General features: G+C 44.9%; 1 protein-coding gene and 2 long non-coding RNA genes across 3 annotated transcripts; 2 read left to right on the top strand and 1 right to left on the bottom strand.

Moving 5' to 3' along the window:
* Nucleotides 1-27670: 27670 nt before the first annotated feature.
* On the bottom strand, nucleotides 27671-73950 carry LOC119971320. Its single transcript, XR_005461802.1, has 3 exons — nucleotides 73404-73950; nucleotides 47487-47643; nucleotides 27671-27901 (listed from the first exon to the last, which is right to left on the bottom strand). It is a non-coding gene; the product is annotated as an uncharacterized LOC119971320 (long non-coding RNA).
* sall1a (spalt-like transcription factor 1a) lies at nucleotides 72779-88681 on the top strand. The gene is made up of 3 exons (XM_038806708.1): nucleotides 72779-72983; nucleotides 82158-85573; nucleotides 87123-88681. Exons 1-3 carry the CDS (start codon nucleotides 72821-72823, stop codon nucleotides 87561-87563), a joined length of 4020 nt encoding a protein of 1339 aa, XP_038662636.1. The 5' UTR covers nucleotides 72779-72820; the 3' UTR covers nucleotides 87564-88681.
* A 5701-nt stretch (nucleotides 88682-94382) lies between these two features.
* On the top strand, nucleotides 94383-122089 carry LOC119970972. The gene is made up of 3 exons (XR_005461705.1): nucleotides 94383-94459; nucleotides 108881-108938; nucleotides 121057-122089. It is a non-coding gene; the product is annotated as an uncharacterized LOC119970972 (long non-coding RNA).
* Nucleotides 122090-144179: the final 22090 nt, after the last annotated feature.

Genomic DNA, 144179 nt, shown 5'->3' with positions numbered 1-144179 from the left:
GTGGTGAGAATCTGGAATGCACTGCCTGTAAATGTAGTGGACACTGGAAATCTCATAACCTTTAAAAAGCAGTTGGATGAGCAGTTGAAACACTATCACATTCAAGGATACGGGACAAAGCTGATAAGTGGGAATAGCGTGATATTAGAGGTAGCTACTGTCGGTGCATATATAGCACCAATAGAAGAAGGGAAAAGTGGCAGGAAGAGATGGGAATGGAGCTCGGAGGGTGGATAAGGAGTGAGATCATGGACCAATTTTTTTTTATATGTATAAATTTAGAGTACCCAATTCATTTTTTCCAATTAAGGGCCAATTTAGCATGGCCAATCCATCTAGCCTGCACATCTTTGGGTTGTGGGGGTGAAACCCATGCAGACACGTGGAGAATGTGCAAACTCCACATGGACAGTGACCCAGCGCCGGGATTGAACCTGGGACCTCAGCGGCATGAGACTTCAGTGCTAACCACTGCGCCACCGTACTGCCCATCATGCACCAAATTAACTCAACTGCATCCCGTGCTCGGATGGGCCTCATCCAGTTCAGGACTCACATGGTGAGGGCCTGGATGAGCAGGTATTTCCCCAAAATAGAAGATGAATGTGAAAAGTGTGGGAGGAGATCAGCAAACCATTCACATATGTTCTGGGAGAGCTCAGAGATCACTGGGCTGCAGTATTTGAGACGATATCAAAGATAGTGGGGGTTAAGCTGGCACACTGTCTTTTGGTGGTAATGTTTGGGGTTTCAGAATTGCTGGAGCTATTGGAGGGAAGGGGGGCTGACGAACCAGTCTTTGCCTCACTGATTGCAAGACGACAAATCCTATTAAGTTGGAGATCAACAGAGCCACCGGGGGTTTCGGCATGGCTAGCAGATCTGGCTTTATATTTGAAATGAGAGAAAATTAAATATACACTCAGGGGATCGGAAGAAAAGTTCTTTGTTAGATGGAAACTTTTTTTATCCTTGTTTAGAGAAATCTTTTTTTAAATTTAGCGTACCCAATTATTTTTTTTCCAATTAAGGGGCAATTTAGTGTGGCCAATCCACCTACCCTGCACAACTTTTGGGTTGTGCGGTGAAACCCACGCAGACACGGGGAGAATGTGCAAACTCCACACGGACAGTGGCCCAGGTCCAGGATTCGAACCCGGGTCCTCAGCGGCGTAGCCCCAGTGCTAACCACTGTGCCGCGTGCCACCCCTTTTTAAAGAAATCTTCAATGCCAAAGGGTACAGGGAGAGAGGAGGGTTCAGGGATAGGAGAGGGAAATAAGGGGTTATTTTGGGGAGGTAATAAAAAGGTGAAACAATGGCCGGGTTTCTCCAATAAAGGGGCTATGTCCCCACGCCAGTGTCAAAACACGGGCGTTTCACTCTGGACTTTCCTTAAGAAAGAACAGAGTGATTCTCCTACCTGCAGGGAGCTAGCAGGTCCCCGGAGTGCAGCTCACAGCTCTGGCTGCGGATACGGGGCCCTGCACTTCCAGTCGGGAATCCGCACACGTGCACGGCGGCCATGCACCATGGCGGACCCCCCTCCGCGGAGACCACTTGATCGCCTCCAGGCTCGCTGACTATGAGGCCTGGCCACTGGCAGAATCACGCGCGCGCGCGGATCAGTGCTGCCCGATCGCTTACCTGGCTGTCTGAGATTCCCGCCCCCCCGGTGAAGGATCCCCCGCCCCTCACCTGGGCGGCCGCGGACTGAGTTCGCAGTCGCCACACCGGGTTCCCGACAGGCAAAACGTGGTTAGAACCACGCCGTTGGGAACTCGGCCAGTTTTCCTGGGAGAATCGCTACAGGAGCTTCTGTCAATGGCTCCCTACCCATGCCGCGTCGACAAGAGAATCGCCGGGGTGGCGTTGGACCAGATTTCGGTGTAAACGCCCATTCTCTGCCCCCACGCCAATCGCAATTTCGGCACAGAGGCTCAGAGAATCCCGCCCAAAGTTTCAAACTGTTTGTAATCTGTTGCAAGTGAATTACTGTTTGTGAATGTAACTGTGTGAAATAAAATATCTGTTTTTTAAAAATTATTGTCGGTGGAGACTCGATGGGCTAGCGCTAGGGCCTTTTCTGTGCTGTACGACTCCATGGGCGAGATTCTCCGTCCAGCGACACCGGAATCGCGAATCGCGATCAGGGAGAGAATCGCGTGTCAGCCGAAAATTGAGGTCGGCTCTGGGCAACCACGTGGCCTGTTGGACCTGATTGGGCACAGGAGTACTCACCATGCCAACATGTCTGCCCTTTACCCCCTTCAGAAAATGCATTTTGGTGCATAGCCGGGTGTGGTTGGCACCTGCCTGGTCCAGCAACCCTCGCAGATGCAATGAAGCTGGATGGGAAGTAGCTGCTCGGGGAGGACCCTGTCCCAGAGGAGCCAGGCCGAGGAGGAGGTGGGAAGGAGGTGTCGGATCAGGCCTCGTGTACACTGGCAGCACCTGTTGTACAAGGACCCACCGGACCGGGCGAGCCACACGACTGTGGCTGAGCAGGGAGACCATGCAAGATCTGTGCCGGATCATGGCACATCTGGGGGAGGACACCCGCTCTTGGTGGCTGTCAGGTTGACGGTCACCCTGAACGTCTATGCCATGGGATCTTTCCTGGCACCGAGTGGGAACCTGTCTGAGATCTCACAGATATCCGTGCACAGGTGCATCTGTGCCGTCATGGATGCTCTGTATGCTCAATCTGCACAGTACATTACCGAGCCCACCAGGTTGCCCGGGCAGCAGGATTCGCCACCATCACAGGCATTCCCCAGTTCCAGCGGGTGATCAACGAGACACATATCCCCCCGTGGGGACCAGCGCATGAAGGGGTGCCCTTCATCAATCGGAAGGGATTCCGGTCCCTCAATGTGCAACTGGTATGTGACCACCGGATGCACATCATACATGTCTGTGCCTGGTATCCAGGCAGCATGCACGACGCCTTTGTCCCAGCATACTCTTTTTAAAAATAAATTTAGATTAACCAATTATTTTTTCCAATTAAGGGGTAATTTAGAGTGGCCAATCCACCTACTCTGCACATTTTTGGGTTGTGGGGGCGAAACCCACGCAGACACAGGGAGAATGTGCAAACTCCTCACAGACAGTGACCCAGAGCCGGGATCGAACCTGGGACCTCAGCGCCGTGAGGCAGCTGTGTGTCCCAGCATACTCGACAGTGCCCAACACCTTTGAGGCCCTCCAGGTGAGGGGCAGTCTCCAGGGCAGCAGGGGTTATCCGCTGCAGTCTTGGATGATGACGCCTATCCAGAGGCCTCAGACCGACGCGGAGAACCACGATAACGATGCCCATGCAGCTATCAGGGGTGTCATCGAGTGGTGCATTGTCGTGCTGAAGATATGGTTCAGGTGCCTGACCTGCCCCGGTGGGGTCCCCCAGTACAGCCCTGAGAGGGTCTCCCGCATCATGGTGGCCTGCTGCGTCCTCAACAACATCGCGCAGCAGAGGGGCGGCATGCTGGAGGCATGCCTTGTCCAACGAGATGGATGTGGAGGAGGGCCAGAATGGGCAGGACATGGGGCCCGAACAGGCACAGGAGGCCGCACGACGTGTGCATCAGGGCCGCCCGGCACAAGACCACTTGATCGCCTCCAGGTTTGCTGACTAAGGGGCTTGGCCACTGGCAGAACACCTCCCCTCCTCCCCCACAGACATCCTGTCCCTCTCCCTGCACCCCATCCCCCACACTCCCAGCACTCACATCCCCCCAAGCTTCCCATCAGCTGCACCACAGGGTGTTGGCCCTGGATCGACAGCATCAGTGGGTCTGGACCATGGGGCGGATGATGATTATTTTAAATTTAGAGGATCCAAATATTTCTTTTTCCAATTAAGGGGCAATTTAGCGTGGCCAATCGACTTACCCTTCACAACGTTGGCTTGTGGGGGTGAGACCCATGCAGACACAGAGAGAATGTGCAAACACCACATGGACAGTGACCAGGGTCGGGATCGAACCAGGGTCCTCAACGCCGTGAGGCAGCAGTGCTAATCCACTGCGTCACCGTGCTGACCTGGGGTGGATGATGAAGACGACCCGTTCTGCGATGAGTTCTGGTGCTCCTCAACGCCTGATAACATCTGACTCTCGACCCGGTGCCCAATACCACTGTCCGCCTAGGTGATCCCTGTATGTATGCTAGCCATTTCATCACACGGGCACCGTCCTTCCGGGGGAGGGGGCGGTCGTGGGGTCCGTAGAGGTGGGGTGTGTCACGCACTGGGTAGATCCTGCCACACGGCATTCCTGCATCTCTGGCCCATGTTCCTGCCGTCTCCAAATGCGGCCACTGTGGCTACCCCCAACTACCCTGGCGTGTGCCGTCCTCCAACACAGGCACCCCATTTCACTGGTCCCCTACACCCCTCACCCCCCCACCCCCATCCCAACCTGTTCCCAACACCCCTCATCCCCCCGCCACACCCCACACCCAAATGGCACACCCTCTGCTCTGCACCCAGCCCAGCCTGCGGACTGAGTGCCGAGGAAGTTCAGAATGTCGACGAACATGTGTTTATTGGTGACTGTGTTATGTACAACATCTGTACCCGAGCCCCTAACACAATCCTGTGTGCTGCACCCATGTAAACCTTACTGCTGTCCAACTTTCTGACCTTACGTCCCCCAACACTCCATCTAGGTGGTCTCGCCTGACAGCCTTCCGGGTGTCACAGGTGGCCTGGTGCCCCCCTGATCTGCCCCCTGCCCATCGGATGTGACCGGGACAGGTGAGGGGGATTCAGAGGTGCTGCGCTCTGCAAGCAGCCCCCCTGCGGGTGTCACCGGCACGGGCCCTGTCCCCTCCTCCTCCCTCACGGTGCTCCCGGGCTATTCCTTGAGATGGAGGGGTGGGTGGCTAGAGGGAGTTCTTTTAAAAAAAAAAAATTTAGAGTACCCAATTCATTTTTTCCAATTAAGGGGCAATTTAGTGTGTTCAATCCACCTACCTTACACATCTTTGGCTTGTGGGAGTGAGACCCACGCAAACACAGGGAGAAGGCTGGTGGGAGTTCCGGGGGCTGCCAGTCCTGGAGGCCCACTCTGGTCTCGATCAGGGTCTCCATGTTCGCCAACTCCACAGTAAAGTCCTCGTATACACGTATGCCAACTCCAGCCCACTGCACCTCCCACTTCTGCTTTGCCCAACTCAGAACCTTCTCCTTAACCCGGTACCTACGGACACAAATAATCACCCCTCTTGGCAGCTCATTCACCTTTGGTTTACGCCTCCACGCTCTATGAGCCTGTTCCAGTTCGTACCAGGAGGGATCTCCCCCCCCCCCCCCCCCCCCCCCCCTCCAACAACTCCGCCAACATCTGAGCAAAATACTCCATCGGCCTCAGGCCCTCCACTCCTTCGGATAGGCCCATGATCCTCAGATTTTGCCGCCTCGCTCTGTTTTCCAGGGCCTCCACTTTGGCTCACAGACCCTTATTTGCCTCCACCACCCTCTGCAGCTCCTCACCCATCAAGGTGAACTAACCGCTGTGTTGCGACAAGGCCTCCTCCACTCCCTTCAGTTTCTCACCCTCGACACCACCGTCTTCATTGGGGCGATCCCCTCCTCCACCAGTATCTTCAATGCTGCCATCATCTCCTTCCTCATCATCTCCATGTACTTTGCGAACTGTTTTTCAAGTTCCAAAGCCATCACCTCGGTCATCTGCGTGAACAGTGCGACCCCACCACGACCCAGCCTCCGCCATCTTTCCAGTTACTGAGCTGACCCTTCCACTCGACGGCGAACCTTTACTCGCCCCCTTCTTTACAGCAGCTTTCCTTCGGGTTTTGGACATCCTGCTTTCTTATATCTTCCTGCACTTATTTAATGAAATATTGCCCCTGCGTTAAATTCTTAAAACGCAAGCTTCGAGCAGGAGCCATCCAACGTGCTACCTCCTCCTATATGCCCTGGTACATGGCTGCTTGTGACATGGTTGCCCTATCCTGTGCCTCAGCTACTGCCCGCACAGAGTGCCCCAGGCCTTGAACATCCTGACCCATGGCCGAACCCTTCGCACCCACGGCATCCACCGCAGACGTCACCTGTGTGGTGTTAACCTGGGTGGCACGCATGGTAAAAACCATCTCCTACGCCTGCAGGCAGTTGGACTCCACTTGCATCTGCAGATGCTGGATGGCTGCTGCCACCCTGTCATGTAGGCCCTGGCTCTGCGCTTGCATCTCCAACATTGATGGGACCACCCTTTCCAGCAGCGTTAGACTTGTCTGCATGGCAGCCAGTCCCTGGGGTCAGGCTACCCTTGAATCATCCGGCCCATCGGGGGTTCCTACCTCTACCTGCATGTGTGTGGTGAGCACCAGATAGTGCCCCAGGAGCCGCTTCACTAAACCGAGGTGAACATCTCTGGCATGGTGGGGGGTGCCGGTGACAGCAGTGAGGACGAGTCGGTGTGGTCCCCGGACAAGTGCTCTAGGCTGTTGCGGGGTTGCAGCTGGGGAGGGAGGGGTGGGGAGAGACCCTGGACAGTCCAGCCATGTTTTCTGGTGAGTCGCGAAGCTGTGGCTGGGAGCGGGGGACACCGGCCGGTTCCTCCTCATCTCATGGTGACCCTGAAAGACACAATACAAGATGCATAGTTAGATTGCGTGTAGGCATGGTGTGGGGGAAGGGAGGGGTGACTTACGTGTCATATGGACATCGCAGCACTTTGGGGGCTCACTTGGTTGGTCCATGCCAAGCCCTGCCTCTGTGACTGCCTGCTTTCCCACCCCGCTGACCAGGTCCAATGACCTCTGCTCTGCGACAGTGAGGGGCCGCAGGTCCGACGGGCCCCCTCCGGTCTTTTCTCTCTCGCAGCGGTTGTGGGTCGCCTTCTGCTGGGGGACACAGATAATGCCGTATGAGACACTTCGACATGGGCAGCTCATGGCATCTGTAGCTAGTGGTCTGTGCATGCGGGACACCCAGTCATGGTGGGCGGTATGGGTGTTGACGTGTGTTGCAGGTGGGTTGCAAGGGGGCTGCCAACAGATGGGGTCTGGTAGCTCTCTCGGGGGGCTTGGGGGTGTGAGGTGGCGGTGTGTGAGAAGGGGTGGTGCTGGGGGCACAGAGGTGGCGGCCCACCATATCTGGTCTGGGGGTTGCCCATCCTAACCCAGCGCTACCAGGGGAGGGGTGTGGGTTGGGGATATGTGGGGCGGAGGTGGTGACTCACCTGGCCACCCTGACGAGGTCGTGCAGCTTTTTCCGGCACTACAGCCCGGTCCTTGCAGTGGGGCCCATGGTGCTCAGAGGCGCTCATGGCTTCTGCCACCTGCGCCCAGGTCCGGTTGACATCGGGGGGGGTGGCAACTGCCCTCCCACACCAAGAACAGGATGTCCCGCCTCCCCTCCACAGCATCCCGCAGTCTCTAACTCTGAATCTGCAAATCCCGGGGCCACACTCTGAAGTGGCATCTTCTTGGCTGGAATGAGAGTGTGTGGGGAGTGGAGTGCTTATATGCAGCTCCAGCTCTCCAGTGGCTCTCCAGTGTCAATCCCGACCACAGCGAATTTGACGGCAACATGAGTTGGATTGCACTAGTTCCACGTGATACGAGTGCTGGTCTATTTGCATGTCCTGAATTGCTCCAGGACTGGCGCCACCATCTGGACTGTGGAACGCCCGCCATTCTGTCCCGGCACCAGCACTTCGTCTCGGAAATGGGGAATCTAACCATATAACTTTATGACTCGAATGAACTGATAATCATCTGGTCCTTGTGATGCTGAATGAAGGATAAATATTTAGGTCACAATGGTTTCACTGAAGCCCAACCTGCACATGCACAGTGGTTAGCACTGCAGCCTCACAGCGCCAAAGACGCGGGTTGAAGTCTGGCCTGGGGTGAGTGTATGTAGTTTGTACGTTCTCCCCGTGTCTGCATGGGTCTTCTCAGGGTGCTCCGGTTTCCTCCCTCAGTGAAAAAGATGTGCATGTTAGGTGGATTGGCCATGATAAAATTGCCCCTTGTGATCAAGGGTGTGCTGATTGGTGGGGTTATTGGGTGGGGTTATAGGTCATGGGAGGGGCTTAAGTAGGGTGTTCTTTCACAGGGTCGGGGCAGACTTGATGGGTCAAATGGCCTCCTTTTGCACTGTAGGGATTCTAAAGGACTGTATCAACTTTGTACATGTGTCTGTGCAGATTTACCCTGGAGAGCTGGTTAAAATCCTGGGGGGCAGAATCAATGTAGTTTTTCAATAGGTAAGAACTCTGGGGGCACGATTATGTGGCCTCATTGCGCTCAAGCGAGTGCACAACGCGGCCGCTGAATAGCAGGAGAGGCTTAAAACGAGAACCGCGCCGGGTACCGAACTGTTCACGATGCAACCGGCCCGCTCCACTTGCCGAAATCGGGATCCCGCCGTAGTGTGGCGAGGAACCAATAATCACCACTTCAGCCCTATTTCAATTCAATTAACGGGAGTCACCCCATATCCAACAGCCTCCAGTGATTCAGCGGCCTCCCCAGCAAGTAGTCACACTGGCGGATAGGCTGCTGCGGGGACCCGAGAAGGTGAGTAGCCATCTTCGCTCACAGGCAAAGAGGCTGGGGGCACTGTGCTTGCTGCCATTGTGCTCGGAGGGGGGGGGGGGGGCAATAACTGGGTGGTAGGGGAGCTGGGGGAGGTCTCTGCTGGGGGGTCAACCGTGCACGGGTCCACCATGCCAACCCTTGGATTGTGTGTACCTATTCCAGGGCAGCCCCTGTCCCTGCTTACTTGCCCACCTACCACCCATAAGTCTCATTGACCGCGGAGGCGTCTGGCCGCACGGCCAGGGAATTGGCAATAATGGTTAAGTGAGCACTTCACACATCCCAAGTGGATTCCTATAGATAGGCATGCCATTTAGGATGTGGGAACTATTGCCACGAATCCCAATCAGTCCCAGATGCCTGGAGATTGTTTCTGAGCACTGTGGGAGGCAACACCACACACACAGCAGCCAGGATCCGAATACCCAGGGCCCCCCCCAGGGGGAGGGGACCAGCACCCTTCCAGGCAACGCTCTGTGCGGATGTCAGGGGTACAGGATGTGGGTCCGGTGAGCAGGGCCCTCTGCTGAGGCCATGTGTGTGTGGGCCGGGTGTTCTGGGTGTGGGGGAGATCAATGGGGGAATGGAGGGTCCCGGGGTGGAAGACACCACAGTCTCACACCCTCTCCCAATTCCTTACAGATATCGAACGGTATGGACGATATTCTGGACCCCGTGGAACTTGCCCTAGTGGTGCTGCTGATAGGCTGAGTGGCCAGGTACCGGAGACGCCAGCAGCAGCAGCTTCGACAGAGATGCGAGGTGGCGGCCCATGTGCAGGCCCCGCCCCACACACTGAGGATCCGGCCACCCATCAGGCCAGGGTGAGACCAGAGGGAGAGGCCCGTGACGGCCCAAGGTGTAAAAAGATCATTGATCTTTCGAGCAAATGACAGACAGCGCGTGTCGCAGGAGGCTCCACCTCAACTAGCGGACGGTGCGGCACCTGTGCCATATCCATGCGGACTTGGCACCACCTGGAGCAAGAGGACACCTGCTCTCTGTGGCCATCAAAGTCACCGCAGCCCTGAACCTTTGTGTCACAGGATCATTCCAGCGCTTGAGCGGTGACCTGTGAGACATCTCTCAGGCTACAGCCCAAAGGTGCATCCGACAGGTTACTGATGCCCTGTTTGCCTGGGCAGAAAATTATATAGACTTTGACACGGACCAGGTCCAACAAGATGCCCAGGCAGCAGGATTGTCCACCATTTCTGGAGTGCCCCAGATCCAGGGGCTGATAGACTGTACATATGTCACCTTGCACTAACCGGGGCATCTGGGAGTTCTCTATGTCAATAAAAAGGCGTCCCGCTCACTGAAGATAAGCTCGTGTGCGACCACCACCTTAAGATCATGCACGTGTGTGCACACTTACCAGGCAGTGTGCACGATAGCTACATACTAATGACACCAGCTATAGCTAATGACGGCAGTACGGAGGCGAATGACCAAGGCGGAGGCCCGATACAACGAAGCCCATGTGGCCACCCCGGTTGTCATTGAACGGTACATCGGACTCCTGAAGATGCAGTTCCAATGCCTTGACCGCTCCGGTGGTGCCCTTCAGTCCACCCACCAGAGGGTTTCCCACTTTGTGGTGGTCTGCTGTACCCTCCACAACCTGGCACAGCCGCAGGGTGAGGTGCTGGAAACGAAAATGAAAAATGAAAATCGCTTATTGTCACGAGTAGGCTTCAATGAAGTTACTGTGAAAAGCCCCTCGTCGCCACATTCCGGCGCCTGTCCGGGGAGGCCGGTACGGGAATCGAACCGTGCTGCTGGCCTGCTTGGTCTGCTTTAAAAGCCAGCGATTTAGCCGAGTGAGCTAAACCAGCCCCTGTGTGGAGGTGGAGGATGAGGAACATGTAGCCATCTCCAAGGTGGAGGAGGATGAGGACAAGGACGATGAGGACTCGCCGGACCAGCAGGGGCTGGAGAGGAACCTGAGGAGCAGCCGAAGGCTGGAGGACAGGCGACAGCAGCGAGGGTCCAGCAAGTCCGGAGAGCTAAGGAGGCTCACATCCTCACCCGCTTCACACAGGATGTGGCCTAGTCCATCATCACTGCCCCCTACCAGCACACACCCCACCCCCATTTCCCACCCTCCCAGGGTCTGTTACATTATTCCAGGGTGCTGGAACTGTGTCAGCACTGTCAGCAGGTCACTGTCGAGGGCAGGGGGGTGATGATGACCCGCAGAGAGCGGAGTGCTGGTGTTCCTCAATCTATGCCACAGTCTGACCTCTGCCTATCTGCCCTCACATTACCTGTACATGGTATGTTCAGGGGAGGGAGAGGGTGGTTACAAGACACCCTTGTCTGGGGAGATGGGGCAAGGGTTTGGAGGTCGGCTTGCATTGCGGTAGAAAGTGACAGAGGCGTCATACTGGTTGTGCTGAATGTTTTTTAATGTACCACACAAGTGTCCACTACCGCCCACTCGCCCGATGGTGCCACCCCACTCTCCCCACCACCCCCTCATGACCCCCTTATCTACCTACCCCATTAATGCCCACCCCCCAGTGCCCTCTCAGTGATCCTCGACTTGCTTAGGCGTCCTTGCTCTACCACTATGTCTAGGTGTTTCCGCAGGGTGCACATCAGAGGTGGAGGCAGCCTGCTGTTTACCACTTCCCGTGGCTTTCGATGCCCCTGACGGGCATCCTCTGGGGGCTCTGATAGTGGCACATGCACAGCCGTGCCACCCTGTCCTGGCTGCTGATCGCAAGACACAGCGTCGTCAGAGGGTGGAACTTGGTGGAGCTGGTGGTCACCATCGCCACTCCAGAGGACGGGTCCAGGTTGGCACCCAGCGCCCCCTCCTCCCAATCGGTGCCTATAGGGCCCTGGGGTTCACCAAAGGATGGAGGGGCAGCTGGACTGAGCCCCAGCTGCCCAAGCATCATCTGTATCTGGGTTGGAGATGGTTCGCATGGTGGGAGAGAAGGTTTCGGGGAGGGGTGAGGGGGAAGGGGTGGCATGGATGGCCCCGTATCGTGCTGGGCCAGGGCGATGCCAGGCTCAGTCTCGTGGGAGAGGGGAGGGGGGGCCGTTGCCAACTCAGCCGTGCAGCCTGGTGGGTCGTTGACCGTCTTGTGGCACTGGGTGCCAGTCCGCCTACAGATGCTGCCTGAGCTGACGGATGCTGCTACTTCCTCCCAGGTGGCACTGGCTGCCCTCTGGCTGACCCTCAGGAGAACAGGACATCCTTCCTAGCCTTGACCGCCTACCCAGATCTGCATCCCCGAATCATGGAGCCTGTCGTCTCGGCGCCATGGCTGCGAGCTGAGTGCGGTTGGCTGTGCAGGAGCAGCTTATGTGCTGCTCTACTTTGTTAGCGGGGGGCTGGCGAGCGCAGTCCTGGCGAATTAGCTGGCGAGCCTTGATTTGCAGCATGAAACCCGTGGGGCCTCCTTAAGTGGACCAATTAACGTTGGATCACAGTGATGGTCTCGCTGGGCCGAGCTCCGGGAAGCTCACGGCTGTTCCCGCTCGCTACCATACTGAGAAACCTTTCACTGAATCGTGCCCTGGGTGTTTTACATTGCCCACACACCTGTTTTCTTTGCTGCAGCTGCTCTTGTTCACGCAAGTTATAGCTTTTTGAGTATCTCAAAACTCAATATTCTTGCAAAATATCGTTTAGGTGACTGCGTTGAACTTTTTCTTTGACCATTTCTTGGTGATTCCTAATCCATAGGCTCCACACCGACAGGATGTGTCCTGCACAGTGAAATATTGACTTTGAATAACTAAAATAAAAGACTTTCATTTATATAGCACTTTCAGGACTACTCTCAGTACTTTACAGCCAATAAAGTACTTTTTGAAGTGTAGTCCTTGTTGGAATGTAGGAAACTGTCAAATCTTCTAATCTGCATACAACATTAATATTTTGAATTACATTGTGACATTTTTCATCAAGTACTTCGGTCTTAAATGGAAATTCTCGGCACACTCATGATTCTACATTCGAAATGAAAGGTTAATCTGGTAGAATTTTAAAGATGCAATTGACATCAAAGGTGTTACTTCAAAGTGCGGTTAATGCATAGATGGAATTTGTTAGGACTGACCTGGGAATGTGAAGCCAGCACTAATTATAGGTGTTTACTCAATCAAACAGCACTATTTACATGATTAATGTTAGCTACAGCTGTTTGCAGTCTAGGGGGAAGACACATCCCATGGAAATGATCCAATGCACTAACTACACCTTTCATAAATGTTTGAAGTTAACATCCAAAACCAATGTCACACTTTCCCAAGTGTAGTCACTGGTGTAATGGAGGACATATGCCAGCCAATTTGCACACAGCAAAGTCACAAAACCAGCAGGGGTAATGATTAAATAATTTGCTTTGGTGGTGTTGATAGATGGGTAAATATTGGCCAGGATATTGCCTCAACTACTCCACGTAGCAGTGAGTTCCACATTCTAACCATTCTCTGGGTAAAGAAGTTTCTCCTGAATTTCCTATTGGATTTATTAGTGAATGTCTTATATTTATGGCTTTTTCTCGTCTTGCCTGCAAGTGGAAACACCTTCTCGATGCCTCCACTATTAAACCCTTTCATGACCTTGAAGATCTCAATCAGGTCATCCTCGCAAACTTTACTTTCAATCACTTGCAATTTCCCCAGTGCCACTTATTTTTATCCTGGTCATGTCTTTGCTCAGCTATCTTGGTAATGTAGGTTATTGACTACTGGAGATTGGTTAGCTCAGTTGGCTAGACAGCTAGTCTGTGATGCAGAGCAAAGCTAACAGCACGGGTCCAATCCCTGTACTGGCAGTGGTTATTCATGAAGGCCCACCTTCTCAACCTTGCCCCTTCGCCTGAGGTGTGGTGATCCTCAGGTTAAATCACCCACCACCTTCAATCCTGGCTCTGGGCCACTCTCCATGTGGAGTTTGTACATTCTCCCCATGTTTGAGTGGGTTTCGCCCCCACAACCAAAAGATGTGCAGGGTAGGTGGATTGGCCACGTCAAATTGCCCCTTAATTGGAAAAAATGAATTGGGTACTCTAAATTTTTTTTTTAATCGCCCAGTCAGCTCTCCCCCCTCAAATGTGAAAGCAGCCTATAGTCATCTGGGACTTTACTTTTATTGACTGAAAGAATCCCACTGGGTGATGTTAAAATGATTGAAAACAATGGGTTCCATTGCACTCATCCATGTGCACCATAATGCAATTTATTTATTTTTCAATTTAGAGTACCCAATTATTTTTTTCCAATTAAGGGGCAATTTAGCATGACCAATGCACCTGAGTTGCACATCTTTGGGTTGTGGGGGTGAAACCCACACAGACACGGGGAGAACGTGCAATCTCCACACGGACAGTGACCCAGGGCCGGGATTTGAACCCGGGTCCTCAGCACCGTAGGCAGCAATGCTAACCACTGTGCCACCATGCTGCCCTCTTAATGCAATTTAAACATATTCACAGAAAACCATCTTTGCAGATTGCCCTTCTGGGTTGGACCTGTGCGCATGCACATACACACACGCAACTTGTAAACGTTTGGAGATTTGGGCTTTCGAAATTATCTCTAATATCACCTGATTGACGATTAGCCATGAAAGCTGTCAGCTTGCCAAGAAATACTATCTTGTTGACAGGATATATTACAACAGGATATTTCCAAGAAAGTGGTTGAAATGTTCATGCTTTTGAATTTCCAGTTTATTCACACAATTTCATTTTATTCCTAGTGAAAAATAGATTAACGTATTTCCCATTTAGACATGTGTATTGTTTGCAAATCTTTCTGTCAGTGGAAATTGTTTGTATAAATCTTAACAACTGCTTTCCTTCAAATCCATTTGTTACATTTCAGTAATCTTCACGAATGGACTTTGTGTTCTTCATAAAATATAACTTCTTCCAGTCGGCCAGCCCAGTCCTCTGAGTAGTAAAGTAGAATTCACTCTCTCCGTGACATGTTTTCATGTGATTTGCATATTTGACAACTGCCTTTCCTCACTTAATATTTGCTATATTTCTGGTTGGATTGTAGTTGAAATTTTTGTCATTCAACCACTTTCATAAAATGTTGTGCACTTCAGAGTTCATTGAACATTTTTTTTGCCATTTGCACTGGTTAAGTGGTTGCTAGCCACTTGAAAAATGTAAAAGGGCCATTTCTGCAGGTGCATTTTGATTGGCTGTTATTCAGAGGATGCAATTTTTGTTTATTTTCACCCATGATATCCCACCCTCAGGAATCAGACATTTCAAAGACAGGCGTTTCTATGATTTTGACACAGACATTTCTCTTTCTTTTTGGTTAAAAGATGAAAGTCGAGCCTAAATTGGACCTCCTTGGGGTGGGGGAAATGTCCTTAGCACCAGGCCCAGCAACACGCACAGTACAAACTACACATGCAGCTACCAGAGAGGTACTACAGTGTTCCTGGGTGACCTTAAATCCTATCACCAGCAAAGGTTAGTGGGAAAAGATGGACTAGAAAGGGAGGAAGATATTTTTTCTTTGTTTTGGTGATCATATGTATACTGTTTGCATTATGATTTGTGCTCATAATTCAAAGTTCTTGATTTCAGTCTAGGGGGAACTTTAAACAGTTGAAAACTAGTTCCCTATATGGGAGGATATTTCAGGGGTGTTAATGCATTTGGACTTCAACATCATTGTGGCTAGTTACAGAGAAATATTAGTTTGGTCCCTTGGAAATCCCTGTTGTGTGTGGGAAGAAGGGTCAGAGGGTAAAATGACCTTTTGTTGTGCGTAGGTGGGATATAAAATTACATTTTTCCAACGATGACTAAGTTGCTCTGTATATTGTTCAGATCTTCTATTTTGTATGACAGAAAGTGTGTTTACAAATGAGGCAGCTGACTGGGATTATCAATGGTTGCTGTGGTAATGTGACTGCTGTGATCTGTACAAGGATGCTTTTGGACACGTTCCAAAGTAAAGTCTACACAGAAAAGTTTTTATCTTTAGATTACATATTTGAAACTCCTCAAAAATATTTTTATTGAAGAGGTCATGGCTGACTCACTTTCACCACCATTTTGGATTGCACTGAGTTGGCCTCATCACTGTGGTAACATTGTACATTGTTCCGAACTCTTAATGTAAGCTTACCTCTTTACAGCCTCACAGCAGTGTGACACATGGATCTTTAAAGTTCGTCTTTCCTCTTGTTGACTCAACTCTGGGTTGATTTTGATGTGTGTATGTGCATGTGTTGGTGGGAAATTGGTAAGGATTTTTTTTTGTGTGAATTTAGTGTACCCAATTCATTTTTTTCAATTAAGGGGCAATTTAGCGTGGCCAATCCACCTACGCCTGCACATCTTTGGGTTGTGGGGGCGAAACCCACGCAATTACGGGGAGAACATGAAAACTCCACATGGACAGTGACCCAGAGCCGGGATCAAACCTGGGACCTTGGCGCCATGAGGCAGCAGGGCCAACCCACTGTGCCACCGTGCTGCCCCATGGGTGAGGATTTATGATACCCACTCTGAAGTTAATGATCAAGACCTGCACCCCACCAACTCAATTCAAACACTTGGATACAGTGCATGAGAATGACTGGTGCCCTGAAATATAAAGGGGGTTATTTCAATCGAATCAGCCTTTCCCACCAGGAAATCCACTGAACTTGATTAGCCGACCATTTTACCTTCCGTTGTCTTCAGGAATGGAATTCAAGTAATAGGTGAGAAAAACAAGAGTTGGAGAAAACCGCAATGATCTTGTATGATTGAATTCACCCTACACTATATTGGGGTGAATAAAGGGCAACGCCATGAGATATACAATAAAGGCAGGGAAATTGAATATATATAAGTGTGAAACTTGGTTTGCAAGGAGGACGTTGGTATCAGCTGGGGAGCTGAATGAACATATTCAAACAGTGCCAAGAATTAGGTGGCAAACAGCCACAAAGCACTTTTCATGTACCATGTGTCCGAAGAGTGCTACTTGAGTGAGGAAATTGAGAATCACAGTCAATGTAATGTGGTAGTTGCGGACTTGGAAAAGACGTGCAGAAAACAAAGTTGAGAATATGAGATAGGGAAAACTTCAATAGAAGAGTGGAAAGAGGCAGACAATTGTTAAAGTAGTATTGGGGGAGAGTCTGATGGTGGGATCATTTGGTCGCTTTGCCGACCATCTGGAAGACCTATTAAAAACTCCTAAGTTCACAATAAGGTATTTTAATTTCTAATGATCAAATCAAATATTATTGCTTTTGTGTTGGTGCTGGTGAATTTCAAAGTGTGCCTGTTCAACTTATTTTGCATTGTGAACATATTGAGATGCAGCAGCACTGAAATATCTTTCCATATCCTCAGAAAGAGGCATATCGCAGATTCACCAGAATGATATTCGTTCTGTTACCATTGAGCATTCTTCATTTTTGAGCCTAGACAGCAGTGCCTTGGTCAAAGTGGGCATCAGCGAGCAATCTGATCCCATCCTGATCTGACAATCACTTTTTAAAAATACATTTAGAGTACCCAATTAATTATTTCCAATTAAGAGGCAATTTAGCATGTTCAATCCACCTACCCTGCATATCTTTGGGTTGTGGGGGCAAAACCCATGCAAACACAGGGAGAATGTGCAAACTCCACACGGACAGTGACCCAGAGCCGGAATCGAACCGGGGACCTCGGCGCCATGAGACTGCAGTGCTACCACTGCGCCACCATGCTGCCCTTGATCTTACAAGCACAAGTGCCGTCTCCAACAAGGACATCAATTTCCAAAGGTGTATTTTTCATGTGTCAGCCTATGAGGCCTTGCAAACCCAAGGCAGCTTTAAGCCAGTAGAAGCATCAAACTATACCAGCTGTTGACCTGAAACATTGACGCTGCAGACTAAGTGGGGCCAGTGGCCAGGTATTAGTTTTCGGAGGTATTTTCCGGGATGTGGCAATCCTATGTTTATTGAAATTATCCTTGACATGCTACAAATCCATTTGGTGATGACATTCTCCAATGGGGTTTGGCAGGGATTGTGAAGAAAGGGCACTGACCCGTGACCTCTAAGAAAGCTACGCTGTGAGGTCTTGTGATCTCAGTGAAACTTTAACTCTCCCACTGTGCAATTGAGTATAGCATTGTTTAATGGAGATTCCCAGCATCCAGCTGCAGGGCTAGCATCAGGATGTCCGAGGGTCATTAGAAAATTCTCACAGATAGCCAATCAGGAAATGAAAAGCACCAAGGATCAAATATTTACACAAAGCCAAAATAAGATTGGACATGCACATGGGGTGAAGGTAGAAATTGAAGTAGCTTGAAGAAGTGTCTCAAAAATGCAATTATTTTAAACTCTCTTTTTATACAATCTAGTAATTAATCTTAATGGAGGTAATTAAAACATTCCATATATAGGGCGGCACAGTAGCACAGTGGTTAGCACTGTTGCTTCACAGTGCCATGGCCAGGTTCGATTCCCGGCTTGGGTCATTGTCTGTGCGGAGTTTGCACATTCTCCTGTGCCTGCGTGGGTTTCCTCCGGGTGCTCCGGTTTCCTCCCACAAGTCCCGAAAGACGTGTCGTTAGGTAATTTGGACATTCTGAATTCTCCCTCTGTGTGTACCCGAACAGGTGCCGGAATGTGGCAACTAGGGGCTTTTCGCAGTAACCTCATTGCAGTGTTAATGTAAGCCAGGGGTGGGCAAACTACGGCCCGCGGGCCGCATGCCGCCCACCAAGATCAAGTCATTTAAAAAAAAATTTTTTTAAACAAATTTTTTTTTTTAATAAGGTTAATTGGGGGGGGGGACTGTTGGGTTACTGGTATAGGGTGGATACGTTGACTTGAGTAGGGTGATCATTGCTCGGCACAACATCGAGGGCCGAAGGGCCTGTTCTGTGCTGTACTGTTCTATGTTGTATGTTCTATATGAGGCGCCCAGAATCATAACCGGGTGAAGCGCCATTTTTGAAAAGTAGAGAAAAAGAGGGCTAAAGGCAGGATGCCGCCGGGGGAAGCGCTGAGGTATATGCCGCACGCTAATTGGTTACAACCGGGACTATTAATTAATATACTATGCGGCCCTTTAAAATTGTGAATTTCTGAATGTGGCCCTTGCACGGAAAAGTTTGCCCACCCCTGATGTAAGCCTACTTGTGACAATAAAAATTATTATTATTATTTTTCCAGGCCAGATCAGTAGATCATCAGTAGTTATTACTCAGATTGCCATAAAAAATCCAGTTACAACTCATTGCACAAAGCTTTCCTTTTTATGGGATTTCTAACAGTAGTGTAATAGCAGAAAAAGTATAGTTTTCAACAGATTAATTGATTTTGCTGACTTCCGGTTTTTTGGGATGATGTGGTGGGGTTGGGTGTAATGGTTGGAAGGAATGTTGTGGAGATGTTCTCAGCACAGCCTGTGGTGGAGCAATGAATGACAAACCGTAGCTTCAGTAAGTTTGTAGATAACAACCAGATTGGTGTCATAGTGGATCGTGAAGAAGGTTATATAAGATTGCAACAGGATCTTGACCAATTGGGCCAGTGGGCCGATGAATGGCAGATGGAGTATAATTTGGATAAATGTGAGGTGATGCATTTTGGTAGATCCAATCAGGGCAGACCTACTCAGTTAATGGTAGGGAGTTGGGGAGAGTTACAGAACAAAGAGATCTAGGGGTACAGGTTCATAGCTCCTTGAAGGTGGAGTTGCAGGTGGACAGGGTGGTGAAGAAGGCATTCGGCATGCTAGGTTTTATTGGTCAGAATATTGAATACAGGAGTTGGGACATCTTGTTGAAGTTGTACAAGATATTAGTCAGACCAGACGTGGAATACTGTGTTCAGTTCTGGTCACCCTATTGGAGGAAGGATATTGTTAAACTAGAAAGAGTGCAGAAGAGATTTACGAGGGTGCTACCAGGACTTAATGGTCTGAGCTATAAGGAGAGGCTGGATAGGCTGGGATTTTTTTCCCTGGAGCATAGGTGGCTAAGGGGTGATTTTATAGAGGTTTATAAAATAATGAGGGGCATAGATAAGGTAGATAGTCAACATCTTTTCCTAAAGGTAGAGGAGTCTAGAACTAGAGGGCATAGGTTTAAGGTGAGAGGGGAGAGATACAAAAGAGACCAGAGGGGAAATTTCTTCACACAGAGGGTAGTGAGCATCTGGAATGGGCTGCCAGAGGCAGTGGTAGAGGCAGGTACAATGTTTTCCTGTAAAAAACAGTTAGACAGTTACATGGGCAGGGTGGATATAGAGGGATATAGGCCAAATGTGGGTAAGTGGGTCTTGCTTAGTGATAGAAACTGGGCGGCATGGATTGGCTGGGCCGAAGAGCCTGTTTCCATGCTGTAATCATCGATGACATTTAAACGTTAACAGTTCACTATCAAAATCCCTGCAAATTGCAGACTAATCCTTCCCAAGCATCTATATGTCCAAGTCAGGATAGTGTGTGAATTGGAGGAGATAATATCTTCATCATTTTTCTGCGTTGTCGCTCATGGTGTTAGAGACCTAAAGCTGCGAGCTGCTGTTGAAGTAACCTTGGTGAATTGTTGTAGTGCATCTTGAAGATAGTATGTTCTGCAGCCAAAGTACACCAGGGATGAAGGGAATGAGTATTAAATCTAGTGGCAATGGTGCCAATGAAACAAACTACTCTGTCCTGGATGGTCTTGAGCTTCTTGTTGCTGCTGCACCAGATGCGAGGCAGGCATCACTTCAAGCTCCTCCCTTGAAACTTGTAAGGGGTAGATATCTGTGAGGGGCTCAGGAGGTGAGGCACTCATTAAAGAGCACTTCATTTTTGCTCTACTGTTGTAGCCATGTTGCTGATATAGCCGATTCAGTTAAGCTTCTTGAAGAATGATGAACCCCAACATGTTGATGGTGGGGAAATTGAAGAGGGTGGTGCTGTTGAAGCTCGGGGAGGTGGTTGGACGATTTTATGTTGGATGGTCATTGCCCGACACTTTTATGGAAATTATGCTACTTCCACTTGTAAAAACCAAGCCTGGCCTGGATGTCGACACAATCGTGCTTAGCTGGCGTGAACAGCTCTCCTTTGCAAGGACCCAGTGAAAAGCGAAAAGGAAGCCTGGGCTTAAGTATTTTGCAGGTGGGCTGGGAAGAAGGCCCAGGAAACACTACCAGCCTTGGGAGCCCACAATTACCATTTGGCAGACTCATCACCAGGGCCGGGATTGTCCGACCCCGCACCGGGTCGGAGAATCCCTCGTGGGGACGTGAGAATCGCGCCACGCGCCCCGATGCGGCCCGTCGATTCTCCGGTGCCGATTCTCAGGCGCCCACAGGATCGCTGCAGCGCCGGTCAGGGGCTGTTGAAAGTGCCCCCCCCCCAGCAATTAACCGAGCCTCGACGGGCCGAGTTCGGCCGAGTCCCACTGGCGTGAGTCACGTATGGTCCAACGCGGCAGGACCTGGAAGTTCTGTCTGCGGGGGTCGTCCTGGTGAGGGGGGGGGGGGGGATCCGAGCCCGGTGGGGGGGGGGGATCCGACCCCGGAGAGAGGGGTGCCTCCATGGTGGCCTGGCCCGCGATCGGAGCCTACCTATTGGCGGGCGGGCTATTTCCATGGGGGCCTATGTTCCTCCGCGCCAGGCCCCTGTAAGGCTCCGCCATATTGCCCAGGGGCCGGCGCAGAGACGGGAACCCATGCGCATGCACGAACGCGCGCTGGCCGTAGCACGCATGCGCGGACTCGCGTCGGCCGTGCCGCGTCGGCTGGAGCAGCGGAGACAACTCCGGCGCCAACCTAGCCCCCGAAGGAAGGGGTGAATGCCTGACAATCGAGGACCATTGACGCCGGAGTGGTTCGCGCCTCTTTTGACATGAGAATCCCGGCCCAGATGTATCAGCAATCAATGTTCCGCTACTGAGGGGGTCCAAAAAGGAAAAGTTGATCACTCCAAGTCAACGTACACCAGAAGGGTCAGAGGTTTTTGTCCTGAGTGTCATCAGAATATTTAACTAAATGAGATATCATAAGTTTGCCTTATAATGACTTCAGCTAATATCACATATGTATGCTTTCAAAAGGAGTTACCATATTAAAGGAGCCTCACCAACCTCTGTCCCTGTAACATGTAAATATCAAAGCGAATTATAGAATCCCTCGCAATGCTGCCGGTGTGATCAACCAAGTCAGTGCAGCGGGGATCAGAGAAACTAGCTTGTATGGATCAATACTTTATCATACTGCACTTATCTGCCAAGTAGAGTTGCCAACTCTGACTGGACATATTCCAGAATACTTTGGTAGAAGTAATGTCATGGAAAGTGGAGTGATGTCACGGAAAGGCAGGGTGGTTGCAAATAGGTGAAACCAGAGAAAAAGCCTGTGACACTGAGTGAGAGGGAATAAATCTGTCTCCACTAAGTTTCACTGCTGAGCCTGAACAATTCCTTCCCGTGCCAATTGCCCTCAGGGGATGGAAATCCACAGTTCCCCCCAGTCACAAATTTAATCCAACACTAATGAATAACGTCAATCACTATAATTAATCACTATACCAGCATCCAGCCAATCTCAGCCGAGCCAAATATCGTCTCATAATCGGCACCCTTTCCTTCACCACTACAGCCCATGTGGGCATCGCCTCAATTGATTGCAGCACTGATCATGTAGTTTGTAGGCCATTCGGATATTTCTGTCAAGTGGCCTCTGCCGGGGAGGAAAGACACCCCCCCCCCCAATCCGGTTCCATTTCCTCGAGGTGTTTTGCTCTGTGAGGTATATACCTGTAATTATAACTTTATAAAACCCAATAAAAAACATTTTTTAAAAGGTGGCCTCTGCCGATGATGAGTCGGGTTTGTCCATGGGCAGGGGTGTGAATTCTTTTTTTATATATTGGGGGAAAAAATAATTGGGTACTCTAATTTTTTTTTAAAAACTGGACTAATTAAAGATGGCTAGGATAGAAAATGGCATCTTCGAATGGTCCTGGCTGGAACTTCATGTACTGCCTGCCACTTTGCAGCCTTGCATGCCTTTAACTAAATAAACCGAAGTTTGGACCTTCTCGGGGCTCCTGTGATTACAATAGTAACTATTGTGTGTCTGAGTGGGTTAGCTCGCGCAAGTCCCAAAAGATGTCCTGTTAGGTAATTTGGACATTCTGAATTCTTCCTCTGTATACCTGAACAGGCGCCGGAATGTGGCGACTAGGGGCTTTTCACAGTAACTTCATTGCAGTGTTAATGTAAGCCTACTTGTGACAATAAAGATTATTATTATAAAGATTATTATATTCTGCATTGTGTACCACGATTGTCACATCACTAAAACCATCTATTTCCATCTTTATAACATCAGCTGATTCTACGGCTGCCTTAACTCATCTGCTGCTGAAACCCTCATCCAAGCATTTGCTATCTCTAGACTTAGATGTTCCAATGTATTTATGATCAGCCTCCCACATTCTATGTTCCCTAAACTTGAGGTCATCCAAAACTCCACTGCCCATGCTCTAACTTGCACCAAATCCCATGGACCAGAACACGCCGGCGGTTCTGCGCATGCGCAGGACCACGGCGGCCCTTCAGCACCGGCTGGCGTGGCGCCAACCCCTCCAGCGCCAGCCTAGCCCCCAGAAGTGCGGAGGATTCCGCAACTTCCGGATGGCCTGACGCCGGAGTGGTTCACGCCGTTCTTGGTGCCGGTGCTGAGCCATCGCGCCAAGTGCGGAAGAATCCAGCCCCACGTATCCAGGTTAGTGTGGCAACATGAACTTTTACATGCATGTTTTTTTCTTTAAATCCTTACAGCGCAGAAGGAGGCCATTCGGCCCATCGGCCTTTTCTGACCCTTCGAATGAGCACTCTGCCCATTTACGTGTCCACCCCGTCCTATCCCTGTAAACCCATAACCTACCCTGCACATCCCTGGACATTAAGGGGCAATTTAGCATGGCCAATCCACCTAACCCACACATCTTTGGACTGTCGGACGAAACCGGAGCACCAGGAGGAAACCCACGCAGATACGGCGAGAATGTAGAAACTCCACACAGACAGTGACCCAAGCCGGAATTGAACCCAGGTCCCTGGCGCTGTGAGGCAGCAGTGATATCCACTATGCCAATGTGTGGACTGGAGCTATGGATAATGATGGTAGAGGCTCCAACATTCTTTCACGTTGCTGACCAGGAATCCCTCCAGCCTTACCACCTGCCACTGTGAGACTTTGTACATGCCTGCCGTTGGCGTGTATTGGAAGGATTTGTAAGTTGATATACAACCTGGCTGGTTGTGTTATGAACACACCTTCCTTGGCCATCAAGCTGGGACTCAAACCAAGAGTTTCTAGCACAGAGGCAGGGATTCTACCCACCTCACCTCAAGACCTCCCCTTGGATAGTAGACACCTCAATAGGATTCTCTCTGTTCCACATTCTCATGCTTGTGATGCCAAGCAGCAACAAAGCAAAAATTCCACTGACTAGAGATATATCTGAATTCAAATACCTCATAGAAGTGATGAAGTTTGAAACAGTTTTTAAGACTATTTCAATGATAGCAGAACACCAAACATACAACACATCATTTAAATTTGATTAATGCAACAAACACAGTATTTTTATCAGATTCATCCCGTAGCAATTTTTATTTAGACTATTTCTGACTTTTCACTGCAGCTTGTTAAAAGGTTTCATGAAAAATGCAGCGTAACAGTAATTATTGTAGGTTTGGAATATCCCCAGTAGTAACCGCAAACAGAGGTACATTTGTGAAGGCACTACCTTGTACACAAAATCCAGGCAGTATCTTCATATCGGATCCTATGTAGGTGAAAATGGTTTTGCTGGCTGCACATTCAGGATAGCGAAAGTCGGATTCTGGCACTTTTGATTTTGAAAATACTGCATTCAGTTTACTAACAGGTCTCAGATCACTCTAGAGCATATTTTTTCACTTTATAAAAGCTTGGCCTTCTGGTAAAATATATTTTATTAGGCTTGTAAATAGAGGATTAGATGGTGAAGTAATGGTGCAGAACTGATCACGTTGCCCCTATGTACTTCTTTAAACTTTTTAATAAAAGCACAGCAGAAAATCCTTTACCAAAACTCAGGCTTGTAGCCAGCAAATAATATAGCAGCATTTGAATTGAGTTTTCAGAGCAGACTCTTCCAAGTCTGAGAATTCCCTACAACAACACCACCATTTAAATGTGCTGTATTTCCTAGCAAAATGTACAAGCATTTTAGCTTCGAGGGACTTACAGGCGTATGGCGCAACTGTCAGCTCTTACTTCACCATGTGAATCAGTTCAAATTTGTGTAGAGAGGCCTTAAAGCATTCATTTTTATTTTCTGCTGCTCAGAATAACCGTATAGCATGAAGATCATCACAGCGAGTTTGTTTGGAGTAACAAATTACTGATTTGTTGATTTTCCGCTATTGTTTTAATATACACAATTCATAGGGATGACAGGCAGGGACAATAATAATAATAATCTTTTTTAGTGTCACACGTGGGCTTACATTAATACTTTAATGAAGTTACTGTGAAAATCCCCTAGTCGCCACACTCCGGCGCCTGTTCGGGTACACAGAGGGAGAATTCAGAATGTCCAATTCACCTAACAAGCATGTCTCTCAGGACATGTGGGAGGAAACCATGCAGACACAGGGAGAATGTGCAGACTCCACACAGACAGTGGCCCAAGTGGGAATCGAACCTGGGTCCCTGGCATCTTGAAGCTTGTGAGCACTGTATTTTCTATCACTAATTAAAGTACAGATATTGAAAAAGCTGAATCCAGCAATTTAGAGCAGAAGAGACTCTGTGATACGCAGTTTCTGTTAATGGTTTGTGGCATTTTCAAAGTTGTATCATGGATAATATGTGAATGTAACTTTATTGATGAACAGTGTAGGAAATCTTTTGTATTTTTAAAATAAATTTAGAGTATCCAATTCATTTTTTCCAATTAAGGGGTAATTTAACGTGGCCAATCCATCTTCCCTGCACATCTTTGGGTTGTGGGGGCGAAACTCACGCAAACGCGGGGGGAATGTGCAAACTCCACACTGATAGTGACCCAGAGCCGGGACCTCGGTGCCGTGAGGCAGCAGTGATATCCATTGCGCCGTCGTGCTGCCAAGGTGCAGGACAAATATCTTTTTGGCATGCTCATAACTTGCATTTTTAATTTTCTCTCAATCTTTATGTAAGTTCATTGAGAATATCTGTTGATGGCTCCCGGCTCTACTTCTCCACTACCTGTATCTATCCTTCCACTGTCTCTGTGCTGTAAGTATACTTGTCCAATATTCTGTTTCGGATGAATTTTGTCTGGTTAAACATTGGAAATTCTAAAACCATTGCCTTTAGCCCTCACCATGAATTTATAGCTTTGACCTCAGGTTCCAAGCATTACCCTGCCACTATTGATCCAGATTGTTTGCAACATTGATATCTGACTGAAAGCTGAGCTTCTGAAGAATGGTAAACCTCCACCTTCATAACATTACTAGCCTACACTTGTGCCTCAGCCCACTTCTTACTGAAACCTTCATCCTCATCTTTATCATCTTGAGACTCAACTGCTCTCCTTTTATTTTATTTTTCCAATTAAGGGGCAATTTAGTGTGGCCAATCCACCTACCATGCACATCTTTGGATTGTGGGGGTGAGACTCACGCAGACACGGGGAACTCAACTGCTCCCCCGACTAAGCTTCCATCCATGACCTTTTATGAAGATCAGCTTTTCTGTCCGCATACTTTGGAGCTTACTCACCCATCATTCCTGCCCTTGCTGACCTACGTTAGCTCCCAGTTCCCCAAAGCAGCAATAGAACATTTACATCCTTGTGTTTAAAATCTCTTCATAGCATCACCCCTCCCCCTCTGGATAATTTCGTCCAACCCTGCAACCCCTTCAGACTGTCCATTTCTTGGACTCTGGTGTCTTGATCATTCCCGTCACCCTTTTCCCTATCATTGAGCTGTGCCTTTAGCTATTTTAGCTTCATGCTTTGTAATTCCGTAACTCAGCCCTCTGCCTTTCCACTCACCTCCTCTCTTTTCCCTCTTTAAAATCTTCCTCTGCAACCAAGATTGATTACCCCTCCTAATGTTTCTTTTCTTGGCTCGGTGTTCATTTTTCTCGATTACACCCCTGTGAAGCTGCTTAGGGCACTTAACTGTGGCAAGGGCACTGTATAAATGCAAGTTGTTGTTAGTTGAAAGTTATAATTTCTAAGTACTTAATAGTACTAAAGTGCCTAATGGATGAAAACTAATTTCATCCTCTGTTTGTTTTTACAGTTCTATGGAGATTGCAATCAGTTTGCGTCAGGTTGATCTAAACTAAATCTGCCAAAACAGGGTTTATGGTTGAAGTATCACTGGTTCATTTGTGAAATGGGAGTTATTAAATGACCTGTTTAACACGTATGCCAACTTCTTCACAAAAGAAAATGGCACGAGGCCAAACTAATATGAGTTTCCTCACCCAAGAACCCCAAACAAATCTCTGGTCAAGCAATGAAAGTTTGCATTTTAAAATATCATTTGAAAGGTGCCCGTTACCATTTCCCTGTCATTTAACTGCAAATTTGCAACAAATTAAAATAAATAGCTTCAAAGGAACATTAATAATATAAGCTAAAAACAACAAGACCATTTTTATTAGTCGACCCAGGCCATATTAGGATGGCATGGTAGCACAGTGGCTAGCACTGTTGCTTCACAGCTCCAGGGTCCCAGGATCGATTCCCGGCTTGGGTCACTGTCTGTGCGGAGTCTGCACGTCCTCCCTCTGTATCCGTGGATTTCCTCTGGGCGCTCCGGTTTCCTCCCACAAGTCCCGAAAGATGTGCAGGTTAGGTGAATTGGACATTCTGAATTCTCTCTCTGTGTACCCGAATAGGCGCCGGAGTGTGGTGACTAGGGGATTTTCACGGTAACTTCATTGCATTGTTAATGTAAGCCTACTTGTGACAATAAAGATTATTATTAAAAATTATTATTAAAAAGTTTTCAAATAATCATTTGATACAGTACATTTTGTTTTTGGTTGTAGACTATTTCCCTTCAAGAATAAAATTGTGATTGAGGGTATTTTGCATTTCATCATATGGAATGCAACCCAGGTTTCAGAAGGCATTCCATAATAGGGGTGATAACAGGTGCTGGCAAGGACCTACCTCTCATGTGAGTCTTTCCCTCCTTATGTGTTCAGCTGTGAGTGAAGGAACTCTTGTAGGAGAATGAAGGAGTGTGAAACGTATTGTGGTAACTCCTGCATGGTGCTGATGATTTGCAGATGGTGTTCAACTGAGTTAGGATAATATGACCACAGCCTGAAAAGATGAATAATACATTGTTGCACGATTACATAGAATTACATAGAATGTGCGCCAAAGAAACATAACAATCAGCCTAGCTGATCCATACAGTGTTTATGCACCTCAAGTACTTGCTTCCTCCCCTCTTAACTAACCCTATCAACATGACACTCTCTTCCATTTCCCTCAGGTATTTATCCAGCTTCCCCTTTGAATGCATCAATAATATTTGCTCTGTAGTTCCTTGTGATACCAAGATATAAATGCTTCTTGTTACCTTGATTATCCTGGAGAGTTACATTTCTGCTTAAGTGCGGTCGTGCAAGAGTTGCTGGAGGTGGTACTCAAGTGCAAAAGGCAGCTTCTTCCACAAGACCTACAACAAGCTACATTGTTACAGGCACATAATGGCTGCTGTAGCCCTTGCAACTACTACAGCAGTCTTTTGTTACCTTACTGTAGTGTGTTTGGTAGCACTACTGTATGTAACATGCGTTACTCAATCCAGTTGCGGCAGAGGGTTTCTGTACCTTGATGAAGAAGGCTCGAAGTCGTCCACAGGTATTGAAAGGTTTATTGAGTAACAGAATGAAACAACTGCGTGAGTTCTTACTTTAAGATAAATACTAGTAGAAAGGTTACAACGTTTATATACAGTAGCTATGTCTCACCACACTAGTAGCCCTGAGCTAGATCTATGCTCCTGCTCTCGTCACAGTCTAATCACCAAGAGAGGACGAGAGCCACTTGCGTCTGCCTTTATACCCGCCAGTGCTGCCCCCTAGTGATCTTTCAATTCCCCATTAACCCCTTATGTACATACCCATGTAAAGATCACTACATCCCCCCTTTATTTCTGTTTTTTTTTACATAGTTTCAGTGTTGTTACTAGAGTGCAACAAACATAGTTGGTATCGTGTGCAAATGCATTAGAGAAATCAATGATTGCATCAGTCCAATGTTCAGTGGTTCAGACAGTTGGGTATGCGTCTGATTCGAGTTGATCTCCTGAGTGGGCATGGAGACACTGAGGTTTTAATGTCCGTCTGTTCACCGGCTGATGGTGTCAAGTGTTGTCGAGTGAGTGAGTCCTGTAGATTTAACGTCGGAAAGACAGGTTCAGGAAGTGGAACCTTTAGCAGGTCTCGTCGATTGCATCTGAACCGCACACCTTCGTTGGACTTTACAATGTATGATCGTGGCGCTGCTTGTTGTAGCACAGTTGCCGCGTTGGAACACCCTCCACCTGGGTGTCGCAGTCGAATCATGTCATTGACTGCTAATGGTTGCAGCGATTTTGCATGCCGGTCATAGTGCTGCTTTTGTTTGTGACGTTGGTGTCATATCTTGTCCAGCACTTGTGAGTGATCCGGATTGCTGAAGTGTAACGCTGGTAGCATTGTTCTCACATCTCGATTGAAGAGCATTTGAGCTGGTGATAGCCCTGAGCTCAATGGTGATGGTCTGTATGATAATAGAGCCTGTGTGTCGGAATTCGAGTCAGTTTCTTTACGTATGAGTTGTTTGACAATGTGGACACCTTTTTCTACTTTGCCGTTGGATTGGGGAAAGTGTGGACTCGATGTCACGTGTTTAAAGTTGTATTTCTTGGAGAATTCCGTCCTCTCCCAGCTCACAAAGCAAGGACCATTGTCGGACATGACTGTTTATGGGATGCCATGCCCCGAGAATGTTTCCTTGCAGGCTTTGATAACTGATGCGGACGTGAGATCTGGGAGTTTCATTACTTCCGGAAAGTTGGAGTAATGGTCAATGATAAGAACATAGTTTCAACCGATGGAGTGGAACAAGTCTATGCCAACTTTGTTCCATGGTGACGTAGCCATCCCATGCTGCTGGAGTGGCTTCTTGTATTGTGCCAGTTGATGTTTTTGACACGTGTCACATGTGAGTATCATGTTTGTAATGTCCTTATTTATCCCAGGCCAGTACACGGATTGCCTTGCTCTTCTTTTGCATTTTTCGATTCCAAGATGTCCCTCATGAATCCTGCGGAGCATGTCTGACCTGAGCGTTAGTGGAATGACGATTCTGTCATTTCTCAATATTAATTCGTCCACTACTGACAGTTCAATTTTGAAACTGCAGGCATCGTCCTTTTGGCCAGCCATGCTGAAGGTTGTGCATGACCTGGAGCAAGGGCCCATCTTCTCATGTTGCCAGACAAATTTGCTGCAGCCTCTCGTCAGATGCCGGGAGAGTCTCTCTGCACAACTGTACTTGAGCCTCTACATCGTCAATGGACGCAGGAGGTGAGCTGTCAGTTTCAATGGCTCGGGACAGTGTGTCAGCTATGATGAGGTCCTTCCCAGGAGTGTAGACCAGCGTGAAGTCGTACCTCCTCAGCTTCATCATCATGCGTTGTAGGCGCGGTGTCATATCATTGAGATTTTTTTCAATTTTGTTGACCAGCGGTCTATTATCAGTCACAACAAGGAACGTGGAAAGCCCATACACATAGTGGTGAAATGCTGTTATACCTGTGATCAGCCCCAGGCACTCCTTCTCCATCTGTGCATACCTGCATTCTGTGGCGGTCATCGCTCTAGACGCGTATGCAACTGGGACCCAGTCCGATTGGTCATCCTGTTGGAGGAGTACCGCACCAATTCCATGTTGACTGGCGTCGGTGAGATCTTTGTGGGTTTCATTGGGTCGAGAATGCCAGCGTTGGAGCTGTCATCAATTGGTGCTTTAGATCCACCCAGTCTTCTTGGTGGTGTGGAGTCCAGTCAAACTCTGTGTCCTTCCTTATCACCTTTCATAATGCTGACGTCCTTGTTGATAAGTTCGGTATAAACTTGCCTAGTAAGTTGATGAAGCCAAGAAACCTGAGCACAGCTTTCTAGTCTCTTGGCTGCTGCATGTTCTGGATTGCCGCGATCTTTTCATTATCTGGCCTCAACCCTTGCGCTGATATAGTGTCACCCAGGAAGGTCAGAGATGAGTATGCGTAGGTGCACTTGGATTGGTTGAGTTTCAACCCAAATTGGTGAATTCTTTTTTTTTTTTATAAATTTAGATTACCCAATTATTTTTTCCAATTAAGGGGCAATTTAGCGAGGCCAATCCACCTACTCTGCACATTTTTGGGTTGTGGGGGCGAAACCCACGCAGACACGGGGAGAATGTGCAAACTCCACACGGACAGTGACCCAGAGCCGGGATCGAACCTGGGACCTCAGCGCCGTGAGGCGGTTGTGCTAACCACTAGGCCACCGTGCTGCCCTTGGTGAATTCTTTTGACGACTTGTCTTAATCGAGCAATATAATCTTCTTCTGTCATTGACCATATGATGATGTCATCGACATATATACTCTGACACTTTCAGTGCCCTCCGTCATCTGCTCCATGACTTTGTGAAAGATTTTGGATGCAGAGATGATCCCGAAAGGCATGCAATTATAGCAGTATCGTCCACATGGCATGTTGAACGTACACAACAGTCTGCTGGAATCGTCGAACTGCATCTGCCAGAAGCCTTGGGAAGCATCAAGTTTGGTGAAGCTGCGAGCGTTTGCCATTTCACTTGTTATCTCCTCTCGCTTGGGGGTGGGGTAGTGTTCCCTGCAAATGTTTTTGTTCAGATCTTTGGGATCTAAACAGATTCTGAGGTCACCTGATGGCTTCTTGACACTCACCAGCAAGCTAACCCATTCAGTCGGCTGTGTGACCTTTGATATTATGCCTTGAGATTGTAGGTGTAGGAGCTCTGATTTTAGCCTGTCCCAAAAGGGAGCTGGTCCCCTCCGAGGTGGGTGAATGACAGGCCTTGCATCTTCCTTGAGCAGGATTTTGTATTTGTACGGTAACGTACACAAGCCACGAAAGACATCAGGATACTCGCTGAGCAGCAGCTGGTGTCATCGTCTAGTCATGAGTCATTCGTGTGCATGAATATTCTCTGGACCAGCCGCAAGTCCTTGCAGGCTTGAGCACCTAACAGCGATGTCTTTTTCTCATCCACGATCTCGAAGTGTAGTCCTTTTGTGACCCTCTTATTGACTACTTGTAGGTGGCATGATCCCCTTGAGGTGATCTGGTTGCCATTGTAGTCTGTTAACTTGCATGCAGCAGGTATCATCTCGTGTGTCCCTGGGATGGATGCGAGATATTTGCTTGTCATCAAGTTTGCGGATGCTCCTGTGTCAAGCTTGAACGTAATTGGGAAGTTGTTCACTTGCACAGTGGCGCTCCATTCACTTTTAGAGTCAGTGGCATTAACGTATTTAGGATTCGTGTTCGGCTCTTGAAGTTCCTCTGCTGAATCTATTATTCTGACAAAGTATGTGTTCTCCCAGGTGTGGAAACCTTCGTGGTCGTAAAATTTTTCTTCGGGTGTTTGGTTTTCCATCATATCCACCTTGCGAACCTTGAAGTTTCCATGTTTCTTTGTTGGAGAGTAATATTTTGCTGTTGACTTACACTGGGAGGCGAAATGATTCAGTTTGGAGCACTTTAATAATCTTTTCCCTTGTACAGAACATTTCCCTTTTAAGTAGGCGTTGCCACAGGGGTAGCATGTCATGATGTTTGTGATGTCATGCGTAGGAAGCGATTGCGCATGCGCGAATCGCTCCTCTGGCTGAGTTTGTGTTTTGCATAGTGCGCATGCACAGCTTCTTGCGCATGCGCAGAATGGGATCTCGCCGGGTTGCATCTCTCTTGACTGTGTACATACACGTACATATTTGAAGTGGAGCCGGCAGCCGAAAGAAGATACATGCGAGGAGAGGACACCATTTTAACTTCTTCCACCTCGTGGAGGAATTTCCTGAAAAAAACTCAAGGTAATGTTGTTTCTTTTGTTCTTGTGCTGTGCACTTTGCTATGGTGGTTTTTAGAGTTAGATCATTTTGTTGCATTAGTGATTCCCTTAAGTGTTCATCGGAGAGTCCATAGATTAATTGATCTCTGATGATAGAATCTGTTAAATCAGCATTGTTACAGCCTTGTGCTATTCATCTGAGATCTGTGTCAAAATTAGAGATTGTCTCGCTGCTTTCTTGGAACCCGTTGCGTAGGTTAAATCGTTCCAGGATTTCATTAGACTGTTTTACAGTGTTCTTCAAATTTTGCGAGTATCACTTGAAATTTAGTTTTGTCTTCATTTTCAACGTAAGTGAAAGAGTTATAAATGTCTATAGCTTGCTGGCCTGCCCTTGCTAGTAGCGGTGCAATCTTTCTCTCGTTGGAGGCTGTGTTTAAGTCAGTAGCTGCCATGTATATTTGGAACTGTTATTTAAACATTTTCCAGTTACTATTTAAGTTACCGGTAGTTTTCAGCTGCCGTGGAGCTTGCACATGTTCCATCGCGTTGGTTGGTTGTCTAGGATCCAAATGCTGCAAAGTCTTCCACAGTCGAGCGGTCGGTACTATAATTTCTGTCTTTTTCTTTCTTTTTTCTAACCTAATCAAGCTAGTATTGTTCGTTTAAAGCCAGCCTAGTACCATCTTTTATGATCTTACTGTAGTGTGTTTGGTAGCACTATTGTATGTAACATGCGTCACTCAATCCAGTTGCAGCAGAGGCTTTCTGCACCTTGATGAAGAAGGCTCAAAGTCGTCCAGAGGTATTGAAAGGTTTATTGAGTAACAGAATTTAACAACTGCGTGGGTTCTTACTTTAAGATCAACACCAGTAGAAAGGTAACAACGTTTATATACAGTAGCTATGTCTGACCACACTAGTAGCCCTGAGCTAGATCTATGTTCCTGCTCTCATCACAGTCTAATCACCAAGAGAGGCCGAGAGCCACTTGCGTCTGCTTTTATACCCACCAGTGCTGCCCCCTCGTGATCTTTCAATTTCCCACTAACCCCTTATGTACATACCCATGTAAAGATCACTACAAGCAGCACAAGATTTCCCTTTACCACTGACCCTCTTAGCCTGGCATGAGTATTTCAAAGAATGTGCAAGTTTGACTGCTTCCCGCCCCCTACCATGTGCCTCCAGGCTAGCATTGAGGAGAATACTCTCTGTTCTAGGCACTTGCAGTGGTAAACTCACGATAGAACAAAATCTTTTCCCATGATCTCTGAAATAAAGTCGCAGGGCATGATTTTTCAGAAAAAAACAAATGACAGTGGATGCTGGAATTTGAAACAAAAAGAGAAAATACGGCACAATCTCAGCAGGTCTGACAGCATCTATGGAGAGAGAAGGGAGCTAACGTTTCGAGTCTGGAAGACTGCTTTGACAAAGCCATCCAGAGTCTAAACGTTAGCTCCCTTCTCTCTCCACGATGCTGTCAGGCCTGCTGAGATGGTCTACAATGTTTCAGATGGTGGGGTTTCTCGCCCTGCCACCTGAAGAGTTGTCAGGGGTGTACATCCTTGCTGATCACAGCAGACCCCCAGCTGCTTAATGCTGCATGGAGTGCAGGAATATTCTGAGCAGGAACGTCCGTGGTCAATTTTCACATTCTGCCACCCAATAAGTAGCCAATTGATTACCACTTAAAGGCCTCACCCCACTGGCGTTAACCTAGCTGCAGGCTGGCCTGTCACCATGTGGCATGCACGGCAGCTAAATTGTGGCTAATTTATCACCAATGGAGCGGATCCCTCAATCAAAGGCACTTAGTGCCTGATGGAGGCACTATACATCAGGAAGTGAAGGTTCACTGAGAACCACATCCTCCGCCTTTGCTGCCAACCCCCTGCACTCCTTTCTCTGCGACCCCAACACTGCAAAGCCTCCCTGCAACATTATTTACCTGTAGCCTGGGTTGCTCCAAGATCCTGGGACTCTGGCACTTGTCCTTCTGGCAGCAACCATTGCCTTCCCAGTGGTGCTGCTTAGCACAAGAGCTGCTTGCTTGCCTCTGATTGGCCACCATGAGACTTCTGCCCTCGGGGTTGTCGATTCCAGGGGAAGACCCGCTACAGGCTTCGCCACTGCCTAACTGGCTTGTGGTTTGGCGGGTTTTCCGAAAAGAGGCAGCGCACGTCTCTTACTGGCTCTCCAGCTGGCAGGCAAGACCATGATGCCTCAACAGGATTCTGCCCAAAGAATATGCTTGTTTTCCAATCGGTGTGGAAAGGTGATGCACGACCAAGATGGACATGTGAGGCGACCAATGGCACGAACATGATAGTGGGCAGCTGGAGGTGAGAGTCATGTGATGAAACCTCGAGGAATACGTCCAACCAGAGATGGCAACCCACTCAGCTTACTGCTGTCAAAAATCTCAGCTCATGGCTGGGCAGCACAGTGGCGCAGTGGTTAACATTGCTGCCTCACAGCACCAAGGTTCCAGGTTCGATCCCGGCTCTGGGTCACTGTCTGTGTGGAGTTTGCACATTCTCCCCGTGTTTGCATGGGTTTCACGTGGGGCTAAATTGCCCCTTAATTGGAAAAAATGAATTGGGTACTCTAAATTTTTTTTAAAAGGTTCATGGCTGCCTCCAATATAAAGTTCAAATCTGTTTGCTTTTGCGGGAACAATGCTGTTGCTGGAGGGAGATGGGTAAATTACTTCACTTGTGGTGAACGTGGCCTGGGGTGCATGTAAGTGCTGCCTTGTTTACATTGCTGATTTTTGATTGACAGCAAACCAGCAAAGCAAATTTTGTGTTAGTGGCACAACATTTAGAATACACTTTGCTGGGATTTAAATGCCTCTTTAAAGAAATTAAGAAAAATTTGAAAGCAGCATGACGTCCTATTCAGTATAATGAGAATTGGAGTTCTCAGCGCTGTATATTTGAATACTGCTCTTGAAAATCTCTTAGCTTGAATTCCAGTGATTAACAGAGACTTAGACAATTAAGTGAAGTCACAGTAAGTGATATGAATCAAAATGAAAAAGCGCTCAGCAAACACAATTAATGTTGCAGCCTTTGATGTGCTTTACCCACAATCCAGGAACACACACAATCCCACCAGGGAATAACACCAAGGAATTATTAATATGCAAGGTGATAAAAGAACAATGGGATGTTAAAATTGTGTAAATGGTTTCACTTCATTTGGTGCAGAACTTAATAGCTGAAATAGATAAGTGAATTAAAGAATGGATAACTGATGTTACTAACACAGAACATGGTAATTTAATCATTTCATTGAGGTAGAAAGCCATTTATGAAATCATATCAATTACACGGTGGAATGTTAAATGGTTAGCTGAGGAATAACATTTTATTCTGTGAAGAGGGCATAAAACACTTGACTGACGGAATCTCAAAGAGATATAAATATCTTTCTTCTGAGTGCAATTTTGTAATTATTGACAATATTTACACCTTAAGCCTCAAGGTAAAGAAAAATACAAATATTGTGAGCTTAATGTTCCTCTTTGGAATTGCCAAGGGCTGTGCGACCACTGGCACAATATTTATTTTACACCTAGGCATTTGTAATAAATCTGTGTTGCTGGTAGGGTGAGATTTATTTCTATCCGAAGAGTCCCAATGGAAAACAGCCACTTGAATGGTGTTGAAATGGCTCGGAATAAACTAAGAAATATACTGAGGAGATTTAGTTAATTCACCGCTCATCATGGTCAATCACGGCAGAGCAGCAATCAAGGGAACCAAAAGAATCCTGGTATGCACAACCGTTCAAATAATATTTTAGAGGCGCCTATGTGATTCAAGTTAAAGCGTTGGCCACATAAATTATGGCTGACTCAAAAATAACCAGGCTTCAGAGACCTACAGCAGTGACTTTGTAAAGAGCATGTTGTTTTTCTATTTTGTCCCTGATAAAAAAAGGAACAGTATTATCATGATATGCAGACATGCACATAATGAGATACAGAAAGGCCGCTAATGAACACAGAGAACAGGACATAACCAATCAGCAGGCAGAACACTTCGGGTTGGTTTCCCACCATAAAAGGCACAGGGCACTCACACTCCGCCTCTTTCCACTGGGGACATCTACAGAGTGAGTCGGGTGTATATATCACATAACACCTACAGCACGTGGCTAAGAGCTAGTCTGGTTCAGTTAGACAGAGTAATCACACTTAGGTTAGCAGAGAGTCGAACTCACAGAGAACTGAGCTAACCGTGTGACATGTTCAATAAACCAAACTAACTTCAAGGTCTGGAGTATCTTTCAGCTATAGCTGCATCCAGTTGCAGCCCGTGTTATCTCAGTGTGCTTAACACGACATGGTACCAGAAGACTGCTATCCCTAGGTGGTTTACCTCAATCTGTTCCGTGACGAGTACCAAGATGAGGATTGTCCTATAAATGTTGATTGGTGTCAACAGAAACATCACTGATGCAGCATGGCTAGAGTATATATAATTTACAAGATGCAGTGAGCAATTCATTTTTCAACAGCACCCCCCAACCTACGATTTGTATCACCTAGGTAGTAGGCACATGGGAAACTCATCATCTGCAAGTATCACTCCAAGTTACATAATATCTCGTTTTCTTCATCATTAATGGGTCACAAACCTGAAGCGCACGAGCTGCGGATGTACTTACACCAGTTGAACTGCAGGGGTTCAGTAGCTCAACACTACCGTCTCAAAGAGAATGAGTGATGGGCAATAAATAATGGAAATGCCCAGTGACGCCCACACCCTTGAAACAAATAAAAACAACAATGTCGTAATGGATTCGCTGGCCTCAAGGAACTTGTGTACCTTGCACATAACAATTAGATGTGAAGCAGTAAGGATGTCATGTTTAAAGGAGGTGGCATTGGGATCTTGGGACACAAATCTGTGGGAGAAATCGAGGAAGCAGAGCTTGGAAACATGGTGCCACCAAACAGCTCATTTTATTTATTAATCTCAGTGTTACTCAGTAACACAGAGGTATATTGTTATAACCCACAAGTATCTTATGGGGTGGGAACAATGAACGTCCCTGTGAACTTGGCAGAATACTAGCTCCGGCATTAAGGGGGTGGGAGAACCTTTACTAAATGTCTAATTGTATGATGTATAAAACTGGCCAGTTAGGCACCGGCAAGGCAGACCCAGTTGGAGTCTACCATGTAATGTATATAATCGTTATTGTAAATAAACTAAGTGAGGGCGGCATGGTGGCCCAGTGGTTAGCACTGCTGCCTACGCCGCTGAGGACCCGGGTACGACCCTGGCCCTGGGTCACTGTCTGTGTGGAGTTTGCACATTCTCCCTGTGTCTGCGTGGGTTTCACCCCAACAACCCAAAGATGTGCCCCTTAATTGGCAAAAATAAGAATTGGGCACTCTATATTTAAAAAAAGTAAATAAACTAAGTTTCTTTGGACTACTCCGTGTGGATTCCTTCGTGGCCTTATAAAACATACATAGCAGAACAGCAGTATTCTGCACAAGGCACTGGCACTTGCAGCTCTGTTGGGAGATATATCCAGAGATAGAGCAACATGTCTTCCATCTCTTTTCTAAGTTCTCCAAAGGTGATTTCCCAGAATCTTGATTGCATGTCACTTCATAGCATGTCAAATCACCGCACTCAACCCGACACAAGCACCATTAGATTGTCAGATTGAGGTCACAGCACTTGATAAGGAGTCTATCACAAAGAAGGGGCAGAATTTTAAAGTTCCTTGAGAGTGGGTTTACTGGCTGGGAGGGGGGTCAGTAAAACTCCTGTTTCCTGTTGCTTATCCATCTACCCATGAGCTGGACTTAATTTAATAGGTGGTAAGCAGGGCCTCAGGTGACCCACCTACCCTCGTACCACTTAAATACCGGTACTTAAATGCCATTTTCCACCTGGTCATAATGTATTGGCCGACAGGAGCGGTTCGACAATGGATGTGAGGCCCGACAGGTCAGCTTGCTTGTGCCTCAGGTGAGAAAGCAAGTGGGTGCCTCCTTCACGGGTGACCTTTTCCGATTGGAATCCCCACCCCAAGGTCTGCCCTCCCCACCCCCTGCCTGTGAACCCTGGTCCCTATATTCCTGCCCCTCCTATCCTGGCACCATCGAGAGCCTGCACCTTCCCTTCCCCTCTCCACACCAACGGCAGGGTGGAAAATCCACCAACTGAAAATCCTGCTCAAGGGCTTTGAATTTGAGATGACTGCGAGGAAACAGGGTCCTAGTCTGGCATAAATAAGGGATTGGTTCCTCTAGACCTGGGCGATGATTGGTGACCTAATGAAATTTGCACTGACATTCAGCACCGTTCCCAGAATGCTGGCCAGTTTATTTACTGAAAATACTATATACAGAACATCAGACAAGTGGGCCTGCACACCTGATTATATGACAGGGAACACCATCAGCACAGTGTTTAGGGCTCAAAACTTCAGTTTAATTCCATTCTCTGCCCTGTCATTATCTTGCTACTTGTTCAATTTTCAGACTTGTCAAAAGGCACTAATCTTGCCACTCTCAAACCGAGAAAGTTCTTGTAATGATGCAGCCATGGCTGTGATCTGGAGTTCTGATCATTGTACGATTAGATTCTAACTACAACTATGGGAATTTTTGAACTTCCAAAAGAGTAATTGAAATGTAATCTTTAATTATGTGATGGGGTAGCCTCCCAACTGCTCTCCAATGGCATTAAAGAAAATTCATTGTACACTACAGCATGTAAGGTTCAGAAAGTTCACGTTTATATCATTAACTCAGGCACTGGCACTTTCACGGAAACTATTTATTTCAGGTAGTTATATTATTCCTGGCATCACCACCGTCACCTGAGGAAAATCATGCCCCATTTGTTTAAAACTATGATCTGTTAAATGTTCCTGAGGAGTATTATAAGTGTAGATGCATTATAATACTCTCTGTAGACCCGTGAAGCAGCTTTCATTACTTTTCAAAAGTAAGTGGTTGCCATATTGAGGGATTTAAGTGAAAAATGCATCCAAAAGGGGCAGATCTGTTAGTTATTCGTGGATAATCACAGCTTTACAGCAGAGATTTCCAGTTCTAGGTGGCTAATGATAATTTTGAAAGTTAAAAACCAGTCTGCAAACGTCAAGTCTTTTGACTTATGCATTAAAAAAGACTGTGCATATACAAAGGCAGACTGGTCATGCATTTGCAAACATGTTCAGATCCGGGGCAGGATTCTCCCACACTGTCGTGTTTTACGACGGCGTGAACGGGCCCCTGCCAGGAGTATTTCTAGACCCTACAGGGGCCAGACCACGCCAGTGGCGCCGGCGCCAACGTGCGCATGCACAGTGGTGCCGGCACCAATGGGCACATGCGGAGTGGCCTCCTTCGATGCACCGGCAGCGACGCAACATGGCGCAGGGCTGCAGGGGCCGGCGCGCAGGAAAGGAGGCCCCCAGCCAGAGAGGACGGCCCGCCGATTGGTGGACCCCGATCGCGGGCCGGGCCACATCGGAGGCCCCCCCCGGGGTCGGTCCCCCCCTCCCCCCCCCCCATACGCCGCCACCCCGACCATGCAAAGCCGAGGTCCCGCCGGCTCAGAACAGGTTAGAACAGCACCGGCGGCACTCGTTTTTTTTCTGACGGTCGCTCGGCCCTTCCGGGCTGGAGAATTGTGGGGGGCCCACGACCGGCACCACGCCAACCACGCCGGCGCCAATGGTGCCAATTCTCCACACTGCGGAGAATCGCGTGCCGGCGTCGGGGCGGCGTGGCCCAGTCGCAGGGGTTCTGCAGCCCGGACCAGGGCTGGGAGATTCCCGTCCCCATTTTAGGTTGGTGCATGTTTTTGTTTCGCAATTGCAACATACACCTTTGCAATGTGTGTGATGTAGCAAAATGTTCCAAGGTGCTTAACAAGATGGTAGCCATGATGTGGAGATGCCGGCGTTGGTGGACTGGGGTGAGCACAGTAAGAAGTCTTACAACACCAGGTTAAAGTCCAACAGGTTTGTTTCAAACACGAGCTTTCGGAGCGCAGCTCCTTCCTCAGGTGAGGAAGGAGCTGCGCTCCGAAAGCTCGTGTTTGAAACAAACCTGTTGGACTTTAACCTGGTGTTGTAAGACTTCTTACTTAACAAGATGGAGGAGTAAGAATTGGGAGAAATGTTAGGGGGGGTGACTGAAAGGAGGGCAAGGTTAAGCAGGCAGTTTTCACGAGACTTTTATTGGTGGGGAGAGATAAAGAAAGGTGCCTGCATTTTTCAAGAAAATTAGAAGGAGTCGGTCTCTCATGACTGAAGGCTCTGCTGCAGATGTAGGAGTATGACAAGTGAGGTGAGACAACAGTCCAGATGTAGGACTGATGGAGGTTTCAGAGGTTGGATGAAACAATCTTCAAATAATGATGAAGATTTACAAATTGATGACTTGTTATCATGTGGTTAGGATTGGGCAGAAACTGGCTTCCCTATTGTCATTGTTTGTATATTTTTGTTGTTTTTAATGTTTTTATTAAAATTTTAACATTTTATACAAAATTACAAAAAATACAAACAATAACCCAACAATAACAAACAACACCCTGAAAACAATCCTTCAATCCAAGAAACAAGAACACTCCCACCAACGTAACCCCCACCTTCAATACCCAGCCACCCCTTTAACCTCCTTTAACAGCTGACAGTGACCAACTCTATGAAATATAATATAAAAGGTCGTCACCTTCGGTAGAACCCTTCAATCGACCCCTTCACGGGGTATTTCGCATGCGCGAGGTGCAACAATTTTAAAAAAAAAATAAATTTAGAGTACTCAATTATTTTTTCTAATAAAGGGGCAATTTAGCGTGGCCAATCCACCTATCCTGCACATCTTTGGGTTGTGGGGGTGAAACCCACGCAGACACGGGGAGAATGTGCAAACTCCACACGGACAGTGACCCAGGGCCGGGATTCGAACCCAGGTCCTCAGCGCCGTAGGCAGCAATGCTGACCACTGTGCCACCATGCTGCCCGAGGTGCAAATATTAAATGCCCCAGCCACTACGAAGCACTAGCCTCGAGCCCAACAGGATGCGCCCCCACATTGCCAACGAGGCGAAAGCAAGGACATCCACTCCCACATCCGCCACAGCTCCGGCACACCTGAAATTCCAATTATAGCCTCCAAAGGGGCAGGGCTCCAGCTCAATATTTAGGATCACTTTTACTTCCAAAAACCCACCAGCTTGGAATAGGACCAGAATATGTATGTGGTTTAGCACAGTGGGCTAAAAGGCTGGCTTGTAATGCAGAACAATGCCAGCAGCACGGGTTCAATTCCCATACCAGCCTCCCCGAACAGGCGCCGGAATGTGGCGACTAGGGGCTTTTCACAGTTATTTCATTGAAGCCTAATTGTGACAATAAGCAATTATTATTATTATATTGTGTGGTGCAGGGGCCCTATCAAACAGCGCCCATACCTATCCTCCACTCCCTCAAAGAAAACGACTCTTCCGAGCAGTGAGGTGTGCTCGAAACACTACCTTTAGCTGGATCAGGCTCTGTCTTGCACACGAGGACATAGTGTTCACCCTCAGCAGTGCCTCCCTCCATACCCCCCCCCCCCCCCCCCCCCCGCCTCCAATATTGGTTCTTCCACTGAACTCAACTCTTCCCCTCCAATCCATTCATACATTCTGGACATACGGACCACCTCCGATCCCGAACATGAGAGAATCCTCCAATGGCGGCACGGTGGTGCAGTGATTGGCACTGCTGCCTCATGGTGTTGAAGGCCCAGGTTCGTTCCCGGCCCCAAGTCGCTCTCAGTGTTGAGTTTGCACATTCTCCCTGTGTCTACGTGGGTCACACCCCCCACAACTTAAAAGACGTGGAGGGTAGGTGAATTTGCCACACTAAATTGCCCCTTCATTGGATTTTTTTAAAAAAGGAGAGAATCCTCTCCAAAAAGGATGATGGCGGCACCATCGGGAATTCTGGAAACATCATCCTAACAAAGCTTCGTACCGAGCGGTATGGTGGCGCAGAGGCTAGCACTGCTGCCTCACCGCGATGAGGACCCGGGTTCGATCCTGGCAGTGGGTCACTGTCCGTGTGGAGTTTGCACATTCTCCCTGTGTCTGCGTGGGTCTTACCCCCACAACCCAAAGGATGTGCAGGGTAGGTGGATTGCCCACGCCAAATTGCCCTTAATTGGAAAAATAAAACAAAGCTTCGTACCTGGAGATACTTAAACATGTCCAAGCCGGACAGCCCAAATTTTTTGTTCAATTCCTCCAGACTGGCAAACCACCCTTCCAGGGATAAAACACTCTCTCTCTCCAGTACTTTCTCTTTCCATGCACCAAATGTGGAATCCAGCCTCGCCAGCTCAAACAGGTGGTTAGCCAGCCTTGAGGCTGCCCTCAACTTAAAATGCTGGTAACGTTGCCTCCATATTTCTAACGTGGACACCACCAATGGGTTTGTCAAGGACCTTGTCGCGTCTAATCCCTGGCCACCTGGGCCCCTAAGTATCGAATACTCGTATCCGCTAACCAAAACGGCAACCCCCTCCCCCCCAATCCAGCTCTCCACCCCGATGAACCAACCACAAAATGTTTGCTCTTCCTTATGTTCAATTTGTAACCGGAGAAGGCATCAACGCTCTGCAAAATACCCAGAAAATGAAATTTAATGAAATGAAAATCGCTTATTGTCACAAGAAGGCTTCAAATGAAGTTACTGTGAAAGGCCCCGAGTCGCCACATTCCGGATATATCCCCTATAGATGACCCTCACATACGGCAGCAAATCATCCGCATATAATAATACCCTATGTTATGTGGTTGACTCTTAAAGGTCCTCTGAAATAGCCTCGTAAGCCACTCGGTTCATAGAATTTACAGTGCAGAAGGAGGCCATTCGGCCCATCGAGTCTGCATCGGCTCTTGGAAAGAGCACCCTACCCAAGGTCAACACCTCCACCCTATCCCCATAACCCAGTAACCCCACCCAACACTAAGGGGAATTTTGGACACTAAGGACAATTTAACATGGCCAATCCACCTAACCCGCACATCTTTGGACTGTGGGAGGAAACCGGAGCACCCGGAGGAAACCCACACACACACGGGGAGGATGTTCAGACTCCGCACAGACAGTGACCCAAGCCAGAATCGAACCTGGGACCCTGGAGCTGTGAAGCAATTGTGCTATCCACAATGCTACCGTGCTGCCCCGAAGGGCAATTAGGGACGGTCAATGAATGCTGGCTTTGCCAGTGGCATCCCAATTACCATGAAAAAATAAAATAAAAAGCTCCAAAGCATGGGTGTTTTAAATGTCGCTGACAATTTCTGGCCATTTCTAGCAATTTCATCCAGCATTTCTCATTGCAACTACAACCAAGTCCCAGGACTCATTTAGTTTTAATCAGTTGTATAATCAGTTTGAAAATGATTTGTGTTTGGGGTTAACCCACCCCATGACAGAAATTCTTGAATTAAATATAATACAGAAATTCTGTGGGATTCTCCCGGTCTCCTGTTGTAACTTCAGCAGGAAATAAAAATAGACAGAATCCACAGGTATGAGGAGCTGTGTTCAGCCATTTACTCTGTTTCTCTGAGAGTTCCAACAATCTCCCAGCGGAAATGAGAGAATCGTACAGAATGTATGCATCTATATATCTATTTATTTTGCATAATAGAATTCTGTATTTTTTTCACTTGCTAAACATCTGTAGTGTTTTCTGAAATACTTTACTATTTTTATAAATATAAATTTAGAGTACCTAATTAATTGTCCTAATTAACGGGCAATTTAGCATGGCTAAATCCACCTACCCTGTAAACCTTTGGGTTGTGGGGGCAAAACCTACGCAAACACGGGGAGATTGTGCAAGTCCACGTGGACAGTGACCCGGAGCCGGGATCAAACCTGGGACCTCGGTGCTGTGAGGCAGCAGTGCTAACCACTGCGCCACCATGCCGCCCTTTGCTTTACTATTTCAACTCGATTGTAATAGGTTTTACACAACAGCATTACAGATTTTCTACTTGTTGCCTACCTCCTCGTGTTGGGCTCCAGTTCCCCATACAGAGTAGGGCTCTGTACCTACAAACAAGGATTCATGCAAGGGATCGGCTTGTCCTCAGTTTTTCTAACATTGGGACCTTGTAATATAATCCGACCTTCACCCAATGTGCACACACAAGGGAACTTAGCAGCAACAACAACAATGCAATAAAACATCTCAACTCACTTTGCAGGGATATTACAAAACAAAATATGTCCCCAAGCTGTGAAGGAGATATTAGGTTGGATGGTTCAACCTCAGACAGTTGTCAGGGAGAGGAATGTAGTCAGTGGCTGACGAACAGATTTTGTAGCAGAGACCAAAGAAAATGGCTTCAGTCTCCCAATATTTTGTTGGAGCAAATTTCAGCTCATCTAGGCAGCACGGTGGCACAGTGAATGTTGGAAAAAGAGTCTGAAAATGTAGAGTTTCTGAAAGAGTCAAGAGACGTACGTGGTGGTGAGCGAATGTTGTGTATCTCCAGCGTACATAGAGAAATTGATCCCATGTTTTTGAATGATGTTGCCGAGGGGCTGCACGTAGATGATAAACACAAGGCCAAGGATACTTTCCTAGGGATACAAGAATTGATGGTGTGGGAGAAGCAATTTTAGGTAATTCTCTAGCTGCCCCAGCTTAAAATCTTTTTTTTATATATATATTTAAAATAAATTTAAGAGTAACCAGTAATTTATTTTTCCAATTAAGAGGCAATTTAGCGTAGCCAATCTACTTACCCTGCACGTCTTTTGGGATTGTGGGGATGGGGCCCATTCAGACACAGAGAGAGTGGGCAAACTCTACACGGACAGTGACACGGGGCCGAGATCGAACCCGGGTCTTGGGCGCTGTGAGGCAGCAGTGCTAACCATTGCACCACTGCCCTACACCAGCTTAAAATCTGCACAATGCCATGTGGCAGCGTGGAATATGGCTCAGAAGGAGAGCAGTTGGCCCATCGGCTGTGCTGGCTCTTTGATAGCATTATCCAATAGATCCCATTCCCCTGCTCTTTTCCCAATAGACTTGTAATATATTTCCCTTCAAGTATTGATCAAATTCTCTTGTGAATAGCCAGGATTTTATGGCCCCTCCCATCCAGCGGGATATTATGATCCTATCAAAGTAAATGGCAATTTAAATGGCTGGCCACATCCGCAGGGCAGTGCCATGAAATCCAGGCCCAAGTTTCTATTGAATCTGCTTCCATCATCTTTTCAGGCAGTGCATCCCAGATCACGTCAACATGCTATGGAAAATTAATGATTCCATGCGTCGGCTCCTGTTCTTTTACTAATCACTGTAAATTTGTGTTCTCTGGTTATCAGCCACTGGAAGCAGTTTCTTCCTCCATTAAAGCCATTCATGATTTTCGATACCTCTACAAAATCTTCTCTGGACAAAGGCGAACAAACCAATGTGATGAATGTACACAAACATTCTGCCAATATATTTCTAGACTTCACAACTGCATTTCCGATGATGGAAACAAATGTTGTTTCGCTCAGAGAAGTGACTGAACCAATACTCTCCAAATCGCGGTGTCCAACTGCTGCTCGTCCCAAGGGCCCCAGCCTTACTCCTTGAGAGGAAATGGAGACGTTGAGGTAGCCCGCCTCCTTCTTGCACAACCACTGTGAAAGCTCATCAAAGGCTACAGGGATGGAGTGCAGGTCTGCGCACATCTCCTGCAGAGTCTGCTGGACCAGGTTCTCCATGGCGTCCACTGCTCTCCCCAAGGAGACCTCCATGCCTGTAAAGGGCAAAACCACTTAGTCAGAGAACAGGCGATGGACCTCCACCTCACAACGCTCGCGACCCAGGTTCCGATTCCCGCCTTGGGTCACTGTCTGTGCCGAATCTGCTCGTTCTCCCCGTGTCTGCGTGGGTTTCCGCTAGCTGCTCCAGTTTCTTCCCACAAGTCCTGAAAGACGTGCTTGTTAGGTGAATTGGACATTCTGAATTCTCCCTCAGTGTACTCGAACAGGTGCCATAATGTGGCAACTAGGGGATTTTCACAGTAACTTCATTGCAGTGTTAATGTAAGCCTACTTGTGACACTAATAAAGATTATTATTATGTCACTCAGTTGACAGCCTCCATCACCTCTGCCTGATGTTCTCACGCCTCTTGCTGCCTCACCATCATCTTTTGAGAGGCCAATCACAGACGTTCATCATCTGGCTCGCATGCCACAATTACCTCTTTCCGAGGGTGACACGTGGCACAGTGGTTAGCACTGCATCCTACGGCACTGAGGACCCGGGTTCAAATTCCAGCCCTGGGTCACTGCCCGTGTGGAGTTTGCACATTCTCCCCATGTCTGCGTGGGTTTCATCCCCACAACCCAAAGATGTGTAGGTTAGGTGGATTGGCCACACTAAATTGTCCTTTAATTGGAAAAAAAACAATTGCCTCTTCCCAGTGCTTGGTTGACCCTGTTGCTTCCTGATACAGACATGTGTCTGTGCAGTGATCACCAGACTGAAGGGATGTGTCTTGTGCTGGTGGAGGATGCAGATGATTGCTTGACGGCTCTTCAGGTGCACTTCCTTCATCTTCCCCAATGTCCTCAGTTGTTTTTGTGCTTATGTGACTGCTAGACAGGACTACATCTCTCCTGGGTTCCTGCTGGCACCTATAAGTGAGTGAGGAGAGAGCGAGTGGCTGCATGAGCTGCCTCCAACATGGAGGAACACATGACCTTTAAGGTTTCAATGTGACATGAATGGATACTTACTGGATGGAGATTGCCCGCTTGACTTCTCCATCTCTGCAGGCTCGATCAGGTTCCTCCCCTGCCAGCTGGGTTGTCCACTCCTCAAAGTCAGTCAGGTTCTTCAGGTCTGATTGGCCCCCTCATGTTCTCTCCCTCTCCTATTATGCCTTAACTTTTCCTGCGCAAAGAGAGAGGATGGGGTTCAGAGCTACTGGCTTTAGGTATCTTTCTCATGCTTCCAGTCTTACAAATAACAATTTTAAGCCACGTGATTGATACACTGTGGGTTGTCCACAAGGGGCAGCACCCTTCAGAGCAGTGAGAACATGCAAATATAAGGATAAGGCTCACAAAGGCATGTTATAGAGCGGCATGTGGCGCAGTGGTTAGCACTGGGACTGCAGCACTAGGTGGATTGGCCGCACTAAATTTCCCCTTAATTGGAGAAACAATAATTGGGCACTCTAAAATTAAAAAAAATATTTTTTAAAAACAAAGACATGTCCTTAGCAGTGCTTGTTGGTGCCCTCAATGCCTGAGCCACTTTCCCCTCCCCCACTCCCAGACATCATGTGAGCTCTCTGTGTCAGGGACCCACAATGATCTCTCCACTGCAAAGTAGTTGGACTGCGTGGGGCTCTGAGGCACCACCTTATCAGGTTGCCACTGAGGCCTATGCCTCCTCTGCCATTCAGTGAGATGACTGCGAACAGGTGAGGATTACTTTACCCTGGTGAAGCAGATGAGGTCATTACTGCACCATAGGGTAGCTCTCCAGTGCATGTCTTGGGCACTGACTGCTCTGGAGATTTCCTCTCAGTTTCTCTGTCGACTCATCCTCTGAGTAGAGGACGTCTGTCCTGGCCTTCACTTCATTCAGCAGAGCTCCTCGGGAGGAAAAACTGAATTTGGGGATTGGAGCTCCCTGTCATCTGTGAGCCATCTCCTCCTTGGTTACTGTTCAGGTGTCCTTTAAATATGGCATCCACGGGCAGCACAGTGGCGCAGTGGGTTAGCCCTGCTGCCTCACGGCGCCAAGGTCCCAGGTTCGATCCCAGCTCTGGGTCACTGTCCGTGTGGAGTTTGCACATTCTCCCCGTGTTTGCGTGGGTTGCACCCCCACAACCAAAAGATGTGTCGGTTAGGTGGATTGGCCACACTAAATTGACCCTTAATTGGAAAAAGAAATGAATTGGGCACTCTAAACTTAAAAAAAATATATGGCATCCAAATATGTGCACACCATCCAGCTCACTCCCTCAAGCAAAACGTCAGGAACAACCCCCCTCCCCCCTGCATAATTAATCATACAATACACCACAAATCCCACTGATCTCCACAGTGGGAAATACACCCCATCGGTGGTCCGGCCATGAGCCTTGGTCCTGGAATGGAAAATTCTACCCATTATCTTTGTTTCCGACATAGAGCAGGATTCTCCTGTTACCCCAGCCATGTATTTTCGGCGGCTTGCCATTCGCAGGTGTTGGAATTCTATTTTCCCACCACCTGTCATCGGAATTTCCCATTGAAGCTACCCACGGGAAACCCGCAGGCGGGGGTGCGGTGCCAGCAGAAAACGAGAATCCCGAAAGCTGGAAAACTCCAGCCATAGAGTGAAATGATAGGCTATCGCCAGCTTTCCTAGTCTTGTGATCAGCTGTGGAAATTCAGCTCCAAAGTTTTTCGGCTGATATTCTCAGCTTTCCAGTTCCTCAACTCTGCAAATCAGGTGTAAGTCGGTAGAAGCTTTCCTGTTTAAAAGTGAACAGCTCTGGTTCAGGGTAACATATAAGTTTCAGGGGATTTTCTCTCCATATTGAAGGGTTGACCTATGACCTTGAGTTCACGACCTCCTGGCCTGTGTAGCTTTTTGTGTGATGTCTGAAAGGAATTTTTCTCATTATCAGAAAGAACTGAAACAGCTGCACCTGTGTCTAACCTGAAGTATTTTGTTGGTTCCCTCTACCAGGGTGTCAGCAGTCCAGTAGTTTCTGCTTAGTTACTCAATCTCTCCAAGGAAAGATGACTTAATATCATTGATATCTTTTACTTCATGGATCTTGCCGCCTATTAAAGGTTTTTCTTTTTGCTTATTCTGAACAGGCTTCTTCCCTTGACAGCTTGGAAGTAAACCTTCTTTCTGCAAAATGGCAGTCAGCCTCTTTGGTGGGACAATTTCCACGCCTGTATTTTTGTCCCATCACACTGTTCAAAGTTAGCTGTGGCGATTGATGGTCTCCCTTCCTGACGCCCCTCTTTGCTTTTAAACTTAACATATTTAACTCAGGAGTCAGTCGTTTTTGGAATGGTTCTCCCTGTCACCCCGAATTACTAATCCATATTACTTTCTGACCTCAACTTGACTGCTCAGTTAAAGTGGCCTTTGTTGAGGTTAAATCATCCACCAACTGCAATGCTTCATCCAAAGATAATTCTGTCCCTGATTAGTTCATCTTCTAAGCTGCATTCACAGTTCTCTGTAAGTCTGTACAGATCATTTATAAAATGTATGAATATTTCCCCTTGTCATTGGTTTTGCTTGTTAGATTCTCCCCCCCAATTGAGAATGGGAGAAGTAGGCATTGTGTGCGTTTTTAAAAGCTGTTCCTGGGATTTGGGCTTCACTGGCGGGCCAACATTTATTGCCCATCCCTGAGGGCATTTAAGAGTCAACCACATTTCTGTGGGTCTGGAGTCACATCAAGGTCAGACCAGGTAAGGACAACAGATTCCTTCCCGAAAAGACATTAGTGAACCAGATAGGTTTTTACAACAATGTCGTCATCAATAGACTTTTAATTCCAGATTTTTATTGAATTCAAATTTCACCATCTGCAGTGGTGGGATTTGAAACCCGGTCCTCAGAGTGTTACCCTGGGTCTCTGGATTACTAGACTAGTGACAGTACCACTACGCCACAGCCTCCGCATCTTATTACTTCACTTTAGGTAACCTTTTCTTTGTCAATCCCTTACCTGATTCGGATATTGTCAGCACAGCTACCCATTGTGTGTAACAAGATACGGGCTGGATTCTCCACAGCCAAGCACCAAAATCGCATTTGGCATGGGGGCAGTGAATCAACTTTTTTTTTAGATTTAGAGTACCTAATTATTATTTTTTCCAATTAAGGGGCAATTACAAGTGACCAATCCACCTTCCCTGCACATCTTTGGGTTGTGGGGGTGAAACCCACACAGACGCAGGGAGAATGTGCAAACTCCACACGGACAGTGACCTATGGCCGGGATTCGAACACGGGTCTTCAGCGCCATAGGCAGCACTGTGTCACATGTCACCCTGGAGAATCGACTTTTACACCCGAATCGGGTCCGGCGCCGCTCCCGCAATTCTCCAGTCCCCAGATAATTGCTCGCCCGCGGATCACATCGCGAGGCTAGGGGGCCATTGCTAGAGGCCTTCCCAGCAATACTCTGATCTTGACCAGCCGAGTACCTGATGGTGTGGTTCTAACAATGTCTGGCTGGTCGGGACTCGCGCGCGCGACTGCAGACTCGGTCCACGGCCGCCCTGGTGGGGGATCCATCACCGGGGTGAGCCTTATGGGCGGCCGGGGCAGCAATCAGGCGGGTCAGATAAAGCGGCGCGGGCCTATCAAGGGGACCTTCTTTCTTGCTGATGGTCCGCGGAGACCTCCGCTGTGCGCATGCGCGGACTCGGAACCGGAAGTGAGGGGGCCCATATCCACAGCCAAAACTGCATGAAGCTCCTCGGGTCCCTGCTAGCCCCCTGCAGGTAAGTGAATTGCTCTATATCTTTGGAAAGTCTGGAGTAAAACAGCAGCGTTTTTATGCTGGGGTGGGGACATAGACCCATTTTTGGAGAATCCAGCCCACGGACTTGAATTGGCACCAAAGATTTGCCAGGAATCACAATGCATCTGGCTTTGTGGTGAAGCCGTGTGGGATTCATCAATCCATTGCCTGATTAGGATGTTGTCTGCTCAGGTACCATGTGTATAACAGCATACAGACCTGCTCGCCACTTGGCTTCACCACAAGGCCTAATGCGAGGCAAATCGTTGGTGTCAATTCAGCCACACCTTTGCCTCATTGTGTGCTACAATCTGTTCAAAGGCTTCCAGTAATGACAAAGACTTTTCCATGCTTGTTCTTTCACTCACTGTCTCCACATAATAGATGGAATTTTCAATTCTGGAAGCAAAGTCTAACGGTGGGAGGGGAAGTTGGTGTGATTCCTGTTGTGTTCAGCACACCGAGATAACACGGGCTGCAACTGGATGCAGCTATAACTGAAAGATACTCCAGACCTTGAAGTTAGTTCAATCTGATTTATTGAACCTGTCACACAGTTAGCTCAGTTCTCTGTGAGTTCGAATCTCTGCTAACCTAAGTGTGATTACTCTGTCTGACTGAACCAGACTAGCTCTTAGCCACGTGCTGGAGGTGTTATGTGATATATGCACCCAACACACTCTGTAGATGTCCCCACTGGAAAGAGGCGGAGTGTGAGTGCCTTGTGCCTTTTATAGTGGGAAACCACCCCCAAATATTCTGCCTGCTGATTGGTTATGTCCTGTTCTCTGTGTTCATTAGCTGCCTGTCTGTATCTCATTATGTGCATGTCTGCATAGAGTGACAATTCTCATTGGGTGATGGGGCAGGTGAACATGTGCGATCTTCTGCTTTTCAGCTAATTAATTATACATCAGTGAGGAGCGCAATGAATCTGGTGGTGTGGCAGGGAAGGAAATGGTCTCCCTGTACTTACCTTATGGGTTTGAAGGTCCGTCCGCCATTTTTAAAGGGGACCCAGATATTCACTCTGGAGCCAGGAGTTCAGCATTACTTTTCAAGAGTTATTGTGACTGCACTTATGCTGGCGAAACTAGTAATTACGACATTGCATCACTTCCTATGGGTGGCATGGTAGCACAGTGGGGGCGGCATGGTAGCACTGTGATTAACACTATTGCTTCAGAGCTCTAGGGTCCTAGGTTCAATTCCTCGCTTGGGTCACTGTCTGTGCGGAGTCTGCATGTTCGCCCCATTAGGTTAGGTGGATTGGCCATGTTAAATTTCCCTGAATGTCCAAAAAGGTTAGGTGGGGTTATGGGGATAGGATGGAGGTGTGGACTTAAGTATGATGTGGAGATGCAGGAAACTGTTAAATAAGTTAAGAGCCCATGGTGTTAAGGGTAAGATCCTGGCATGGATAGAGGATTGGCTGACTGGCAGAAGGCAGAGAGTGGGGATAAACGGGTATTTTTCAGGATGGCAGCTGGTGACTGGTGGTGTCCCTCAGGGGTCGGTGCTGTGACCCAACTCTTCACAATATACATTAATGATCTGGAATAAGGAACTGAAGGCACTGTTGCTAAGTTTGCAGATGATACACAGATCTGTAGAGGGGCAAGTAGTATTGAGAAAGCAGGGGGCTGTAGAAGGACTTGGTCAGGCTAGGTGATTGGGTAAAGAAGTGGCAGATGTAATACAATGAGGAAAAGTGTGAGGCTATGCACTTTGGAAGGAGAAATGGAAGTATAGACTATTTTCTAAATTGGAAGATGCTTAGGAAATCAGAAGCACAAAGGAACTTGAGACTCCTTGTTCATGATTCTCTTAAGGTTAACGTGCAGGTTCAGTCAGCAGTTAGGAAAGCAAATGCAATGTTTGCATTCATGTTGAGAGGGCTAGAATACAAGACCAGGGATGTTCTTCTGAGGCTGTATAAGGCTCTGGTCAGACCCCATTTTGAGTATTGTGAGCAGTTTTGCGCCCCGTATCTAAGGAAGGATGTGCTGGCCTTAGAAAGGGTCCAGAGGAGGTTCACAAGAATGATCCCTGGAATGAAGAGCTTGTCGTATGAAGAACGGTGGAGGACTCTGGGTCTGTACTCGTTGCAGTTTAGAAGGATGAGGGGGGATCTTATTGAAAACTTATAGAATACTGCGTGGCCTGGATAGAGTGGACGTGGAGAGGATGTTTCCACTTGTAGGAAAAACTAGGAGCAGAGGACACAATCTCAGACTAATCTCAGACTCAGATCTTTTAAAACAGAGATGAGGAGGAATTTCTTCAGCCAGAGGGTGGTGAATCTGTGGAACACTTTGCCGCAGAAGGCTGTGGAGGCCAAATCACTGAGTGTCTTTAAGACAGAGATAGATAGGTTTTTGATCATTAGGGGGATCAGGGGTTATGGGGAGAAGGCAGGAGAATGGGGATGTAAAAAATATCAGTCATGACTGAATGGTGAGCAGACTCGATGGGCCGAGTGGCCTAATTCTGCTCCTGTGTCTTATGGTCTTATGCCGGTGTTGGACTGCAGTGAACACAGTAAGAAGTCTTCCTCAGGTGAGGAAGGAACTGCGCTCCGAAAGCTAGAGATTCAAAACAAACCTGTTGGATTTTAACTTGGTGTTGCAAGACTTCTTTTTTTTTTTTTTAATTTAGATTACCCAATTATTTTTTCCAATTAAGGGGCAATTTAGCGTGGCCAATCCACCTACTCTACACATTTTTGGATTGTGGGGGCGAAACCCACGCAGACACGGGGAGAATATGCAAACTCCACACGGACAGTGACCCAGAGCCGGGATCGAACCTGGGACCTCAGCGCCGTGAGGCGGTTGTGCTAACCACTAGGCCACCGTGCTGCCCGTTGCAAGACTTCTTAATGGACTTAAGTAGGCTGCTCTTTCCAAGGGCTGGTGCAGATCTAATGGACCGAATGGCCTCCTATTTCAATGTAAATTCTATGATTTCTGTGATTAAATATATTGGGTCTCATTAGCATCACCCACAGTTAGAATTAACCCCTAATACTACACTGATGATGAGTTTAGGCAGGGTGGATTGGGAAGGTGAAAGGAGGCTGTCTTTATATTGGCACAAATATCTCAATGTTAAATATGACACCAAGGTTCTGCATTGTTTCATTCAATTGCCAGGAAGAGGGATGGAGTCAGTGGCGAAGGAAATGGTGAGAGGCAGCAATCAATGACAATGGGGTCAATCTTTCCAATGTTTAGCTGGAGGATATTTCTGTTTAACCTGGACAGAAGTCTGACAATTCAGAATGAAACGATGCAGAACATAAAGGTGTGCAAAGCGTTGCGTCAGGAATTATTTCCATGCAACCATCAAACACCCTACTTCAACCCACCAGTATGTTTATTCAATTATTGATTGCCACCCCCTCTCTACAGTCTGGAGCATCATCAAAGGAAAGGTGTTGAGGGAGCCTACTCTTGATTTGGACTAATTTTGCTCTCTGACAGCTTGCTCAGAGGTGTGCATGGTGTTTATTCCCTGTCAATTATTTCTCCTCTAACAACTCTTCCTCATGACAAAACAGATCTCAGAACTATAGTAACACAGCTTGTTATATCTGTTTTTATTTAATGCAATAATTGCAATAAGTATATTCTAAATAATAATCTTTTTATTCATTCATATGTTGTGGACATTGCTGGCTGGGCCAGGATTTGTACTCATCCCTACTTGCCCTTCAGTAGGTGGTGAAATGTTGGCTTCTTGAACCGCTGCACTCCATGGCCGGGATTCTCCGAACACCCAGCCAAGTGTTGACGCCGGTGTCAAAACCAGCGCAAGCGATACCGGCGTCAACGGGCCTCCAGGCCCAGTCATTCTACCCTGCCTCGAGGGCTAGAACGGCGCCGGAGTGCTGTGCTCTGCTCCGGCGCCGAAAGCCAGCCTGCCACTGTCGGCGTGGGTCCACGCATGCGCGCCACAGCCGTCTCCGCGCCGGCCTACAGGGACCCGGCGCAGAGGAACATAGCCATCTACCCCCCGGAATTAGCGCGCCTGCCAATCGGTTGCCCCCGACCAGGGCCTGGCCACCATGGAGGCACCCCCGGAAGAGCCCATGGTGATAGGCTACCATTCAATCAGCAGAATGCCAACTACCTAACCAAATGTTGAGCAGCATCAGGGGGCAGCCCGGTAGCATTGTGGATAGCACAATCGCTTCACAGCTCCAGGGTCCCAGGTTCGATTCCGGCTTGGGTCACTGTCTGTGTCGAGTCTGCACATCTTCCCCGTGTGTGCGTGGGTTTCCTCCGGGTGCTCCGGTTTCCTCCCACAGTCCAAAGATGTGCAGGTTAGGTGGATTGGCCATGATAAATTGCCCTTAGTGTCCAAAATTGCCCTTAGTGTTGGGTGGGGTTACTGGGTTATGCGGATAGAGTGGAGGTGTTGACCTTGGGTAGGGTGCTCTTTCCAAGAGCCGGTGCAGACTCGATGGGCTGAATGGCCTCCTTCTGTACTGTAAATTCTATGATAGCATCCCTGGTTTTGAGCACTATGCATTTTCCCAACTTAGTTTAATTCCTGCTTTTTTTCTAATGACCAAAAATGTCAATCTTCAATCTTTTTTAGTATTGTCACAAGTCAGCTTACATTAACACCACAATGAACATAGAACATACAGAGCAGAAGGAGGCAATTCGGCCCATCGAGTCTGCACCGACCCACTTAAGCCCTCACTTCTACCCTATCCCCGTTACCCAATAATCCCTCTTAACCCTTTTGGACACTAAGGGCAATTTATCATGGCCAATCCACCTAACCTGCATGCCTTTGGAATATGGGAGGAAACCAGAGCACCCGGAGGAAACCCACGCAGACATGGGGAGAATGTGCAGACTCCGCACAGACAGTGATCCAGCGGGGAATCATACCTGGCACCCTGGTGCTGTGAAACCACAGTGCTATCCACTTGTGCTACCGTGCTGCCCTCAAAGTTCCTGTGATAATCCCCTAGTCGCCACACTGCGGCACCTGTTCGGGTACAATGAGAGAGAGTTCAGCATGTCCAATTCACCTAACAAGCACGTCTTTCGGGACTTGTGGGAGGAAACTGGAGAACCCGAAGGAAACCCATGCAGACATGGGGAGAACATGCAGACTCCGCACAGACAGTGACCCAAGCGGGAATTGAACCTGGGATCCTGGCGCTGTGAAGCAACAGTGCTTACTACAGTGCTACCATGCCGCCGACGTATAAGTCAACCTTTGAAGCCTCAAAAAAGCCCTCCAAACTCGGGAGTCAACATATACAGTGAAAATAAAGGTTGAACAGCCAGAGTGAGGTGCGTGGTCACTAACTTGAAATGTCCTCAGCATCTGATGCAGAGTGGGTGTATCTTAAACGTTTGTGCATCTTGGCAACAAAGGCCTTATCACCTGCTTAATGCCTTGCACCCAGTTATAAGATGCTGGTAAATAAAACATGCATTTGTGAGGTGGAATATTGAGACTGACTACTAATGTGAGTATAGCATGTCATGGCTGAATAGGGGCTTGACTTATACGCAGAGTGTATGCAAAAATGTGATTTTTGGGGCCAGGAATAAGGTGTTGTTTTATACACCAGATTGACTTATATGCTGTGATTTATGGTATACTGTAATCTGCTGTAACCAGATTTTATTAAAAAAAACAAGGCTCCAAAGATTGTATTTATGTTGTATCCCAGCTTTTGTCACAACGTATGCTCATAATTTGAAAGGGCTTGATGATCAATTGGCGGTCAAATCAAAGTGTAATAGATAGCCAGCAACTTGTATGCATTTGATATAAAAGGTGCTTTATTCCAAATCACTATTTTGTCACTGAAAGAATGCTTTCTGACCATGGATTAATTAAAGTGTAAACATTAAATATTGATTGATGCATTATCAGCCCAGAGCAGTTGCCTACACTCAGATTGATTTCTACCGTGATTTATTGTCATATTTGTTGAGTCATTTCACTTGATAACAAAGAGAAATTGCCTTCTGCTGGTGTCTTCTCTGTCTTCCTGCACTCTCTGCCTTTGAATTCGAAACTAATATGCATGCAACGAAAAAGTGCCAATCTTTCTGGCAAATTCTTGTTCCCCTTCTTGTTTCGATTTAGTACTGTACTGGTGTTTTTTGCAGTAAACCTATTTTTGACTCACAATGGCATCCGCATGCTGTTTAATAAACAGATGGTCAAAACTCTTAAAGAAAGCAGACTTTTGGCACAATGCATTCCATTCTCTCCTTTTGTGTACATGTTTTCATAGGCTATCTTTCCTTTTGTTTAGAGAATATTAGTGACTTCACTTCCTATGTGTCGTCAGAGTAGCATCAGCATTGTGACAGTATTTTTCCAGTTTTAAAATCTCAGGGGTCAACATTCAGTATTTTGTTGCAACAAGCAATTGCAGTATGCACCATTAAAGCAGTGTTTTCTAACTGTCCCTTGATAATTGTTTTGAGGAATCAAACAAGTAATACTATCCAAAGTCATCTGTGAGGTCAAATTGTTGCAGAAACCAGCCTAGATTAATCCTTGCGATTGAGACCCTTATCTTGTGCATTTTCAAATGTACTGGCAGTGTTATAAAAAGAACCGTAGATCAGAGATAACATTTTAGATAAAGCTACAAATGGTGTAATATGATCCACATTTCATTTGTTCACTGAAAGAACTTCTATTTGCAAATGTTTATTGCTTGTCTGTGCATTAATTTAATTCCTTGTCAAAACATTATACTTAATAGTCCACCTCCGGAATATTTTTTTCGAATCAGGTCAAAGTTTAAAAAATGCATTGCATTTATCCTGAAATAAACAATACATTTCCCATTCACAACTCATTCCAGGATCCCCATCAATGAAAATGACTGCAGTTTGCATGATTAAGAATCTCATTGTGTTTGGGGCATTTGCACAGAAGGATGAGCAAGGCTGTTCAATATGTTGACTACCATTGTTTATTAAACCTCATCCAGATGTTCATCCAAATACACCATTAGGAAAAAAACACACACTTTGCAAATTATCCTCCTTAAACAGAACTGTTTTCAAAAGCTATGAACCTGAAACTCTGTCTGATATCATCTCATTGTAATCATTTACAAATCACCCCAAAACCCACGGCTATAAATGTTATTCAGTCGACTGTTTGTTTCACTGCTCAATTCTCCTGCACAGAATGTAGGACCTGCTGCTCAAAGGCAATTGGGAATAAAACAGCAAAGATTCTTTCAGGAGAGGAAGCTTTGTGTTACCTATGACTTATTAGAAAAATTATGAAAATTTGTAATTAAAACGCGAATAATAGTATTCTCATTCTATTGTGAAGTAAATGGGATGCACCTTTTTGACATTAAACTGTATCATTCCTCAATTTATTCCTTTTAACTTGGAATGTTTGTTGCTTTAAAAAGTCCCTTTTATTACTAATTTACTTCAAAGTTGCAAACAGGAAGCAATAAAACATTCCATTAGTATATATCTTCAGAAACAATGTTCAGTTGGATTTTATTGCTTGTTGTCTGGCATTTTGATTCTCTTGTAGCCTTTTATCATTGCTGTTTACACATACCAGCTGAATGAGTTATCCACTGATCAAAGGGTTAAGCTGTGTATAGGGAACAAGTAGGCTGGATAAGCAACGCTAAAAGTAACTGTAGAGTACTGAAAGAAGATATGCACAAGGACTAGTTAATGCAAAACATCAGTAATGTGTTCTTCCACAGAGCTTCTTTTCCTTGTAGTTTTGATTTGTTTTGTCACAATGCGATATCTGTGCATGCTATAGATTTTTATTAGCTAATTACTTTTCACCTGAACAGGGCACATTGTGAGAAACCATTTTGATACAATGGAAGGAATTCATATTTAAGAAATTCTCAGCCGTGATCATGTTTTGTTTTCTTTCACAATGTCTACCTTCCTCTCATGATTTACGCTACCATTTTACAGGTATTCTCAGTTAGTTATTGACAGGTATCAAGACCTGGGTCCCTCACACATGTAGCTATTTCTTCCCGTGTAAGCCTACATGGTGAACACTAACAGTCTGTTAACATTACAGTTAAGCCTGTCCTTGTAGGGGGCAGCACGGTGGCACAGTGGTTAGCATTGCTGCCTATGGCGCTGAGGACCCGGGTTCGAATCCCGGCCCTGGGTCACTGTCAGTGTGGAGTTTGCACATTCTCCCCGTGTCTGCGTGGGTTTCACCCCCACAACCCAAAGATGTGCAGGATAGGTAGATTGGCCATTCTAAATTGCCCCTTAATTGGAAAAAATAATTGGGTACTCTAAATTTAAAAAAAAGGAAAAAAAAGCCTGTCCTTGTATCTATACAGGAACATTGTATGTGGGGATCTTACGACGGTGATCATGAATAGAAGCCCTTACAGATATTTCCCTGCCCAAACTTGAGGACATTTGAGGCCAATTCAAGCATCTGTTACAATTTTTAAACACTCGTTAGATTATTTCTCTTGTATTCAGTGCCAAGAACTATTCCCAAAAGTGAACCTTTGCCCCCTACAAACAATTATGTCACCTTGCCTCAGGAGTAGCATCTTTGCCTCTGAGCCAGAAGGTGTGGGTTCAGCCTCGCACTAAAGCATTTGTGTGTGTTCTGGACTGATACGTCAATGCAGTACTTTGTGAATGCTGCATCTTATGGACGAGAAATTCAACCAAAGCTCCATCTACCTGTTCAGGTAGATATATTTGACTAAGAATAGAAAAATTCTCATTGTGTCCTTGTCAACATTTATTCCTCAAGCCACCAAGGCAGGTGGACACAATTTTGTTTTTGTTTTTTTAAGACTTTCCTGTCAGTGGACCTGCTGCTCCGTTCGCCCACAAAACAAGAGCACTTCCGCACTTGGTTGTAATGTCCTTCAAAATATTCTGAGGACCTGGAAGGTGTGATATAGGTATGTTAAGTATTTTCTTTCAAAGGGTGGCCTAAATGCACAATACTTGGTATGTAGCATTGATTAGGGGTTTCAGAGAATACCCAAGTTATGGAACTAGCATGAATCATTCCCTGATCTTTGTAGAATGGAAGAACGATCACAATAAGATCATTCAAGTTAGGCTACAAACTATGAATAAAGTATTATTTAAAGTAAAAGTTAAGTAAAGCGGAAATCCAAGGGACTTTTGATTTAGATACAAAAATAAAGACTTTCTATCCAAAGCTCGACCAGTGTCCATAACAGAAAACAACTTATACTTGCGATTCAGCCCACTCCTATGAAGCTTTCATATATTTATGACTACAGAAGATTGATAGAATTGGGGAAGGTTTCTAACTAAATCCTCCTACCGGAGCATGATGCTATCTTAGATCAATTCCGATCGCCAGAGATAACCCATGATGCAACCCTCCCACCAAATGACAGCCAGGTTCCACATGCCTTTATCAAGCACCAAACACAATATACAGTGGAATCTGGCCAAATTTTATACAGAACAAAACCAACTATAATCGACCAGCCAGTAGGAATCATTGTAGACAGCTGTAGCTTCCACAACTGTACTATTTTGTAAAGGGCCTGATTTAAGTGAATAAGCAAAATTACTGAGGTGTTTACTTGCAGTCACCATCCAAACAAAAGGCAGGCCAAACCCTTGTGGCATTTCCAGCTATCTTTGAGCAATGTGGACTCTCCCTTAATCTAGATCATCCAAACCTGTAATAAACAAAGTAAAGGTGGCTTCCAAAGCTCTTAACATACAAAGGTATTGAAAATGTATATCTTTTAACTTCAAATATGATTGGACTCTACAGCTGTTGCGGTATCATTGATGCTCTGGCTAAAATTAAATGAACACAGACCAGTTTCAAAGTTAGAAGGTCTTTCTGGTCTGCATGAAATATCATAACAAATCTATGTAGCATCTTTAACATAATGAAACACGCCAAAGCACTTCAAGAACATTATAGAACAAATTGTGACCCTAATGATTCATGTTCACAGACTTCTTTAGAAACACAAAGGTATTTCCTAATTTAAAAAACTGCACGGAGGTCAGCATCCATACGGCTGCCCTAGAGGAGCCCATCTGTCTAAACTTAGCTCCTGAGAGGACTTCTGTCCAAAAGGGGTTTCCACCCCTGTGATGATTACTCACGTTCTTTCCCAATTGGTTCCTCAAGACAGGTGACCCTTTTCTGCTGTGTTGCCCTTAAAGGGAGAATCACCATAAAACACCACAGGGACCAAGCTACATCAGGTGACATTGGGTCAGATGATTAAAAGCTTGGTCAAAGCTTTAAGGCATTTTCTAAAGGATGAAAATGATGTAGAGAGGCAGAGAGGTTTAAGGTTTGTATTCCAGAGCTTCAGGCCTGTAGGGAACTGAAGACATGGCCACCGATGGCAGGGCAATTGTACTTGAGAATGCGCAAAAGGATAGAATTAGAGGAGTTCCGGTATCTGTGCGGGTTCTGAGGAGATTACAAACATAGGAAGGATCATGGAGGGATTTGCAAATAAGGATGAGAATTTTAAAATCAAGACATTGTTTGACCAGAATGCAAAAAAAGGGGCTGGTACAGTTGCGCAGTGATTAGCACTGCTGTCTCACGGCGCCAAGGGCCCGGGTTCGATTCCAGCCCTGGGTCGCTGCCCGTGTGGAGTTTGCACATTCTCCCATGTCTGTGTGGGTCTCACACCCACAACCCAAACATCTGCAGGGTAGGTGAATTTAACACACTACATTGTCCTTTAATTGATTTTTTAAAAATCCAATAAAGGGCAGTGAACACAGGGTTGTTAGCAGAACAGGACTTACTGCGAGTTAAGGCATAGGTAGCAGACTTTTGGACAACCCTAAGTTACAGAGGATAGAGTGTGGGAGACCAGAGTGTGTTGGAATAATTGAGTCTAGAGGTAACTGTTATAACTCGACCCTAGGCCGTGGGGTCAGTACCATCAGGTTCCCCGTGGTTTCACCTGAGTACGATATCCTCCGATGAGTGGGTGGGGCTACATCCTTAACCTGAGGTAACCTGGGATTTAAATACCCCAGCCTGAGTGTGGACCAGCACGGGAAACCCTTCGGGAAGTAGAGAGTGTATAGAGTAAGTTATTAAATCCTTTTTGTTCATGTCCATCATCATTCCCTCGTGGTCACTTTTCCTGAATCTTACAATAACAAAGTTATGAATGAGGGTTTCAGCAGTAGATGAGCTGAGATACTGGCAAGATTAGGCAATGTTTCAAAGGTGGAAATAGGTGGTCTTATAGTGATGTGAAACTTAACCAATTTGAATTCTAAGCATGTTAGTCACAGACACATTCCAAGTGTTTGTATTTGCAGAATCTTATGACTTATTTTTCCACTCCCAGGCTTTCTCATTTGAGTTCTTCCTTTACGATATGAAGTTGTTAGTTTGAGTGATAGTGTTACTAAGAGCTGAGATGTGAAATAACTGGCCAGAGCTTTTTGCTCCTGATTGCAGTGCAGACTTCCCTGCTGGAAAGTTTATGTATGTGGGCATTGGGTGAAATCAGGAGTGGGAACAACTGTGATGCCCTGCCCATTGACTGGTCAGATTCACACATAAAAGTGGTTACTTGGGTACAAAATTGGAGGGTATTTCCTACATCAAATTGTACTAATGAGGGTGAAAATTGAAGGGAAAATTAATGAAAGTCTGTTTTAAAAGAGTCTGTTCCAACCAGTGTTTTTTGTTGCTATGACTGATTACCATCATCACGATCATTCAATTTTGATTGGTGTTACTTGAAGGAAAGTGGGGTGGCATAATATTGGGATGTTGGATGGATGTTATAATGGATTTGACTGAAAGGAAGAGTAATTTATTGAAAAATAATGCACATTATTTTACTAAGATATATTACCATGTCATTTTCTATATTCTCTCCTCTCCGAAAAGTATTGATCCCCTAACAAACAACAACAACTTGCATTTATATTGCACCTGTGACATAGTAAAACATGCCAAACGGGCAGCACGGTGGCGCAGTGGGTTAGCCTTGTTGCCTCAGGGCACCAAGGCCCCAGGTTTGATCCCGGTTCTGGGTCACTGTCTGTGTGGAGTTTGCACATTCTCCCTGTGTTTGCATGGGTTTCGCCCCCAAAACCCAAAGATGTGCAAGGTAGATGGATTGAACACGCTAAAATTGCCCCTTAATTGGAAAAAAATGAATTGGGTTCACTAAATTTTTTTTTAAATGCCAAGGCACGTCACACTCGCGTCATCAGACAAAAATTGACACCAAGCTAAAGGAGGTATCAGGACATGTAACCAAATGCTTGGTCAAATAGACAGATTTTAAGGAGACTGCAAAAGAGGGGAAGAGGGAGGTAGGCTTATTGCCCAGACAGTTGAATGTGTAGCAGCCACAGGTGGGGCAATGGAAGTCAACGATGCACAACAGGCAAAGCACTGGGTTCTCAGAGTGTTATGGAGATGGGGAGTAGTTTGAATACAAGAATGAGAATTTTAACTTTGAGGCATTGGCAACCAGGATCCAAAGCCAATCACAGAGCACAGGGGCAATGGATGAATGGAATTTAGTGTGAGTTAGGATAAGTTTAAGTTAATGGAGGGAGGAAGATGGGAGAAGAACATAATGTCACGTTTATAGGTTGAAAAAAACATAACTGATGGACTGAGGCAGGAGCAGAGATAGGGGGCATTACAAACGTAGGTTGTCTTTGTGATGAAGGTGTGGGTGGGGCAGCATGGTGGCGCAGTGGGTAGCACTGCAGCCTCACGGCGCCGAGGTCCCAGGTTCGATTCCAGCCCTGGGTCACTGCCCGTGTGGAGTTTGCACATTCTCCCATGTCTGCGTGGGTCTCACCCCCAGAACCCAAACATCTGCAGGGTAGGTGGATTGGTCATGCTAAATTGCCCCTTAATTTAAAAAAAAGGTGTGGGGATGGAAACTCATTTCCCGGGCAAATAGGACACTCAAGTTGCCAATGGTCTGGTTTAGCGACCAGGGAGGTGGGAGGGAATTGCTTGCTCGCAGTTTGTGACAGAGGGAAAAGCAATGGTCTTCTCAATGTTCAATTGGAGGAAAATGTCTACACTGCATTCTTGGATTAAATCTGTTACAGGAGAATGAAGGTGACTCGAAAGGGTAAAAACAACCGTGACTGCTGAAGTTTATAAAGACGAGCAAAACAAAGCTGCTCTGTTCAACTTTGAATCAGGTGAGCAGAACATGAGTCTGTCAGTTTTGTTGGTTTTGTCCTAAATTCTGTTAAATAATTTTCAAGCGCTCAAAGTCTGATTTGTACTTATTTATTTAATAGCAGCACACTTGTATGTGATTTGTACATATCTGTCTGTAAATGTAATGCATAACTGCATCAGGGAACTGTATTCTACCATTCATCACACCCCCCTCATTCCCCCATCAATTCCTCTCTATATACAAACACTATGTATCTTTTCTTAAAGGTCATGACTCACTGTAATGTACAGTGATTCAGTAATCTAACACTCGCAGGAGAGGGGTAGCACCCCTAGGGTGTGCAGCTTTGAGAATAAAGGGTCTGTAGCATGTAATTTCCTGCAATGTGCTTCCTGCAACCACCACTCCCCGTTGGGAGTGCCAGATCATGGAATCAGCCCAATAGTTTCTTAGGTGCCAGCGACCACTGGTACCTCACCCAAGCATGAGCCTCAATGTTACCCATGGGGGAAGAATTACCACCATCCTCAATCCTGCCCTTACCTGACATTTAAACACAGGCACTTTGAAATAAGATCACTGAATGGTGGCCATGGGGAAGATCACTAGATCTATTTCCTCTTAATCTTTAGCTTGGAATGTGTGCCACCTGCATCATTACCTGGGCAAATATATGATAACCAACATAAATCCAGGGTTAAATCTGGAATCTTTCTAGATTTTCTGACTCAATATCACATGGTGAGTTGCTTTTAACCCCACTGAGCTGTTAGGGACCACCCCCACATGGATACACGTTTTCATCTGATTTTTAAGAACCATTTAACACCTTCATCGTGTTAGTTTGCACTATATATTTGAAATATTTTTCAGACTTAAAGAAGTGAGAAAAATAAAACCCAAAGATCTTTTCATGATGCCAAGGAGAGCCGGAGAAAAAAGGTTGGCTAAGGGTTGGAATGTATATGTGGAAATCAATGTGGGACTCCCTTAAACTGGCTAAGGGCATCAAACCTGGTATTGAATCTGCTAGAGCAGAGACGCAAAACTGAATTTTCAATTGCAGAGTGGGTAGAATGAATGGTGCTTTGGAGTTTCAAGATGTTTGTTGCAGCTGTAATTGTAAAGAAGTTTGCTTGAAAGATTTTTATATAGTTTTATCATAAATTGTAGGAATTATACAAATCATTACTTCACTCCTTCTTCATCACTGCATCCATAGGATTACACTTTGAGGCGGTCAGACTTGGAAACATTAAAATCTCAACTAAAGAAAATATTTACCTATAAACCTATTGCTCTCCAGAGCGATCTGGAAATATGATGACAAAATTAAGATAGTCGGGTTTCCTTTATTTATCTCATATCACCTTTCAATATGCAGGACAAAGAAATAAGCAAAATTATTATTTTTTTAAACAAATGGTGCACTAAAGCTGAACAGAAAATTCTGAAGTTAAAATAATCCTCCTTTGTTGTCCTTCGCATCTTAATTATTTATGCCAGATCCCTGCATTATTTCAGTGCAAATGATAGATTCTGCTCACTTTTGTGCCACTTCACATTTATCTCTCAACATTGGCTCACTATGGTTTCAAATTATTTAATCCTTAACTGCTAACCATCCCAATGACACGGACAATTTAATTAGTCTTAATTCCCTCCCTCCCCGGCAGAATTCCATACTTCTTTCAAAGATCCCGAATATAAGTGTCCTTAAAAGTAGCAGAGGACAAGGCTGCCTCGCTTATAGCTTCATGCCTTTGCTAAATACACAAAAATTAAATTGGGCAGCATTTTTTTGCCAGACAAATCTGGAATTAAATTCAAGCTCCAAATATGGATACATGGATGTACAAATATATGTTAAAGAATTGCCTTTATTTATCCATTGCCTCTAGAAAATACCAAAATCATGATTATAAAAGCAAGTCTGCAAAATGTCTGGAAACTTTTAGAAAAAATAGAAAGCAAATACTAAGATAATGTCCAGAAGTTACGCAAAGGGAAATGGCAGAAATACTTGAAAATTTCTGTTAATACCTTCACCGTGGTATTTCAGGCAGTTAAAAATGGGTGACTGTGTGCAAAATACTACAATTCACAGGTTCCAGATAAATTCAACCGAGCGTCATTAAGGATTGAACAACTCCTGGCATGGAACTGAATCTTCCTGGGGAGGATACGCTTTGTGTTTAGAGATTTGCAGCACAATAATCATTTGTGTTGTTAAGGCTCATAGAAATCATCACAGCATCCAAATTTCTCCTTATCCAAAATCAACAGATTGTCTGTTTATGTGTGGATTTTCACTTATGGAAGGTCTTTGTGAATTCACATGAATGATACAATTAGCCCATTAACACAACCAGTGAGGTATAGAATTACAGGGTGTCTCACTGATGATAACATGTCAGTGAACAATAATAATTACCTGCATATTTAATATTTACTTTACATCTTTAAAAAACATCTCAGATAGGTCCTCTTTTGTACTAGAGTTCTCCTCAGCCCTGTGCATAAGGCGATGGTACGTCTGACAGGAAGATGCCAGGTATAGCGTTTCTCTCGGGACATTTGTAGGTATCAGCGAACTATTAAGACATTTCACTTTTATATTTGATTTTATTATCATTACATACTTACAGTGACATTGGGTCCGGAAATCGTAAATTAGTTCTGTACATTTAAATCCTGTACCGCAATGTTATATAAGTGGTACAGATTCTAATTTGAGAAGTTGGGTGACGCATGAGGGGGAGAATTAAATGGGCTAAAATTGCAAAGTTTTTTTTTAAAGCGCTAGTGATTCTGGAAACATTATAGTTTGAATTTTCCCTTCTGACTTAATTTCACTAATTCATTTTAACTTGATATTAATTAAAAACAATTAAAGGCTGTTTCTTTACTAGTTCATACATTGCTGACTATTGTGCTGATATCAAAGGACGGATTTGATTATGGATTAGACACGTCAGAAAAATCGCGGACATGGTTTAGATTTCACTAGTCGAAGGAGATAATCTTTGCAGCTTTGTTAGTGTAGCTGGTTGTAACTTGCAACGGAATTTACTCAGCATCACGTTTCACTGAGTGCGTTTGCACTGATATTAAACGAGTTTAGGAAATAAACATAGCATGTACGTTGTTCCAAAATCTAAAATATTGACTCATTAGAGATACTTAAAAATGTATACATTTTTGAATTATGAATGTTTAATCCCCCCCCCCCTTTATGTTTAGATAGTCAAGGTGCGTATGCTTATATGTTATTGTTTTACATCTTATTGTTACAATCTAAGAAGTAACAACTTTCTAAATGTCCCCATGTGGTAAAACACTTAACCGGAACTCAGTATTTATGGTGACAGGAGAAGACAGCCGTTATAAATGTGCTTAGACTGAAATGAGAATGGGCCACAAAACAAATATTTTCTTTAATTGTACGAGATATTCTTATATTAGCCGGAAAAAAACAGTTGCAAAAGCACATACAAACTATATTGCGGAGTCGAAGCTGATAGGCCTTAGAACTGAGCCGCAGTAATTGTGATCATCTGGTGGAGGGTAAATAAAAATGCGGAAAATTGCTGTTCATACTTGGACAAGTTGTCAGGGTTAGTGATAGGTGGGCCATATGAAACAGACAACTTTAAAATTCACTTTTTTTGTGGTTGAATTGAAGTTTAGGCAAGCTGGGCAAACAATGCTTATACTTCAGAGGCAGATTCGGCTGAGCAATCGATAGCAGTGGAGTTAGGTATGTGCTGTCTGATTAATTCTTTATTCCCCCTACGTGGGTCTTCATTGACAAGAGAATGTGCTCGTTGACGATCCCGCTGCACATTTAATGTACCATTTGTCGTTTATACACTATATGATCCCCCCCCCCCCCCAGTCTAGTTTATAGAAGTGCTGAACAGCCAGCCTTCTGTCATTGTCAATATGCTCCCAAACTGACAATAGTTGGTATAGAAATGGAATAATACGTGAGAGATGGCAAGTTTCTCCTGTTCTTTCCATCTAGCTTCAGGGAGGTAAGGGAACCAGTAGATCAATACCATGTCTTGCATGAAGTTCCCTGCAGCGGCTCCATTTCTCACTCTGGACGGTGATGCTAACTATCAATAACAATAACGGCCTGTCTCAGACAGAATTAAGGTCCTCTGTCCTGGATGTGTGTCTGGTGGCTGTAGATAAACATCTTCTCCTCAAGACTGCAACAAATAAAACGTTTGAAATGCTTTGACCCCTGATTACTATTTCACGTGTACAGTTTCGCCGTCAACTCCACACAAAGAAAAAAAAAGAAACATATTTTTGTTTTATATTAGCCCACAGATTAAAAGCTCATAATACACGCACAACGGCTGCCTTTGGATGTCGGGGGACAGAAAAATAACCAAATGTGGATTGCCTGCGTTTTGTGGTCCGTTTTCAATTAACATATGCATGTATGAATGCTGACAAGCTGTCATCTAACGAAAGGCTTCCATAAAGGTGAATGCGTTTATCTCTTCCACAGGTGGGCTGTCAACTGTAAATCTGTAGTTAATCATCTTAAAGTATGTCTATCAATAAGTGTTAAAAGGACAGCACTAGTGGCTTGCTGACAAACAGGTCAAACAAAAGCTATCAAATGTGTTAAGAAGCAAATCGAGTTAAAATGTTTCACCTCATCTGGTTACAAGGTTAGCGGTTTTCACTAGATTCGCCCCTCACACCCTCTGGACATTCTGAGAAGCCAGCATCATTTTTTGGCTGTTGCTGTATTAAGTTGGCGCCCTTGGCTGACCCATATTGCTGATGATTCAATTATGTGGTGAGAACGTCTGTTCATGAACAATGATCAATTATGCTATGTCAGCAATAATCGAGGGTGATTCAATTGTGTTCCTCTCTGTGTATCGATTATTAGTAAATAAATCAGTATTCGGCGTGTGTGTGTGTGTGTGGGGGGGGGGGGGCGGCTGCTGATGTTCCACGATGCAGTGCCCCCATCAGACCACGCTGGACACCCTGGTTCTTTAAACATCAGAAATCGGAGTGGTGGCCATCGATCAGACTCAGAACAATCCCAGCTTTTTTTCATCACAAACAACACTGCAGAAAAATATCAATCTTCACCAAATAACTTACATGTGTTTTTTTTTTAAACCGGAGAGAACTGCAGGATATAAATATTTCTGAAGTATCCTCTAACCCAATCGGTTTCTTCTAAACTTGCAAAAGAACCGAACAAACTACGGTTTTACAGTTGTTGGTTTAATACAGTTTACTAATCTGCTAAAATGTGTATCAGGGTAATCTATTTGTTCGCCATTGTGATTGCCAGTCAGCAAAACTCTCAGGCAAAAGATTCAGTTTTCTTGCTAGATTATTATTATAACAAATAAAATGTCAATCAGAATAAATGATCTCCTCGAGATAAATCTATAACTTTGACGTTTAAAAAATATACATGGGGTTATTTCACGTGTGACTTTGTAAATTCCAGTGAGTGTTGTGAATTTCACTTGCATTTAGATTGCAAGGTCTAATCTAGCCTAGAAGAATCTCATTTAGGTCGTCTTTCACATGGGTGGACTGTAGATCATCCCCTGTTTACAGTAGAATCCACACACTTAGATCAATTAACTCGAAATTGATTTTGTTAACTCGGAGCTGTGAAATATTAAAATCGGTAGTTCATCACGCGTGTGTTACAAGTCACCCACACTGCTAATTTTGTCGTATAATGTATACATATCAATATAAGAGTTTATTAACATATCTAATTTTAAAACGTACAAAGAAATATTAAACAAATATTTTATCGCATGGCTTGGAGGATGATGCGTTTAAAAATGGAAGCAGGAACTCTTGAATATCCATCACTGACCAAGTGCCTAGTTAAATATTCCGTGAAAAATAATAGCAACTCAAGGAGCACCTAACCACATTATTATCTTCATTCTTCAAAATCATCTCCACATGATAGCTTCGTTTGTCTTTCCACTAAAATGAACTCCACAAACGTTACAGAAAAATTGTCTTATTAAGGAAGAAATAACCACGGCTGAAAGATTTGTTTTAAAAAATGACGTTATTTGAAACAAGTTAAGAAACGTAATTAATTATTCAAAATGATCTTTTTCTTTAAAACTGCAACGTGTCAGCCCCTGTTCTTGTTCGTGACTTCTGTCGGCATTTCTTTCCTAAAGCTCTATATTATCAAGCAATATTTGTCCCGCCATCAAACAATTTATTTCGCTAATCAATGAAACGAGGGTACAAGAAAAACAGTTTCGTTTCAAATCGTGCACTTGTCATTAATGCAAGCTTTCAGTGGTCTACACATTTTAGTAATTTGTTTAGTTGATAAAACTCACACGTTGTATTTGAACTATTTTTTTTAAACACTCCTTTACGAGTTGGAAGCGATACACCAACAGGAGACGAGAGCTGTTAAAGTTTGCTCAGTATTGAGTGTTGTTGACTCTGCTCGGTTAACGATGACCTCGCAATATCGCTCTGATTTTGCTCGTTTCACCAAATACTCAAGTGGGGAAACGGAAAACACAATATCCGAGGTTTGAACGCGGTTGTTGCAAAGTCGATTCGATGCCGTTTATTACTTCAATCCAGAATTCAAAACAGACTGGCGAAAAGCAAATTAAAGGGCGGAGGGTGGAGGGGGGGTTGATCGTATGATTGTGATTTTTAAAATGATTAACTGCGTGATATGTGAACATTATTAGAACAATGTAGATTTTAGACATTGGAATATTCCACGGTCAACGCATTCAATGCATTAATTAATTGGGTGTAAATTACTGTAAGAAATTCCAAAAGGTCCATTGATGTGTCTCGCACTAATCAATAATTTACTTTGTTGCAGCCTTACACATCTTCACTTGTGTTAATGTATCAATTCGTTCATGCGATCGCACAATTTGTGTTAGATATTCCAACAGTAGACCATGTTGGTCAGCCTCCTCCCTCCCCCCCACCCCCCTTTATAATTACAGGTAGAAGACACGTTTCGTTAAAAAAAAGTGATCGTCAGTAGCTGAACTCCCTCAGCCAGTAAGTTTGAGCCATGGCGACGCCGTCTCCACTGCAAACATAACAGAATTGATAGTAATCGCGGCTGCAGGACTGAAAGCTCAAGTAACCAACGGTTAGCCGAGCCACCCCTGACTGGCAGCGGGAAGTGCCAATAGCTGGCGCCATCGGTGGTGATCGTCACTGGCTGCAAGTAGCCAATGCAGAAAGCGAAGGACATTGTGGCCCCGGTGTGTGTGTGTGCAGGCGGAACTTCGGGGGGTTGTTGCATCAAGCTTCTCAAGAACTGCTAACTTCCAGAAGTTTGGGTGGAAGTTAGCATCATTGCAGAAAATAAAAGTGTTTTTTTTTTATTGCTGTTGGTGTTCCTCGGTGAGAAACTTCAAATGCAAAAGACTGGCCCAATAAAAAGAGAAAATGAACCGAAGACCGAATAATCAATCAGTTCGTTCTAACTTTAAAATATAAGCGCGTTAAAAATCGAGCATGATCCCCCCCCCCCCCCCCCCCACCGCCCGCAAAGCGAAGTGCTTGCCAGCTCGCCCAGCTCTGAAGCTGCCCGAATTCACGGGCAATGTTGTGAAACATGCCACATCCTTCCCGCAGACACACACACACACATGTCTCGCCTTGGCAAAACGAGCAGCGATTCAGCACCCCCCCCCCCCCCCCCCCCCCCATTCGTGATGCTGCGCCGGCTCTCCAAAGTGGAGCCGCACTCAAAACGTGTGTGTGGTAGGTAGGGAAAGGCCAAGTAACAGAACCAACCCCCCCCCCCCCCCCCCCCCGCAACTCGGTAACTGAGACTTTCCTTGTCAAATTGCAAGATTAAAAAAATCATCCGCCACTTCCTTGCTCCCTTGATATATTTCAAACGCGGCGGCAAGGAACGGAGGGGAAAGGCTGCGAGGAGGGTGGTGAGGGAAGGGGGGATTTTAAAACGCCGCTGTAAATGAAGGAACGGAGGAAGACGGGCGCCGGCGGTGTTGAAAGTAGCCCTAGCAACCGGGCGCGTGCGAAAGGCGCTGCGGCCGGGCCGGGGTTGCTAAGGGAGGAGAGTTGCGGGCATCCAGGGGCCGGGGCCCGGGGAGCCGCCGCTGCTGCCGCCGCGCGCTGGCTGGGCTGGGCTCAGTCACACTCATTGGGCGAGAGCCCGGAGAACAGGACCCGGAGCCAGAGCGCGCCAGCAAATCACAAGCTAATTGATTTAGCCGAGTAATTTGAATAGTCTTTAAGCCGCGCCTGGAAACGTGCCAATCGGCTTTCAAGAAGCGGATGATTAATCGCAATGCATTATTGATAATCATAATTATCCCCCCCCCCACACACACACACACATACACACACACATGCGCACTGGAGGCGGCGGGGTCAATTTCCGTAATTTTGCAACTCCAGAATTTGTAATTTTTTATTCGCTTGCTGATGTATCAACCACCATGTCGCGTCGGAAGCAGGCGAAGCCGCAACACATCAAGTCGGACCAGGATATAGCACTATCCACACAGAATGGTGAGTCCGATTGCAAGCGAGATGACCCAAAGTTTGCAGCGGGGAGATTACTGGAGTTTGGGGGGCCGGGGGTGAACCCTGAAATTAACGCGATTTAGCAATTAGCGCGCCGCCTCTCTTGTGTGTGTGTGTGTGTGTGTGTTTTTTGTTGTTTGTTTGGAGTCTCTCCGCTACTCTCAATTGCACCAAGAGTCCCGATGTGCTCTCTACCAGCGGGGGCACATCAAAAAAAAACCCAAGAAAAGGATGAGCAGAGATGCAGAACAAAACGACACTTTTTTGTTTTGGGGACAGGAAGTGGATGGACTGTGCCTTCCCATACAGTTTTATTTTCTCTTTTTTTTTCCAACTCTCAACATCCCTCCACCACCCTTTCTTCCCCCACAATACAATAATAAGAAGAAAGTTTGATTTAGTTACCTTTGCGAGAGAGAGAGTGGAGTGAAGTTGGTCCAGCGCAGCACATGTGGAATCGAAGTCCTCACGTCTCCCAAAGTCTCCCTCTTGGCTCGCTGGGCGGATTTAAAAGGCAGCATTCAGCTGGAATAACGCTGAATGTTTTGATGGAAAGGAGCCCGCAACCGTAGGCTAGGTTTAAAAATAACTTGACTGTAATGATGGCAGCGCTGTGTGTGTCCCAGTATGACTTCAGTCACTGGGAGCCGAACACCTTGTTTAAAGGGAGGAGGAGGAGGAGGAGAGAGGAGGGGGGGGGGGAACAAAAAAGTTCTCTCGGTTACTGTGGGTATGCAAGGCAGAGAGCCACAATCTGCGTGAGTTTATGGATTTTTAAAGGAAAAAAAGTGCAGAAACCCCAGTGGAAAGTGGACAGAAAAGGAGCCAGGGCAAAAAAAATAAATAAAAGCGTTTGCTGTGAGCTTCAGGCAATTAACGTTTTGAAAGATATCCGCGGACGTGACCCCGTTGTTTATTTGCTGTTTTAACAGAGCAGCGAGCAGTTTTACTGCATCTTTCACAGAAACACAGCAGTCTGTGCGAGAAAGTTGTACACGTTCATGCCTCTGGTCTGTCAACATTTGGTTTGCAAGCCGGACACGTTGTGTTTCCTGAAGTGCAGAGAAGCTCCCGGAACACGAATCCTTCCTGAATGAGGTTCGGACGATCTTGGGGAAAAAAAGAATGATTTGACGCAGTAATTTACGAGAGCCTCATTTCCTTATCCATTTTTTGGGAGGGAGGGGGGTTAAAAACAAAAGGACAATTCGTGTTGCAGAGAAATGTGAAGCTTTAGTCGATTTGTCTTGAAATACGAGAAATAACTTGCTGTCTATTCTTGTACATAGTTGAGTTGCTAAATGTTTATTATCTGGTTTTTCACTAGAAAGAAAAGGCCGGGCTGTAAAAATCAGATAAGTAGAAAATGATTTTGTTCGCTATTGCCATTCCCAACGTTTCGGAGGAGACTGGTGGGTTTTTTTTCGTAGCCCTGGGGTTAGGAAGCACCTTTGACTTGTTTCCCCGCGACTTTAGGACGTTTTTTCTGGACGCTAACTCACGCCCGCTATGCAAACTCCACGGTCGCTCATTCTGTTACCAAAAAGCAACAAATTGCACTATTAGGGAATTTGCAGGAGCTGACGTGCCGGTTCGGATGTGTGTGACTCATCCTGATCTGTGAATAGAGAGCACACAGCGCACTCAGCCTCCTGGATCAGCCAGAGATTTACTATTAAACCAGCCCAACACCACTCAACCAGGGTTATTCATTAAACACTGCTATCACAACAAAACTGCTTGAACGTAGGTATGTATCTTCACTTTTCCACAAAATTATCATTGGTTTAAAGCCAGTTAGTATGAAATAGACTGTAACTGCTCCCCCCATGCCTTCCAAATTCAGAGTAGTTTGTCATTAATTGAGGAGCATGTGAAGATTCCATGTACCGTACATAAACGTATGGCTGAGCTAATGGAAAGTCAAGTTATCGTTTTTTTTTAAAGACTTGTGGAGTGTAGCTTGTATAAAGACGGATTTGCTCCAATAGATTCACATAGATTTACAGGTGTAAATAACATATATTTTGAGGTCTTGCATTGGTGTGTATAGGAACTTAATGTGCATTTCAGATTCTTTTGAAGTGGTAAGTGCTGTGATTTACTGATGTCAAGATGAAGAGGCTTTATGGATAATTTAGTTTTAGGATTTTTCTGTCAAATATTTGCAAATACAGAACACGGCGTGTGACCAGCACCTCAGATTATGAGTGATTTAAAAAAAAAGATTGTTGAAAGTGGATCAAGGTGAAATTGTTTACGCAAGTTACTGATAGGAAATTGAAAATAAGATGTACTAGCGGGGGAGGGGGGAACGTTGCTTTAATTGTTTCATTTATGGTGGGGTAGCCGTTAAATTGGAATGGGTCGCACACTGGAATCATTTATCGAGCTTTGTTGCTGTGTCTGAGACTTAAAAGTGGCCATAATTGTGCTTCATAGTACAGTTGTACAACAGAAGGCAAGCTTGCTGGAATTTCATTCCCAAGGGTTACACACTAGCAACAATAAGATGGATCCAGTGTGATTGGAAGAAAGAAGTCTATCTTTAAAAAAGTCCAGGTTTGTTCTTTTTGTTTCAGCAAGTTGTCTGAATGGATGATCATTTAAAATTCTCTTTTTGAAACTTTTTGGTGAAGTTTGGATTAAACCAAAATGATTTAGTCCACATACATAGCTTGCCCTCTAATTACATAAGCTGCACAGATATCTTATGGGTGCAAAATGCTTTTGCCAAGGTTTGTTTTAGTCTCTTTCCTTTGCGGATTGACCTACTCTTGTTTGTGTAATGCAATAGGCTTCTTTGATACAGGCATATAAATGTGAGCTTTTTGCACTGTCATGTGGCTACTTGATCAGTTTGCAGTGACTCCACATTGTTATCAGTAATGTGCTAAAATTAAAAAACTTAAAAGTTAGTATTTGTAATGGGATTGGTTAGTGTACAATTATTTTCTTTTAAAAATTGTAGTTACCAACGTGAGTTCTGGTTCAAATGTTTTGTTTACTGCTGCACAGTGGTGAGCCTAAAGGATATTCTATGCATTCTCGGATAAACAGCTCAGTGAGAAACATGAAGAGCTGGAGAATGATTTTACTATTCGTTTGCTGTAAAAGACTGTTGACATGTTCTGTGCTCATTCTGGTAATATAGTAAATGGCTGTTCTTGTGCGATTCTTAATGTTGGGAGCGACGAAGTACTTTACTGTTCTGCTGTTTTAACCTTTGGCGCCTCCTTCTATCCGAATGTGACAAGAGTTCATAACACAAGATGTACTTCAGTACCTTTGAATTGACCTCAGAAGTCAGTCCCACAGCCAGCCTAGCAGGATATCAGTAGTTTATTTCAGCTTTAACCTTATCAGTACTACAGGAACCACTAACCCTTTTCCCCTTTCCCCTTAAATGCCAGACCCCTGATGAGGTGATTGACGGGTAGTTCCCACGGCACAGTTTTACCTTACCTACAACAAGGATTTAGTTTCTTGTCACATTGCCAATGTTTATGCAGCCAAAGCTTGTATGTAGCCTAAAGCAAAAATACTTTATGTGTGAGTAGGACAGTAGTACTGAAGTTTTTTTTCACTTAGCTGTTGCAACTGGTACCCCATCTAGTGTTCATTCTGATGCACCCAGATTTTCAGCTGAATGCCAGAATTATTTCATAACTGAGGTTTTGTTTATGCACTGGCAAATATTAGCAGTTTGGACATATTTTGGAAGTGTAGTTAAAAGATTATTGAGTAGTGCCAATTTGGTGGAATCTTTGCAGTTTACATAAAAATAAGTGACCAATTTATGTAAAACGATAACCAAAATAAGTAACTAAAAGAATTATATTTTTAAATTAAATGTTTGCTTTTCATTCGGATGATTCTTGACTCCTAATATCTGTTTTGAACTTCATAAACGTGCATTTAAACATTTAACAAATTTTATAATTCAGATGGTCATATAAATACACTGCTAATATTACTTAAACAGTCACATGAAAAAAAAGTTTTATTCTGTATCCAGTATGAAGCACACAGTTGTGAATTTTTAATACTGATTTGTGAAGTTTTCATTTCTTAAAAGGTCATTATTCTCGACTTGAGAGCTAAGTTTCAAACACTTCAGACATGAACAGTAGTAAATATTTTCAACCTTTGTTACATCAGGAAAATTCATGAAGGACAAAATATGTGGATTTACTTTTAGTTGATTATTGATAAATAGAAAGACTGTTTAAAATAAACCATGCCTCTGTTTTCTCAATGTTTTATTTAAAGGAAACACTAAAATGTTTCTGAGACCACATTTCATTTGAAAATAATTGTAATTCAAAATGCTTTTTCAACATCTTGCTTTCGTGCATAAAAATCCAAAGAGCAGAAAGAAAATAATGAGAGGCTTTATCTTGTTGAATGGGACAGTACATTGTGCATTAACATTGTGACTTTAAAAGCAGGTATGATTCATTGGTTCATGTTTTATTTTTGTATGTTTTTTAAAAAATCAATTAGATACATTTCCACTAGAATTAACATTCCGGTATTGAATGGCACTACTAACTAATATATTCAGAACATACTAAACTTGTGGATCTGTGCTGCAGACTTTTTTTCACGCAGTTACAAAACTGATGAAGTGGGTCTTGTGATTTCCCACAGTAGTTATTTAGTTTGTATTGGTAATTATTTGTCTAAGTACAGCTGACCAAGCAAAACGACGTTCCAGAGTGCCTTTGTGTTTTGATAAATGTGGTCGCATTGAAAAATATTTTTCTCTACATGGGGAACCTTATTGATATATCGGCAAAGGGGCATAACTTTTTAATGTGTGAAGTATTGAAAGTTAAATGAAACTATTGTTAAATTCTTATATTTTGTCTCAATTCTCTTTGAAAAATAAAACTTAAGTGAGCATATATATATATGTGTGTGTGTGTGTGTGTGTGTGTGTGCTAGAAATGAATATGTTGCAGAAATTTGTCATTACTTCACAAATTTTTATTGGGTAAGCAAACTCTCGCATGAACATCCGTGTTTAATTTATTCAACAGATGAACCAAGTAATTTAGAAAAATCCATCATATCTCAAATGTCATTTCCTTAAGCGCAGATGGTTCTGTGTGTTTAAAAACTTCAAAAATGAACCAGATGCCAAATAAATCATTCACTTGCTACTTTTCGTGTTCCTTGGAGCCATCACATTTTGATTTCTTTCCCATAGTCCTCGGCTTCCAATCTCCTTTTTAAAGTTGTCATGAATAATAATTAACTTAACATTTTAAATAATTTGGATGCAGAATACCAAAACGGAATAATTCTTATATGTTTCTTGCAATCTCTGGCAAACTAAGTGTACATGGAATGCACAGAATTATGTTCATTTTGGATTTGTGTGCAGCAATATGTAAATAACTTCTAAAACTGCATTTAAAAGTAGAGCACAGCAGGTCACAGAATTACAACTTTGTAGGTATTAAACTGAATGTACTGCAGGAGATGACATTAACGACCATTGTTCCGAATGTAGCCCAGGGACACTTGAGCAGTGTGGCAATTGAACCACATTATTTCAGATGATCTCCCCAATATCTGGAATTAATTGTCCCTGTGCTTTGCTATGGACTTGGATTCTGATGTCATGGCAACTTTCTATTATCTAATTCTGTAGTAAAGGGAAACATGCAGAGAGATAATCCCTGAATTAAACAAGATCAGCTTTCTGGGCCTTCCCTGATGACCACACACCATTGTGAGACAGAAGTTGCTGTCCTCATGCTGAGCAAACAATAGGGAGCCATCCTGTCCTTGAAAAGGATGAAGTGGGTTAGAGGGCTGAAATTTTTTGTTTGATTTGCAAATTAATCCTCAGTGTGATGAGAAATGCAAGTAACAGTGCAAATGAAAAAGGAAGTTAAAAGATCTTTCAGTGAAAGGTCTGAAAAGAGACAATTTGCTTATCTATAAATCAGATTTGCAACTAAATGTTTCAAATGAACACAAATAGTTCCAACTGTGCAGCCTACATGTTTTTTGTCAGAGATCATTCCAGACTCTGGCACTGGGAAGTACTGTATAACCCATTAACCTCCAAAGCCTCTTTGAACCAGTTTAAGCAATTTAATACTCCAGATTAGGTCAGTCACTGCATGGAGCAACCTTTTCAATTGTCTTTGCTGCTGCAGTCATCTTTAAGGACATTCATTAATGGCTATCGCTAATTTATATACAGTGACCATTTGTGAATAGTCTATTATGTAGAATATTTTCCTACATTTTAAGTTTCATCAATTTTAATAAGTGAAACTTCTATCTAAATGTACTGATAATTAAGCAATTGCAAAAATTAAATGTGTTTCAGTTGCATATAATTAAAAATATACAGGAACTTTTGCGGCATTATCTTATGTTGGTTTTGTTTAGTATACGTACGTGTGTGTTACTTTGTATGCATCTATGTTTTTTCATAGTTATTAGTAATTTAGTAAATTTTTCAGTACTCTGGAACACAAACACTCAGGAGTGTAGAAGGACAATCAACTCCATGAAAACATAATTATTATCTTGTAATTTCCAGTATATATATTGTATTTCAGACTAGATTGAAGATTCCACTCTTGTACTCGATACCTAGTTCTTGTATCAAAGTAATTTTTGTAGCCTTAACCTAGCGGCCATGAACCACTTTGCCACTCATTATCATTAAGAAAGAAATGAAAAAGATAATTGATGTTGGGAAATAGAAAACTCACAGTGGTACGCTAGGTTCTTTCTGAGTTTGGGAGGATAAGACACAATAGAGGAAGTTTTCCTTGCCTGCTAGGCCTATCAAAATTGTAAACTTGCTCTTTGTAATTGTAGGAGATTTCACTAGATCAAACACTTGGAGGTACTCATCACCCAGTGTGAAGAAAGAGGTTTACTGTATATCTGAATGCAGTGTCTTTATTTAAAAAAAATTACAGTACCCAATTCTTTTTCTTCCAATTAAGGGGCAATCAACGAGGCCAATCCACCTACCCTGTACATCTTTTCAGTTGTGGGGGTGGGAACTATGCAGACATGGGGAGAATGTGCCAAGTTCAGTATCCACATCAGTTCTAAATTGTACCATTCTACATCACTCATCTTTGTCAGTACAACACTTGGTGGGGATTGGAGGGCACTTTCCCCACCAGTGTCTTCCAGTTATCTAGCTAAGCAAGCGAGCAAATTGTAGCTGGTGCTTCAATACTGCTCTGAACTAAGTCATTATGACTCAGTTTGGTATTTAGTGATATGGTTGATACTAGCAATATATGGGCAATTGTTCCTGTGACAAACATGCATCAAAAGCTAAGGCTCTAATGTGCTTCAGCATTGCATTAACAAAATAGTGTGTTCCCTTTTATTGTTAAGTAATTTATTGTTTGAATACTTATTGAAAACTACTTTAAAACAGTTTTGTAGTATCAAAACATTGCAATGGTGACTACACTTCAAAAGTACTTTGCTTCTGTCAAGCATTTAGAGTCATCCTGAATTCACAAGAGGAATTATATATTAGTAAGTTATTTCTTCTTATTAAATTGTAGAAAGAGAGGTTGTCACGGTGGCACAGTGGTTAGCACTGTGGCACAGAGGACCCGTGTTTGATCCTGGTGCCAGGTTGCTGTCCGTGTGGAGTTAGCACGTTCACCCCGTGTCTGCGTGGGTCTCATCCCCACAACCTAAAGATGTGCAGGGTAGGTGGGTTAGCCAGTCTAAATTGCCCCTTAAATGGAAAAAAATAATTTGGTACTTTAAATTAAAATCAAATTGTAAAAAGATAGATTTGATTACACTATCATATTTGATCTACCCTTCAAGGGCCGACCAACAAGAATTCTTAAATCAATCTTAATACAGATGCAAATATATCCATTTTATATCATGAAACAAAACTTGCAATATGATTTGCTTTGGAGTAAAAGTAGCTGTGAAATTCGCTCACCACATATCAGCATGAGAACTATTTCTTCTGTGAGTGTTATACCAGTTTTACAACTGTTCTATGAGTGTATAGTGAGAGTCTTTGATCTCTTTGCGTGTCTCCAAGTAATAAAGGGCATCAATGTGGTGAATTAGTTGCAATGCTGGTGTCCCTTCTCTGCACCTGTGTTGCTGGGTTTAAAAGGTCAGAGGTCCACAGCAATGTAAATATTGTAGTTTTTCAATTGGATATCCAGAGTATCCACCAAACCTGTTCAGCTACCAATGTAAACACAGCAGTAGAGATATATGACGTATTAGCCGTCCAAATATTCTTCAATATATGCTGCCATATAAAACAATAGCTAGGAAAATTTGGAAACATGTTAATAATTTTGGAACTTAAGATACCCTGCAAAATTAGTTGTTAGCAGATCATCCTGGAGAGATCATAAAATGCTACAAAGGAGGTTATGCAATATTTGGAGTATTCAAGCATTATTTTTAAGGGATTAAGTGCGAACATATTTTGCTTGTAAATTGAAAATATATTTTTAAACCTATTTTGTGCATTATTATGCATTTAGTCCTTGCTGATGTAACCAATAAATTTTATTTATTTAGTTTGTATACAATATATTTTAAAATCCAATGCCTTGTGACATGGAGGAATCAGAACAATCCATGAAACATTTAGATATATCCCAGTATCTCTTCTCTGCAGCCAGGTGACACAGCCTCTGTTTCTCTTGTCATACAGTGATTGGGATCTGAATGATTACAAATTGGTTTAGTGACAGAGTGAACGTTCAAAGACCTTGCTTTTTCTGCTAGAAATGAAAATAAGTTGACAGTTACTGAAGAGTCTAACAAGTTCTCAAATGTTTGATTTGCACCCAGTGCACAAGGAGATGATGTGTATGAAATATTGGAAATCAATACTTTCTATGGAATTTCATTAAGCTCCAATGTCTTTAATTTGGAGAAATTTATATTTTGACGGATTGTCTTCAGGTACTTGATTCACTGAGATTTAGTGAATGATGGAATCCAGTTGTGAGCTTTACAGATTTTCATTCCAAGTAAGATCTATGGTGTCCAAACATTGATTTTTTTTCTCCCCCACCCTCCCTAGTCCATTGATGTAATTTGTGCACCATATTTGGTGAAGAATTGTGTCTGCTTGTTGACTAATCTTGTGTCCCTTTGATTTTCTAGGAACTTCACAAGAAGGGCACGAAGAACGAGTCCTTAAGAATGGGGACGCTCATGTCTGTGGCCGATGTTGTGCTGAATTCGTTGAACTGCCCGATTTCCTTCATCACAAAAAAAATTGCACTAAGAAACAATTGGTTCTGATTGTAAATGAAAATTCAGCAGCTCCTTCAGAAGCCTCCTCTCCAAGATCCCCCGATAATCCTGTTGAAGAAGCAAATGACAACATTAATAACGCAAGTCAAGCAGACTGTAATGACCTTGTAGAACATAAAAAAGTTGACCAGGAAGAATCCATGGAGGTGGACACTTCCAGCATCACTAGCAACAGCAACGTTAGCAGTTCTAACAGTAATAACAATAGTAATACAAGCAGTAATTATCCCATAATGGGTACCTCAGCTGTCACAACACCTCTACCTCATATAGGTGATCTAACAGCTCTGGGAAATTTCTCAATGTTAAACAGTAATGTGATCATTGAAAATCTTCAAAGTACTAAAGTGGCCGTAGCCCAGTTCTCCCAGGAAGCAAGATCTAGTAGTGCATCAAACAGCAAGGTTGCTGTTCCAGCACTAATGGAGCAACTACTGGCTTTGCAGCAACAACAGATCCATCAGTTACAGCTTATTGAACAAATCCGTCACCAGATAATCCTATTGGCTTCCCAAAATGCAGAAATTCCGCCACCAGTCAACTCTTCCCAAGGTACTTTAGGAACTGCTGTTAATCCATTAACTACACTTAGTTCACATCTATCTCAGCAGCTTGCTGCTGCAGCTGGGCTAGCACAGAGCCTTGCCAGCCAATCTGCCAGCATCAATGGTGGAAAGCAACTTCATCTACCTCAGAGCAACCTTGGAAGCACCATAGCTCAGCCTGGCAGTAGTTCTCCAAAAGTAAACACATCCTCATTGCCTAGTACCATACAGCCCTCTGAAAGCGCATCTACAAATACCGTTAGTGGTTCTCAGTTAATCAGTCCTTCGGTATCTACAGTGTCCACACCAGCTCTTGGAATTAGCAGTTTACTAAGTCCTGCATCCAGTTTGTCCAACTCGCTGCTACCTCAAACCTCCACATCCACTTCTGTGTTTTCCACTCCTCTCTCAAGCATTGAAACAACTTCAGGAAACCTTGGCTCAATGTCAGCTCTGGCAAATCAAAGGAAAGGCAAGCCACCAAATGTGATAGTATTTGAGACTAAAAGCAGTTCTGATGAGGCTTTCTTTAAACATAAGTGCAGGTTTTGTGCTAAAGTGTTTGGAAGTGACAGTGCCTTGCAGATTCATTTGCGCTCCCATACTGGTGAGAGACCGTATAAATGCAACATTTGTGGAAACAGATTCTCCACAAAAGGAAATTTGAAGGTTCACTTTCAGAGGCACAGAGAAAAATATCCCCATATTCATATGAACCCCTATCCAGTTCCAGAACATTTAGACAATGTTCCAACAAATACAGGTATTCCATATGGAATGTCTATACCACCTGAAAAACCTATAACAAGTTGGCTGGATAGTAAGCCTGTATTACCTACACTGACCACATCTGTGGGCCTGCCACTCCCATCAACCATATCAGGTTTGTCTGCTATTATCAAATCAGAGGAGTGTCAGTCTATCTCAGTTAATCAGTCTTCTTGTAGCCCTCCTGGCTCAGTCCAGAGTGACTTAGGAGCAACAGAACCCTCTGTGAGAAATGCTAATGATTTGGACGAAGTGGAAGAAAGTGCTTCACCTACCTCAAATGGTAAACTAGATGAAAACACACAATCTATTAATTCTGTCACCAGCTTGGCTGTCCCTGTCAGTTCAAGTGCATCTGATTCAGGTCTAAGTACTACTTCTGCTTTTACAAGCCCACTTATACCACTTATGTCAGAACAGTTTAAGTCAAAGTTTCCATTTGGAGGTCTCTTGGATTCTTTACAGGCATCAGAAACTTCGAAATTGCAACAACTAGTAGAAAACATTGACAGGAAGATGACGGACCCCAACCAATGTGTCATTTGCCATCGAGTTCTTAGTTGCCACAGTGCACTGAAGATGCATTATCGTACACATACTGGTGAGAGGCCCTTTAAATGCAAAGTCTGTGGTCGTGCATTCACCACTAAGGGAAATCTGAAAACCCATTATGGTGTTCATCGTGCCATGCCACCACTGAGAGTTCAACATTCTTGTCCGATATGCCAGAAGAAATTCACAAATGCTGTTGTATTGCAGCAGCACATTAGAATGCATATGGGAGGGCAGATTCCAAATACTCCCATTGCTGACAATTATCCTGAATCTATGGAATCTGACACGGCTTCGTTTGAAGACAAAAATTTTGATGATATAGATGATTACTCCGATGAGAATATGGAAGATTGTCCTGATAGTAGTGTTCCAGACACGCCCAAATCTGCAGAGGTGTCTCAAGGCAGTTTATCTCCATCTCCATTGCCATCAGAAATGTCCAGTATTGTAGCTCTTGAAAATCAAATGAAAATGATTAATGCTGGTCTTGTTGAGCAGCTCCAAGCAAGCCTCAGGTCAGGTGAGAACGGATCAGCAGATGGAGACCAAATGACTAGTGACTCTTTTTCAATGCTAGGGGATATGGAGAGCCAAAGTGCTGGAAGTCCTGCCATTTCAGAATCTACCTCTTCCATGCAGGCCCCATCCCCTACCAACAGCAACACAGATAGTCGTAGGTCAAAGTCACCGGGCTGTGAAGAGAGACAGCATAGAACTTTATCAGATTTATCTAATTCAGTATCTCCAGCAACCACCAATGGTGGTGCCTTAGATCTGACTTCCAGTAATGCAGAACGAATAATTAAAGATGATGCTTTAAGCATGCTGTTTCCCAGTCGAGATCGGGGTAAGTTAAGGAATACATCTTGTGATATCTGTGGCAAAGCATTTGCTTGTCAGAGTGCCTTGGACATTCATTACAGAAGCCATACCAAAGAGCGTCCATATATTTGCACAGCATGCAATCGTGGCTTTTCCACTAAGGGTAATTTGAAGCAGCACATGTTGACACATCAGATGCGGGACCTTCCATCTCAGCTGTTTGAACCCAACAACTCTAATATTGGTCCTAATCAGAGCTCTTCAAATGTGGCTGCTAACAGTTTGACATCCCTAATCAAAACTGAGGTCAATGGTTTCATGCATGGGTGTTCCCAGGACTGTAAAGATCCACCTGCTAGCCTTATTTCATCAGGGCCTCTGTCTGCATCTGCTATCTCGCCTGTCCTGCCAGCACCACAAAGAAGAACGCCGAAACAGCATTACTGCACAGCATGTGGGAAAACATTCTCCTCATCCAGCGCTCTGCAGATACACGAGAGAACACATACTGGTGAAAAACCATTTGCCTGTACTATATGTGGAAGAGCTTTTACCACCAAAGGCAACTTAAAGGTATTTTCCGGCATTATGTTTTTAAATGTGTTGAATTTGTGCATCTCGTTTAGATATTAAACTGAAATGGAAAGCAGAGCAGCATCTAGTCATACTGTTCAGCTTTGAATACATAAGGAGGAAGGTGAGAACAAACTGGATGTGTACATTGTATTATCTGATGTAAGATACAAATAGTTTTGCTTTGTTAAACAAAATGCAATTGTAATCCTCCAATAAACAATGCAACTAAAACAGTAGCTATATTTGTGAATCCCCTTAATCGATTGTTGAGCCAATGAAATTGAAAACATGCAATCCCACATTTATTTCAGAACAGTGCCTCTTTTATAAATCTCTATTAGGGTCAGTAATAGTGAAGTATACTTATACTTTGTACAAAGTTATACGATGCATGAAGGAGGGGGTATGGGTATAAAGGATATCACATTAAAATACCTATCAGGCAGAATTTATTGTGGTTTATTTGTACACAAGCGCCAGAGAAATGATCATCAAATGAGTCCTGTACACTTTAGTACCTCATCCACTGACTTCTCTTTTAAAATCAACTTCTAGAGTGAACTACATAGATAAATTGTTTGCCAGGTGTTTATCTGGCAAGTTTAAAAGCACAAGGAGGATCACTGACATCTCCTAATGTAGAATTCTGGCTTAGATGTGGATCCTGAGATGATACCAGCTTGGTTGGCAGTGGCGCTCTGGCCTCTTGCTTAGGTTGTTTTTATCACAGTGTACATATTCATAGGTTGAACAAGAAGCCTGCCGTCGTGTACAGAGATGTCTGCATATTTCAGCATCCTATACAGTAAAGAGGATAGCAGAGATGTCCAGAGATCGTCCTGTGTTTCCTGTGAGAAGTAGGGTGAAAGGGCTGCCAGAGGAGAGTGGGGGAATGGGATAATAAGTTATATAAGTGTAATCAATGCGTGATGTTAGAGAATCAAAAATGTGGAAAATTGACATTATGCCAGAAAAAAAAACAAAGTACAATTCATATTCATGGAAAATATTGCAGAATGCTTAAATTGTGTGCATGTGATTTGTGAAACAATCAATTCATGCAAACAGTTAATAAAATTTGATGTATTTTACATTCTGACATTTAACTGATCACTTGTAGGAAATGGATTAATGAAGGTGTGAAAAAAAGCTCTCAAAAAATTAAATATCCTTTTGTTCGGTGTTTAATTTAAGGAGCCGTTGAGCACTACAAATATGTGCCGATTTCTTCTGACAAACTATTTCTCGTGGGATCGCCCATGTAATATGAGAGGAATAATAACCTTCAGTGGCTTGTCTCTGATGAGCAATCAGACTGTCAAGTTAAAGATATTTTATCCCTGTCTGATAAGGACGTTTACTCGCAGCGTTAGTGATGTCAGATATAATGTGAGTTATCACAACTAAATTAGATGCAGCAGTCTTAGCTAAATACCGGTCAGTTGACGACCATGGCCCCATAGATTGAGCATGGCAATGTCTTTATTGGTACCCAATTGTGTAGTTGCAAGATCTAACGTTGTTTCATCTGATTTTGACATTACAGGTTCATATGGGGACACACATGTGGAACAGTGCCCCTGCAAGGCGAGGACGGCGGCTTTCAGTGGACGGTCCCATGGCATTCCTAAGTGGAAATCCCATTAAGTTCACAGAAATGCTTCAGAAGGATTTGGCTGTTCGGGCTCGTGATGGAGACCCTTCTTCATTTTGGAACCAGTATGCAGCGGCACTAACAAACGGCTTAGCAATGAAGACCAATGAGATTTCAGTGATTCAGAATGGTGGACTTCCTCCAAACCCTGCTAGTCTGGGCAATGGTGGCAGCTCACCCGTCAGTGGTTTAACAGGAAGCATGGAGAAGCTTCACAATACTGAACCCAGTGCACCTCTAGCTGGTCTGGAGAAAATGTCAACCACTGAAAATGGAACGAACCATAAATTCACCCGCTTGGTGGAAGACAACAAAGAAATTGTAACAAACTGAAGTGACAGTCAACATTCCAACAATGGAAGTAATCTGGGGCGTCTTTTCAGGCCAATGGACCAAAGTGTTGTGAGAACACCTTTTGTACAATGCCTAACTTTTAGTGTTGTATGAAAAACTTATTTATTAGTGATAACTTTGCTTTGCAAACAAGTTGCAAGTGTAAACTACTGGTCTTCAGCATCTTGGCCTATATACTAATGGACTAGAGTGCTTTAAACATGTAAGTTTCCTAGCATTTGCAGATCTATTCTGTTAGGTGATTTTTGCCCTTGCATTAACTTATTTTATGATTTGTGAGTAATCTAGTTTTAACATGACCGGCATTGGTGCAATGCCTCAAAAGTCCATTCCTCACTAAGAAAGATCTGTATATATAATGTAAAGTTTTGGTAGTCTGCTACAGTATTCACAATCAGTTAATTGTTCAGTCATATCTTCCATTAACAAAGTAACTGTAAATTGCAGACTTCAAACTGAATGTCGATGCTGTTGCTCTGTAAGCAGTTTACCCTTTACTGTTTTTAACACCAAGTGAAATTGCAAGTTTTTTTGTAGGTTAAACCATTTCTGTTCTAAATGGTTTTTTGTACTGTGCTTTTCACTTACATCATCTTAAATGTTGATGAGTTTCAGTGAAGTATTAAGCACGATGGTCATAGAAGGAAACTCCTGTTATTGTACCTTTAAATACAATAAAGATTTCTGCCCCATAGGTATATTTAGTATAGAAGAAAAATGTGCTGGACTTTCACATTGCTGCTACGTAAATGCATCTTTTGAACAATTTTGAAGGGAGTAATATGAAGCTATTGTAGATTATGTCTTGTGTGTGTATATATATATCATAATGACATATGTCTAGGGAAAATCATTAATGTATATACTGTACCGGTAAGTTGCTTAAGACAAAGTTTCATCTTCACCGACCGACGAGAGATAGTGTTTTATTGTGTAATAATTTTGTATTAGGTATGAAAACCCTTGTGACTGATATATGCACTTTCTTGGAAAGCTGGAAGAAACGGTCCAGTTTCACTAAAATTTAATACCTACTAACAGCTGAGGTACTGTAATTCTTACTCATTTAATCAAATACATGAGTTTTGCAACAGCCACCCTTGATGCGTGTGTATTTTTGCTTTCTCTCTTAAAACACTTTCTTTTTGGGGTTCTGTCACCTAATTTCATGTCCATTGTCCTATTTTCAAAACTTGGTAAGTGTCCATTTCTAAAAGGCTTTAAAAATACAGATCTGTTCAATTCACCAGCGCTTTTTGTAAACTACTGATCTGAGGAGTTTCTAAAACATTAAAGAAGTTAAAGCAACAGGGTAGAATAATGTGATTTTAATAGATGATTCTATTGAAAAAATGGATTACGACATTCCAGTGTTGCATAATTTGAGGTATGCAAAGACCACTGGGTAAATACTGAGAATGCACCTCTTGCAACATTCCACCCAGGAACACATGACTGAGCTCAACAATAAATAGAATGTGTAATTTTCTAATAATACAGCATCACATGAAATCAGTTATACACTTTTTAATAAGTATCTCTGTAATTTAAACCACTGGATGTGGAACTTGGAAGTGCAGAGCTTTGTGATGAATCTGACACCCATTGCCCCTCTACCCCATTTGAAAGCACTGCCTGCTGGGCTGTACCTTGCACCAAAGTTAAATCTTCATGCATTTACATTTTGTAGATTATCATTGGATGGGTATCTGAGACTAAAATGTTAGCCTCTTGGTTAACAGATTCCACCCCAAGAGTTGTAGTAACTAGTAGATTGTGTAGGATGTTTGGCAACTTAATCAAAGTGCGTTTTAATATTGACCCAATTGATTGAGGTATTTTCGCTGCCGTCTGCTAGCAGGGGAACGTGGGGGAATTGGACAAATAACTTTCGCCTAAACATCCCCTTTCCGCTGGAAATAATTCCTTGCTGCTGCTTCTATGAAAGAAAAAGCGAGCAGATCTTATTGATAGTCTTTTCCAGCTGTCTCCTGCTTGCTGTTCGCACAGTATTGACATCGAAAGAGACAGTGGGAGCTTTTCCCAATGATTTTCCTTCATAAAGTGCTCACAGGGACAGGATTATAAATTCTTTGCGTGCTCCTCACTCTCTGGTCGCTTCATAGGATCTTTAATTACAGTATCGATTAGATCAGGCTCCTTCCGTCCTTCAGTTACTATTGATGGGAGGAGCTGGGCTTTAGCCCTGATAATTGCTTTTGTGCTGGATATTTGTTTTTTCTTATCTGTGAAATTAGTTATCGCGCCGAAGCCACTACTACCTGTGTGTGTGTTTTATAGAAAATGCATTTACTTTGAACCAAGTGCATAAGACCTGTAACGGGTTGCACTATAATATGTTGTAGAAACCACATATGTTCAAATGTGCTGCAATTCCCACAGAGTTGATAATTAATTCTATTCTTTGGTTTTCTGCTTATTACGGAATTGGAAAATCTGCTTTTCAAAAGAAAGCCAAATTTATTAAATGGATTGACTTACTGTTAATGCAACGTCATGGATTTAGAATTTATTTCAGATCAGGCATTTTTGCTTGCCCTCATTTTTCAGATCCAGAATATCTTGTATGACGCACTGCAAGTTGTTTCCGAATGACCACCGCCAATTGGCCCATGTTTACTAAATGGTGAAGCGGGATTATCAGGATTGCTGTGAGATGTAAAATAATCTTGCGATTTTTTTTTTTACCATGAGGCACAACAAAAGCGGTATTCATGCCAATGGCCACATGCGTTTCAAGAACTGTGGCACCATGTTGGATAGTACAGGAATTCCAGGGGTGCTTCTAACTGAGGACAATGCGAGGTTGCAATTCTACTTCCAAGGTGCACTGTCATTTTTGCAGTCTAGTCCACTGGATCGACGAAAGTAGTCTTATCATTTCAAATACTATTAGTTGACGACACGGAGGAGAAAGTGGGGAAATAACTCCCGGGCTAAATTTGCATAATTCCAGCCATTAAAAGTCGAAATCTAAGAAAGGCGTTGCATGTTATATTTAGACCAACGATTGTGAGAATATTTCACGTCCTGTGTCGTTTGCAGTCCCCTAAATCTCGTATGTGTGGGGCTGCCTGTTGAACACTTTAGAGAAATGATGTCTACTTGCATTAACTTTGGTGCAAGCAGTAAGGTCTGGTCCGGACACTCAAATATCTGTAGATTAGAACATTTTTGGTGAATTTTAATTTAAAACGGCGTTACCTAGGGGATCGGTATAATGCTACAAGAAATATATTAGGCTACAAGAAATAGATAATAAAATATTTGATTTTTACTGAAACTTATTCGTACTCTATTTTGGCTTACAAGAAGTATTCCGACCGCAGTCAACCGCGTTTAAAAAAGGGGAGAACATTTCACACATCCCTCCTGTTAGCTTCACCTTTTTCAGATCAACTTTTGTTGGGTAAGATACAAAGTTGATTACAAAAGATTTCTCTGCGAAGGGTATGGGACCCGCAGACCCATCTCCTCTTCTACAATATCACCGGGCCAGTGTGTTTTTATAATAATGCCGTGTGTCTTTACTCTTGATTATAATTGATTGACTGACGCTAAATGGTGAGCGCTTCCTTAATGAGGCTAAAAATCTATACCACATTTTCATGTTTGCTTTGCTATTACCAGGCCAATCACTTGCAAGAAGATTGGGTGAAATAAACACTAAAAGCCCTGTTCCAATAATGCTTTTCGCTTTACTACATTCCCATGGAACACTGTCTCCGTCCCTTTTTGGAACTAAAGATCTATGAGTCCCAATAAAGATCGCATAGCCTTTATACTCATGAAACCGCAGGTATTTGCCTTGAACAGTACATTTCTTTTATTGAAGTGATGTTTTCCCCCCCTTTTCGACAGCTGCATTTAATTTTACACATCGTTGCACTTCCTGCAATGCAGGAACTGTTAATTCGAGCACGGCATCCTCTCTGCGTTTTACAACAAGCCAAGTTACCCAATATTTACAGGACTGGGATGCTAAATGATCCTTGCAAATGCTCCGGGTATTCGCTTCGTCCTTTTGTCTCCTGGCACTCACACGGGATTAAATTGAACACTTTGTTTGTCTATGGAGCATCAGCTTCCGGCATGTTTATCAGCAGATAAACTGTCAAGGGAGAGACTTATTTATGCATTGTTAAAACATAACTTTAGATCGGTATCCTCTTTCACCACTAGACGATTAATTTTCTACGTCAAAACACGTAATGTAAAGTTGAAGAGACTACACATGATTTATTTTTAAAGTGAAACAAAGCCACTCATCAATGTGAAGTTGCTGTGGCGCTAGCTCAGTGCTTGCGGGGGATGGTCCTGTTTGGTCTGATATCGAACCGATTTTTAAAAATTACTTCTCTCGCATTCAAGCAGTCGGGTAATTTTACTACTGCAAAGTCAGTTTTTAAAAATCCCCCATCTTCGATGCAAGTAGAACGAAGGGAATTAAAATATATTTAAGTACAGCATTTATACAGAGGAAAGTGTCAAATAGATGAAAACTTCTGACTGTTCATCCGAAAGTTGTTTCCACATCATTTCGAAGCGTACAGGAATTTTCTGGGCTGTCATATAAAATCGGCGATAAATAACAATTGGAACAGTTTTCTACTCAGCGATGCGATTTTAAAAAATCTCACGCCTCTACGTGCAAACTAGTAAAGACCGGTAACAATTATTTTACAAATGTTGTACCTACATTGAAGTAAAATCTAATGGCAGCGATACTTGGAAACGACTTTTTGTTGGCCTTTGCAACGAAATAAAATATGCTGAAATATGTATCACTTTACAGCTAACAACCGGTGCACACACGAGACTACTCAATTTCTGTCTTGTATTTAAATGGGGGTGATGATGAATGTTTGCCCCGAATACTGATTGTGTCTATCCTCATGAAGCATTGAACTAATTCCATATTTTAATCATCTAATTCGATTCCCAATACATATTAAATGTGCATATTCGATAATCTCCGTCATAAATAGAAATCTATTCATTGGAAATATGTTTTGATTGCGTTCACATTCACCGTCTTCCAAATATTTTAATCCGCCCTGAAATTTTAACGAGCTTGGAATTTAAATACGAATTGTCTCCTTGCATGCTGTATTTGCTCAGAAGGAAACCGCACGGTTGAAGTGTAAATTGTTCTGAAGAATTCTTCCGTTTCGCATTTATTTGCGCAGCCAAATCCCAATGGCCATCCATACACTGACCTTTAAATTTTTTTACATCATTTAATTATAGTGTTTAAGTCCTCTGTAATTGAGTGAATCGCATTTGATGCTGGGAGATAAAATGTGTGTTGGGGAAGGGGGGCGGGGGAGGGGAGGGGGGGGGGGGGTAGTCTCTTGCAAGGGCACAGTTGGTTTGCAAAAGTGACGATCGTATTGTAGCATTTAATTACTGCTATTGTGGAAAAAAGACAAGCCTCTGCATTTAAACAACGGATTGCGAGATCCTAACAAAAATACCTTTATTCAAAGTTGTAGGTTACGTACTATACGAAATTCTTAATCCCAGTAAAGACGAGCTTAGTTTTCGATTATTTTTAATAGAACAATAGCTTATCCGTAGAAAAGACATGATTGCATAACTGAATTTTATATTTCAGCCTGCCTACAATTTTTTATCCTGCTCCGTCTGGCGTAATCGTTTGAAATGCAAATCTAGGTTCTATTATGTTACATATTTGCAACTTAAACAAGTGTGAAAGAAAATTCTCACCTTCAAGTTATTTTTCCACTAAAATATACAGAAAATTATTTTATTTCCAATGATTTAATTATAAAGATGAAAATGTCACATATGTTGTGTCATCGTCATGCTTTCACACTAAATCTGTCAAAGCTTTCAAAAAGGTGGAAAACACAACTCCAAAAGTTAACATGAGCGGCGCAGGATCCCAGCAAACATTGTGTTAGCACACCATAAAATAGCTTTGGTCCGCTAACTGCCCCATAAAAGTGCACTCTGAATGTTGGAGAACAATTCCTTTACATCCCCCAATATGCTATTCACAGAAAGTAAACGAAAGTAAATGGTCTGTCAGAGTTGCAGGTCATTCTCGAAAACTGAGCTGGAATAAACCTCGCATTTGTTCCTACAAAAGGTACAATATTCAGGTCAGGTGACAATTAAAACTTGCTCGTTCATTGTTCGCAGTTTTGGATTCCTCGGTAATCCTCTTGATTTGAATTGATACTTATCTGACCCTAAAACAAATCCTTGAGGATTACCAAACTCCCAAGATCACAACTGCAGCGCAGCGCAACAATCCTCAAAACAAAACACAACAAAGGGCGGTAAAGCGCGGTCAAATAATTAACAGAAATCTGAGATGTTGCGAAATGTATCAATAGTTGTGCTTTCATTCATCTTTTGCTCTTTGTTTTCGTACTCTGGTTGGAACAGTTGTCAGTGCCGTCCATAAGTACTGCGAATAGGCGCCAACAATCTAGCCTAGTGAGTGTTTTCGGGAGATGCTCGGATCAAACGGTGAGGGGGGCGGGGGGGGGATCAATCTGCTTTCTGATCGCACAAGTGTTTGTGCTTTTTAGAAATAAAAAGTCTGCAGTTTAAATGCCTGAGTCAAAGCTGACGGGATACACGAGCCCCTGTCTCGGGACTAAATGGGATGCTGCTCTGTTGGCACGTACATACCTTCAGGGGAACTCATGTCGACCCCCTGAAGGAAGTGCATTCGCTCTGCCGCAGATGAGGCCAGGGCGATTATCCCTGGGGGGGGGGGGGGGGGGGGAGATAGATCAGCTCAGCTCAGCTCAGCTTTTGCAGATCCGACCCCGTCCGTGGGAACCCCCTGTGCCATTTATTTGGTGAAATGCTCGCAGGTGATTATTGTTTTCACCGTTGTTTGTCAATATTGGGTGCGTGGCTGCACCTTTTGGACGCGGCTGTTGTTTTGCAGCGAAGAGGATCATTGTTTTCATTGTTTTTCTCTCTGTCTCTCTCTGTGCCTGCCCGAGCTGCAGGGTTTGCGCAGCATCGCCTGCTGTGCGCGCCCCCTTCCCGCCGCGCGCCCCCCGGGCATCCACTCCAGCTCAGGCCCGCGCCGCGCGCGCGCCCCATCCCTGAGCCCGTGACGTCACCGCCGACATGACGACCATGAGACGCGTGGGTCAGTGGCCAAGTTCCTTTTGGGCCACCTTTGGGCTAAAGTGCAAGGTCAAATGACAGAAACAAGTAGAGAGAGGGGTAACTGTTTACCTACCTCCATTCACAAACTATCAACATGTAGCATGAGGCTTTCTGTTCCATCAGACTTTTTAAAAATTGGATCAATATTAAGTATTAAACAATTTAAAAGATAACATTCTCAAATAACTAAATGGTAGAATTCTGTTCTTTGCAGAATAACCTGTGAAGTGCTCATCGTGATCGTAAATAAATCTGTACCTGTAGCTACAATATCTGCTATACTGAGAGCATCTCCCCAGGAGAGAGCTGTTTCCATATGTGTGACTTCCCCTGTTCTTGGCACAAATTTAAATGGAAAGGGTACCCACACGCTCAAAATGTTTAAATAAGCTCGGCTTAGGTTTACACAATATCTTGGCGATCCAGTAACTGCTCTAAGTACTTCTTAAGCTTGACAAAACATTGTGCTGGAGTTATACTACATGTGATGCCATACCAAAGCAATGCAAAATCACCTCCAATGCGAGGCCCTGTTTTAAAGTCAGAATGAAACCTGAGTTTTTGGATTGTTCTGATGGATAAACCACAAAATTGGCTATAATGACACTCATAAAATTGTTTGCCAGCATCCAAAAAAAATTCTTTCATATGTTGCTGACTATCTCCTTAATTTAATGGAATGCATTAAAGGGGATCACTGCTTTTTCAGAAAAGAAATAATCATATTTTGGATGTGATTCAGCATGCGATGGTATTTGGAATATTGACTTGTTTTTAATGTTTTGAACCTGGATTTGAGTGCAGCCAACATTGGCTGAATGTTTTTTTTCCTCCATCTGCTAGATGTAAAGGCCTTGTGCGAAATCAGGTTGGGCAGTCTTTGCACTGGGAAAAAGCAAATTACTGCGGATGCTGGAATCTGAAACAAAAGAGGAAACGCTGGAAAATCTCAGCAGCTCTGGTAGCATCTGTAGGGAGAGAAATGAGCTAACGTTTCGAATTCAAATGGCCCTTTGTCAAATCCAGAGTCAGAGCTTTGACAAAGGGTCATTTGGACTCGAAATGTTAGCTCTTTTCTCTCCCTACATATGCTGCCAGATCTGCTGAGATTTTCCAGCATTTTCTCTTTTGTTTGGGCAGTCTTAACCCAGTTCACAGATTTGCCAGTTTGAAGCCAGAGCACAAACCAGTCCACAGTATTAAATGGAGACTATCATTTAGACCTTAAAGATTGTTGGTGTGGGAAATTAATCAGCTGGGATATATTCTTTTGAAGTTCAGATAGAGGACATCTGATTGTCCTATAAGCTGACTGTCACGTTGACATTGGTTGTCCAAATTGTAAAAAGTGTGCATTTTCCAGCACTGATTTCCCCCATGTCAACGAGCACAAAAATAGATACATTTGAGAAGGTTAAGTTACAAGATGCTAACAAATTTATTCTGCTTATAGGTATTATTTGTGTGCAAGTTGACATTGATTAAACATTATCAAGTGATTAATTTAGAATCCAGTTGACCATCACAAGAAGGGAGACGGCAAAAGTACCCCTGACAACAATTGAGAGTGGAATGGCGGAAACAAAGTAGGACTTCAAAACAGCCTGCAGCATGGTTTCCTGTGATTCCTGTTTCAAAATGGCCCTCAGGTCAGTCTGGAGGCATCTTCTGCCTTGCAGTTTGAATGAGATAACTTGCGAGGTTCTGCATAAGTACTATCAGCAGAACAGTCTTGCAGGGAAAGAGACTTGATGTGCAGATCTCAATCCTAGCAGGAATATTTAAATTTTCCAAAAATCTTTGAGTAATAGATTTTCCTCTATTGTTTTTGGAAAGGTTTTTTATTGAGTTTTCATATTTTATATCCAACAAATTACAAATTATTAGAAAAAAAACACGCAAAAATTAACATGTATATTTACAGGTAATCATCTTCATAATAACAACTGTGGCCGCCCCCTTTAACCGGCATACAAATTTTACATTCCCCAATATGGCCGAGGCACATGTTTATAGGCATTTATTTACAATTTGGTTTTGGGCCTTAGCTTGCCATCAGACTGCCGCTTGCGGCTTTGTCCTTCCTTTTTTTTTGAAATAATTTTAAATCAAGTTTTCAACAAATTTTATCACAACAGAGAAAAACAGTAACCCCTCCCCTCCAATACAAAAACAATAAATTAACAAGAAAAAGAAATAAGCGTAAAACCATGAGAACAAACCCCCATAACAAACCCGTAGCCCTCCCCCCCCGGCTACCTTCCCCCGATTCTCGTCCATTTTCCCCTGATTCTTGGCCACCCGACTATTCTTCCTCTTGTTCGTTGGCCACAAACAGGTCCCGGAACAATTGCATGAATGGCTCCCACGTTCTGTGGAAGACGTCGTCTGACCCTCGGATGGCGAATTTGATTTTCTCCATTTGGAGAGATTCCGAGAGGTCGGACAGCCAGTCTGCAGCTCTGGGCGGTGCTGCTGATCGCCAGCCAAACAGGATTCTACGGCGGGCGATCAGGGAGGCAAAGGCAAGGGCGTCCGCCCTCCTCCCCAGGAATAGATCTGGCTGGTCTGAAACTCCGAAGACCGCCACTATCGGGCATGGCTCCACCCTCACCCCCACCACTTTGGACATAGCCTCGAAGAAGGCTGTCCAGTACTCCACAAGTCTGGGGCAAGACCAGAACATGTGGGCGTGGTTGGCCGGGCCTCTTTAGCACCGTTCACATCTGTCCTCCACCTCCGGGAAGAACCTACTCATACGGTTTCTTGTTAAGTGGGCTCTATGTACCACTTTTAGTTGCGTCAGGCTGAGCCTTGCGCACGTGGAGGTGGAGTTGACCCCATGCAGTGCTTCGCTCCAGAGTCCCCACCCTATCTCAATCCCCAGGTCATCCTCTCATTTCTTTCTTGTTGCGTCCAGTACAGTGTCGTCCCTTTCTACCAGTCGGTCATACATGTCGCTACAGTTCCCTTTCTCTAGGATACTTGCGTCCAGTAGGTCTTCCAGTAGTGTCTGTCGTGGTGGTTGTGGGTACGTCCTTGTCTCCTTTCGTAGGACGTTTTTGAGCTGCAGGTACCGTAGCTCGTTTCCCCTGGCTAGCCGAAATTTCTCTGTCAGTTCGTCCAGTGTTGCGATCCTGTCGTTCGTGTATAGGTCCCTGACTGTCAGTGTGCCCCCGTCCTGCCTCCACCTTTTGAAGGTGGCGTCAGTCAGTGCTGGTGTGAACCTATGGTTGTTGCAGATGGGAGCCTTGTCCGACATTTTGGTCAGGCCAAATTGCTGGTGCAGTTGGTTCCAGGGTTGGAGGGTGGCTGTCACCACTGGGCTGCTGGAGTGTTTTTTGGGTGGGGATGGGAGTGCTGCCATGGCGAGGGCCCGGAGGGAGGTCCCCATGCAGGAGGCCTCCTCCGCACGCACCCACTCGGCTTCTGGCTCCTGGATCCATCCCCTTACTCGCTCGGCTGTTGCCGCCCAGTGGTAGAATTGTAAGTTTAGGAGGGCTAGCCCCCCCCTGGATTTTGTTTTTTGTAGGACCTTCTCTGGGATCCTAGCATTTTTACCCCCCCCCCCCCCCCCCCCCCCCCCCCCCATATGAATGCCATGATAAGTTTGTCCAGCGGTTTGAAAAAGGCCTTGGGGATGTAGATCGGAATAGATCTAAACAGGAAGAGGAACCTGGGCAGTACGTTCATTTTGACCGTCTGGACTCTCCCCGCGAGGGAGTGGGGGAGTGTGTTCCATCTTTGCAGGTCCTTTTTTACTTCCTCCATCAGGCTAGTGAGGTTCCATTTGTGGATCCCTTTCCAGTCATGGGCTATTTGGATCCCCAGGTAGCGGAATTTGTGTCGGGCTTGTTTGAACGGCAGCCCCTTTAGTGCTGCCCCCCCCCACCCTCCCCTTGCGGGTGTACTGGGAAGATCTCGCTTTTGCTCATGTTGAGTTTGTAGCCCGAGAAGGCTCCAAACTCTTTCAGGAGCGCGATGATTCCGTCCATGCTGCTTTGTGGGTCCGAGATGTAGAGGAACAGATCATCTGCATAGAGTGAAACTCTGTGCTCTCTGCCTCCCCTTCGGATCCCCCTCCCAATTTTTTGCTGCCCTGAGCGCGATTGCTAGCGGTTCGATTGCTAGTGCGAACAGCAGTGGGGACAGTGGGCATCCTTGTCTGGTGCCCCTGTGCAGCTGGAAGTAATGGGAGTTAGTATTGTTGGTCCGTACGCTCGCCATGGGAGCGTTGTATAGGAGCTTTACCCAAGCCCGAACCGCTCCAGTACCTCTATGAGGTATTTCCATTCGACTCTGTCGAAGGCCTTTTCTGCGTCCAGGGAGACGATCACCTCTTGTGTTCGCTCCCCGGAGGGGGTCATTATCACGTTCAGCAGGCGCCTGATGTTCGAGGTAAGCTGTCTACCTTTGACGAAGCCCGTCTGGTCCTCTGTGACCACCTAAGGTACACAGTCTTCTAGCCTTTTGGCTAGGATTTTAGCCAGTATTTTGGCATCTGCGTTCAGCAGAGATATGGGTCTGTATGACCCACATTCCGTTGGGTCTTTGTCTTTCTTAGGTATCAGCGAGATTGAGGCCTGTGCTAACGTGGGTGGCAGTGTGCCCCTAGCTAGCGAGTCTGTGAACATCTCCTGCAGGTGCGGGGCCAGCGCTGTTGCAAATTTTTTGTAGAAGTCCGCCGGGAATCCATCCGGTCCCGGCGCATTCCCCGCCTGCATGGAGCTAATGCTGTCCATGATCTCTCCCAGTGCTAGTGGTAGATTTTCCTCTATTAATTGAAAGAATAGTTTGAAAAATGCTGTTTTTCTGTAGACATTTCTTCCTCTTTGTGATTGTGGTGCCACCCAATTTTAATAAGAAGGCAAGACTGGTTTGAAAGAATGAGTTGAAAATTGTAGGTTAATACTTGCTCTTTGGAATTTAAAAAATCAAAACGATGTATAAATATATTATGAAAAGTATGCCGAGTAAAACATCTCACTTTTCATTTTTTTTTAATTTAGAGTACCCACTTATTTTTTTTCCCAATTAAGGGCAATTTAGTGTGTCCAATCTACCTATCCTGCATATCTTTGGATTGTAGTGTGAAACCCACGCAGACACGGGGAAAATGTGCAAACTCCACAAGGACAGTGACTCAGGGCCGTGATTCGAACCCGGGTCCTCAGCGCCGCAGTCCCAGTGCTAACCACTGCACCACGTGCCCCCGAAACATCTCACATTTCAAATAAAGGACTTTAAAATATTGGGCGGAATTTTTCCAATCCACCCACGGTGGGTTTAGTGGCAGACGCGGAGAATCCGATGGGACCGAAAATGTTATCAACCTGCCTGTGTAAAGTTACGCTGCACTTCTCCTAATGGTGGGTTGGTCACCCTGCTGACAAGTGGCATGAATGCCATTTGCATCTCATGAATGCTAATTAAAATAGATGCCCGCCAGCATAAGCTCTTCCAATCTAGCATCATGCCAGCCGGCAATTACACCAGCGTCAAACCCGATTGCTATAGAGTGTCATGCACAAGACAGAACTCAGTTGGCAAGAGACTTTGATCTTTTTGCCAGGTGCTGAGTTATTCCTGATACACGGTGCACCATTTTGTTGGGGCAGACCAGTTCTTGTCATCCACCTCCATGCCGAGCTGGACAGCACTGTGCCGCTGGACGCTTGGACCTTCAGAGTCACTGCCTCAGTTCAATACCGTGCCTGGGGCTGGGGATTGCACGGGTCTCCTTCCCTGCCTGGTGCCGTACAGCAGCTCCTATATGGACAGCACTGTGCTATAGGACTCATGCAGCCACTGCAACAAAGGTCTGAAGAATGATTGGGTGGGGGATGGGGGTGTAGACTTTGGGGGTGTGGAGTTCGGGGGGGGTGGGGGGTGGAGTTGGGGGAGTGGCCTGACAAAGACAAAGGGATCAGTGTGTAAGGTGGAGTCAAAAAGGGGAGTGGGGGAGGGGAGTAAGGTGAGGACCTATGATGACAGGCAGAGAGACAAGGACGTTGATGAAGAAGGCAAACAATCAAAGACAGAGGGAAGACTGAGAGGAGGGAATCTGGCCTCCAATTAATCTGCATAAAAAGGTCACAAACAAGGGGGTCAAAGGGACACCACATTGTTTACTGGAAGGGGATGGATGAAGACTCCATAGGCAGTGGGTAAAGGTTCAAGTTGGGAACGGGAACCTCACAGTTGATGAGTTCAGGGAGAAGGTGGTTAAAACTGCTAGCATTTTCCCTCTGGATTGCTGACATCTTGCACAGTCTGGTGAAGGCAGGTAGGTTGGAGATAGTGAAAGTAGTGTGCTGGCCTGGTATTTAAATATGGCGGCAGGACATTCAAACCCATCAGCTGAGGACAGGCAGTTGAATCAGCTGCTGGCCCGCCAGGCGTCGGAGTGGAATTCACCTGTGCGTAATTAATGAGGTTCCATCTTGTTGCTGGCAGTTGAAATAAGAGTAAGCAGTTTTATTGTGTTCCATTGAGTAGCTTACTCTACAGGCATTGTAGAATCTGGCATCTGCAAGCGCAGAATCTGGCACATGATCCTGATGTTTTGGCCAGCGGGACATGTGCTGCCAGAGTTGCCTGCCACGCATTTAGTCTCAAAATGGGAGAATTAGTCTCAAAATGGGAGAATCCCATCTATCAATAATGTTGTGAAATCTGTAGAAATGGACACTGCCAAAAACAGCTTGTAATGTCGCTAACTCTTTTACATATTAACATATGGGGCATGGTCTGACATCACACTTTAAAATATTCAAAGAGTGTCCTCTATCTGAGTTTGAAAATCATGATCATTGATGGATTGCTGCTGGACTCCTTTATGTCCATGCAGGTACCAGCTTCCCCAAACAGGCGCCGGAATGTGGCGACTAGGGGCTTTTCACAGTCACTTCATTTGAAGCCTACTTGTGACAATAAGCGATTTTCATTTCATTTCTTTCAGGTGTTGGGATTTGAATTACCACTGCAGCCACAACTCCACATAGTTGATACATGTGCATTTGGAACCGGAAGATAGGTACATTCCTGGCCCGCATGGACCCAGACTATATACCTACTCTTGGCCCTATGGTTGTCCATCACTGAGACTGTCATTGATTGAGTCATTGATTTGTTTATTGTCACATGTACTGAAGTACAGTGAAAAGTATTTTTCTGCACCAAGGGAACTTACACAGTACGTAGATAGTGGACATAAGAATAATCAACAAAGTACATCGACAAATAGTATATCGACAATAGTGATTGGTTACAGTGAAATGAAATGAAAATCGCTTACTGTCACGAGTAAGCTTCAATGAAGTTACTGTGAAAAGCCCCTAGTCACCACATTCCAGCACCTGTCCGGGGAGGCTGGTACGGGAATCGAACCGTACTGCTGGCCTGCTTGGTCTGCTTTAAAAGCCAGCAATTTAGCTGAGTGAGCTAAACCAGCCCCATGCGGAACAAGGGCCAAACACAATAAATATATGAGCAAGAGCAACACAGAGCGCCATGAATAGTGTTCTTACAGAGAACAGATCAGTCCAAGGGAGAGTCGTTGAGGAGTCTAGTAGCTGTGCGGAAGAAGCTGTTCCTATGTCTGAATGTGCGGGTCTTCAGACTTCTGTACCTTCTGCCTGATGGAAGGATCTGGAAGAAGGCAATTCCTGGGTGGGAGGGGTCTCTGACAATGCTATCTGCCTGCCATTGGTAATGGGCTCCACTGCAAAAGTACTGCACTTGCAACATCAAGTTTGTTATAAAACTAAGTTCTTAACACTGTTGCAGCTGATTTGGTGTTGATCGTAATCTGAGCTGGTGTTTCAACATTGTTGGAGACATTTTTGTCCTCGGTGTTTGCAATTATAAAATAAATCACTGTAATTAAAGAAGGGAAGGTAGAATTTTGTTTTTTCCTCATTTTATTTAACCAGGTGTACAGAAACCACAAAACTTCTGTCAATTTGCAAACTTCCTTCACTAATAGCAGTACCCTCTTTGCAAATCAAAATGTGCTTGATTTCAGCAATTCGACTTTGTGGTTTGAAAAGAAAGGATAGGTAATTTAAGTAGTCACTGCTTTTACAGAACCCACCACATTTCCACTCCATTAATTTCAATGCAATGAAAATCAGGCAAATTCTACGAAGGGCGTACCATCTGCACCCATCTGGCTGCATTACCATCTGGGTGATGAAGATAAAAATCTACCATTGTGTACATGTGTTGTAATGCTCCTATCCTTACCTTATATAACGGCACATCATCTAACTTGCTGTGACTAATGCCACAGAAGGCTGGTAGCATTTTAAATAAGTTGTGATTGAGTTAAAGATTAGGATGTGAAAATTATGTCATGCGTCACTTTTTTTTGAAAGCTAAATCAAGAATAATGATGGATAGACAAAGTCAGAGAAGGGTGTGATTAATTACTGTAGGACTGTAGTTATACTGGAGTGACTATTTCCAGATCGATGCCTGTAGAGTAGGCAGGCTACTCAATGGAACACAATAGAACTGCTTACTCTTAGTTAAACTGCCAGCAATAAGATGGTATGCGCATTCATTTGTGGTTTTTTAAATTATTCGCTCCTGGGATGCGAGTGTCGCTGGCAAGGCCAACAATTGTTACCCATTCCTTATTATCCCTTCCCTGAGAAAGTATTTGGCAGGATATGTTGCCCTTAATGTTAGAGAGGCTATGAATTTTACTTTCAAAGTTCTGAGCAGGTACAGTGGAGCACTTGGCAACTTTTAAAATTAAACTTTGCATTAAGCGTTATAACACAGTAGGCTGAATTCAACATTTTTCACTCCTCTCAGCCCAGAGGAATGCTCATACCTTAGTTTTGATGTGATCAGGAGTTGTTGATACGATTTCTGTTATAATGTCATTTTTAAGTTGATGCCTGAAATTGGTTTGCTTTGATATAACAGTGGCATTAAAACTGCATCTTAAAACATCACTTAGATTTCATTTTTATGCGGCTATTAAAATATTAGTTGGAACTGATGAGCTAAAACATTTGAAAATTAAATGGTAGTGATTTTGCAATCCTTAATTAGCACTTCCAATTCCATGTTAATTATCAACAAAATTAAATTATTTGAATATTGTGACTATTCATTATGTGTAATTTGCCGGTCTTGGCTCAACGATGGCACTATCGCCTGAGTCAGAAGATCAAAAGTTCGAACTCTACTATAAAGATTTAAGCATGCATTGCAGGTTGACATGTCCGTGCATTACACAGTGAGTGCAACACTTCTAGAAGTGCTTTTAGGTGAGAAGTTAACCTGAGGCTCATTTGCTGTCTTGGGTAGAGGGAAAAGACCCCATGGCACTACATGAAGAAAAGTAGGAGAGTGTTGGTGCCCTGGTTAACAATTACCCCTCAATCAACAGCTGAACTGGATGATCAAGCCATTTATCTCATTGCTATTTAAGGATTTTGCTGCGCTCAAATTTGCCACCCATTTCTTGCATTGCATCGGTGGCTAACCTTCAAAAATACTTTATTGGCTGTAAGATGCCTTGAGGCATCCTGAGATAATGAAAGGTACAACAAAAATGAAAGCGAATTTATTCTTTGAATATTTGACTCCTCCTGTCAATTTTATCGAATAAGACAGCATCAGTAAACAGTGGGAAATTATCTCTTGTGTGGTATTTCTTCCGGTAAAATTATAAACCAGAGGCATTTCAGCCTCTTTTATTTTTACCCAATTTTGAATTGCTGCTTTTTACCCTTGTTTTCAAGTTGTCTAATCCTACTCTTCATGCAGATATGGTTGCCATGGTTTCAGTTGATGGGAACTTTACAAACTCATTCAAACAAGTTTTTAAATTTCTCCCCAGGTGGAAGACTGATTGTAAATAGCATAGCAAACCAGAAAAAAAGAAAACGTTTTATATTAAATTTGGAACGACTGAATTCCTCTTGTTGACAATTTGAGAGAAAATGTCAGTGAGAGTTGAAGAGTGAATTTCCTATTTGTCAACCAGAAAAAAATAATATGTGAAGGGCACTTATTAGCTACTCATTAGAACTAAAATGTTTTGTAATTGTTTTTTTGCAGCATTATACAATTGCAGCTACATTTCCCCAAGGGGGTATGAAAATGTTTTATTTATCTGGAAGAGCGCTGTCACATTTTCAAAAAAAGGTTTTATGTCTTTGGTGCAATTGGGGGTGATGCAAAGATTTAGAACCATTTTTATATTCTCAGATATTGATACAATTGTAGAAACAGGGCGAGGTCATTCAGCCCTTCAAACCTATCTCCTGTTATTTAGTTAGCTTATGGCTGAGCTGTTTCTTAACTCCATCTACCTCCCCTGGGTCCGTAACACAGCATACCCTGGTCTCATCAAAAAAACAAACAATCGGCGGCATGTGGCGCAGTGATTAGCACTGGGACAGCGGCGCTGAGGACCCGGGTTTGAATCCCGGCCCTGGGTCACTGTCCGTCTGGGGGAGTTTGCAAATTATCCCCATGTCTGCGTGGGTTTCACCCCCACAACACAAAGATGTGCAGGTTAGGTGGATTGGTCACGCTAAATTGCCCCTTAATTGGAAAAAAAATAATTTGGCCTCTAAATTTAAAAAAAACAACAACAATCTAAATTTTGACATTTTAATTGATATGGCTTCAACAGCTTTTTGGGAGGGAGAGTTCCAGATTTCTAGAAAGAAAGACTTGCATTTGTATAACCCCTTTCATGACGCCTGGATGTCCCAAAGTCCTCTTAATTGCTATTAAGTACTTTTGAAATGTACTATTTCTGAATAACCTAGTTCCAATTTTAACATTATGCCCTCTTGCCCTGGACGGCCACACCAGAAGAAAAGTTTTACAGCTCATCAACTCTTTTAACCACCTTAAACATCTCAGTTAAGGAACCCTTTAATCTTCTACACACAAGGGAAAATGGCCTAGTCTATGCAATCTGTTTTCGTATATGAAGCCTTATAAACCTCAGAATCATTGTGGTGGAAACTGGAGCACCCAGAGCAAACCCACGCAGACATGTGGAGAACGATCAGACTCCGCACAGACAGTGACCCGAGCCAGGAATCGAACCTGGGACCCTGGCGCTGTGAAGCAACAGTGCTAACCAGTTAGTACTCCCTGTTGCTGTTTTATCTCCACTTGTTTCAGATCCTGCCCACATACCATGAACACTACAAGTCGAGAGGCAGCCATTTCCAGTGATATTTAAAGTGTTCTTCTGCTGCATTTGGGTGAAACACTCAAGGATTTTGGGAGAGATTCCACTTGTATTGCATTGTGGTTTTTGTCATTTAGAACATTTCAAATTACTTGCGGTGGCTGCAGAGCACCCTGAACTTTAGTGGGGGATTTTGGCAGTGTGCTATTTTCTTTGTAGAGGAATCTGGCAATTGCACTCCAGCAGTGGGGAGAAGTAGCAACCAAAGGAGGATGGAACAAATAGAAGGAGGCATGATTACAGGAATCTTTGCCATTCTAACAAAGTACAAAATATCTGCAATTTGTTCAGGAACAGTGACCAGTGAAGCTGTCACTGGATTGTAAAACCCTCCTGCAATCCACTGCCACAGCCAGTACGGAATTATTTGTTGTTATCAAGGTCACTGCAGACCTGACTGTCTTTTCCTCTGGCTTCTTCCAGGCTGCCACAGGAGATAACTGTAACATCAGTCAATCTGCTGCCCTTTAAACATTAAACAGCTGAAAACGTCCACGATTTTTCTGAGGGACATTCAGATAGAGGAGAGTAGGTCCTGGTGTTCTCTCAGTGTGAGGGATCCTTTCAAGTCATTGACTATAGCTTATACAATTAAACAATTGGTTGCTTCATATTTTTTGAGGGAAGGAAACCTACCATTCTTACCTGGTCAAGCCTATAGCTTTAGCCCAATATCAACATGGTTGATTCTGAACTGTCTTAGGAAACCAGGGTATCCAGGGAAACTACAGGTGGGCAATACACACTGACCATGCCCAAGAATGAATAATGTTCCAATGTGCATAGCTTCCACCTGGTCACTTCCTGTTTGTTATCTCTCTGCCAGTGATGGTGAGGATGACTTCTTTCATTGCTGCCAGGATGTGTTTAGAGGTCAATCCTCTCCTTGTTTTTATATTCTTTGTTCAGTTGTTAGCCTGCTCCAAGAAGCAGAGCAGTGGTTATGTTAGTGCCACTCACAAGGGTTTTCAAGTTGTTTTAGACAGCTTACTGTCATATGTATGGCAACAGGAAGCAGCAAAGAGTGTGGCCAAAAGGTGGAAATAGATTGGAGAGTAACATTAGGTAGGGTTTGAGGGCATAGACACAAGCAGAAGGAGTCAATTGCCCCATTATGATTGGAAGAGAGGCATGGCAAACAGGGAAGGAAACGTTGATAGTGCTGAGCTAAATTATGATGCTCCATGGTAATGTGGACAGCATGAGAGATTTGAAGCAAGTTGTAACTTGATAATATTTTTAAGAAATAAATTTAGAGTACCCAATTAATTTTTTTCCAATTTAGCATGGCCAATCCACCCACCCTGCACATCTTTGGGTTGTGGGGGCGAAGCCCATGCAATTACAGGGTGAATGTGCAAACTCCACACGGACAGTGACTCAGAGCTGGGATCGACCCTGGGACCTCGCCGCTGTGAGGCAGAGTGCCAACCACTGCACCACCGTGCTGTCTCCAAGTTGTAACTAAATAATAATAATCTTTATTGTCACAAGTAGGCTTACATTAACACTGCAATGAAGTTACTGTGAAAAGCCCCTAGTTGCCACATTCCGGTGCCTGTTCGGGTACACTGAGGGAGAATTCAGAATGTCCAAATTACCATGTCTTTCTTGACTTGCCTTAGTGAGCTTATTACATTTTCCCCCACACTGCAGCCAGGCCTTTGAACAATCCTGGTGGTATATGCATGATCTTCCACCCCTCCAATGCCGGAAAGATATTTGCCTGAGCATCCATCATCCTTTGTTGCGGAAGAGGACTTACGTCCTGATGTTGACTTTGGCTCTGCGGAAAATCTGCAGTCCTGGTTGAAACCACACTGCCTGCTATTCCAGAATACCACTGTTGTCAACACCAAACCATGTACCTTCCCTTTAAAGTGCTGCAGACACCCTTTAAGGTAATGGTCATTCTGTCAGGTTTACACTCAGGGAGCTCACCTAGTCCTGGTTGGCCACTGACTGTATCGTGCTCCTAACATTAAAACTTAGATGTAAGAAATAATAACAAAGGTGCAAAATGTTAAACTGAAAGAAACAGACATGAATACAGATAAGGAACATGGTCATTTCTCTTTCCGTCATAACAGAACATGTGAAGTGAAAGAGTGAAACAATCATCTAATATGCACGGTAGCACAGTGAATAGCATTGTGGCTTCACAGCGCCAGGGTCCCAGGTTTGATTCCCTGCTGGGTCACTGTCTGTGCAGAGTCTGCATGTTCTCCCCGTGTCTGCATGGGTTTCCTCCGGGTGCTCCAGTTTCCTCCCACAGTCCAAATACGTGCAGGTTAGGTGGTTTGGCCATCCTAAATTGCCCTTAGCCCAAAAAAAAAGGTTAGGAGGGATTTTTGGGTTACGGGGATAGGGTGGAAGTGAGGGCTTAAGTGGGTCGGTGCAGACTCGATGGGCCGCATGGCCTCCTTCTGCACTGTATGCTCTATGTCTAATGTAGCTTCTTTCTGATTCTACAAAATTCAACTGACCATTTTTGCTGTACAAAATTATTTCCTTTTTCCATATTAAAAGTGAAACTTGTAACGTTTGGTACGAACAAGATAAACTAATTGGCAATAACTCTTTTGATGAAAGTTGACATTTGAATATTAAGTTAACTCAGCTTATTGGGTTGCTGGCAAAGGCAGGTCAAAAATCATCTGATCTTCGTGGATAGATTGAAGTAATGTATCCTTCCAGTTTCAATCACCTATGTGACAAGTGTTGCTAAGAATAGCTTACTGAAGCTGACTCTGTAAAAGGGATTTTGCACTGATGCTGCAGGAGATACTATATTTTATGAGATTGTCTCTCTCTGAATGGACTATTTGCCATCATATGTGGTCCACTTTGCACAACCTAACTGGGACTTTTCATTTTACAGCAGGGAGCGGAGGATTTGAGCAGGAGGTCAAGCTGGAACATTACAGAGAGCCAGAACTGTAAGTGAGATAGTTCAAACTTTTTTGGATGCAACAATGGTTTTAATTATTTTGGTTGTGCCTCAGTTAAAAAAATATATACTTAAATGCAGATTTAGAAGAAATGAAGGAAGCTGCCAACTCCTCCACAGCCCCTCCAATGTGCACTGGATATTTACTGGCTCAGTGTGGAGCCATCCTGGGGTGTGCTAAACTCAGTAATGAAGGCTTTAACGCTTTGTGCTCGTTTTACCATGACACAGTTTTAACCATGGACAATTGTTTGAATTGTTCATATTGAAAAAAGATTTGTAATACATTGGGACTGTCTGCTGTTTTTCCTTTTTTTTTGTTTTTGCAGAACAGTTTCGAGAAGTCATATTACCCTAGCCATACAGACAGGACAGCTGGTTTATAAAATGTCTGCATATTTACAACATCCTGATCACAGATCCACAGACCTCTTTTTTACCCTTGTACATCTGGTGATATTTTACAATAGGCTCTTGGACTGTGAATGAAAGTTTGAGGTGCTTCACATCTCTATTAAATAAGCCCCACTGGGGCAAAACGTTATAGCTATTGAAGTTTCAGTTGTAGCACATTTTACTTTCATTTATGAGAGAATGTTATTCCTTTTGTGGGAAGTTGAAGCCTGGATTCTGTATAGTGTACCTCTGTATATGTGGAGCAAGTATTGTAGTTCAAATTCAGCATACCAGCTTTCTCCCTCATTATTTCCAAATGAAGGTTTTTTAAATGTATTGGGTACGTTAGTCTGAGAAATAGTTTAAAGGATTGTAGTAGAAATTATTTTGTATGTTTTACAGAGAAGACTATGATTCCATCCTATTGGGTGCCTACTAATGCAGCTTGTGAGGAGTCTGCACTAAAATAGGAGGAATCTGTTTTTATCCACTGCTGAATGCAATGACATTATACAGTAGGCACAACAAATGTTGTGACTTGTATTCTTGAGGTTAAGTGGACAATTTCTTCACCACAGAACTTTTACTCAATGTTTATAAACAGCAGTTCGCATTGAAATGCTAGATTCTAGTTAATGGTTTGGTAAGTTTTGAAGGGGTATCATCATCCTGGTGGGGAAGCAAGTAATTATTGTGATCTATCAAACCCATCTAAGTTGTTAAGAATATCCATATGAGCATCCAACATGGTACTACATGGTCAGCCCCTTCTCGTGCATCCAATATCTTTTGAACGATTTAAATCAAAATTTATGTAGACAAATCTTTTTTATTCAATTGTCAAAAATAGTACTTTGAAAGGACCTGGCACCATATTTAATAATGTCAAGTGTGCTGCCTTTATGCCAAGAATGTCTGGCTTGCAATTCAGACATTCCTTATGACAATGTGTCTCTAAATTGCAGTGAAAAAATTATAAAACTTATAAATTTTCCACTGGTTAATATTAATTTGGTACAGTTCAATGCACACTCTTTGAATAAATGGGATAAACAGGATCTCGTATATTTTATGGACAAAAGCATGGTATCTTTGGAACAGGAATTTATGTCTAAGATGTTTAGCTATAACTCTGAAATTGCTGTTCACAGTGGGTTGGGGACTTTGGAGCAAAGCATTGAGCAGGGCAAACACCACCTCCTCCTGCGCAAGGCTCAGCCCCATGCAGTTCAAAGTGATGCACAGAGCCCACCTAACCAGAACCCGAATGAACAAGTTCTTCCCAGAGGTGGGGGACAAATGCGAATGGCGCCAGGGAGGCCCGGCCTACCACACCCACATGTTCTGGGCCTGCCCCAACCTGTCCGATTCTGGATAGCCTTCTCTGAGGCAATGTCCAAGGTTGTGGGGGTGAGAGTGGAGCCATGCCCAAAAGTGGAAATCTTCGGGGTATCAGAGCAGTCAGAGCTACACATGAGGAAATGTGCTTCCCTAATCGCACGCCGGAGAATCCTGCTCGGCTGGCGATCAGCAGCACCACCCACAGCTGCAGACTGGCTGGCAGACCTGACGGAATTTCTCCAGATCAAATACTACCATCAGAGGGTCGGAGGAAGTCTTCCTCAAAGCATAGGGGCAATTTGTCGTTCCAAGAACCATTGAAAGCCAGCAACAACTGGAAAGGAAGAAAATAAAAAATTAGACAAAGACTGACAGGAATATACAACCCTGGGGGAAGGGGGTGGGGGGGGGGGGGGTGATGAGGAGAAGAGGGAACCTGAGGGAAATTAAAGGAACACCACAGAGGGAGGGGAGGGGGCGGAAGACCCCCCCCCCCCCCCCCCACCCCCCCACACACACACACAAGGCAGGCACGGCAAAAAGCACAAAGGAAAGAAGGGGGGGAGAAGGGAGAGAACAGAAGGGAGGTGGGAGTACACCCCGAGCGAACAGGGAGGATATCAAAGGAGGGGTGGGAGAGGATAGCGCACCAAGACAGTTGGGTAACAAATGGTAAATATATATATTAAATAATCCCATGTACTGTACACATCAAGCATGAAATGCAACTATATATAACATTGAAAATGCTAATAAAATTTATTTTTAAAATAAATAAAATTGCTGTTCACTGTATTAGCTGCACTGCCTATATATGTAGCATGTGTTATTCAAGAAGAAACACACAGGCAACTTTTTATTGTTTAAATGTTTCAATTGCTCTGATAGAAATAAATACTGCAATAGTAGATTGTCAGATTCGAATGAGCTTTAGCTCATGTGTGCCTATAAAGCTGTGCAGTACTACTCAGTAGAGAAGATGTGTGGGGAGATCAGTTCAGTCCTTAAGAAGGTCAGTTAGGAGTCTGGCAACAGCAGGGAAGAAGCTGTTTTTGAACTTGTTAGTGTGTGTTCTCAGACTTCTGTATCTCATGCCCAATGGAAGAGGTTGGAAGAGAGAATAACCCGGGTGGGAGGAGTCTTTGACTCTGCTGCCCGCTTTGCCAAGGCAACAGGAGGTGTTGATAAAATCAATGAATGGGAGCGGTTTTGCATGATGGACTGGGCTGTGTTCACTCTCTATAGTCTCTTACTGTCTTGGGCCGAGCAGTTGCCATTCCAGGCTGTGATGCAGCCAGATAGGATACTTTCTATGGTGCATCTATCAAAATTGGTCAGGGACTATGTGGACATGCTGAATTTCCTTAGTTCCCTGAAGAAGTATGGGCACTGTTGTGCTTTAAAAAAAATATATACGGTTATTGTACTTTAAACAAAAAATTTAGAGTCCCCAATAATCTTTTTTCCAATTAAGGGCCAATGTAGCATGGCCAATCCACCACATCTTTGGTTTGTGGGGGTGAAACCCACACAGACACAGGGAGAGTGTGCAAACTCCACATGGACAGTAACCCAGGGCTGGGATTCAAACCCAGGTCCTCAGCTGCATAGTCCCAGTGCTAACCACTGCACCACGTGCCACCCATGGTTATTGTACTTAATGATTATATTCAGAGAGCACAGACATGTGCACTTCATGTTTTTTGTGCATTTGATGATAAACTGGTATGACATAAATCAGAGAACAAGTGTTTTTTGATCAGTGTGTGTGCTTTACCTCCTTGGTTGAGACTAAAACTGAACAGCAACCTCAAGAGCATTGTGTGGAGAGAGGAGCTGTCATTCTGATTGGCTCAACCAGACCTCATGGGGCATGTCTTCAGCTCCTGATGTCAAAGGGGTATGCCCCAATCCAATTTGGGGCATTAACGTTTGCCAAAACCACCAGCATCACCTCCAGCTTTCCACTAACCATCACAAACCTCCCCCTCTAAATCTGCCACAGTGTTCCGTGCCTCAAACGGCACTCGCTTATTCACCAACACCCCCTCGTCTTCGCATCCCCTCCCAAATGAAACACCTGCCCCACCCATCCTTTCCTCAACCTCGTCTGGTCCCCTATCTTCAAGTGCGTCTCCTGCAAAATGGCCACGTCCGCCTTCAGACTCCTCAAGTATGCAAATTCATATGACCGTTTGACCGGCCCATTCAGCCCCTTCACGGTCCACATGATCAGCTTGATCGGTGGGGGGGGGGGATGTCTGACCGCCTCCCCTGTCTATCAGCCATATCCCTTCTTGGGCCAGCCCCCAGCCAGCGTCACAGAACCCACCGGTCCCACCTTCGGATGTCCACCATCATCGATCTTTTTCCAACTGCGCCACACCAACCACACCCTTGTCAGCAATCCTACCCCCCCCCCCCTCTCACACCCACCCTCAAACAAAGAACCAGCCCCATCTCATCCCCCTTCCCCCGCACCTGCCTCCTGGCTACCCCCACTTCACTTCTGTTAAATCGCCGATCCAGCTAGCATGGTAGCCCCCGACCAAGGCCTCCAACCTCCCTACCTCCCCACGCTCCTGTCCCTCCTCAAACCATACACCCCTAAAGAATAACAAAAGGTGCACTCACCCTCAGTGGTTCCCTACGAAAAAACCTGCCCTCCAAAAAAAACCACCATGAAGAACTTTAAAGAACACACAAACTCCTCCAATGTTCAATGTCCTCACTCTCCCCCCAAGTCCATTGTCCCTCATAAACTCCATCATCTCCTCTGGCACGCTGAAATAGTACCCTCGCTTCTGGAATGTCACCCACACGAGGGCCGGGTCCAATACTCCAAACTTAATCCCCTTTTTAAAGAGGGCAGACTTGACCTGCTTGAACCTGCAGCTCATTCCCTTCCCAGGTACATTTCCTGGGGCGGAATTCTCCAACCCCCCGCAGGGTCGGGGAATCGCCCGGGGCCGGCGTAAATCCCGCCCACCGCCGTGGCCGGAATTCTCCGCCACCCGGGAATCGACTGGAGCGGGAATCACGCCCAGCCGGTCGGCGTGCCCCCCGCGGCGATTCTCCGGCCCGCGATGGGCTGAAGTCCCACCGCTGATAGGCCAATCCCGGCGACGTGGTTTAAACCACCTCTCTGCCGGCAGGATTGGCGGCGGGAGCAGGCCCCCGGGGTGGGCGGGGGGCGATCGGACCCCGGGAGTGTCCCCACGGTGGCCTGGCCCGCGATCGGGGCCCACCGATCGGCGGGCGGGCCAGTGCCGTGGGGGCACTCTTTTTCTTCCGCCGCCGCCACGGCCTCCACCACGGCGGAGGCGGAAGAGACTACCCCCTACCGTGCATGCGCCGGTGGTGACGTCGGCGGCCACTGACGCTCCGGCGCATGCGCGGACCCACACTGGCCGGCGAAAGCCTTTTGGCCAACCTCGATGCCGGCCGGCGTAGCGCGAAAGGCCGTTGGTGCCAGTCGGCGAAGCGGGAGCCACTCCGGCGCCGGCCTAGCCCCTAAAGGTGCGGAGAATTCCGCACCTTTGGGGAGGCCCGATGCCGGAGTGGTTGGCGCCACTCCGTTACGCCGGGACCCCCCGCCCCGCCAGGTAGGGGAGAATTTCGCCCCTGGTCTGCCTCTCCCATTGAAGAATCTTCTCCATGTCCATAAAGTGGTGCAACCCCACCACCATTACCCTCGGCAGCTCACCCGCATGCACCCTCCTCATCAGCTCCTGAGCAGTTGGCCAACCTCCAGGGTCCGGTCAAAGGCCCACTCCCCCACCAATTTCTCCCCCACCAATTTCTCCAGCATCTTATATATAATTTTAAAAATATTTTTATTCTCCTCCTTTTTCACATTTTCTCTCAAATTTACACCCACCAACAATAAACAATAATCAGTAACAAATATAATGTCAATCCCCATATCAACAACAACAATCCCTCCGCCCACCAAAGCCCCAAACAGCAGCCCGCATGTTAACATAAACAAATAACAGAAAGGAATCAGGAACCACCCATAGTCACCATAACACATACAGTCTCCCTCCCCCCAAACTCACCCAACCCCCCCCACACTAATGTTCGATGTTATGCAATTCTTGAAATTGCATAATGAAAAACAACCATGAATTGTAGAACCCCTCCATCCTTCCCCTCAGTTCAAACTTAACCTTCTGAAGAGCCCTACAGGTGGAAAAAAAAAACCAAAAAAACCTGCCTTGAGTGGGTGCCACCAAATGTGTCACCGCTCACTCCCTGGCCACCACCGGAAGTCTTTTGATAGACTTTCTTAACTAAACCTCTCTTTGACTGACTTAGTATCTTGTATCTTGAGATGTGCAATATTTTGACCCTGGCCCCGGGTCATTGTCCGTGTGAAGTTTACCTATTCTCCCCGTGTATGCGTGGGTCTCACTCCCACAACCCAAAGATGTGTAGGGTAGGTGGATCGGTCATGGTAAATTGCCCCTTAATTGGGAAAGAAAAGAATTGGGCACTTTAAAAGAATTTTTAAATGGCTAATATTGGAATAGGCTTTCTCAGCATAATTTAGCAACAGGGAGTAATACACAGTGAATAAATCCCTCCCCATCTCTCCCCACCCCTCTCTACTACTTTAACACACTCTTTAGAATCTTTGAGTAACCTATTGTAATGCTGTCTTCTCTGACTCACCATCAATATTTAGCTGGTTATATTCCTGTGAAGCATCTTGGGACTTTTTACTACGTTAAATACAATTCCTGTTGATATTATGATTTAATTCTCCCAGTCGATTGGATGCCCTCTGCTGCACTCCGCTCTCACAGGTCTAATCCTGACTTTGTTATCAAACTCACCAACAAGGGTGGAGCTTTTGCTGTCTGGAGTACTGACCTCTACCTCTATCTCGCAGAGGCTGAGTGCCAGCTCTCAGACACTTCCTCCTTTACACCCCTGGACCATGACTCCACCTCCAAGCACCAAGCCACAGTTTCCAGGACTGTCACTGACCTCACCTCCTCTGGAGATCTTCCTGCCACAGTTTCCAACCTCATAATCTCCCCAAGCCCACTCTAACTCCCCTCCAAAATCCACAAGCAGGACTAGCCTGGAAGGCCCATCATGCCAGCCTGTTCCTGCCCCACCAAACTAATTTCTTCCTCACTTGACTCCAAACTCTCTCCCCTTGTCCAGTCCCTTCTCACCTACATTCGTGATTCCTCCGATGCCCTACATCATATCAATACTTCCGGTTTCTCAGCCTGAACCACCACCTCTTTACTATGGATGCCCAATCCCTCAATACCTCCATTCCCCTCCAGGATGGTCTGAGGGCTCCCCGCTTCTTCCTCGAATGGAGGCCTGAGCAATCCCCACCCACCACCGCGCTTCTCTATCTGGCTGAACTTGTCCTCTCACTGAACAATTTCTCCTTTAACATGTCTCATTTTCTCCAAACTGCATGGGTTCCAGTTTTACCTGTCTTTTTATGGAGAATGTGTAACATTCCTTGTTCCAATCCTACTCCGGCCCCATCCCACAACTCTTTTATCGGTACATCGTTGACTGTTTCGGTGCTGCTTCATCTTCCTGTCTGGACCTAGAAAAATGTATTAATTTCACTTCCAATTTCCATCCCCTATCACCTTCACATGGTCCATCTCTGACATTTCTCTTCCCATCTTTGATTTTTCAATTTTGGGGATAGACTGTCCACTAGTATCCACTCCAAACCTACTGACTCCCACAGCTACCTCATCTACAGCTCCTCACATCCCACATCCTGTAAGGACTCCATCCCATTCTCCCAGTTCCTTCGCCTCCGTTGCACCTGTTTCCATTATGCCATTTTCCAAACCGGTGCTGTTGACATATCTTCATTCTTCCTTCCACTGTGGTCAACAGGGTTATCAACCATGTCCGACCAATCTCCCACACCTCTACTCTCACCCCATCCCCTCCCTCCCAGAACTAGGATAGGGTCCCCCTTGTCCTCACTATTCACTCCACCAGCCTCCACATTCAAAGAATCATTCTCCACCAGTTCCTCCAACTCCACCATGACGCCACCACCAAACACATCTTCCCCTCACACCCCCTGTCAGCATTTTGCAGGGACTGTTCCCTCCAGGATATCCTGACCCACTCCACTATCACCCCCAACCCATCACTCACTTCCCACGGCACCTTCCCATGCAATTGCAGAAAGTGTAATACCTGCCCCTTTACCTCCTCCCAGCTCACCATCCCAGGGCCTAAACACTCTTTCAAGTGAGGCAGCGCTTCAAGTGCACCTCCTTCAATCTGGTCTATTGCATTTGCTGCTCCCAATGCGGCCTACTGTACGTTGGAGAGACTAAACGCAGATTGAGTGACCACTTTGCAGAACATCTTTGGTCCGTCTGCAAGTCGAACCCAGACCGTTCTGTCATTTGCCTTTTCAACTCACCATCCTGCTCTCACGTCCACATGTCCGTCCTTGGCCTGCTGAAATGTTCCAGTGAAGCCCAGAGCAAACTGGAGGAACAGCACCTCATCTTCCGATTAGGCACGTTACAGCCTTCCGGACTTAACATTGAGTTCAACAACTTCAGACTGTGAACTCTCTCCTCCACTTTCACCCCATTTTTATTCCTATCAATTTATTTAAATTTCTTCCATTGATCTGTTTTTCCCTCACCATTGCACACCCCGCCCTGCCCCCCACTCCCCCCCCCCACCCCACTTGGGCCATCTGTTCCCTTTTCCTAGTTGCTCTTTGACACACTGCTCACCTTTGTTCTGCCATCAAAGCAAGAGGAGACAGAGTGCCACAGTAGAGTTTTAGCGTTGGGCAGAAGTAATTATACAGGACTGAGGAAAGAGTTGCCCCACGTTGACTGGAGACAGGTAATTGAGGGTAGGACAGTTGAGGAACAATTGCCTTACTCATCCCCATTTACATTCTTTTTGTCTTTCTGTCCACAACATCTTTGTCACTTTCCACCGCTAGCCCCCTATCCAACCCCACCGCTCCACCCCACCCCACAACAGTGTAAATCTGACCCTATTTCCATTTCTCTCCAGTTTTGACAAAGAATCATCCAGATTCGAAACGTTAGCTCCCTTCTCTCTCCACAGATGATGTCAGATCTGTTGTGATTGTCCAGTAATTTCTGTCTTTGCTAAAGAAAACCTTGTTTGATTGACCTGTTATTACTCACGGTTTCAATGGATAAACATATTCTGATTTGGAAAAGGCTTATTCTCATGAATAAGAAACTTCAACCTTTGTTGTGGCCCACTGAGGATGTTGAATAGAGGAGAGCCATTTCACTCCTTCTCACCTGGTTGTAACACAAGGGATATAATGTTGAACTTTGAAATCAAAGCTCATAGGAACTGACTTATTGCATCAAATGATTCATCTGACTGATTTGCAACTTCAAAGAGACTGATGCAGGATTGCTTACTTGTTTAATTTTATTGGAAAGAGTCAATGTCAAACACATGACAACAATTCTAATCTTAAATCATAGGAAAGACAGTTTTGGGATTCTTACACACACCATTAACTAATTTTTTGGGGGCAGCTTTTTGGAAAAGCATTTAGTTCCAAAGTGGTTATTTAATTGGTTACGGAGAATTATGTTTTGGTGCCCTGGATATTTTAAGAAAAGACGAACTAGATGTCTGAGTGAAGCTCGGCTCCAGTTAAGGTCCAAGCCCTTCATTCTGCTTATTTCATCGGCCCTTGCCTGTAACGTCTCTCAGCTTCAATGCATTAATCTTGCTGCTGTCACAGTGAAGTGGGGGTCCTTGTAGAAAATAATGTGTCCATAAGAATCTAACTGAGTGCTTCTTTTGAGCCAACCCTAGCCCTTTTGCATGAAGTTAAGTTCAGTTTACCACTCTAAGTAAAATGGTCTTCAGCATGTTTTTACTGCAGAGCATATTTTCACCAAGCTGTCTGTGCCTGAGATGTCATTTTTTTTAACGGAAAAGGGGAACTTCTGAAATGCTCATTTTCAAATTCTAAAGTTTCATTCATTAATCGTCCTTTCCTCTGAAAGAAATTATGTTTTCTAATACAAATAAAGATATTTCTTCTCTGTTTGAATTTCAGTTAAAAAGTGAATGTTTAAGTTACTTGATGTAACATTTTTAAAAGAAAAATTATACTTAATGCATGCGACAAAAAGAGCGCTACAGCTTTAACCAAAGAGAACTTTAAAGTGCAAATCAAATATCGAGGAAGTTTGAAAGTAGAACTATGTCATTCGGTATAGCAGTCCTGTTGAAAGCTACACAAAGCTCTTAAACAGGGTTTCTAGCTGATTTCTAGTAAACAAGGCCACAGATGGACACCCTGGGCTGGATTTTGACTTCAGAGGGGGATGGCTCGAGGCGGGGACTTTCCTGACTCACCGAACCTGCCTTGGTGATAAGGCCATGAAGTGCAGGACGTTTGCTCCGGATGGAGTCTGGCCCACCAACCCCAGGAAGCAGAGAGCAGGCAACTATGGGGGTATGCGACTGCTGTGATGGGCTGGTTAGGAGGCCTGCCTTGGCTCCCTGGGACTTTGTCCCAGTTGTTTCAGAAGCTGTTAGGCCCTCCAGCCTTTATTGCAACTGCGCAAACAGACAGTATTTATATTTTAAACCTGCAGCAGATGGCCTGCCAATCAAAGCAGTCCAGCAGAGTTTTAACAAAAACTCTTTTAAACAGCTTCAGCATTTATTTAACATATAAAGAGCAGGGAATTTAAAACTTCAGATCATCACAGTTGTACAGACATTATCCACTCTTCAAGAGTATGTACGTCTACTCCCATCAATTTGTGACTCCCACACTGTGGGTTAAGGCTCTTCCAGTTGCTAAAATGGGGTCTGTTTGAACTCGGCAGCGCCATTTGAATTCAATACTGAGTTTGGGTCTCCCTCTTGTGTGAGTCACATCCCTTCCCCCCCTTCAGTACATTAAATACTATTATAAAATGCATAACATGTCTTTACTATGCAAAGAGCACAGTCCTACCAATACAAGTATCTCACTAATCATGAAGTTCTAGGTGAAATTTTGGTGGGGATTATTAGATGGTGTGTCATAATCCATTTCAAAATCAACTTCACGGAATACCGAAATGGGTTTTCATGGAATTATTTCTGAAATGCAGTTAGATTTAACATTTAAGTTAAAGTTGTAGATTAATTTTAATGAAATTTGTTGATTGAAGTTCAGTATCAGAAATATGTAAATTACTAATTTGAATCAATAATATGAGCAACATTTGTATGTCAGAAATGGAGGTGGCACTTACGGACTATTTGGCTTTTTTTTTGGAAAATATTTTATTGAGGCATTTATAATTTTAACATTTTAACATTTTAAACAACAGAGAAATCCAACACAAGCTAAAACCCCACAATAACATACCCAACTCCCCCCCAGCCCTAAACCCTAACTAACCATACTTTAGATTCCCTGTCCTTATTCGTCACTTCCATGCCTCCCCCCCCCCCTCCCCCCCCCCCCCCCCCCCCCCCCCCCCGTCCTGCCCTGCTGACGGTGAGCCCCGATCGCGGGCCAGACCCCATCGGAGGCACCCCCCCACCCCCAGGGACCGGGCCCCTCTCATCTCCAGTTCGCCCCCCGACTGTTCACGCAGAGTTCCCGCCGGCAGCGACCAGGGGTGAACGGCGCTGGCGGGTCTTTGTCGTATCCGTGCAGCCGCTCGGCCCATTCGGGCCGGAGAATTGGCGGCCCCCAGATTCCAGCGGCCAGCGGCTTGCGCCGCGCCAAATGCGCCGGCGCAAATGGCGCCGATTCTCCGCACCTCGGAGAATCGGGCGCCAGCATTGGGGCATCGTGGCGTGGTCGCGCCGATTCTCCGGCCCGGCGCAGGGCTTGGAGAATCGCGCCCCTGAGAATCCCTGGCAAATACCCTCAGCCTCAGACACGCCCAAAACATGTGTACATGATTCGCAGGATCTCACCCTCAGGGAGTTCCCGGCCCATATTAAACCCGTGATTGCCGCATTCAACTTCCTAAAAAATGTCTTGGGGATGAAGATTGGAATATTTGGCATTCTTAAAGGTCTGCTGAATCTTCTCAACTCCACTAAAATGTGGATCTGAGACTTTTTCATTTCCCTCAGGGCACCATTTGAGTTCCGTGCAGCACACAGTGCAGTCAATGGTTCTGGTATATACAAGGTTAATGTGAGACTGAATACGCACAACCCACACAGTAATGTAAGAAGGCACATGACCCAGATCTAAGGTCAGTGTGGTGTTGGCCAGAGATGTGTTAAGACCTAAGATGCAGATAGTTCCATGCCTGTGCACTTTGCTGTATATCTGTATATAGTTACAAGTAGTTAATATTAAGACTTGTTGTTTACAGACAGAAGACTATGGCAGACATGTTCTGCAACCAACACCATCCCAACATGATGGAAGCAGGGGCTCAAAAATCCTCATCCTCACAGAAATTCTGAAAGACTAAGAAAAAGGGCACTTTCAATGAGAAGAGCTTGGAAGCTAAGGGCAGAGGTTTGTCGAAATGACCAGACATAGTTCACCATAAAGCAAGTGAAGAAAATAATCAAAGTATACCCAAATGTCAGCCCAACGCCGAAGCCAACAACAAGAATCAGAACTAACAGAGCCTACCACTCTCCTGACAGAATGCTAACAACATTTGGAAGGATATAAGGCTTCCAGGGCCGCTAAACCTCTAACGTTAAGGACTTGAAAGAGGTATGGGGTGTTGCAAATGTTTTTAATGCGAATACTGTAATAGCAGTAATGTTGTAACAGCATTAAGGATGTAACTACAAGGTAAATTCATAAGACTTATAACAATGTAAGATTTGAAGTAAAGTAACTCCATATCCAGGAATGGGGGGGACGTACAACAGAAGGGTCTGGGACAAGCAGTGTTAAGGTAGACTGAGTGCAGTACTGTTCAAACAATGATGTAAGAAGGCAAGAGAAAATGCTGGAAAATCTCAGCAGATCTGGCAGCATCTGTAAGGAGAGAAAAGAGCGAACGTTTTGAGTCCGATGATTCTTTGTCAAAGCACATGTAAGAAGGCACATGTCCCAGACGGAAGGTCAGTGTGGTGTTGGCCAGAGATACGCTAAGACCTATGGTGGAGATAGCTCTTTACTATATGTTTATATAGTTCTGAGTAGTTAATAAAGATTTGCTGTTTACATACAGAAGACGATGAAGACTTCTTTAACAGTCGTGTTCTGTAACCAACACCATCCCAAATTATGGCAACTGTGCCAAATGATCTGTGTCTTCAGGAATTTCAGGTGCAGGTAGACAGATTGTCCATTGAATTGTGCAGCAATGAAATAACATAATTCATGAGATTTTCTGACACAAAATTCTCTTAACCCAGTATTTACTTTTAAAATGTAAATTAATTTGTGACAGTCACAATTTACAATATTTAAGGAATATTCCATTCCATGTATCAAACACATTGTATAGAAGTGAAAAACATCTGTCCACATCTTAAGCATCTAGATTCCATATTCCTCAGAGTATGTCTTGGGGCAATATTACATCCACCACAAACTACTTATGAACTGTATGTCTTTTCACATGAGTTTCTTGACACATTTCTATCTCAGTTGAATAGCTGTTTTTAAAAAAAATTAGAGTACTCAATTATTTTTTTCCAATTAAGGGGCAATTTAGAGTGACCAATCCACCGGGCGCGATTCTCCAAAAACGGGAGAAATCGTAAGGCTGGCGTCAAACCCGGGCGGGTTTGACGCCAGCGCGCCCCTTCCCGACCGGGAACCGATTCTGGTCCCCGGTCGGGGCTAGCAGCCCGACGCCGCAAGCTCCGGCATCACGGGCTTAACTAATTTCGTTAAGCCCGCTTGCCGGAGTTAGCGCCGGCTGACGCGTCATATGACGTCAGCCGCGCATGCGCGGATTGGAAGACTCCAACCCGCGCATGCGCGGATGACGTCATCGCGTATTTGTGCGAAACCCGCGCATGCGCGGGCCGGGATGCCCCTCAGCCGCCCCGCGAATGGATACTGCGGGGCGGCGGAAGGAGAAATAGATCGGTGCCCACCGATCGCGGGCCCATGGCACCCTTGGCACGGCCGTGGTACTGCCGTGCCAATCGGTGCCATGATTATAAAAAGCGGGTTGTTCCCCCCGTTTTTACGAACGGCCAGACCAGGTGTGTTTGCCGTTCGTAAAAACAGCGTAAAGGGCTGGGACTTCGGCCCATCTATCAGCTGTGAATCGCTGCCGGCCGTAAAAAAACGGCGGCAGCGATTCGTGTCGGGAGTTGGGCGAGGGGGGGGGGGGAGAATAGCGGGAGGGCGGGAAAAATGTCGGGAAGGCCCTCCCGCTATTCTCCGACCCGTCGTGGGGGGCGGAGAATCGCGCCCACCATCTTTGGGTGTGGGAGTGAAACCCACGCAGGCACAGGGAGAATGTGCAAACTCCGCATGGATAGTGACTCGGGGCCAGGATCGAACCCGGGTCCTTCGAGCGTAGGCATCAGTTAAATAGCTAGGACATTTGTTATGTTACTTAGTTTGCAAAATTGTTTTTATTTATTTATTTTCGTCTTAACTCTTAGAAGAAAGGTTGAGTACTCAGACATCCTCTGCCTGAGCACCAGCCCACGTCCTCCAGTCGCATTGGCTGAAAAATGCAATTGGAGAGGAAATGGAGTGGTTAACTTCGTCATTAGCTTGGTTGCTAAATAGATGGCACTTTAAGTCCTGCTGTGCATCGAAGTAAGGTATTTGGTTTGATATCCAATCTGATTTAGTCTAAAATGGGAAAGGGAATTAAGTCAGGGGCCTAGGGAATAGAGATTGTGGTGAGGATGACTTCACCGGGCATTGGGATGACTTCACAATGATCCGAGGCCTGGATCGAATCCGGGTCCTCAGTGCCATAAGGCAGCAGTGCTAACCTGCTGCCCTACTCCGCTGGTCAAAACAGTCATGGATGATCTCATCCTGGCCTCACTCAACTTTCCTGCATGTTCTCCATAACCCTTTGACCCGTTACTAATTAAAAATCTGTCTAAATCCTCCTTAAATTTACTCAATGTCCCAGCATCCACCGCACTCTGGGGTAGTGAATTCCACAGATTCACAACCCTTTGAAAGAGTATTTTCTCCTTGTCTCTGCTTTAATTCTGCTGCTCCTTAGCCTAAAACTATGACCTCTCGTTCTAGATTCCCCACAAGAGAAAACATATGCTCTGGGCGCGATTCTCCACAAATCCAGCGTGCCGTGAAGGCTGGCGTGAAACTGGTCGTGTTTCACGCCAGCCTCGGAGCTCCGTCCCGGGACCCGATTCTCCCCCCCCCGGGCGGGGCTAGTATCGGGGCCGGGGGAATCACGGCGACGCGGAGTTAGCGAACGCCGCTAACTCCGCCCGCCAAGAGTCACGGCGGCTGACGCGCACGATGACGTCAGCCGCACATGCGCGGGTTGGACGGCTCCAACCCGCGCATGTGCGGATGACGTCATCACGCAGACGCGTCAAACCCGCGCATTCGCGGACCGTCATGCCCCTCAGCCGCCCCGCGGACTGATCCTGCGGAGCGACGGAAGATCAAATAGTGCGCGGGTATCGGACCCGCTGCCCGCGATCGGTGCCCACCGATCGCAGGGCCATGCCACCCTTGGCGCGGCCGTGCCAATCGGTGCCATGGTTGTCGGGGACGGGCACTTTGCGGCCGTTTTCACGAACGCTGAAAGCAGGTGTGATCGCGGCCGTGAAAACGGCCGTAAACTCCGTGGTATTCGGCCCATCGGCCTGCGGAGAATCGCTGTTCGCCGTAAAAAACGGCGAGCAGCGATTCGTGTCAGGGGGCGGTCGGGGGGGGGGGTGGGGAGAATAGAGGGAGGCCGTGAAAATTGTCGGGAAGGCCCTCCCGCTATTCTCCGACCCGTCGTGGGCAGCGGAGAATCGCGCCCTTTATGTCTATTTTGTCAACACTTTTTATCATTTCATACACCTCAATTAGATCTCCCCTCATTCTTCTAAACTCCAGAGAGTATAGGCCTAAACTGCTCAACCTTTCTTCATAAGACAAACCCCTCTGAAATCAATCTAGTGAACCCTTCACTGAACTGCCTCTAATGCAACTACATCCCTCCTCAAATAAGGGGACCAAAACTATACACAGTACTTCAGTTCCAATCTCTCCAATATCTTGTACATTTGCAGCACCACTTCCCTACTTTTATACTTTATTCCTTTAGCTATAAGGCCAAAATTCCAGTTGCTTTCCTTATTACCTGCTGTACCTGCGATTCATACACTAGGACACCCAGATCCCTCTGCACCAAAAAACTCATAGATGGTAAAAGTGATCACTTGTGAAGTTGGCACTAGTCCACTTGCTGTCTTTTTACTCTCAACCTCTTGCACACATAGTGATCTTTTGGGACTTGCTATAACTGACTAAATATGAAGAATTACAAGGATTTTATTTGAGGGGATGTTTACATTCTATATATATATATCTGTGATCTATTCTACCTCGGCTATTCGACAGTTGATAAAAACAGTTGAAATTCACCTGACTAATGTGCAGAATGGCTATTGCACGTGCTGGAGGATCAATAAAACAGTATAAATGACCATATCTTGCCCTCATTTAAGGTGTGTGGCAGATATCCTGGAAATATAGTGTTCCGTTTCTAACATTGTATTCTTTTCCACCATTATGTGATGCAATTGTTTCAGCTTTATTGTATGAAGGAGGACATTATAGTCAGCATAAAGCTATTACAAGAGGGTGGAAATCAAAGTAAAACAATGTGACTGCCATTTTAGTGATGAAGCATTTACCTGGAATTGTATTGTTAGGCTCACTGCGGACTAATAGATTTGTTCGCTCTAGATGATGGGGACCACCCACAAGGAGACTAAGGGGAAGTGACTATTGACCAGGATGGGAAACTGTCAAGAAAATATTTTTCTAAATAATTGCTTCTCCTTGGTCCTACTTCACAACAGGAAACACGGCTGAATGGTCCCAAGCAGGATTATTTATTTTCCTGTAGTTGACAGCATACTTGAAAAAGTTTCCATTTCTAATGTGGGGGCGATATGAAACGAAAGTTACATTACATTAGCCTCCAATATTCAATGGTGCTCCATACCTCTGTGGGGGAAAAAAAACATTCCAGAGAATGCTAACTTGTCTTTGTTTTCTGAAAACTCTAGGAGGTTGTTTATTATGCGTTTTGCATGTGTGCACATAGATTTTTTTAGAAGTACAGTCAATCCTAATTAAATGAATAACTGATAAATGAAAATGTTTAAGAGAATAACATTTCCAAACACAAATCCCTTTTTTATCAGTTTGAATGCTGCTTGTCCCTATTAAATAAATAACTTAAATATAACGTTCAAATGGATTGCGAAAGTCTGGCTTTGTTCTTTTAACTGTTCTACTGTTTGGATAAAGCTGATCAACCCAATTGTCTTTTTCACCTTATCAGGTGATGAAATCAAGTACTTATGACAATCAATATCATTCCATTTAGGTGTGAAGACCATCATTATTGGGTGTTGATGCTGAAGTTTTGTGATGCGTAAAATTTACAATGTTTTAGTGGCGGACAAAGTCTTTCACAGCAAACTAGCAGAATCTCTGTGAGTAATCGAGCCACCACCTCCAAAGAAGTTTTTTAAAATGTTGATAAAATTAAAGTGATTCAGACACTGAATGGGCCAAAGGTTTCCAAAATTTCCTGACTTAAATTATTGATCAGCTTGGTGTATCACAGGCTTCCTTCAGCCATTTTATGGAAGCATGTTTTGTGTTGTGTATACTTCTTTTTTTTTTCTTTTTTTAAATTTAGAGTACCCAATTCATTTTTTTTTTCAATTAAGGGGCAATTTAGCGTGACCAATCCACCTAGCCTACACATCTTTGTGTTGTGGGGGTGAAACCCACACAAACACAGGGAGAATGTGCAAACTCCACACGGACAGTGACCCAGAGCTGGGATCGAACTTGGGACCTCAGCGCCCTGAGGCAGCCAGTGCGAACCACTGCGCCACCGTGCTACCCGGTGTATACTTCTGACAAAACAAACAGAGGTTCATTTTTCTAATGAGATGAATTGATCTAACCGCTGATATTTTACATGAGAAAGTAAAGCTTTTGTTTAATTAACCTTTGCATGACTTTGTAGTTATATTTAAATATGGAGATTTTGTCCCTGATGTTCCACAGGGTTATCCCATATCACATCCATAATTTTAGTGGGGCATGGGCTAATCTCGAAAATGCTCGGAAAACTGGTTCGTGAAGAGGGCTTCGCCAAAACCCCCAGAAATAGAGGGGCCCACCAGAAAACAAACTCGGGGAACCACCACGGGCAATAATCACGAAGTTCCTCAAATACCATGGTAAGGAATGGGCCCTGAGGTAGACAAGGAACATGCTAAAGCTGATTATTTTTTGTGTGTTGTTGATGAGACCCACATTTATTGCCTATCCACAGCTTTCTGTTTTGATACAACTGAATGGCTGTCAAGGCCACTTGTTATGAACAGGAAGAGATGTGGGATAATTGCCCCCTTTTTTCATCTCTTGACTGACCGCATCAAGATGTATTTTTAAGACAGAGTGTGTTAGACTTCCGGTAGTGGCCATGAGCAGTTGCACAAAATGTGGCTCTCTCCTGGAAACTTTTTGTTGGCTCTCTTTAACTCATCGAACAGGCACCAAAAATACGTAAAAGTGAACATACCAAACCCGTCCGATTGAGATGCCGGCGAGCCAGCAGCCAGGCCGCAAGGCCAGTAAAAGCAAAGGAAGAAAGCCCCCAACCCCAGAACAGGGGGACCCACGTGGCGACACAAACCTGAACATGGCAGACCAGGCAAGTTGGCCAATGCGACCCAGTTGTCAACAGAGAAATAAATGGAGTTTATCTCCACAGAGCTCCAAAGGCACAGAGAGGTGGCAAAAGAACATCTCATGTCGGCAATGAAGTCAGCAGTAGAGACCGGGCTCGCCCCCACAAAGGGAGTGAGGGACAGGATGGAGCGGACATTGGAGGTTCGAGACCTGGAGAAAGCGGCCACTGACCAGGACTAGCAGAAGGCTTCGCTCGAGGCCGAGGTAACAAGGTTGGTGACGACCCAGAAGAACCTTCGGGTCATTGGTTATCAGAGGGCGCAGAGGATAGGAACCCAACAGAATTTATCTCGAAAATGCTCGAAAACTGGTTTGGGAAGAGGGTTTCGCCAAAACCCCCAGAAATAGAGGGGCCCACAGGTCGCTCCACCAAAAAACAAGCTATGGGGAACCACCACGGGCAATAATCGCGAAGTTTCACAAATACCATGTTAAGGAATGGGCCCTGAGGTAGACAAGAAACACATGGTCATGTAAGTGGGAAGGACACAACATCCGTATATATCAGAACACAGGAGCCGACCTTGCCAAATGCCAGACAAAGTTTAACGGGGCCAAGGCTGCACTTTTAAAAAATAAGGTGCAATTTGGCATGCTATATCTGGCAAGACTATGGGTTAAGCTGACTGACAGAGAACACTAATAATGTGGTGCATCGATAAGGTAGATAGTAGACGTTGTTTCCCAAAGGTAGAGGAGTCTAGAACTGGAGCGCCTCGGCTTAAGGTGCGAGGAAAGAGATACAAAAGAGACCAGAGGGGAATGTTTTTCACACAGAGGGTGGTGAGCATCTGGAACGGGCTGCCAGAGGCACTGGTAGAGTCGGGTACAATTTTGTCCTTTAAAAAGTAGTTAGACAATTACATGGGCAGGGTGGGTATAGAGCTATATGGGCCAAATGCAGGCAAGTGGGACTAGCTTTGTGATAGAAACTGGGAGGCATTGACCAGCTGGGCCGAAGGGCCTGTTTCTATGCTGTAAATATCTATGAATCAATTACTATTTTAATATCCAGAGGAAGTGAATGGGTTTGTGTAGAGGAACGTACTTGGGAAGAAATAATGCAGGAAGACACAAGAGTACGGACTTACACAAACTACGGGGGAAGGGGTAACTGTACTTGGGGAGGTATGCCCACCAGTTCATCTAGGGCAAGGGACCTGGGGGGGGGAACGGACCCTTATGGGTCAGGACCAAAAGTTCAGTTTTATAGAACATAGAACATAGAACAGTACAGCACAGAACAGGCCCTTCGGCCCTCAATGTTGTGCCGAGCCATGATCACCCTACTCAAACCCACGTATCCACCCTATACCCGTAACCCAACAACCCCCCCCCCTTAACCTTACTTTTATTAGGACACTACGGGCAATTTAGCATGGCCAATCCACCTAACCCGCACATCTTTGGACTGTGGGAGGAAACCGGAGCACCCGGAGGAAACCCACGCACACAGGGGGAGGACGTGCAGACTCCACACAGACAGTGACCCAACCGGGAATCGATTGGGATTCCAGGGGGGAGTCACCACACTAGCGGGCAAGCTGGTGTATGGTTGTAAAAATGGAGGGGGGGGGGGGGGGGGGGGGGGGCAACGGACCTCCAGATAGGGAAGGAGCGCCTGGCTGGGTAGTGCGGGGAGTAGGCCACTATGGGCAAGGAAAAAGCAGCAGGCAAGAGGGAGGTGGGCAGGCAAGGAGGGAGTGGGAGAGCGAGAAAGGAAAGGGGAAAATGCACGGGCAGGGGGAGGGAAGGCAGGGAGGGGAGGGGGGTAAGAGTTGAATGCTGGTTACACAGGTCCCATGTGGAGTAGGTTGGAACGAGGATGGTGGAGGCGGCCATCTTGAATGACCCACGAATAAATGTGAGCCCAGGCATTGCAAGCCCAGGTACATCCACAAGGTAAGTATGGCTGACACCAGAGAAGGAGAGGCCCAGAAGACCCTTATCAGGATAGTCACCTAGAAAGTGAGGGGACTGAATGGACCAGTGAAATGATCCCAGTGTCTTTGTCCATCTAAAAAGCCTGAGGGGCGACATAGTCTCTCTTCAAGAGACCCACTTAAGTGAGAAGGACCAGTTACGTGTAAGGAAAGACTGGGTGGGATAGGCATACCAGGCAATCTTCGACACAAGGGCAAAGGGGGTGGCCATACTATTTAACAAAAGGCTAGCCTTTACAGTGATAAACACGGTGACTTTCCCAGGCATCCTGGAAGGCCCCCCCCCCCGTGGTATCAGTCAACATATTCACCCTAACTGGAATGCCGCCGAGTTCATTAAAAAAACCATGGCAGAGATCCCCAACCTTGACGCCCACTGACTGATCATGGAGGGAGACTTTAACTGCGTACAGGACCCAAAGGCAGGGAGGTGCAGCCCCAGATTGGGGGCTAAGTCAGGAATGGCGAGGGAACTAACCACCTTCATGGAGCAGATGGAATGGAGGAGGACCTGAGAGGTTCAACCACCCGAGGGAGAAGGAGTTCCCTTCTTCTCCCATGTCTTATTCCTGTATAGACTTCTTCTTAGTGGGAAAGTTGGTGCTTCCAGGGATAGTAGGGGTGCAATACTCCGCAATAGTAATCTCAGACCATGCACCACACTATGTGGCTGTGAGGTTGAAGACGGGCTGGGCCCAGTGCCCCCCCATAGAGGGGGACTCGAAGGTGAAGCAGTTCTTGGATGGGCTGGGTATTCAGGCTGTGGGGGAGGAAAGAGACAGGGACTGGAAGTACCGCTGGATCTGGAGGAGATCATGGAATCCAAGAATTCCATACAATCAGGGAAGGCACTGGGACAGGACGGGTTCTTGTTGGACTTTTACAAAATGTTTGCGGCAGCATTGGCCCGCACCTATGGAAGATACATAGATACATAGAAGATAGGAGCAGGAGGAGGCCTTTTGGCCCTTCGAGCCTGCTCCGCCATTCATCACATTCATGGTTAATCATCCAACTCATCCTGCTTTCTCCTCATAGCCTTTGATCCCATTCTTCCCAAGTGCTATATCCAGCCACCTCTAGAATATATACAAAATTTTAGCATCAACTACTTCCTATGGTAATGAATTCCACAGGCTCACCACTCTTTGTGTGAAGAAATGTCTCCTCATCTCTATCTGAAATGGTTTACCCTGAATCCTCAGGCTGTGACCCCTGGTTCTGGACACAGCCAACATTGGTAACATCTTCCCTGCATCTACCCTTTCTAGTCCTGTTAATCTCGATGAGATTCCCCCCTCATTCTTCTGAATTCCAGCGAGAACAATCCCAACCTAGTAAATCTCTCCTCATATGACAGTCCCACCATCCCTGGAATCAGTCTGGTAAACCTTCGCTGCACTTCTTCGAGAGCAAAAACATCCTTCCTCAGAGAAGGAGACCAAAACTGCACTCAATACTCCAAGTGTGGCCTCACCAATGCCCTGTGTAATTGTAGCAACACATCTCAGCTTCTATACTCGAAACCTCTTGCAATGAAGGCCAACATACCATGAGCCTTCTTTACTGCCTGCTGCACCTGCATGCTTACCTTCAGCGAATGGTGCACAAGGACACCCAGGTCCCGCTGCACACTCCGCTCTCCCAATTTACAATCATTCAGGTAGTAACCTGCCTTCCTGTTTTTGCTTCCAAAATGAATAACCTCATACTTATCCAAATTATACTGCATCTGCCATTGGTTTGCCCACTCGCCCAACCTGTCCAGATCTTGCTGTCAGATCCCTGCACCCTCATCACAATTCACCCTCCCACCTAATTTGGTGTCATCTGCAAACTTTGAGATGTTACATTTTGTTCCCTCATCCAAATCATTAATATATATTGTGAATAGCTGGGGTCCCAGCACCAATCCCTGCGGTATCCCACTGGTTACTGCCTGCCTATTTAAAAAGGACCCATTAATCCCTACTCTTTGTTTCCTCTCTGCCAACCAGTTTTCTATCCACTTGAATACATTTCCCCCAATCCCATGCGCTTTAATTTTGCACAATAATCTCTTCTGCGGGACTTTGTCAAACACTTTCTGAAAGTCAAAATATACCACATCGACTGGTTCCCCCTTGTTGACTATACTGGTTACCTCTTCAAAGAATTCCAACAGATTTGTCAAGCATGATTTCCCTTCATGAAACCATGCTGACTCTGACTGGCCCTGCCACTGCTTTCTAAATGTTCCACTATGAAGTCCTTGATAATGGATTCAAGCATATTCCCCACTACCAATGTTAGGCTTATTGGTCTATAATTGTTTAATGACTCGCTGTCGAGGGGGTCTTTGCCACCCACGCTGGCACAGGCCTCATTTGCATTGATCTCTAAGTAAGACAATGACCATATGGAGTGTGGATCATACAGACCCATCTCACTCCTGAACACTGACGGCAAAGTCCTGGCGGAGGCTCTGACGAGGCAACTGGAGAATTGCTTGCCAGAAGTAATTGCGAAAGATCAGACCAGGTTTGTCAAGGGCAGAAATCTGACAGCGAACATCAGATGCCCGATGAACGTGGTTATGACCCCACTCGGGAGGAGAACCAGAAGTGATCATCTCCCTGCTTGCAGAGAAGGCCTTCGAATGAGTAGAATGGAAGTACCTTATTGAGGTACTGGAAAGGTTCGGATTTGGGCCAGGTTCACCTCATGGGTGAAATTGCTGTACAGCACTCCCACGGTGGATGTGTGGAAGAACACCACCAAATCTGACGATTTCCAACTGCACAGAGGCACGAGGCAGGGTGCCCACTGTCGCCACTGCTGTTTGCTCGGGCAATTAAGCCACTGGCCATTGCTGATCAGTGAAAAGGTGGAGAGGCATTCAAAGGAGAGACAGGGAGCACAGAGTTTCACCCTATATAGATGACCTGCTTCTCTAGGTCATGGGCAAGATTATGGAACTCCTAAGGGAGTTTGGAGCTTTCTTGGGATACAGACTAAAGCTGAGCAAGAGCAAAATCTTCCCAGTGAACCCCCAAGGGAGAGGAGCAGAGCTAGGAATGCTGCCGTTCAAACTGGCCCACACCAAGTTCAGGTACCTGGGGATCCAGATAGTCCATGACTGTGCGTGGCTCCATAATCTGTCCAACCTGGTGGAGGAGATGGAGGGGACTTGCGGAGGTGGAACTCTCACCCGCTTTTCTTTGCAGGAAGAGAGCAGACGATAAAAATGGATGTGCTGCCAAGGTTTCTTCATAATCAAATCGCTCCCGATTTCATCCCCAAGTCCTTCATCATCATGGTGGACAAGCTAATTGTGGCTTTCGTGTGCGCTGGAAAGAATCTCAGCATCCGCAAAATTGTCCTACAGGGATGGTGGAGGAAGGGAGACCGAGCACCGCCAAACCTCCTATTCTACCACTGGGCAGCAAATGTGGAAAGGGTGCGGGGGTGGCTGGGGGAACCAGAGGCAGAATGGATATGGATGGAGGAGGCCTCCATTGGAATACCCCTGAGGGCACTGGCAACCATCCAACTTCCATTCCCCCCAGCCAAGTATTCGGTGAGTCCGGTGACCATAGCTACACGAAGAACCTGGAACCAGCTCAAATATCACTTCAAACTCAGAGACATATCTGTTGTAGCTCCCATCTACAGAAACCATACATTCATTCTGACAAAAACAGATGCCACTTACAAAACCTGGTGAATGGACAAAGGGACAGTAAGGGATCTCTGCATACATAGTAGAGTAACAACATTGGGGGAACTAACGGAGAGCTCGAGCTCATGAAAGGGAACGAGCTCTGGTACCTGCAATTACGAGACCTCCTCTTCAAGAAGGTCGCAACGTTCCCCAGCTATCCAGACACACCGTGTTAGCCCAGGACAAACTAGGGGACGGTAAATGCACAGACACATATGGATGGCTGTTAGAGGAGGTAAGGGTCCCACTAGATGGGACAAGATTAAAATGTGAGGAGGTACAAGGCATTGAGGACTCCAGAGCGAAGTATTGCATCAGGTGAACACCACCTCCTCATGCGCAGGGCTGAACCTAAGGCAGCTAGAAGTGGTGCACAGAGTGCACCTGACCAGGACTCACATGAGTGGGTTTTTCTGGGAGGGGTGGCAGACAAGGGCGAATGGGGGGGAGTCCAGCCAACCATTTCTAGATGTTTTGGTCCTGACCCAAGCTGAGCTGGTTCTGCATCACCCTTTTCGAGGCCATGTCCAAAGTCGTGAGCGTGAGGGTGCAGCCATGCCCTTTAGTGCTGGTGTTCGGTGTGTTGGAGCAGCCAGAACTCTTTGTGGGGAGGAGAGCCGAAGCCCTGGCCTTCGCCTCCCTTATTGCCTGGCAGAGACTCCTGCTCGGATGGAGATCGGCACCTCAGGCCGCAGACTGGCTGTCTGATCTTGTGAAATTCCTGAGGCTTGAAAACATAAAATTTGCCATCAGGGGCTCGGAAGAAGGGCCCCACTGCTGTATATGGAAGCAGTTCACCAGCATCATCCAAGACCTGTTCGTGACCAGCAGCTAAGGGGGGAGGGGGTGAGTGACCGGGGGGGGGGGGGGGGGGGGGGGGGGGGTTGCCTCTCACTTTCCAACTGGGCACCCTAAGGCTAAGGTTTTTACCCTATCTGTCACAACTGTGAAAACTGATCACATTGTTACTATGGCTATCACAAGTGTACATTCTAATCACATTTCTTGTATGTTCAGTACCAGGATGTATTTTATTTATATCTGTTATTTTGGTAGATACAATTGAGTACTCGGGTTATATGTTTGATATATGTTTGTTTTTCATAAATTAAAATTCTCAAAAATAATATTTTTTTAAAAGATGGTGCGCTGTGACATTAAAGAACAGATACGAAATGGACTTTCTTGTCGGTTTAAATGAAAGAAAAAGATAAACAATTATTTTTCAAAACAAGTGACATGTAATCGTAAGAAACACCCACTCCTCACACACGCAAGAAAAAATGATTTTTTTCCCTCAGAAATTTAGAGTACCCAATTCATTTTTCCAATTAAGGGGCAATTTAGCATGGTCAATCCACCTACCCTGCACATCTTTGGGTTATGGGGGCGAAATTCCCGCAAACACGGGGAGAATGTACAAACTCCACACAGACAGTAACCCAGGGCCGGGATCGAACCTGGGACCGCGGCGCCGTGAGGCAGCAGTGCTACTCACTGTGCCACCGTGCTGCCCTAAAAAAAGGATTTTTAACGATGTAGCGTGTAGCTAATTACCTTATTTCTATTCAATCCTCAAGCGGTAGTTGAAACATTGCAGGCCTGAAGGTTTCTCTCATGATGCATTGGAGAAAAATGAAGGTTGGAGGTTTCTGGCGATGAGTTCACACTGAGTCACTCCAATCAACAGCAAGCTTCTTGCTTTTCAGTCACAGTTGGTTGAGCTCCTGCAGTGAAGAACTATAATCTTGCTGGTAAAACAAATAACCCTCAATACTGTGCCTAGTGTGACGTTTTAAGCAGAGTCCTCCCTTGTGTGGGGTGAAAGATGGCTTGCCTCTGGTCATTGTATCAAGACAGACCTTTCCTGGCCTGTCCTTGCGGCCTAATAAAATATTGGCCATTCCAGCCAGTTTCAGTCATGTGACAACAGTATTGATACATTTCTCTGTCCGTAGGTATAATCAACACAAAATGGGGAATTAATGATATCCCATAAACATTCCAGCTATGAATAGCCTCCTGAATGCCTTTATTTGAAATCCATTCTTCATGCGGCCAGCAAATCTAAAAATCTGTTGAAACGGAAAGGGTGATCATCAACATGTGAGAAGGGCATTTACGTTTTAACTACTTTCCAGACACATGTACAGTCATGAGGTTAGTCATTGTCTGTCTAGGAACCACAAAATAATCACCTGACCCCTAAGTCAAGGTACAGTGTGCAAATTCCAGGCTTCCTTTTAAAGGCAAATGTCCAGCTTCCAATAAGCGTTATGGGTATATGATGTGACCATAACACACTTCAGAGGGAAGTTAAGAGTCAACAATATTGGTGGTGGGGACGGGGTGGAGGCGGGGTGGTGGCTGTCATCACAGTTTAAAGAGGTTATTAAGGGACTATCCATCTTTGAGGTTGTAAGTGGTTAAATATTTGATTTTATAACAAATTGATCACTTGAGGGGATTTATACTTTGAATAGTTGTTTTTGGGTGAGAGTTTGTTCAGTGTGAAGTGTCTTTGAATATGACAACTCGGTCAGTTTGTTAAAAGTTTATTTTGATGACCGTGTCAGTGATATCCTTTTTGTTTAATAAATTTAGTGTATCCATTTAATTTTTTCCAATTAAGGGGAAATTTAGCGTGGCCAATCCAGCTAGCCTGCACATCTTTGGGTTGTGGGGGCGAAACCCACGCAAACACGGGGAGAATGTGCAAACTCCACATGGACAATGACCCAGAGCCAGGATCAAACCTGGGAACTCAGTGTCGCGAGGCAGCTGTGCTAACCACTACGCCACCGTACTGCCCTCTGTGTCAGTGATATCCTGGCGTCTACCCATAGTGGATACTGGGTGAATGGCTATGGAGGTGTCATTGGTATATCAGGGACTTGCAGGTAACATGGGGAGTGTGGAGACATAGAGGATGAGCGTGAGAGTTTGAGGGCCTGACATTCATCATTATAACTGTACAAATGTCCCAATAAACAGAGGCATAATCTGTTGGCCTGACCATCCACCCACCCGAAGCCATCGTTCCCCTGCTTTCCACAAATGAAAATATGGCAGGTGGAGGATCTTTTATAGGAGAGGGGATTGGCAGGTTGGGAAGTTTCCTGACTCTACCTTCCCGCCTCCTCTGCAAAAGTCTGGCCCCAAGTCATTGTGTGTTAATGGTATACGGCTTCGTTTGTCACACTTCTGTTTTCCACCTCAACAATCTTTTGCATATGTCTCCTGAAGGTATTGCTGGGATGCTGTTATATGGTTCCCTGTACTTTCCACAAGTGACTGAATATTGTCGGATCATTTGACTATGGAGTCAGAGCCAAGCCCAAATTTATCCTGAAGCACACATTACAGTTTCAAGCTGGAATACTGGATTTCTATCATATGCAGAAACCTGGATGATTTGTGCCCACCTAAAGCACTGGTTGCGCTTGCAATCTTTTTACGTCACTGCTTTATAAAAAGACTGATAGAAAGTTGTCAGTGCAGAATTTCAGTAAAACTAAATTGCACTGAAATATATGGAACATGTCACTGGCAAATTAATGCAGAAATACCTTTAATCTCATCACCTCAGGCATAAGTACTCAGACATCAGGCTAACATTTCCTCACTATACATCTGGCAAACATCTGCGAGAGAGATTTATCACCGAATTTACTGATTATTCTCATAAACGGATTGCAACATCCATTGAAACTGCGTTGGGAATGGTGATCGCTGTGAATGATATATAAAATGATGTGTTAACCATAATTGTAATCTGCAAAATTTTGGTGCCACATTACCCATCTTGACTGCCATGGTGTTTGTCTTGCAATATGAACTTCTGCAGTCTTTTTGGGGGTTTAATTTATACTTTCTTCATTTGGCGAAAGAAAGCCTGCATTTGCAGTTTATGATATCCATTTAGAGAGATGGGATTAGGGTGCATAGTCCTGCATCAGTTTTATTGGTGTGCCTGTGGAGGTTCAGTTCAACTGCTGAAACACTGGAGTAATTCTGATTTCACCATTATGTTTGAGACTCCAAATCTTTCTGTTTCTCTTTTACCGTTCCCCATCCCCCACCATGCCATAACCCACTCCTTGATTTTTCTCCCTTATCTCAACATAATGGAATCAAGTGGGCGGATAGTGGCCTGCTCCCATACATCCAGATTTACCATTATGAAGCCATGATGAAATGTGCAAGAACTCATCCAAGGATGAGCCTTGCCTTACATGGTGCCTTTCCCAGCCAAAGCTATTTAAGATTACAAACATTTTTCTCGAGGATCTAAGCCTCAGACTTACTTTTTCTCATATTATGGAACTCTGCATGGTATTCACATTCTTCTGTGTGGCGTTTTGATGAACTTGACTGACTAACTCCATTTTCTTTCTGAAGTATAACAAATGAATATTCAGTTAGAATTTTAAAAACTGCGAAGACCTGCAAAGGCCATAGTTGCTATAATTTACTGGAGATGTTCAGAGCGTGCTGTATGAAACAATAAACTCAAAGCAAGTGTACTCCGTTTTAAAATTGTTTCAAACCATTAAACAATACTCTTGATTTGTCAGGGGTTGCTATTAGCTTTTTATTTCCATACAAAAGCATATTTAATGTTGTTTCGGTCCCAAAAGTATAAATAATAATGTATTCATAAAAATAGCAGGTTGCAACTTATAAACCAATTACCACCTTCCGCGAAATTTCTAGGCATCACAATATTCTTTACATGTTTCAGGACTAGAGCTGCCATCACTATATTCATTATAAGGCTTCTAGCGTGTTATTGCTTTTCCTTCAGATAATAATAATCGCTTATTGTCACAAGTTGGCTTCAGTGAAGTTACTGTGAGAAACATCTAGTCGCCACATTCTGTGCCTGTTCGGGGAGGCCGGTACGGGAATTGAACCTGCGCTGCTGGCCTTGTACTACATTACAAGCCAGCTGTTTAGGCCACTGTGCTAAACCAGCCCCTCCACCATGCCCATGTTATTTTGATGGGCCCTGGGTACCATCTCGACACAATTCATGAAGGGGTTGAATCAACGCAGAGTTCCGTGTACATCTCTCCCACCATGTAGTTTGAGTGACAGTTTCTTGTCCATGGACATCCTGAGCTCAGGTGGATGGGCTTTGCTTATGTTTCTGGATAGGCAGGCGGCTTTGCTTCGTCTCTCTGACTGTAGTTAATCATAAAGCCACGTAACGTAGCAACATTTCCTCTAACTCAAGTAAGTTGTGACTTCACAATGTTTTTTCCATGTTTCAGGACTAAAGCTCTCTTCATTATACTCATTCTAAGGCTTTTAACATGATAATGCTGTTCCCTCTGATAAACACCATGCCAATTTTCTTTCTTTCTTCATTCTACCCAGTACCTTAGAACATAGAACATAGAACAGTACAGCACAGAACAGGCCCTTCGGCCCTCGATGTTGTGCCGAGCCATGATCACCCTACTTAAACCCACGTAACCCGTATACCCGTAACCTAACCCAACCCCCATTAACCTTACACTACGGGCAATTTAGCATGGCCAATCCACCTAACCCGCACATCTTTGGACTGTGGGAGGAAACCGGAGCACCCGGAGGAAACCCACGCACACACGGGGAGGACGTGCAGACTCCACACAGACAGTGACCCAGCCGGGAATCGATACCTTACTGAGCTTGGGTGGGATTCTCCCCTACCCGGCGTGATGGAGGGTCCCGGCGTAGGGGAGTGGCACCAACCACTCCGGGGTCGGGCCTCCCCAAAGGTGGGGAATTCTCCCCACCTTTGGGGGCTAGCCCCGCGCCGGAGCGGTTGGCACCAGAAGACTGCCGCAAAAAACCGGCGCCAGCGGCAGCGGAGCTGGCCGAAAGGCTTTCTCCGGTCGGCGTATGCGCCGGCAGTGACGTCAGCAGCCAGCTGCCGCTGATGTCACCACCAGCGCATGTGCGATGTGGGTTTCTCTTCCGCTTCCACCATGGCGGAGGCCGTGGCGGCCGCGGAGGATAAAGGGTGCCCCCAGGGCACTGGCCCGGAGTCTGAGCGGGGGGCCCCGATCGCGGGCCTGGCCACCGTGGGGGCACCCCCCGGGGTCTGACCGCCCCGCGCCCCCCGAGGACCCCGGGGGCCCGGTCGTGCCGCCGATCCCGCCGTCACCAGAGGTGGTTCAAACCTCGGCGGCGGGAGAGGCCTCCCAGCGGCGGGACTTCGGCCCATCGCGGGCCGGAGAATCGCCGCAGGGGCCTTGCTGATCAGAGTGGCGTGATTCCCGCCCCCGCCACTTCCCGGGTGGCAGAGAATCTCTGCCACGGCGGGGGCCGGATTTTCGGCGGCCCCAGGCGATTCTCCGACCCTGCTGGGGGTCGGAGAATTTCGCCCCTTATAAGTAAGCATCACTTCCATTGCGAGAACTATAAAGGTCATTTGTTCATTACACATGCAAAAAAGTCGTCTCAAATTCAGTCTACCTGTTTTTGTCCTGTAGTGCCAACACAATTGTGTACCTTTGACCCACATACATTGCTTAGCATATTAATTTGGCAGGCATTGCCAGCTTCCAAGATATATAATCTTTTCTTCTCCACCTGAATCAAAACCATCGGTCTTTACTTAAACCAGATTCAGACTGTTGGAATTGAGCAAGTTCTGAATAATAAACATTTAAAATAATCTTCTGTAATCTGTATTTTAGATTTGACAGTTGTATAACAATCATTGCAATTTGCGAAACTGGAGACATTTTATTCACAGCATTATATAACACATGAGAATTTAGGTTGCCAATTGTTATGACACCCTGGGAAATCCGTGGTCAATTTCAGCCCCATTGGCCCTGGAGTCACAACACAAGTGAATTCTTGTAAAGTTTCCTGCAGTAATTCGTCCTTGGTTATCCAATAATTACAGTCACCAGGTTTGTAAGTTTAAACACAATACTGTTTATTTATAACGAGAACTATAATGAACTTTGCAGAAAACACAACTGGTTAACTATTAACTAATTCCTAACTCCACACTTTAACTTGCCCCCCACCCTCTACACACACACACAAGACAGAAAATTACAGAGGGATGGAAAGGGGTCAAATGTAATAATCAAAAGGGAAGAGAGTCTTTGTTTCAGATGATGGTTTTTAGCACACCTGCCTTCACAGCAAGCTTGCAGGTTCTGGTCTTTGTCTTGCAACCTGTCATGGTTTCTCTGCAAGTTCAGGACTACAGTGTTCACAGCAGGCATTCTGGAGAAACATTCAGAGGAGAGAGAGAGTATCAAGATCTTTCTCCGTGCTGCCAGGATCAACACTGAAAGTCCTTGGGACTCAGAAAGGCATTCCACTGGGATATAATCCAATCGTCATCCGTTACCAGGCAGAGTACAGTCCTTTGGGCCAATTCATTGGCCACAAGCCAATCAATCAAACCGAGTCCCAACCCAGTCTTTCACTGGTGCCGATAAGTCTGTGATCTCCTGTTCAAACCAGCACAGGCTAGCAAAGTGATTTCTCCTGTAACGTCTGGATTCTTCAGCTTGAATTAAAGATCTGCTTGCCTTAAAGACACATGTCCATTAATCATCCCTGGATCAAAATAATAATGGCAAAATAAAAGAAACGGGAAATAGGGGAATAAAAAGGAAGGACCCTTACGCAATCACCGATGTTTAGAAATAGCATTTTCCCATATTTAAGTGGATTAGTTCCTTGCTTTTAATTTGCCAGAAAATATTGGTTTCTGCTGTAAATCATAAATTTTTCTCTAAACAAATGCTGTAAAACATCTTGTACATACAAAGCATTAGTAGTAAAGAATCACAAAATAGTTTATGAATGTTACTCAAAAGAGATACTTGGGAATCTTGGTGTCTTAAGAAATGCAGTCTTGACTTTTCAAACATTATTTACAGATTTAGCCACTTCTCAGCTGTTCATCTTGGCAAATCTTGGGCAACTGGTTTCAGTTTTCTTTTATAAATGCAAGTGGGAGATTCAGGAAAATCTGAAATGCTGCATTTTCTGTTGCCTGATTATTAACTCATATTGCGAGTGGCTGCAAGGAAATCTATGCACAAACAAGATAAAAAAAACCCTGCAGTGAAGCAGGTGGAAAAATAAATAACTGACAATTTAACAGACAGTCATATATACCCTTAGCAGTGTCAATAGAAAGTATTGCTGGAGTGTGTGAATTTTTTGCTGCAATTAGTAACGCAGAGGAAGACTACAACATGCTGTTAGGTGTGTAATAAACCTACACTGACTTGGGCTAATGATGATGTGGGCTTTTGGCTATGCACTTAAGAGGTTGAATATTGATTAAACTGTGAAATAATACAGCAGCAGCCATTGCTCAGATAGCAAATATATGTTCAATTGATCTTCCCCTGCTGAACCTCAGTGTTATTTATAGTGATTGTACTGAAGTGGAGAATAGTTTGTGAAATAAAGTCTTGCAAAATACCTACTAAGTTATGAAATTGAAAGACTTGTCTCATGTTAAACTTAAGCATTGAGAAATGCAATTGAAGAGGTCGTAATAGCATTATGATTGATAAATGCGAGCTGGAAGTTCCTCCAATGTGTTTGTTCATGCTATTTTCAAAAAAAATTATTGATCCTTGTTTTGTGGTTTTAGAAAACAGTTTTGAAGCTGTTGTCGTGTAATGAGGCATCAGGCTTTATGACTTTTAAAGAGATTTGGAGTTACCGTTGAGGTAAATATTATGGATTAATCATCCATTCCCGCTGTGGCCTTTTGGTTGCCCTTAACTCTCTGTAGCCTATAAGGTCTCTGATTGCCATGCAGTCTTTGTATCTGTGTTCAAAGTGCCTACATGGAACAATATTAAACCACACTAAGGGGTTCCCACAGCACACAGCAACACCTGCAGAGCAGTGAAATGTCATTGTTGCCTCAGCAATTTCTGCACATGAAAAGCACCACTGATGTAGCAGATGATTCGAATAATACATGATCTGAATTGATGAAGGAGGAGGACCGTGACATGGAGAGCTTTTCAACTGATGCTTGCTCAGGACTTCCCAGATTTTGATTCCCTGAATGGGGCACCTGTGGATTTACAGAATTGTTGCCAATTAGTGGTCAGACATGCTGACTTCATAGAGAATATAAAGAAATAACAGTTCAGTTTTTCACTTGTTCAGACTGGAAGAGGATTTCTGCTTCAAAATTCAAAGTGCAAGAAGTCTACAATTGTTAGGTTTACTTCAAATTCAAAACTAACATTTTCAATGGTTCAGTGATTCTGTTTCAATACATTCTTTGTTAGAAATCACAAGGATTTTCTTAAGCATACTGTAATAGAAAGTGTGTATGTTTGAGCCTTCAGAAGAAGTACTCAGTATGGTTATTTTATGAACTACAAGGATTGCTGTAAAGCCATGTTGCAAGTTTTTAGATATTAATTATAAAGTTGTGAAACACTTTGGAAATTGATAATGCTGCTTTAGTGACAGTATATTTGAACAATTTCCACTGAATGGCTAAAGAATCTATACTATGTAGTTATGCAGGAACCTATGAGCTAAATGTTATTAGGACTCTTCACCTGACCCCCAAATATTTGGTACAATCTGGTCAAGGACCAATAACTATTTGTTCAACGTAAACAAAGAGAATAAATTCACACAATTCCAAGGGTTTTGAACAAACAAAAATTAACTTTACAACGTCAAAAAGATAAAACAATTTACAATATCCATCTTATACTCTAGCATTCAGGGTTAATATGAGGTACGTGTGAATTTACAGGCAAACCATGGTCAAACACAGCATATTGTACAATAAATAACAGATTTTACAGATGTCTCAGCAACCTACCCAGATGCCAGTAAATGCTGTGACTCAATCAACCGTGTTGAAACTCTGCCTCCCTCATGAGGGACTGCAAAGATCAAGGGCTGGATTCTCTGACAGCTGACGCCGGATTGGGGTCCACGATGCGGTGGAGAATCGTGAAATCGGGATTGGAGCCGGTCTTCGGCAGGTGTCAATCCGAACACGATGTTCAAAACCCATGGAATCGTGTCAATTTATTCTCTTTTTTTACTTACATCTGTAACGCTTGCACAGAGGCTCCACATGTCCTCCTTAAAGGAGAACAGCTGTGACCTATGCTACAACCCTGCAAATCCATCAGCTGCAAGCCATTAATTTTTTAAATTAAAATTTTTTTTTTAGTATACCCAGATTTTTTTTTTCCAATTAAGGGGCAATTTAGCGCGGCCAATCCACCTACCCTGCATATCTTTGGGTTGTGGGGGCGAAACCCAAGCAAACACGGGGAGAATGTGCAAATTCCACACAGACAGTGACCCAGAGGCGGGATCGAACCTGGGACCTCGGTGCCGTGAGGCAGAAGTCTAACCCACTACGCCACTGTGCTGCCCAGCTGCAAGCCATTCATAACTTTCTAGTAGTGGCTGTGATTGACAGCCCCAACAAACCAGGTGCAGCCTTGATTCATTCATGTCCCTTCATGGATCAGTGACACCAAGTGGTGAAACACCAATATTTACAAATATTGATCACAGCAAAGAGAGGTAAGTGCATTGCAACCACATGCTTGAGGGAGTGGAATGCACTTAGTGCTTAGATTGTACTTGGTACGGTGGGTGGATGGCCGCAGGGCTTCGCTATCGGGCCACCTGCTTAAAATGGCGGCCCGATAGCGGGATTCCCTCGGATTTCCTCGTATTCCATGCCATGGATCAATTTGCTTCCTTCCTGCTTTGCTCTCCCAGTGGATCGTAAAACAGGTGCAATTCTCCTCCGGCAAGAGAACATAATCTCCCAAATGGACAATCCATCCTCAAGCCTCTAAATTCCTTCAAAACTGCTCCAGCTCAAACTGTCTCAACACCTTGGTGAAAATATGCAGTGCAACTATGAAGCTGCATCACAGCCATTGCACAGGA

Source organism: Scyliorhinus canicula, chromosome 9 (genome assembly GCF_902713615.1).
Source record: "Scyliorhinus canicula chromosome 9, sScyCan1.1, whole genome shotgun sequence".
Taxonomy (NCBI): Eukaryota; Metazoa; Chordata; class Chondrichthyes; order Carcharhiniformes; family Scyliorhinidae; genus Scyliorhinus; species Scyliorhinus canicula.
The sequence above is the reverse complement of the archived record's forward strand: the minus strand, read 5'-3'. Positions and strand labels throughout refer to the sequence as shown.

Bases quoted from the DNA above. Each gene is read 5' to 3' on its own strand.
- sall1a (XM_038806708.1), top strand. From the start codon at position 72,821: ATGCGCACTGGAGGCGGCGGGGTCAATTTCCGTAATTTTGCAACTCCA. The intron at 72,984-82,157 runs GTGAGTCCGATT...TTGATTTTCTAG, and splicing joins AGCACTATCCACACAGAATG to GAACTTCACAAGAAGGGCAC. The intron at 85,574-87,122 runs GTATTTTCCGGC...TTGACATTACAG, and splicing joins CCACCAAAGGCAACTTAAAG to GTTCATATGGGGACACACAT.